Raw genomic sequence first — 115,903 nt, forward strand, 5'->3', positions numbered from 1 at the left:
AGTCCCGTGGGGGGGGGGGGGTCCTAACAAGTACACATAGTTTAGAAAACAAGGGTCAGGGAAAACGTCCCAGTCTCTGAGGACAGGACATGGATGGGCATTCCTGAGGATATCCGGAGCCAGCGAGGGAGGGTAGGGGTCTAGAAAGGCCCTCAGGGGCTGCTGGGGCGGGACTGAGGGAAGAGAGAAGCTGCACGGCCTGCTGAGAAGAAGATCTGGCTGTTTTGTTCTCGTGTGGACCCAGGAGACCCTGGTTTTAGGGGACTCCGCTGGCTAGTGTCAGGGGCACTGAAAGGGCAAAGCAGAAGCAGGGACGGGCCACTGGGGCCTTCCCGCTGACGTGTGTGGCCCGTCCACCTTCCCGGACCCATGGGCTGGCCTGGGGGGTCCACACCTGCCACGGCGGTCCAGGGGGCTCTAGCCTCACATGTCCCTGTCCCCTGGCGCAGACAGCCCGGGCCCCAGGCACCTCTGAGCCGCCCTGGGTCCCAGCACGCACCCTGGCCAGCACTCGACAAACTCTGGCAGCCAAACCCATCCCTGGGAGCAGGTTCTGCCAGAAAACCAAGGCTGAAAGCAAGATTCTGGGGCTCCGGGACATTTGAGGTTTGCAGTTTTATTAAGAAAACAAAACATAACCTATACAAAAAGGAGAGTTCCGTTCCTGCGGTGGCACGCGATGAGGGGGAGGGCAGCTCTGAGTCCTGAGTCTCCGCGGCCGCTAGGCGTCCTGCTGCTGGATGAAGGGGTTGGGGATGGCCTCCATGCCGTCCTGCGGGCAGATGAGCACCACGGAGGTGCCCCGGCACACCACCAGGCCCAGCTGGCGGGTGTCCTCTGTGAGCTTGTACTGGTCGTCAGGGTCTGCGCAGCAAGAGAGGTGCGGGAGTAAGACGGCCCCCAGGTGGCTTCAGACCCGACGACACGGCGAGACAGATGGGGGGGGGGTGTGGGCTCTGGGGCTCCAAGGACCCAAATCAAAGGGGGCCTCGCCCTACTCCCGAAGCCCAGACAGACATGCCACCCTTGTCTCTGAAATGACCCACGGACCATGAGGGCCAGGAGCCCGTCTTCTACAAGGAAAATACGGCGTGGCGGATGCTGGGGCATGACGCTAACTGGGGTCCTGGGACCACGTTACGACCAGCAGCTAGAAGAAAAATCAGTCTGGGACTCCCAGCTCCTGCAAAATCTCAGAAGCCCCGTGGGGGCACCACTCGCCCCAAGTCCACGGGCAGTTAGTGGTGGGATGAGAGGCCCCCACGGAAGTGACAGCAGCTGAAAACCTTTATCACTTTTGCAGGATGTTGGGGGAGGGCCAGGTGGTCCCTCGTGCCAGAGACCAGGTCTGGGGCACAGCTCTCCCCTCCCAGACCACAGGAGTAACCACTGTTCTGGGCCTGACCCCTCCTGGAACCCATGAGGGGGGCTGTTCTGGGGCTGAGACAAGACAGCACAGACCCCACCAAAGTCACGTGAGGCCGTCATGGGAAGAACAGGCCCCCGGCTTGCTTCTGCTTGTTCCCAACAGGCCCACGTGGTGGGACTATCCTTTCACAAAGGAAGAAATCCTCTGGTCAAGGAGGCCTGGCCGGGATCCCAGCATGGGCGGCCAAGCAGGGCATCTGGGTGGACCCAGACAGGAGGGGAGAAACTGAGGGCAAAGCAAGAGGCCTGCGGCACCAGCCGCGCAGCCGTGACCGCACATCCCCCACAAAGAGGCTTCTTTGGTGGCCCTGTTGTCTCCAGAGTAACACAGACAGCCCCCGAGGGGCAGGACCCTGCCTCCCTCCTGGGTCTGGGCGTCCCCTGAATGCCTCAGGTAGGCTGAGCTGCGGACGGTGTCGGCACATGGGCAGGTGTCAGCCCGGCCGCTGTACGTTGCTGCGCAGGGGCTGGGGACTCGGGGTGACAGGGACCAGGGAGACCAGCTATCTGGTTCACAAGCACCATGTCCGTCACACAGGGGCGGCTCGCTGGGTTTGGGGCAGTAAAAAAGGCCCAACGAGACCTTCCGGGCCCTGCGGGCGTGTGCTCACCTCTCATGTACTCCACGGTGCCGTCAAGCACAAGATTGAGCAGTGGGTCGAACCCCTTCAGGATGCCGCTGGCTTGTGGGAACCACCGAGAAGAGAGATGGAAAGGCGTCAGATAAGCCGTCATTCTGGAGACAGGTGCACAGAGACGGGCTCACCCCCAGCAAGGTTCCAGATATGGGGAGCAGCCTCTCCGGGGACGGGAGAGATGGGACACCGGGGGGAAAGTGAGGGAAGGGCTCCAGGAGGGGAGCAATGAGGATGACCCCAAACCACCCCCACCACAACGTGGTCGCAAAGGTCTTCTGCAAAGGGCCAGCTGGTGCCCATTTCAACTGTGCAGGCCACGGGGTCTCCATAGCAACCACTCCGCTCTGCCTTCCTGGGGCGAAGCAGCCAGAGGACACGTGGACACTCAGGTGAGGATACAGAAATGTGCAACAATCGCCTCACTTTTTCAAACATTTAGAATCGTTGAAAACTGTTCCCAGCTCACGAGCCAGACAGAAACAAGCAACGGCATGACGCACGCGGGGAGGGGCGGGGAGGAGCGGGGCACCGCGCTGCCAGCCTCTCCCTCCCAGGCACAGCTGGTGGAAGCAGGCGTCCCACCCCCGCGCCACTGCAGCTGCAGAGTCTGCACCGAGAACAGGGCTGGACGGACCGGCAGCCCCACTGGTGGAGGGTAGGGGTCTGTGAACGACGGCCCGCGGGCCAAACCCAGCCTGCGGTGCTTCTGTAAGGAGCTGGCTGGCTCACAGCCGCATTCACTGGTTTACGTGCAGTCTGTGGCCGCTTTCCTGCTCCAGCGGCAGAAGGGACAGCTGTGACAGAGATGGTCTGGCCTGCAAAGCTGAAAACACTCCCTGTCCGGCCCTTGATGGGAAACGTGTGCCAGCCTCTGACTGGCTGGGTTGGAGCCCCTGGCTCTGCGGCTTCCTCTCTCCCTGTCCCCAACCCCCACCCCCTGCAAAACAAAGGTCACGAGGACACCTACCCGATGGGGTTATGAGCAGTGGGCACTGCGCCCACACCTGTCAGTCTGCTCTCCTCGTGGGGCACGGGCCAATGTCCCCCGCCCCGGTGACCACCCTGTGTCACCCCTCCCTGCAAGAGTGGGAAGGGACCTGTGAATAGGATGGGACATTACTCCCGTAAGTGGGTTACAGGACAAGGAAGACGAAGGAATGTGCAGATGTGATTAAGGCCCCCGAACCAGTGCACTTTCAGCTCCCCTAAAGACAGACTATGCTCGGTGGGCCTCACCCGATCCCTGATCAGATAAGCTGTTAAGGGAACAGGGGTTTTGTAAAAGAAGAAACTGGAAGCATGGAAAGGATTTTTCTGCTGGCCCCGAGGGAGCACACTGCCATGCTGGGGACAGAGTCCTGTGGCAAGGGCTGGCAGGCAGTCTCCAGGGGCCACGTGTCCCTGGACACCTGCAGCAGGACACAGGGACCCCAGTCCTACAGGCACAGGGAAGTGAATTCCACCAACAACTGGGGGGGGGGGGGGAGGGCTGGGCCTGAGGTAACAGGCTCCAAGACACTCCTTTACTGCAACCTGTGAGACCTTGAGTCCCAGGCACCCAGACTCCTTCCTGACAGACGCCACAAGACAATTAGCAATTAGCTATGCAGCGCAGAAGACCCGTACGAGCACCCTGAGAATCAAGAGCTGTGTCTCCCTCAGGTGTCTGAGAACCAGCATGGTGCAGACAGAGCGAACGTTCGTTCCGGTCTGAGTTCTCACCGCTGCCGGCTACCTACACTTGCAGGCACCACGCTCTTAACCACGCCAGTGCCGCCCAAGCACCCGTGTCACGGGACTGCTGTCTCGGGAAACACACGGAAGATCAGAGGCAGCTGAAGAAATGAAATGTTGTTCACGTGCTTGCTGGTGTCAGGAACCATGCTCAGGGTGCCTCCAACCCTGCAACCCTCCCTGCCGCCTGGTGAGGTAGGTGGAGTGAAGAAATGAAGAAACAGAGCCTTAGGGAGGGAAAGCTGCCCGAAGTCCCGCAGGCAGTGCGCCAAAGAGAAGGGGCTCTGACCCCTGAGGCTAGGCTGCAGGCAGCCGCCATACCCAAGCCACACTGCCTCCGTGTGCGAGCAACACCAGGCCTTGTTCCTGCCCTCTCCTTACTATGTTTCAGGGGAAGATGCAGAGTTCAGTGTCATGTTCACGTGCATAAAGCAGGGAACCATGACAGACTGTATTAGGTGCTTACACCAAACGGGTGTGAGCCAGGGTGGAAGGTCAGGGAAGGCTTCCCAGAATAAGAACCTTGAGCTGAGAGCAGGAAAATGACTGTGGAGTTAACCTGGAGTTAAAAAAGAGACAAGAGACCCCAAACAGAGTCACTTGAGCCAAGCCCATGTCCCCTAACCTAACTACAGCGTCAGCTCTCCCAGGAACGCAATCTCAACCAGTCATTCTGGAATTTCCGGGCCAACACCAGTGAGCTAATCTTCCTGATAGGCTCCCACCAGCCCCCAGAGGAGGGTAACCATGCCTGAAACAATCCACTCAGTGGGTTCCTGCAGACTCCTGCCTATAAAAACCTCCCATCCCGTACAGCTCCAGGAGCTCCCTCTGTCTACATGCGATGCTCCCTGACTCATGAATCGGTGAAGAAAGCCAACCAGATTTTTAAAGTTCACACAGTTTTCTATTTCAACACTGGTACAAATTAGAACTGGTACAGGCACTGCAGGCGGAGACACCGGACAGCCCTGTGGTAGTTGAGAGCTCCACCTACCCCTCAGAGCTACACAAGGCTGTCCTTTCCCCTAGCACGGCGGGGAGCATGGAAGGACTGACTGTCCACGAGGAGGGTCCATTTGTGTTTAACAGGTTGGTCTGGTCCACACTTAAGAGACTGACTACAGGGCCAGTGGTCTCAACCGGGGAGATGCTTAGTTGGGTTGTCAAACTTAGGGATGCTCCCGGCACCTAGCGGCATCCAGAGTTGCTGCTCAACAGCCCCGAGCGCCCCGGACAGCCCGCACAACTGAGAACAATCTGGCGCCAAAGTCACGAGTGCGGAGCCTGAGGAAGCCGGGTGTAGGGGCATCAGTGATCGGCTGGGACAGCTGCCCGGGAGGGACTCGGAGAGAGGAGCGCACAGCAGGGAAGGCGGGAATCCCAGTCCCGGCTGCACCTCTGTGGCTCTGCGTGGTTTGGACCCCTTCCCGTGCCTCGGTCTCCCCGCGTGCGCAACGCGAGGCACAGCTCCGACTCCGCCGGCGGAGTTAGGAGACTGGCTCGAGTTTTCCGAGCAAAGCGCTCAAGGCAGTGCCCAGGCATCCGCCACCGTCCCCTCCTCCATCGTCGCTCACCCTAAACCGTTTACGGGGTGCAGGCGGTGGGGGTCTCACCTTCGCGGCCTCCCTGAAACTTCACCCGAATCGTCTTGTCGATGTACTTAGACAAGTCCAAGATGCTCTCTTTTTTCTTCTTTTCTTTGTCCTGCAGGGGAAGCAGAGCGCGTGAGGCGTAGAGCGCGGCCGGGTCCCACGCCGCCCGCCCCGCCGGTCCCGCCGCGCGCTCACCGCCATCTTGCCGCACCGCGCCGCTCTGCGCAGGCGCCGCCGCGCGCCCTTTGACCCTGCCCCACGCGCAGGCGCGGAGCACACATGGCGCCTGCGCGCCGGGGCGCGCTGGGGCGTTGCTGGGAAACATCTGGCGACGCCTGCGGCTTGAACCGGCCGACATGGCGGCGGCGGCGGCGGCGGCGCTGGCGCGGCTCGCGACGGCCTTCCTCCTCCTCGCGGCCCAGGTGAGGCTGCGTCGGCTCCGCCGGCCCCGCTGGCTGCGGCACTCAGCCCCTCTGCCCCGGGCCCCGCGCAACCCCCGCCCGACCTGGCCTGGGGGCCAGCCTCGAATTGGCGCGCCCCCCGCGCGGGCGGCCAGTGGGCCAGGAGCCGGGCCGTGACCTTGCGGGCTTGTCCCCGGCCACTCTCTCTTCCCCGCCTTGGAGCCCTCCCCAGCTGCACCGTCACTCAGTTGCGTCTGGGTCTGGAGTTTGGGAGTCCCCCTACCTCCCCAGGCCCTGCTCCGTTTCGAGGTGTCCAACCGCCGCCGGGGACACCCCTGCCTGGCGGCGTGGCCTTGGCCAGGCGGCTGCCCGTCTCCGAGCCTCAGTTTCCCCTTTCGCACGATGTTAGCGCCCACCCGCGTGGTTGCGGTAAGCCGTCCAGCACGGCACCCAGTGCCTGGCAGTGTCGGGGAGCGGCCAGGAGCCCATTCCTGGAAGTGGGGTCGAATCGCCGCCCCATATTCTGTCCCGTGACCTTGGGCAAGGGAGGTCCCCCCCTTTGGGCGTCAGTTGCTCATCTAAGAAAGTAAGAGAAGAGCACAGTGAGGACTCAGCGAGGTGACGCACACGGGGTGGTTTACGTGCAGCGTGGTCCTTCTTGGGCACTTAACGTTAAGGGTCTCCAGGGCCAGTGGGGGCCTGCCACGAGTGGGCGGATGGACATTATCATAAGCGCATTTTTTATGTGCAAATCCTCCTCCCTCCCTGTCCCCTGGGTCATGCAGCTCAGGGAACGGTGTCCCTAACAGCCTTGCGAATGCAGCCATTCCCCTTGACCTGTCCACCCGAGCCCACCGCCTCTCTACTGAAGCTTCTAATAGCCGGTGTTCTCCTGCCTCCCCAGTCCATCGCCAACAGGGCAGGAATGATGTCTTTGAAAGTGTATTAGGTCTTGTTGCAACCAGATGAGAGCCTTCCCCTGGCGTCCAGCGCAAGTGGGGGGCCTCTGTGGTTTGGCTGCGTGGGAAGCTTCCCCTCCTTTTCTAGTTTGCTAAAGGCACTCTGCTCTCTGGTCTTCCCGGCGTCCCTGAAATGCCCCTGGTCATCTTTCTGGTCGCAACTTAGTTGTTCTTCCCTTCTGCCAGCCCCGGAGAAGCTCTCTGGGCTGCCCCCTCCCCAGCTCTTGGCCGAGCCTCCATACCTCCCCCAACCCTGCTCCCTCATTTTCCTGAGCAGTCTAAGGAAGTGGAGGGCAGGGACATTTTGAATGAGAGCAAAATGAGAAGTGGACGCAGGGTAACGGGAGCACCACGGAGGGAGTGACCCAGTTTGCTTGGGAAGGCTTTGCGGAAGCAGTGGCACTTAAGGGGTGTTCTGAAGGATGAATAGGAGTTTGCCAGGTCTCGAAGACAGAGGGAGGGTGTTGCGGGTGATGAGCAGCTCGAACAGGGGTGAAGGTGTGAGAGCTGATGACTTATTTTGAGCAGGCGAGGAGTCCACTCTGGCTGGTAATGCAGGATGGTATAATGCTTACACCCTGAGAAAAATGACAGCCCAAAGGAGGCCCTCAGGTGCACTTGAGGGAAGCCGGGGTTGCCCCTTCAGTTGAAGGGCAGGGGGAGGGGGCAGCAGGAGTGGCTCCCAGGCAGAGGGTAAAGGGTAGGCCAAACTGTGACCTTCCCGGCCTGGGGGCTGGGCTGGGCAGATCAGAGGCTGCGGACGCCTGCTCCTGGGCAGCCCGAGGGTTTTGAACTTTGTCCTATGAGTGAGCAGACGACAGTGCCGGAGGGTGTGATGAGAGCAGTTGTGCTGGCTTTTCCCAGAGCAGAGCCTGGGTCTGTGTGTCTGTCTGCCCCCAGATAGAACAGATGGCGTGGTGGTGGGTGGGTGTGGTTCTTTGTGGAAGTTTGGGTCCTGGTGCCTGGGAATAAGACTAGCTTTCCACTGGCTGGGACGCTATCGGTGGGGAGCCCTGAATTCATCTGCTACCATTTTTGTGACCCTGGGTGAGGGATTCCCCAAATCTATGCATCTCTCCCAGTGGCTACAAGACGTACACGTGAAGACTAGTGGAGGCTGTTACTCAGCAGATCTGCAGCCACGTTCGTGCCCTCCTAGCCTCTTTTCTCCCTTCTCCGCTCCTTCATCTGTGCCTCCACTCCTTCACCTGTCCCCTCTGCCCTTCCTCCACCTGTCCCTTCTGCCCCTCTACCACCTGTCCTGTCCCTTCTGCCCCTCTACCACCTGTCCCCACCCCTCCTCTGCCTCAACATCTCTTGACAAGCTTCCTGGGTTCTTATTTCTCCACCCTCTTCTAGAACTTATCAGGTCTCAGAAGGACTACTGCTTCCGCCTGGACTCATTAGCTTTTTGCAAGCCACCTGATGTGGGATGCCCATGGTCTCCCCGAAGCATGGTTTCCCCAGCAGTTCCTGAACCACTCGGTGATTGTGATGTGTCAGAAGGTGGCCTTTCTGGTGGTCCACCGCACTGCAGATTGGGATGGGCCATGCCAGACTGAGTAGCACTCGGTCCTTTTGAAGAACTTCTGGTTCCTTTAACTCTGTGGGGCAGGAAGCCGTACTGTGGCATTAGACATGTAAGCACAGGCGGATTTCCGAATGGGAAGCCGGTCGTGCAGACTGGGGAGAGAGGTCCGCGAGGTGGGCTTCTGTGCTCTCAAAAGACCTTTTTAAAGAGAAGCAGCTTCTACCCGTTCCCATTTTACACAAACGACGCTTTCCCCCCACAACCTGGATCTCACAGAACAGGGATCAGCAGACGTGTCCTGAAAAGGGCCAGACTGAGTATTTCTGGCGTTGTGGGCCATGTGGCCTCTGTCGCAACCACGCAGCTCTGCAGAGGTTGCTGAGAGCAGCCAGAGGCCCTGCATACAGGAATGGGGCAGCTGTGTTCCAATAAAACTTTATTTAGAAGCACAGAAGGTGGGCTGCATGAGGCCCGTGGGTTGAGGGATCCTGTATTCCCCACAGTGGCCCCTGGTAAGGAAGTGCCGGGAGTTCTGAGCATGGGGTGACCGTGCCATCCAGGTGCAGCACTCAGGGCCAGGTTGAGGGGTGCCCCTGTGGGGCAGTCTGGTGGGGAGAATGGAAGACAGGGCTCCTAATTCTGCCTCTGGTGGAGGGAATGAGGTGACACGGGAGGTGCATGGTCGGCCAGGACAGGTGGGGGAAGGGTGCAGCCTTTATGAGGTGCTCGGAGACCCCTGGTTGGCCTCAGGCACGAACCTGGGTTCTTGGAACTCAGCACCCCATAAGCATGGCTCCCCCCACACACCTACCCGCACACGTGGTGGTCAGTGCCTCCCTCAAGGCAACAGGCCCCGGCGTCAGATCGGATCTTCCAGATCACTGCCGGAAGAGCTGTGGTCCGGGACGCTGGAGAGGACCAGGGTGCACACCCAGTGCCTCCTGTCAGCCTGCCAGGTGCAGGGTCAGGATGCCCTGGGCTCTCCATGCTGCCACCATCACAGCGTGACCGGGGCCAGGGTGAGAAGCTCCTGGGTACGCCGGGGCCTTGCCATGCTTCCACCGAGGGTCTGGCTCGAGGGACGCCCGTCAGTGCCCCAGGCCTGGGGTCGGGAGCCGTTATCCCTCAGGACCCTCTGCTCAGTCAGCTGCACCCTCTGCCCGGACGACGAGGCGTGTCTCGTGGTGCCGGCTGGACCCCATCGCACGTCTGGTGTCAGACAAGCGGCTCTAGGTGTTTGTCTGCCTGGCAGATTCTTGGGGTTCCAAGGAGTGAATTTTCCATCTTGGGTGTTTGCAGCCTAAGGGGAGCACAGGCTACAGAAGCGTGGGCCTCAGGAGCCCGAGGTGCGCAGAGCAGGCTTCCGGGGCCAGGCGTGTGCAGGGTCCCCCAGTGTGTGGTGGCTGGACTGACCCCCTTGGCTCTTAGCACTGGGCTTCTCTCCTGAGACCCCTCCTCCCTCAGCAGGCCCCGGGGAGCTGCTCAGACTTGGGGCGAGCCTGCCTTGGGGCAGAGCCACCTAGACCTGGGCCCCAAATGCTGTGTGACCCGCTGTTGACGAAATCCTCCCGAGAGACAGGAGGCTGTGCTTGTGGGGGGGGGTCTGTGCCCGGCCTGAGCCCAGTGTAGGGGAGGAGGTGGGAGAGGGCCCCCTGCGCTCCAGTCCGCCAGCCAGGCGGGCAGTGGCTCCAGGGAGGGGTGCTGTGGTCCAGGCAGGAGACGTGGGTGAGCAGGGAGTGGGGACACCTTTGTGAAACTGCGGTTTTTCAGAGATTAAGCTGCTGTTCAACAGAGATGAGAGTCAGCCCCTCTGTCCCAGGCCCCCAGCCATCCCACTGTCCTTGAGGGGTGTCCGGTGTTTTAAGGACTCTGGGTCCTGCCCCTGTGCCTTGCTTTGAAGTTGGACAGAGCTTGCTGGGTCCTCATGACCCTCTGGGTGTGGCCCTTCCTGAGCAGCCTGCTGCCCTGTGGGGCTCGGAAAGACGACCATGACGCTAGCTGCCAGCTCCTTCTTCCTCCTTCTGGGAAGCCGGGGCTGGGTGGGGAGACAGGCTTTGCTGGTTTGGGGTCGTGCGGGGAGAGCTGTCCATGCCCTGTTGGTGTCCACATGACTCTCTGTGTTGCAAAGTCTCGCAGTTCCCAGGCCCAGAGCAGCCCGCCCTGCAGACTGCCTACTTCCTGTCACGCCTCCGAGCAGGGCGGTCCGTCCCGACTGGGATCCCGCTGGCCTGTGCCTGGCAGGGACCAGTCATGTGGCCGAGGCTCCGAGGCCCCCTGGAGAGCAAGGTGTGGCACAAGGGCCCGGAGCCTGCTGGCCTCACCAGTCAGTGGCCAATGGGTAGTGTTTCCAGGAGCCTGCGGGTCAGTGGCGCCCCCCCCCAAGCCTGTGGGGTGCAGGAAGCTCCTCCAGGCCTTGCCCTGTGCTCCTGGCCTTGAGCCACCACCCAGGCCCTGGGGATGGATCTGCGGGCCCATCGTGTCCCTCTCGTGACAGAGAAATTGGGTTTTCATTCTCCCTGTCCTACCAGTCCCACGTGGGCCCTGTGAGGTGGTGCAGTCCCTGTCGTGGGAGCCACTGGGAGGGGACTTGACAGGCCACAGTCAGCACCCGGGTCTCCCTGGGGAAGCTCTTCCCCGCCTTTGCTGCCCTGCCGTGTTTTCTCCACCATAAGATGTCTGGTGGTGTCTCATCTATCCTGTAGGAGGGAGGAAACCAGCCCAAACCCTGAGTGGGGGGTGACCTTGTTGGGCTCAGACCCTGCCGCTTCTGCCGAGCTCTCTGACCACTGCCTTGTCGCTCCAGGTGGCCTGTGAGTACGGCATGGTGCACGTGGTCTCTGAGACGGGGGGCCCCAAAGGCAAAGACTACTGTATTCTCTACAACCCACAGTGGGCCCACCTGCCGCATGACCTTGGCAAAGCGGTGAGTGCCCACTGGGGCCCTTCCTCACGAGGGTCTTCTGTATGCGCGGGCGCGTGAGTGTGCGGCGTGTGGGTGCACGGGTGTGTGTGTGCGCACGGGCGCGTGTGAACGTGGGCACGTGCAGGGGCGTGTGAATGTGCCCCCCCCCCCCCGTTGACTTTTCTAGATCAGCTGGTGTAAGCACCATCTTCCCTAGTCTCTCCTGCAGCTGCGGGACTGGACGGCCTCCGTGCTCTGCTCTCCGCCCGACCTCCCCGCCAAAGGCTTCAGCAACCAGATCCCGCTGGTGGCACGGGGAAACTGCACCTTCTACGAGAAAGTGCGGCTGGCGCAGGGCGGCGGGGCGCGTGGGCTGCTCATCGTCAGCAAGGAGACACTGGTAGGGCCCCGGGAGATTTGTTGACCGTGGCCGTGGACACGTGCTGTTGGAGGGGCTGTGCCCCAGAGCAGCCCTGGGGGTGCTGTAAGGTTGTCCTCCTACGAGGCCTCGGGGCCGGCAGCGTCCCAGGGTAGATTGGCACCTAAGTGACCCTACCCCAAGGCTTGAAAGTGAAGAGCGAGCTTTTCCTCCCCCAGCGGGGAGAGACAGACACGCACACCCCACCTCTGCTCTGTCCAGGAGGGCTGGCTCTGCAGGCCGCGCAGTGGGGCGTGGCAGCCTGCCTCGCGGGTGGGCCTTGGTAAGCTGTCCTGTCGCTGCTGCACCCCCTGCTCTTGGCCCCCAGGTTCCCCCAGGAGGCAACAAGACACAGTATGATGAGATTGGGATTCCCGTGGCCCTGCTCAGCCACAAAGACATGCTGGACATTTTCAAGGTAGGGCCTCCTGCCCCCTCCAGTCCGCATCTGGTCTGGGGCCATGAGTACCTGATGGGCAGGGACCCAGGAGCGAGGCCGTCCGCCATGGGCTGGCAGGTGGGTGGTTCTTACCACACCCGTCCCCAGCTCCCTGGGAGAGGGCTGGCGGTGCCACTGAGCAGCGGGAATGGGGAACCGGCCCTAGAGGTCAGAGCGCCCAGGCCCCAGGGCCTCTGCCATGCGGCCACTGAGCGTTGGCTCCCAGGCCAGCGGGCCGACCCTGCCCACACCCGGCCCTGTCTGACCAGAGGCCCGTGCTCACCCACGGTGTGGGGAGTTGGTTCAGGGGCAGGCGAGCTTCCAGACACAAGTAGGACGGGAACGTTCAGTCTTTGTGGAAGCGTCTGCACGTTTCCATCCTGACTGTGGCCTCCACAGCTCTCCCCAGTCTGCTAGACGATTCCCAGGTGACGTGCCCCCTCCTGCGTGCGCGCATACGTGTCCAGGTTTAGGGCTTGTGTCCCCACACGTGCACGGGCCCCTTCACCTGACCTCGTGGGAAGCCTGTTCTGCCAGAGTTGATTTCTTCGGGGTGGGAGTGGTGGATGAAGGCATGGGTCTCGGGGGGCCCCCGGGACAGGCTCTCCCTGGATCCCGATCCCACGTGTGAGCCGGGCTCAGCTCTCTGGGACGGGCAAGGGGACAGGGGACGGCGGCCCCAACCTTGAGCTCTGGCGTGCTCTCTGAGGCAGAGTTTCGGCCGAGCGGTGAGGGCAGCGCTCTACGCCCCCAACGAGCCCATGCTGGACTACAACATGGTCATCATCTTCGTCATGGCCGTCGGCACCGTCGCCCTCGGCGGCTACTGGGCCGGGAGCCGGGATGTGAAGAAGTGAGTGCCCAGCGAAGCCTGCGACATGGTCCGCGCTGGACGAGGGGATCCTATCACTCTCCTTCAAAGCGGCTGTCACAGCGTGGCTCTCGGGGCTGGCCCCCCCCCGGCCCCTCACTGCATGGTCTCCTGAGGTCCCTGGGGCTGGTCTGGCGTGCTCGTGGAGGGCGCGGCGGGGACACGCAGTGGGCGTGGAGAGGGTGCTCCTTGGCCCTGCCGCTCCCTGCATCCTGCCGCCCTGCCTGTCCCTCCCTGTCCCGGGGCCCTTGGTGGCTGGGCACTGTGGGCCGGCAGGGCATGCCCCGCTCGTCTGTGCCTCCCCAGAAGGTACATGAAACACAAGCGGGATGACGGGCCCGAGAAGCAGGAGGACGAGGCCGTGGACGTGACCCCCGTCATGATCTGCGTCTTCGTGGTCATGTGCTGTTCCATGCTGGTGTTGCTGTACTATTTCTACGACCAGCTTGGTGCGTCCCTGGCGCACCCCAGGGGAAACCGAGGCCCAGGTCCCCAGGCCACCTTGAGAAGCCTAGCTGCTTGCTTGTGGGGTGAACGGAGGCCTCCATTGCCAGCCCAGAGGAGGGGGCCTCCCTCCATCGCTAGGTGCTGGCCACCCTGCCCAGGCGCGTGACTCCGCGGAGCCCTTCCTGGGGGTGGGGTGGGGGCCCCAGGTGGCCCTGCCTCTCAATGGCTGCCCCATCCCCACAGTTTATGTGATCATCGGGATTTTCTGCCTGTCCTCCTCCACGGGCCTCTACAGCTGTCTGTCACCGTTGGTCCAGAGGCTGCCATTGGGCAGGTGCAGGTAAGCCCCCGGCGCTGCCCCCCCCCCCCACCGGCGGCGCTGCTCGCCGAGGTCCTGCCCCCCTGCCTTTCTTTGGCCTAGCCTCATTGGTCTCCCGTCTGCTGGTCCCTGAAGCTCCAAGCCCTGCTTGGACGACGGTGCTGAGGACCTCCTCCCTCTCCCGTGGCCCCGGTCTTGCATGGCGTGGGCAGGCCTCCCTCGCTCACTCCGTGCTGGCTGGGGCTCCTGGCCTCAGGAGCAGGGCAGAGCGGGGAAGTGGGTGGTGGTTCTCCGGCCTCCCTCTGCCCGCATCCCATTCCAGCTCAGGCCCAGTGGGGACGGCGTGGATGCGTGTCGGTCTCAGGCAGGGGTGGCAGGGCAGGGCTATGTGGATGCATACGCTGCTCGTCCAGACCTGGGTGGGGGTGGGGGGCTCACCTGCCAGGGGCCTGGTCTGGTTCTGATGGGGCCGGTGGGTGCTCAGAAAGCTCAGCTCGTGGGGTGAGAGCTTTTCAGGCTGCTGTCCCAGGGTCAGAGGTCAGGGGCCTGCAGCAGGCGGGGCCATGGGCTCCCATGGGCAGGGCTCTGGCTGAGGTCTGCCCCCCACAAGTGCCCACCCCTGCTCTGTTCTGCTCCGCCCTTGGGGCCCTCCTTTCTGGAAATGCCCTAAGGCGTGAAGAGGGATGTTAATAGGGAATGTGGAGTGGAGGAGGGGGCAAGGCAGGGTGGGGGGGGTGCCAGGGGTTCGGGGCACGGGATGAGATGCCCCTGACGGCTGCCCCCACCCCTGCCCCCAGGGTCCCCAACAACAGCCTGCCCTACTTCCACAAACGCCCTCGGGTCAGCATGCTGCTCCTGGCGCTGCTCTGCCTGGCCGTCAGCGTGGTGTGGGGAGTCTTCCGGAACGAGGACCAGTGAGTGCCGCCCTCTGCCGGCTGTCCTCAGATGCTCCCTGGGCCTCGCCTCGCGTGGGCTGTGTGGCGGCCAGGTGCTGCCGCCCGCATCGGCGGCACTGCGTTTGTCCGGCTGCCACGTGAACGGCGGCGATTGGAATCTGGATACGGGATGCCGCCAGCCCTCCTGGCCCCGGGTGGCCGAGCGCGTGTCCTCCAGGGCGCCTGGGTGGGGCCCGGTGCCCCGCGGCCCCACTGCTCCGGCGGTGGGGCCCAGGGTGCTGGCGGGTGCAGGGAGGCCTGGAGCCTGCAGGCCCGCCCCCCACCCGCTCCCCCTGACACCATCTGGCGCTGCCTCTGAGCCTCTTCTGAGGCGGGTAACTGCTCTTGGCTGCGCTGCCGTTTGGAGCCACGACAGCTTTAATTGGCAGAAGGAAAACGTGAAAATATTTTGAGTCCTTTGTACACAAAGAGAACATGAGCTCTCACAGTTAGATTCAAGCCAGAAGACTTGCTCCGTTCTATAAAATTAGAACAGGCCGTGTTCCCACCGCATCTGGGCGCCCACTGGCCGCCTGCGAACCTCTTTGCTCTTGGGGGTTCCCCTGGCCGCCCTGGCCGGGAGAGGCTTTCATCCTGGTTCGCTGAGTGACCTGGGCGCGGGCAGGGGCGGCCAGGGCGAGGCTGCGCATGGCGGACGTGGCCCCGTGGCGGCAGCTCCCTGGTCGTGCTGGGGTCACACGCTTGCCTCTGCTTCCCCTTCTGCCTTTCAGTTCCTGAGGCCCCATTTCCTTCCTGGGCCAGGAGATTGGGTGTGGATATCGCTGGGCGAGAGTTTGATTTTCCTAAATTGTGTAAAAAATATTTTTGAAGAGAGATTTGAGTCCAGTAGCTACACGAGGCCCCCGTGCCTGCCCCGTGATGTGGGTGTGAAAGCTGCCACTGGAGAGGGACAGACCCCGGAGCGTGTGCGGTGTTGGGGTTCCCACCTGTGCCCCACCTGTGCCCAGCGCAGGGAGGCACCCTGCCCGCCCTCCTCGGGGCTGTGCCCGATTCGTCACAGCATGACAGGGTCGGGCAACTAGGCCGCTGAGGTGGCTGAGGAAGGAGCGACTGGTGGGTCGTGGCTCTCGGTGGAGCCCCTGCCCCAGCGGCTGACCACGGCTCTGCCTTCCAGGTGGGCCTGGATCCTTCAGGACGCACTGGGCATCGCCTTCTGCCTCTATATGTTGAAAACCATCCGCCTCCCCACTTTCAAGGTGAGAGCCCCGAGGATGTAGGGCCGCTGGCGGCTGGGGGGGCGGCGTCCTGAGGGCCTCCTCCGTGTCTGCCGCGGGCCTCGAGCGGCTCCAGGCCCGCCCTCACCGCCTGTGCTCGGGTGTCCCTGAACCCCCGTGGGCAGCGTGGTCTTTGTGCCTTGGTCCCTCCTGCCGCCTCCCCGGTGACAGGGCTCAAGGATCTGCTGCAGACCCACCTCCCAGCGTGTCAGCCATGCCAGCGAGCACCGGGCCGTGAGGATGCCCGGAACCCTGCCCAGGCAGGGCTGTGGGCCGGGGTCCTCCCGGCGGCGGCCGCTATGCTGGGGTGAGCTTGCTCCCGGCTGAGGCATACACGTGGGCAAGTGGGTATGGTCGGCGGCCCCCAGCCGAGGCCCCAGGCTGTCGTCCCCGAGGAGAAGCATGCAGGAAGCCGTGACGAAGGCTCGGCACCCCACACCCACAGTGACTGGTCACACAGCATGTCGCCCAAGCCCCAGGCCTCCCGGCCTTTCCATCCCTTAGAAACCTCACGAGCCCGACCTCTGTGCCCTCCCTGAGCCTGACCAGGAGCTGCTTCCGGGGCTTGTCCCTCGTGGTGCCAGGGACGGGACCGGGTTTGCTCAGATTGTCCGCTCGCGGCTTTGTCCCAGTGGACGCATCTGAGCCTTGTGAGGGGGGCGAGGGGTGGGACGTGTCCCGGGGGTCTGCGCGCCTGCCCCGCCACGCGTGCGGCCATCAGGACCTCGTCTCCGCAGGCCTGCACGCTGCTGCTGCTGGTGCTGTTTGTCTACGATGTCTTCTTCGTGTTCATCACGCCCTTCCTGACCAAGGTGGGCATCCCCGCCCGTGCCCTACTGCGGCCCCCCCGCCCCCATGCTCCCTTCTCTGACGCAGCCCCCCTTTGTTAGAGTGGGAACAGCATCATGGTGGAGGTGGCGACCGGGCCCTCAGACTCAGCCACCCACGAGAAGGTACGTAGCAGGCCCGCGGCCGAGGCGCTGCCTGGAGGAGAGTGGAGGGCTTGGGCGGGTCCCGGAGACGGCTGCCTCCTCTCTCCCCCAGCTCCCCATGGTCCTGAAGGTACCCAGACTGAACGCCTCGCCGCTGGCCCTATGTGACCGACCCTTCTCCCTGCTGGGCTTCGGGGACATCCTGGTGCCAGGTATGGGGGCATGCCGCTCCAGGGTCAGTGCCCCCGGGAGTGTCCAGCCAGGGGGGCTGGCGGGTGCAGACCGAGCAGAGCATGTGGGGTCGGGCGGCCCTTCGGGCTCCTGTGTTACTCCTAGTGGCACGGATGTGGTGCGTGGCTGCCCTTGTGGTGGGCCCCTCCTCTGTGCTGTGGGGTCCGTGCCCGGCTGCTGACTCGGGCAGCACCGCGCCCCCTCGGTGGTGCTCTGGCCGTGCGGCCGTCTGGAGGCACAGGGCTGACACAGGCTCGTGCCCGGCGCCTGACCCATGCTGCTGCTCCTTGCAGGGCTGCTCGTGGCCTACTGCCACAGGTTCGACATCCAGGTGCAGTCGTCCAGGGTCTACTTCGTGGCCTGCACCGTGGGTAAGCGCCCTTGAGACTGGCCTGGAATGGGCTCGCCTCGTACCCTTCCTCTCGCGTTCCCATGACTTTCGAGGCCGCGTTTCGTTCCTTGTATGCCTTTGTTTTCCCTCTTTTGTCCTTGTCTCCCGCTTGTTTCTTTGGTTAGCAAAGCCGTTCACGCAGAAGTGACTTTGCTTGGAGCCCCGATTGCTTTTAACGTTTTCCAAAGCGGTTGGATTGCCTGCCTCTGCTCAGCCCTCCGGGAGGAGCTGCGAGCTCGTCCGAAGGCGCTTATCGGTGCGCACGTGTGCTCCCCACCACCAGATGGGAGGCGCTGTGACCCCCTCGTCATGCGCGGGGTGGCCGGGGCAGCCCATCCTGGCTGAGGGGAGGTCCCGGGATGATGTGGGCTGACCTTCCGGAAAGTGTGGCTGTCACCGTCTGCCCCTTCCTGCCCTGGCTCCTGCGGCTGCGGGCACACCCCCGCGTCCCCCTCACCTCCCTGAAGCTCCCCTTGGGCTTCGCATCCCAGCGATTGTCCTCAAAGTGGTGCTGCGGGGGTTCCGTGTGTGACCCCTTTTGTCAGGTGGTTCTGTAGTTGTCACTGAAACCGTGCACGTCTTATAGCAGCAAACGCTTTTATTCCTTCGTAGTGGGCTTCTGTTGAACCACTTCTTTAGGACGCGGGTAAGTGACAAATAGAGCTCTCCCCCCGGAGCGCCAGGCGAGGGTCAGACAGGAGCCACGGGCGGGGGCAGGTGCCAGAGACCGGGCTACAGACGGTTGTGTTCTCGCAGCTCCTTCCTGAGGCCGCTCAGGCCGCCGTGGCAGCAGCAGGACGAGGAGCCGCTGTGGCCTGCGCTCAGCTTGGCGTCAGCCCGCGCTCGCCCTGTTCGTGCCGGACAGAGAGCCGACCCCTCAGCCCCACCGCCTCCCCAGCTGTCTCCCGAGAGCAAAATGTCCTTCTGTGCGATCACAGTCCACTTACTGAAGACTGGACTTTCTAATTTTGTACACACGTTGCCTGCGTTCAGAACTATCTTTCTAACTGAAGGCTTAGAGAACGGGACACTGAGGCGCGGTCCCAGGCCCTTCTCTAGCGGCCTCTCTGGGTCTAGAGCCTCACTGCCGCCGCGCTGTCGCTCCTGGCCGTCTTCTGCCCACCCTTCTTGGCTGCCTGTCCCAGCAGGGCCGGGCGGGAGCGTGCGTCCCCGGGGAAGCTGGCAGATCCGTGCGCGTGCAGACACGTGACTCGCTCGCCCAACCACCCCGTGTACTCCTCTGTGACGCTCTGCCTCCCGGTGCCCTGGTCTCCTCCGTCCCGCTCTGGCGTGCGTGCGACAGGCGGTGCCGGGCTGCGGGCCGCCAACCTACGTAACGCGCTGCCCGTCTCTCTCCGCAGCCTACGGCATCGGCCTCCTGGTGACGTTCATGGCGCTGGCCCTGATGCAGCGTGGCCAGCCCGCCCTCCTCTACCTGGTGCCCTGCACGCTGGTGACGAGCTGCGCCCTGGCGCTTTGGCGCAGGGAGCTGGGCATGTTCTGGACGGGCAGCGGCTTTGCGGTGAATACCAGTTTGCTATGACTGTCTGCGAGCAGTAATAACTTAATAAGCCCTAACTAGAATTAAAGTTGAGTAAAACCTCCTAGTTTCACAACTAAACCCCACAGCCTGTGTCCCGTGGTCAGGGTCCCCGCTCCCAGAAGGTTTTGCTTTGGTGTCGAGTCCATGTGGCCCTGGAGACACGCTGGTGGCTGTCCCTCCGGGTGCGGCTTGAGGGCCGTGCTAGCAGCCCTGTCTCTGAAGGTGCCAGTCCCAAGGGGCGGGAACACCCCATCAGACGGGGCGTGGGCTTCCGGCTGTTGGCGCCATCAGGAGCGCAGCGCCGAGCCCGGGGGGTCCCGGAGCACCTCTCCAGGGTGGGCGCTCTCACAGCTTGGGTCTCCCGTGAAGGGCTCATGGCGCTCGTCTTGCTGCTGCTGGTTTTTGCACCAGGAGAGAAGAGGGCTGGAGGCCCCTCTTAGAGTAGCATCGTGCCCTCGATGTGGAAAGACGAGGTCTCGTGTGTCCATGCCCAAGGGGTGGTGCTGACCTCCCATGGCCCTGTCAGTGAGTCACGGGGAGCAGTCCCTCCGTAACGGGAGCTCCGAGGGGCCCTTGGGGGCTCCTGAGCGGGACTGCGGCCCCCAGGGTGGGGCCTGTTGAGCATGGAGTTACTGTGTCATGTGTTGTGGACGTGGAAACAGGCAGCCTCTCCGCCCCGGCCTAGAGATGCTGAACGGAGCAGGGCTCCAGGTCACCCCGATTAACCAGACGACATAACATGATGATGGGGCCTCTCGCCTTCCCTTGGGCCCTCGGGGAAGCACTCTGGCTTCACTGCCCTCCGTCCTCAAAGGGTCGCAGTCCCAGTGATTGTTGGCCTTGCCACAGAGTAGGTAGCTTAGTTCTGGAAGGTTCAGGAGGTGGGGAACAAGCCAGAGACTTAGAGTCAGGGTTTCTGCCTCGGGCAGCGGTCCTGTGGTCCGCCTGCTGCCCGTCGTATGTGGTCCTGAGGGAAGGTGGCTCCTGGGCCTGGAGCTGGACCCTCCAGGACGCTGACTCCTCCGCCCTGCCCCGCCCCAGGCCGCCCCCGAGGCTTTCCTGGCCCCGTCCCACACCTGACTGTGGCCTCTTCTCTTCCAGAAGGACGTACCTCAGTCTCCTTGGGCGCCACCTTCAGCCAACGACCCGCAGCCTCGGAAGGACTCTGACACTGGCCTTCCCCGGCCACCGCCAGGTGAAGAACTGGCCAAGTGCCCCCTGCCCCTGGAGCAGCCCCCGGAAGTGTCCGTGCCCGAGGAGACCGGGGCCGGAGCACCCCCCCAGGAGCCCACGAGCCCAGCGGGCCGCACCCCCGAGCCCACAAGCCTGGTTGGCGCCTCGGCCTAGGAGGTAGTGCAGATCCTCGGGCCCTCGCTGCTGCGCCGAGAGACCCTGAGACTGGACCTGCCCGGCCCCCCCAACTTGGTGCTCCGGTCTGGCCGATGCCCCCGCTCTTCCTCCTCGAGCCGAGCCCAGCTGCACCCCGGACCCTCTCCAGACCCACTCCCAGCTCGCGTGGCTGCCGTGAGCCCCTCCCCCCTCCGGCCGATGAGGTCACCGTCACGCGAGCGCCCCGCTCCACGGTCTTGCCTGTCAACGCGGTGTTTCCTCGGCAAGGACATAACGCCAGCTCCGACCGCCCACGGCCGCAGATCCGCCCGCCTCTGGTGCTCACCACGCTGCCGCTTCCCTCAGGTTCTCGCCGCGCCTCGGCCGCACGCTGGCCTGCAGAGCCCCGTTGTGCAGTCCGGCTGGTCTGCGTGCCGCCAGCTGGCCGTGGTCGGACCGCGTCTGGGGTGGCGCGGGCAGCAGGCAGCGACCGCAGGAACGCGCGGATGGGCCCCGCCCTGCCTCTTCCATCAGCCCAGCCGTGCCTGTGCTCCAGCTTCTCCGCCTGTTAATAAACGGCCACGCCTTGTTGAACTCCGGTGGTGTCGCCTCTTGGGTCTGAGTGTCCGGGACGGCCCTCGGCGGGGCAGCCGGGCGCAGGCGCACCGTCCACGGCACTGCGTCTTTCCCGTGGGCTGCGTTCTGTCTTTCAGCTTAGAGGGACTCGGGGGGGCCCCCCACCCTCCTCACGGCATCTGCACGCTCTCAACCCCATCCCAGCCTGGCCTCTAGGAACAACACCGGCCAGGCGAGCACACCTTTTATTTAAACCACCCAGGAGCTTCTGGAACGTGGAGAATATTCTGGAACTGGCATTTTGTCTTCTACCTCACTGATAGGGTTCTCCAGACGTCACGATGGAAATGCTGCAGTAGGACTGGCTGTGGGGAGCGGCCCCCACGCCATGGCACGCGCCAGTCCACGCAGCCTCTGGACTCAAGAAAGCTGTTGCCACTGACGTGACGTGAAGGCACAGACCCCCGGCCACGCGGCCCCAGCTCTGTTCCCCGTCTGTCCGCTGCTCGGTTGCAGACAGCAGGCACGGGGTCAACCATGATCCATTCCAAAAAATACCAGCGCCAGACAGACTCACACACAGCCTTTGTTAGCCGTGCTGTCTAGGGAGAAATGATGTTTATTCCAAAAAAAAAAAAGACGTCGTCCACCTCTCTGTGTGTCTTAAAGCGGCAGGGGAGCTGGGAGGGAGACCAGCCGAACCTGCCGGCCCCAGAGAGCCGCCCGACGGGGAGGCCAGACTGGGCTGCGGAGTCTGGACGGACCGTTCCCACACGGACCCGCACGATCTTCTAAGCCATTTCGTACGTCGGCGTAGGAGCCAGAACCCCTCCGTTTTCCGTGTTTGACAAACATCGGGGGATTCGAAGGTGGATGTTCGTTCTTGAAGTTTCTGTGTGCAGTCTTTGCCTCGCTTCTGTTTGAATCTTACAATTAAACACAGCTTTTGAGAGTCGCCGCTGGGCCGTCGTCCTTCCCATGGTGCTGCCTAGGGCAGAGCCCAGGCCCCGCGGGGCGGTTGTGGCCTGGCCTGCGGGGTCGGGTGCACCAAGGTGTGGGAGTGAGTCCACGCCGCCTGCCGGCTCACCGAAGCAGCGTGTGGAGCGTTGCTGTGGTGGCCCGCGGCCGTGTGGGGCCGGGCTCCTGATTCTCGGCATTTGCGAGTTGAAGGCGGCCTGGCAGGAACTCGGTCTGCCGTGTGTCTGGGGAACCGCCTGGCTTCTCCGTGATGATCTAAGACGCGTGGAGGGGAACCATCTGTCGCGGGCCGGTGGACTTGGTGTGAAGAGCCAGCTGACCGGTGTCTGGGGTCTTCCAGGCCCCCTGGTCACTGCCGCACCTAGTCGGCCCTGCTGCTGCGGCCCACATGTCACAGCATGTGGCAAATGGGCATGGCCACAGCCAGGACACTGCAGGACACCGAGGTGTTGAGTCCCACGTGGTTTTCCCAGGTCATGAATAGCCTCGCCTGTGAGCGAGCGTCTGCAGAGGTTGCCCCCGCCCCCCCCCCCGCTGCCAGGCCCTGCCACTAAGCTGTCCTCTGCGGGAGAGCAGGCGCGTCTCCAAGGCCGTGCCACTAGGCTGCATGGGGCCAGCGGAGACGAGGAGACGCAGCGTCTCCTCCAAGACCATCCCAAGGCCAAGGGCTCAGCACTGGGCGCTCGTGCTGGTGACCAAGGGTCTCCAGCCAGGCCGCCGGGGCCAGGGGCCCTGCTGGGTGCACGCCTTAGCCCGCTGGCCCTGCTCACCCTGGACAGGCAGTGGGCCCTGGCTTCGTGAGGGTGGCGCGCTCAGCGGTGCCCAGGTGGGGAGTGCCCCACGCTCGTCACAGGGTGGGGGAGGCACGAGTAGGCGCGGGGGAGACCATGTTCCTGCTCCGCGGTGGGGCACAGCTCTGCCCGGACGTGGGAGCTGCAGAGTTGGGACCGTGCTGTGAGGACGGCAATGTTCCTGTGCTGGGCTCCAGAGCTTACACAGTTTTCATTAAGTATCATTCCATCCGTCTTCATTGAGCACCTGCTGTGTTCCAGGCCCCCAACTCCCCCGGAGGGCACATGTGTGAGGCTCAACCCCACCCTGCCCAGGTGGCTGAGCCTGGGGAGGAAGGACCGGACGCGCGTCCACACCTGCCTCGGTCTTTGGGGGCAGGTGTCAGGAAAGGTACCTTGGAGGAGGCAGGTGGGGGCCTCTGGTGGGGAGATAGGCATGGCTGGTGGGATGGCCAGGGGTCGCAGGCCACGTGGGGGAAGGCATGGCCCCTGTCACCAGAAGGTGAGGGGGCAAGGGTCCTAGAAAGAGCCCCGTGGTGGCTGCCCTGGGGGAGAGAGGAGGGCGGCCCCTCACACAGCATCCTGGTTCAGGGTACAGCAGTGGGAAGAGCCCACTGGCCCTGGAGTCCTGGCGTCATGCTGGAGCCGAGCGGCCTTGGTCTACTCCCCCTGGGGCTGGAGCTGCGTCTTCTGCCAGAATGTGGGAGAGCTGCTTCTGCAGGGCCTGCTCCCATGTGTTCGGGAAGTGGGACTGCAGGCAGCTGGGACCCAGAGGGAGTGCTCCCTCTCCAGCACCATGCGTGGCTCCCCATGGCTTCTGGTGCTTCCCACAAGAGTAAGCCCCCACTTAGGGCATGAAGACGTTGCCACCCATGGTGGGAAGACAGCTGGGCCCTGAAGGCAGTTCAAAAAAATGTCCCCAGAGTGTCTTGAGCAAAGATGATGGTTCTAATGAAGGGTGTGTTCCGGGCGAGCGCAGAGGGAGTGAGCAGGGCGGGAGGGTGGGGCTGCCGTGTGGCTGTGGGAGGTGCAGCAAAACCGAGGCCAAGCCACTGCCCCAGCCTGACCCTGAGGAACACACCAGACCCCAACAGAGGGGTGTCCTACAGACCCCCTGCTGGCCCTCCCCCCCGCCACTGCCCAGGGCCTCAAGATCGAGGGGCCGGGAGCACAGTGTGAGTGTGTAGGGAAACCAGGAATCCGAATAAAGTGTGGGTGTTGGTTCATGGCTTGTGACCGTGCGGCGCCAACGTTAAGGTGGGGAACCGTGCAGAGCACCGGCTTCCCTCCAGAGCGAACAGTTTATTTTTTAACTGGCACAGTTGTGCACGCATAGCCCTTCCCCAAGCTGTCTCCCAGGGTCGGGCCCATGTCCGGGCTCCGCTGCCCCCGGCTTTGCCCTCTACCTGGATGCCCCGCGGAGTCCGCGGCGGCTCCGCCCCCTGGCCAGGTGCCTCCCGGCCCCGCCCCTGCTCCCTGGTGCGGGCAGCTCGGCCTCGAGGCGGCGGCGGCGGCGGCGGCGGCCTCGGCGGAGCGCGGTGAGTCGGGGTCTCAGGAAAGGGCTGGGGCGGCCACTCTGCCTGCCGCAGCTCCCGGGTCACAGAGCCACTGTGTAGCCGGCGGAGCGGACGGCCCGGGGTGCGTGGACACCCGCAGGCGCTGCCATCCCCGGGTGGGGCGGAGCGGGGCTAGGTGTGGGGCGCGGGAGGAGCCGCGGGTCAGCTGGCCAGGGCTGCCGGGCTGCCAGGCCCCCGGCCGGGAGCCACTGTGCGTCCCTGCCTGGCCCTCGGCATCTCTGTGCCCGAGCTGCACGCATGACTAGGGTGCTGGGGTCACCCTGGGAAAGGTGCGGCCAAAAGGTCTGACAGCGGGGGGAATATGTGCGGTACCCAGGACAGGCTGTCACCAGGGCTTTGCAGTCCCGTCAGGACGGGCTTTGGCTGAGGCTGGCTGGGCAGGGCCCTCCTCTACCCCCCAGCTCAGGGGCCAGCCTCGCTCCCCCTGGACCCCACGGGAAGGCGTGGTCTCTGGCGGTGGTGGGAGCTTTGGGGACCGTGTGTTCCCATCAAACACAAGCCCTCCAGCCCATTTGGGGCCCACCTCCGGGCACCTGGCAGGTAAGCGGATTCACGTTTTGTGTGTCAGCACCACAGGCCATGGCCGTGAGGGTGCGGGCCCCGGGGACCCAGAGCCTACACGGCCTGCCCGTGGCCCTGGCTGGAGCGGTGCATGTGAGACCCCGCGTGTGAGGTTGTGTGTGATCGTGCTTGCACTGGGAGATTGGGCATGCTGTTGCACATGGTCGTCGGAGGTCGTGTGTGTATGAACTCCTCCTCGCTAGTCTCCCGTCTGGAACACGGGGTCAGCCGTGGCCCACGCGGATCGGATGGCTAGACCATGGGAGTCCCCCTGAAAGACGTTGCGGCTCACAGCCCGCTTGTCCTGCCGAACCGAAAGGCGAGAGGTCGGTGCCGATGCGACTGTGAGGCGTGGTCGGAGCCCGTGAGCCCTGAAGCCCGTCCTGGCTTTGAGCCCCGTGCTCGACGAGCGTGTGTGTTGTGCCAGGTTCACCCAGTCCGCAGAATCGTGAGTGCTCAGGGCGTGCAGGCTAGAGCGTGAGGGCCTTTAGACGGTGTGCTGGGCGGCCTTCCGCTCAGTCTGGGGACTCCTCTTGGAACAGCCTGCGTCGAGTGGCCCGAAGGGAGAAAATCCGCTCCTGTGACCACTGCTGTCCGTGGACACCTTGAGGCGGTGGCCGAGCGGAGGCCCTGGGGCGGGGGTCCCGGGAAAGGCAGAGCGAACTGGCAGAGGCAGCTGCTTCTCCAGCCGTGGCCAGGCGAGTGCCGCCCATCCTGGGGAAGGACAACAGAGCCAGGGGAAGTGGTCGCACGTGTCTGGGTGTCGCGCTCATACAGGCGGGTCCAGGAAGGAGAAACGGGCAGGGTGCACGCGGACGCAGCGGTGTGGTTCTGACCGAGGCGTGTGGCCGGCGCACCAGGAGCTGAGACCTGCCCCCCGGCGTGGGTGTAGAGCCCTTGGCGCCCCGTCTGCACAGCTCACCTGCCTCACCTGGACAGCCAGGGCCATTTCGTGATAGAGAAGCCACCAGCTAAGGGGGAGAAACCCCCGGAATTGCAAGAATGGCGTGTGAGGAGGGGAGGCGGAGAGACAGGCAGAGAGAGGGAGAGGCACGTGGGGGGGGGACACAGGGAGTCTCTCCAAGCCTCGTTTTCTTCATCTGTAAGATGGGGGTACTCATGCCGCCCCCTCCCCCAGGGTCCCTACTCGGACGCTGCCAGCCCCACCCAGCGTCAGGCATGACCTCTCTGGCCATAGCACACCTTGTCCACAGAAGCGGAGATGGGCACAGGGCTGTCCCCAGCTATGCGCTGTACATACGTGCCTTGAAATCAGCTCAGAGGGCGCGTCCTGGGGCTTGGCTCCTACCTGCGTGAGGTTCTGCTGTTCCTCCTACTTTACCTCTATTCACTAACAACGATGATTTCTGGAGTCACTTTAACTGCAGAGGTGGCACGGAGGGTCCCCACACACTCCACGCCCAGCTCCCCCTGGTGCTAAAGCCTTCCGTACCCATAGGACTAGCACGGGCACAGTGCTCTCAGCGACCTTGTTCAGGTTTCCCTACTGTTTTGGGCTCCAGTCTGAGACCCCTGATGCCATTTTAGGACCCGTATTAATGTTAAATTACACAAGTTGTAAGTGGTTGGAGGTTTCTTTTTTTAATCTCCGAGTCTTTATCCGCTTTCCCGGGTATCACCCGTGTTTATCAGCTCCCCCGCCTGGCGCCCTGCGGGGGCCCCGACTCCTGGTTCCTCTGTGCGTGTTACTAACTAAGGGAGTACATGATATCATCACTGCAAATAGTTTTCTCACAAACACCTCTTCCCATGAAAAGCTAACAAAAAGTCCACAGACGAAAAGGGAAAAAAAGAGCCCGAGCTTATTAAATTTCCTGTAGGCTTGCGAGTGATTTATTCCATGAAGTGGGGGCGGCCGGTGGGGGACTTTCCTGGCAAGGCCCGAGCCCCAGGAGCGGCGGGGGAGAAACAGGAGAGGCTGCAGGGCGGACAAGGGACGCCTGTTCCGTAAGCCGCGTGGGATGCAAGGGTTCGAGAGCCCGTGGCGTCTCGGAGGGCTGGGGGGCCAAAGGCGAAGAGCCCTCTGGGGTTTTACTGAAGTGGACTGCAGACCCTGCTCGGACCCTGCTCGGAAACAGCAGACCCCAGCGCGCTCCTTCCCCTCGGAGAGGCGGGGCCAGTGCTTCAGCCAGCTGGTGCTGGTGCGAGCGGTGCTGGAGGCGAGGGAAAACTCGCGGCGGGCCCTGGGCCGCTGCAGAGAGGATGAGGCGCCGAGGGGCATGAAGAGGAGGCCAGACGGGCCGCCAGCAGCGAGCTGTGGAGCCTGGGGCAGAATAGAACGCAGGCGGCCGGCGCCTGCACGGTGGTGAGCAGATGCCACGGGCACCTTATTCCAGAAGTTCATGGATGACAGCATTTCGTAGGGCACTTGGCGGGCTCAGGCGGTAGAACGTGTGACTCCTGAACTTGGAGATGTGAGTTCAAGTCCCATGTTGGGAGTAGGGTTTACTCAAGAACAAAAAACCCAAAAACAACCCCCCACAAAATATACCATAGTTTCTGTGGGTCATTCATCTGGACGGTCCCGCTGGGGAACGTGGCAGTGGGAATGTCCGCCCGGTGGCCTCATGTAAAGCCCTGCCCACCCGCCAGGGCCGGAGGGGCCACTTCCAGGCCTCTGCACGGTGCCGTGGGAGCATCCTCCCGGCAAGTGGCCTCAGGTGGCCGGGCAGCAGCCTCGTGCGGTTCGTGGCTGCGCTGTGACTCCCGCCCCATCGCTCTGGTACATTCGCCGTCAGGGGCGAGGCGTCGAGGCTGGCTCACGCCCAGGGGAGGTGCACAGGCTCCATCGCGGAGCGGAGCAGCCAGGAACTAGGGACACGGGTAAAGCTGCCACGTCCTGTGGCCCGGGGCCCGTTCTCTGCTTCTTCTACCGAGGCACAGCCGGTCCCGTTGGAAGGGGTAATAAACCAGCTGTTTGTTCAGCGCAGTGCCTGCCACGTGGAAAATGCTGTTTACTTACTTGTGGCATTTGTCCCAGCCGATTTTCACTCTGCTGAGGAGCGACAGCCGTCGCCGTGAGGCCAGAGCGTGGAGTGAGAGGACTGTTCTCTTGGGCAGGATTGAGTTAAAGGATGAAGAGAACATACCAGTTGTTCTTGTCCCAAAGGGACACAGGGAAGTCCAGGCTCAGCACCTCGGCAGAAACCATCCTGCAGTTTATTCCCATGGGTGCAGCTTGCACAGTCCAGGAGAAAACAGACAAAGTGGGGACGTGGAAGGGAGTGGAGGAGATAGATGAGTACGGCAGGCAGCAGGCACAGCAGATGCAAAGGCCCTGGGACAGGATTGTGCCTTGCATGTTTGAGGAGCAATGAGGAGGCCCTGAGGCTGGAGCAAGGCAGGAAGGAGGACCGAGGACAGACAGCAGAGAATGGGTGGGATCAGGTGTCGTAGGCATTTAGCCCTCAGCGAGAGCCATGGGCAGGACTGAACAGATGTGGGTCATGGCCTGAGTCAGCTTTTAGCTGCTGAGGGTGGAAGCAGCCAGCTCGGCGATGAGACCTGGGTGGTGCTCTGTTTAACGCAAGGGCAGGCATGGCAGAAGCGGGCCAGTTCTAGATATATACTGGGGGCCTGACCCACTTCCAGGCAGACTGATAGCAGCTGTGGAAAGGGGTCATGTGGACCCCAGGAGTTTTGGTCTGAGTGATCACAAGCACAGAGGTGCTGCCTGAGGTGGCGAAGGCTGTGGGAAGAGCAGGTGTAGGGGGGCTGGAAAGCTACAGGGTTCAGTCTGATGTGTGTAAGATCCGAGCAGCTTGCCAGCCACTGGGTTATGGTCACAAATCACCACAAATGTGGTGGCTGGAAACAGCTCACATTTAACACCTTCCAGTTTCTGTGGGTCTGGAGTCTGGGCGTGGCTTAGCTGGGCCCAGTGCTCAGGGTCACATGAGGCTGTGATCAGGGTGGTGCCTGGGCCGCGTTCTCAACTGAAGGCCAGACTGGGGCCTTCCAAACCCATTCAGGTCATGGGCAGATGAGAGAGGGCGTGGCTTTGGCTGCCTGTCAGCTGCTGGCCACCCTCAGCTCCCACAGGCCACACAGGCTTCTCCTACATGGCCACGTACTTCATCAAGCCAGTGATGGGGTCATCAGCTCCGGTCTGCTAAGACAGAGTCTTACATCATGCAAGAGAGTCACGACAGGGACAGCCCATCAGCTCTGCAGCATTCAAATGGGTAGAAGCAAGTCACACACACCTGGGGGGATGAGACTGCCCAGGGCTGTGAACACCAAGAGGAGAGGGCCGGTGGGGTCACCCTGGGTCACCCAGGAGGAGGTCCTAGCAGCCAGCTGGACCTGAGTCTGCAATTCAGAAGATGAGGGTGGCCGGGAGCTGGTAGATGTCAGGGATGTTATTCAAACCACAAGACTGGATGGCATCACGGAGGGGAGGGCACGTACCTGCAGGTAGGCCATAAAAACACTCATTAAATCTTCTTAAAATGGTTTAAAATTTTTTTAAAAATTAAAGAAAATGTAGTCACTGCAACACACAAAAAGAAAACAAAAGGAGGCAAGTGACAATAAATAAATACGTACAGGGAAGAAAACCAAACCCAGACTAAGGTGAGGCAAGAGGACACTCAGTGATTGTGGGAAATGACGCCGTAGTGCAATATTCGGGAAATATCAAGTGAGTGCAGAGGAATTCCCGACAAGCAAAATATCAACGTTTTAACAAAGACTGCCCACGACAGGGCTGGGAATCGCACGGGGGTGATGGTCGGGCATGTGTAAGGCCGGGTCCTGTCTTTGCGTGCAATGTCGATATCTGGTTGGCTGTGGATATTTTTGGTGTTGTTTATATTTTTTAAATGGCATATAAAAATATTTATCTTGACTGAGGATATTTATTCTGACTGAGGTTTTAGGTGGCCCCCTTAAACTTTGCCCCTGAGGCCAGTATCCCAATCGCTTCACCCTAGGCCCTGGGCTGGGTGTCCCCCCTGAAGGCTGTGCACCCACGGCTCATGCCCTCTTTTTGGAAACAGTCGCTGGCAAGGATTAGAGTGGCATTAAGGACACGTTGGCCCTAAGCCGAGCCTCTCCGTGGCATCACTGGGAGGCTGGAAATCGTTGTTCCTGCCTTGTTCCCAGTATGGCTCAGCTCACAACATCTTCTTGCTCAGCACTCCCTTGGGAAGCCCCGAATGGCTCCAGACCCTTCCTGGCAGATGAACAGGGGGACCAGGAGTCCTGATTTCAGCTTATAACTACAACAGTCCCAGATGACCTGAGAGGACTGGTCACCCCCAATGGGAGTGACTTGCTCAGTGTCACCCCATCACTGATGAGCTGGGAGGGGTGTCAGGATTTTTGTCTCTGGCCTGGGCCAGAGAACGCTGGGACAGTGGTGTACGTATTCTGAGCTGGAGGCCAGTCAAGCCCCAGGCTCAAGCTAGAGACGCTGGTGTTCACAGCTCCCAACTCAGTTCTGCGTGCTCTGGGCTTTTGTTCCACGCTCCAGAGACCCTTGCCCTTCCTTCCCTTTACCTCGACGCAGATCGTAGAGCCAGTGTCAGTTCTTCTTGAAGCTTCTACGGATCGTTCCAGTAACTAGGGACAGCAAGTCTCTTGCCTGCTCGTTTCTCTTACTTTATAACTGCACACTCATTCTTTAGATTTGTCTGGGGTGTTCTCATGTATCTCTCAAGCGCGGGTGGTAACTTATCCTCCTACGTTTCTTTCAAAAAAGTAAGCTCTGCCTCATCCTGTCAAGGGGTTTCTCTTAGCTCAAGGTCACTGTGCAAGCCAGTAATCGCCGTCTTGTGTTCTCTCTTATTTTCTCTTAATCGGCTATCTTCCCTCTTTGCACTCAGCTTTTGTTGTCCATTCTCTCCCACCCCCAATCTTTGCAATAAATAAATAAATAAATAAATAAATAAATAAATAAAATTCTAGAAGATATTTTGTAGTCTGAGATTCAGGGCATCAAGGATCTTCTAGAACCTTCCATCCCTTTACTCTCGCTGTCTCTTAAGTAAACTGCCCACTTGTCTGAGACAGGTTGTCTCCATTACATCTGAGTGAAAAGGGAAAGATACATCTAAACAGGCAGATTTGTTTTTTGGCTGACTTTTTTTTTTTTTTAAGCCCTAAATGAACTTTACCTCAGGTTTAGAAATATGGGTGTTTTGAGAAAGTTGGGTTTTAAAGTGACTTGACTTTATGACTGGAGACTGATAAATTGGCCTGTGATCAGTCTGGCCCTCAGCTTTTGTTTCTCAACATTAAATGGAAGATAAAGCAATCCAGAGAGGTTGCTACTTGGAGGTCTTCAGCCAGCTTTTCCCAAAGCTAATATAAGCACACTGACCATTTATTTGTAGGTAAAACTGTCAGCTTTTCACTCAAGCAACAAATACCTTGTTTGTGTCGACAGTTTGCAAAGACTTTACAGCGACGTGGGGCCAACGCAAAGGGGCAGAAGGTGCATGTCTGTCCTCGAGGAGTTGACAGGGGTTTAGAAGGTTCTCTAAACTGAGTATATCCATTTAGTACTTCATAATCACTTCCCAGTCAGGGAGCCCGGTTGCCTCCATGGCTTTACTGTTTTCTGCTCCATGAGTTACTGCACCAGCACCAAACACCCCTCTTTCTGGAATTCACACTCACAAGGACAGGCACAAACTCCTGCTCTATCCGCTCTTCTCTGATTTCTCCCAACAATATTTTGTTATCGCAGTGAAGTACACACAACATGAAATTTACCATCTTAGCCATTTTAAGTATGCAGCTCAGTGGTGTTAAGCACATTCACATTGTCGTGCGGCCACCCCCACCCTCCGTCTCCAGAACGTTCCATCTCCCCACACGGAGACTCTGTCCCCAGGAAGCACGGTCTCCTTACTCCCTGCCCCAGCTCTGGCTCCCATCATCTCCTCTCTGTTTCCGCGGACCTCCTGGGAGTGGGGTCCGGCGGGATGTGTCCTTCCGTGTCTGGCTCCTCTCACTGAGCCCAGTGTCCTCAGGGTCCCTCCATGCTGTATCAAGTGTAGGATTCCTTTGGGTGCAGAAAAAACATGGAGTGGCTGGAGGTGGGAGCAAGGGGTAGTGAGTGATGAGGTGGGGAGGAGAGTCAGGGCCAAGACTTTGAACTTGGTGCTGAGGGTGGTAAGGAGCTATTGAAAGGCAGGGGGTAGCACCATCATATTTGTACAGACCAGCATCTCTTCCCCTGGGCACTGCAGACATCTAGAGGTCGTCACGCTCCGTGGGGGCATCCTGGGCACTGTGGGGGGTGGTGAGCAGCGTCCCTGACTCCCACCCCCTCATTGCCAAGAGCATCCTCAGTTGTGACAGCCAGAGACATCCCCCAAACATCTGCTCAGTGTCCCCTGGAGGCAGAATTACCCCTGTGTGATCCCCTGGTCTAGGTAGATATCTCTAGTTGCATGAAAAGATGGGTAGTTTGGGGCAGGCCTGGAGTTAGCAAGAACACCACTAGCCCAGGGAAGGGGTGAAGGTACAGGAGCAGGAATGGGTGAGTGGGATCCCTGGAGAGGAGGAAGGAGGTGAGTGGCCAGATTTGAAGGTGACCAGCAAGGAGGGGAAGGAAGATGAAGTGATGGAAGATGGGGTGGGTAGGGTGCTGGTCTACAGCAGCTTTGGGAGAGGTGGTCCCCAGAACTCAGGGGAGGGAGAAGTGAGTAGCTTTGCTGGGATAAGACACACCCCACTCGGGACATGCTGAGATGTACGTAGAGATGTCCAAGTGTCCATTCCCATCCGAAGCTCCAGAAGAGACGGGAACTGTAAACTTCTCTGTGGGGGTTGCTGGTGGATAAATGATCATTGGTGCTGTGGACTCTCTTAGGGGTAGCACCAGAGAAAGGAGCCATGGAGAATGGGGTGGGAGAGGGCTTACAGACAGTGATGAGAAGGGGCTTTTGCAGGGACTGTGGCATGGGTGCAACAGATGGTTCAACATGGTTTGCTTTGTGACTACTTACATGGTCCCATCAAGATTTGACCAGCAAAGGAGCCAGTTAGTGAGAACACAAAGACCTCCCAGGAGGCCTCTCTATCACTCCTGATGCCTCCAGGGATCCCCTGATCAGAATGGAAGAGGAGCTTAGGATGGAGTTTCCTCTCCTGACCACCAATTGGTTGAGGCCGTATGTCCATGAGTCTGCAAAGACCTTGGGGAAATGGGCATCCCCATGTGTGTGGAGGTGAAAACAGCTGTAACTCCAATAGCCCTGACATTGTGTTGACTCAAGTGTTTTTGTTGTTGTTTTGCTTTATTGTACCATAGCTGAAGAGGTGGGTGAAGAGCATTTTCTTTAGCGTCCTTGTAGAAGTTACTGCGCTCTGTTTTGGTTTGTCCATGAGCCATAAATCTTGATCTTATAAGGCGATGGCCCCATCCTGCAGCAGTTCAAGCAAAGATTGGCTCCCTTGCCTGGGCAATCCAGAAGGTCTGGCCTCTGGCAGAGCTGGGTCACCCTGTCTTGTCCCTTGAAATTATTGCCTGGCTGTGCCCCTCACGTCCACCTGGTCTCTTCCTTCAAGGCATTGATCTCATCTTTCTTCCTGTTGGCAGTCAAGATGGCAGCCAATGGCCCCAAGCCTACCTATGGCAGTTTGGGAGCCCCATTGTGAAGAATGCTTCTTCCTTTTCATTATTAGTTGAACTGTATGAAATTGATCATGTCCTGTTGTTTTTGGTCTAGAAAAAGGGCAATTTCATACAGCTGAAACTCAGGGAAGAACCTTGGTTGGCTTGCTTCAGTCACGTACAACCCCTTGGGCCAACTGCTGACAGGAGTGAGGGGGTGGGCAGTGTGACTGACAGGCCCGGATCCAGTGTGGCCCTAGCATGGATGGCGGTGGGCATGAGAGCCGTGTCTGGTGGCCAGGTGGGTGGGGCACCATGACTGGGGTGAACCTTCCCCAAAGAAAAGGATCTGGGAAGACAAAAATGATACTACCGCCCCACGTGCCACTGGAACAGAGAACTAAAGGGATAAAGCCGATCACTGGCCGTAACTAGGCCTGAAGAGGTTAACTACCTTCCTGGGGGTCACAAAATGAGCTGGGCTAAAGCCCGAGTGTGCATATTGGTCTTCTGATGACCAGCACTCCTTCTGTCTGACTAGAGAGCGCTCTGGGGGAAGGGCAAGTCCTGATTTCAGGGTGTTTTTCCTATAAAGATGCCCAATGTCCTGAATCAACACTCAACTCTCTCTCCTGGGTCAGCGTTGCCCACAAAATCCTGTATTAGCTTCCAGCTGCTGCCGTAACGATGCATCTCCCAGGGCTAAACCCAGGTGTGGGCAGGTCTGGTCCCCCTGGGGCCCCAGGGAGATCTGGCTCTTGCCTTTTCCCGCTTCCAGAGACCCCACATCCCTTGCCCGTGGCCCCTCCTCCATCCTCACCACCAGTAGCGCAGGGTCCACCCATCTCTGGGACTCCCAACCTCTGCCTCTGTCTCTTGAGGATGCCAGCCCCCCCCCCGGAAACCCAGGGCCACCCCCACTTCGGGGGCCTTGACAAGGTCCCACCTGCAAGGTCCCTTTAATGTGCGAGATGACATACCCAAGGTCCTAAGGACTAGGACATGGACATCTTTGGGGCCACTATTCTGCCTGCCACAGGGTCTAAGCAAAATGCCATTTCTGTAGAAGTGCCCAGAGACACTGTCAGATTGTCTGGACCAAACAGTCACTGCCTTTTCTGAGCCTTGCTTGGTTCAAAGGCAGATTTTGTAGCCTGATTTTTATCTGCCCTCCACCACGCCTGCCAACTGCCGGATGAGGTTTCTCTGCCCTTGGAGGAGGCCGCGTGGGGGTCGTGCCGGGGCGCGAATGCACTGGTGCGAGTCCAGCCCAGGGCTCATCAGGACTCAGACGTGCAGCCAGCAGGCGGCTCAGCCTCTCCTGAGTTCGTTTGTTCAGAGGCTGGCTCCTGGCTCTCCACATTCTGGATGTTTCTGCATGGAAACAGTCCCCATGGTTCTTGGCGTCCTCCTCAGCTCCTCCAGTTTGTAGTGTATGTGCCTCCTCTCTCGCTCTCCTGATCCCTCCCTCCCTTCATTCCTTCCTCCCCTCCCTCCTTTCCACTTCTTTTTTCCTTCCTTCTTGTGATAAAACACATGACGTAAAATTCACCACCGTAACCGTCCCCAGGTGCACAGCCCCGCGGCATGAAGCACACTCACCCCGTCCTGCAGCCACCCCCACCCTCGTCTCCAGAACGTTCCGTCTCCCCACACGGAGACGATTGTCCCCAGGAAGCATGGACTCCCCCACCCCCTGCCCCAGCCCTGGCTCCCACCAGCTCCTCTTTGTCTGTGTGGACGGGACTCCTCTGGGGACCCCCTGGGAGTGGGGTCCTGCGGGATGTGTCCTTCTGGGTCTGGCTGCTCTCGCTGAGCCCAGTGTCCTTGGGGTCCGTCCACGTCGTGGCAGGTGTCGGGGTCCCTTCATCCTAGGGCTGGGTCGTGTTCCAGCGCGTGGACGGATCGTGCTGTGTTCATCCTTCATGCACTGATGGACACGTGGGGCACGTCTGCCTCCTGGCTGCTGTGGATGCTGCTGCCGTGAACACAGGTGTGCAAGAGCCTCACGACCCTGCTTCCAGTTCCTCTGGGTGTAGACCTCGAATGGGATTGCTGGTTCCTATGGTCACCCTGTGACAATTCTAAGTAATTCACATGGTAATTGTATTTCACTGTTGGAGGAGTCACCATACCGTTTTCCCCGGCGACCGCCCCATTTTCCATTCCCACGGGACTTCCGATTTCAATCCTCATCTACTCTGTCTGTTTTTGAGAACAGCCATCCTAACGGGTGTGAAATCTCTCTAATTCTTCCTTGGTGAGGAGTGTACGGCCAACTATAAAGTCAGAGGTGAAGACTGCCCCCACGTCTGATGCCCTGTGCAAGTGCAGGCGTGTTCTGGAGTGAACTGTGTCCCCTCAAATTTCATGTTGAAGTCCGAACCCCCAATACCTCAGAATAATTATTTGGAAAGAGGGTCTTTACAGAGGTGATCAAATTAAAATGAGGTCATGAGGGTGAGCCCTAGTCCTATATGACTGGTGTCCTTATGAAAAGGGACACTTGGACAGACATGCACACGGGGAGAACGTCCTGGGAAGACGGAGGCAGACGTGAGGTGACACTTCTATAGGCCAAGGGTCACCATGATTGCTGTGACCAGCAGAATCTAGGAGCGAGCTTGGGGCAGGTTCCCCTTTGTGGCCCCAGAAGGAACCAGCCCTGCCGCCACCTTGATTTTGGACTTCTGACCTCCAGAGCCAGGAGAGAATCAGTCTCTGCTGTTTGAACCACTCAGTTCGTGGTGCCCTGTTCTGGCAGCCCCAGGAGACACACAGGGAGATCCCCCCACACCACTCGTGGGTGTGGCAATTCCCTAGAATGACTCGGAACTCACTAAAAGCTGTTGTAGCCACAGTTATGGTTCACAGGGATCAACATGTCAGGTTAAGATCAGAGAGAGGACGGCACGGCACAGGGCAGCTTAGTCCACTCAGGCGGCTCTAGCAGCCACCATCAGTGGCTCATGGTTCCGGAAGCTGGAAGGCCAAGTTCGAGGTGCCAGTGGCTTCCATGCCTGGTGAGAATCTGCTTCACTTCACAAATGGCCATATTCTCGCTGTGTCCTCACATGGGGGGGGGGGTCAGGGAGCTCGCTGGGGCCTCTCTTATAAGGGCTCTCATCCCATTCACAGGGGCTGCACCCTATGACCTAATCCCCTCCCAGAGCCCCCACCTCCTAATACCATCACCTTGGGGAGTAGGGTTTCCGCATATGGATTTGGGGACACATAGACATTAGTCTACAGCACCAGGAGAAACACCAAGCATGGCGCTTCCATCGTTCTCTCCCCCGTCCAGCCAGGGGGCGTTGTTCTCAGGGCACACGAGATGACACACATGGAGTATCACCAATCCAGGTGGCCCCCCTAACTTCCAGTTTTGGGGCCCAGAGTTTTTACTGGGGCTCCACAGCATAGGCATGACTGATTCACTGACTGATTCACTGAATGCCCACATGGCTGCTTCAGCCTCCCAGGAACTGAGGACAAAGTCTGGCCTTTCTTTTTGAGCAATCCTAAATTCTGCCTACATATCCTTTTAACGAGATCTCTTTATCCCCTTGAATTCCCACTCCATTCTCTTCTGGCCAGACTGGCCTTCTCAGATGCTTCTTCAGGAAAAATTAAGAGAAGAGAAAGCAGGCACACTGACCCCGTGAGTACTCCGTGGGCCACTGGTACATAGAAGGGGTTTTGCTTGGGACAGCAAAACCCAAAACGTGGCCTTCTTTTCCAAGGACACCAGGACTCCGGCAGCGGACCTTGGGGCAGTGGTGCTGTGTGTGCACTGAGGCCAGCAATCCGTGTTTTCTAGGCAGGATCAGTCAGACTCTGGTGACCACAGCGTTTAGTTGGCATCTGTCCAGCTGTGTGGCTTGATGTGACACTGACAGTGACTGCTAAGGACAGCTTTGGCTGCATCCAGTATTTTGACATGAAGCATATCCAAGATTGTTCAGTTCTAAATATTTTATTTAGGGGCACCTGTGTGGCTCAGTCAGTTAAGTGTCTGACTCTTGATCTCAGCTAAATATTTTATTTAATTAGCTATGACTTCTTCTTGGAATCATTAATTTTCTAGAAGTAATTTTAGATTTGCAATCCAGTGAGATATGCACCCTGCTTATCCCCATGTGCATTTCAGACTGCCACTGCTTGTGATTTCTGTGGTAGAATTCTAAGAGGGCCCTAAGATTTCTGCCCCCCCCCCCCGGCACACATGCCCTGTGTAACCCTTTCCCTCTGAGTGAGAAGTGCTGACTATGATGCCATGGTTGCTCCCTTGATTCGGTCCCATTAGATGAGCAAGGTGTCAGGATGTGGCTCCCATTGCTGCCTTACATTCTGTACAACTCCATCTTAGTACACTGCAGTGAGTTTCCTCCACTGGCCTTGACAAAGTGGCTGCTGTGTTCAGGAGCCTGTGATCTAAGGCCAGCCCCTGGTCAACAGACAGCAAGGAAGTGGGGGCCTCAGCCCCACAACTGCAAGGAAACAAATTCTGGCAACAACAGGGAGCTCAGAAGTGGATCCCTCCCCAGCTGAGCCTCCGGATGAGAATGCAGCCCAGCCAACACCTCGCTCGCAGCCTAGTGAGAACCTGAGTAGAGGACCCAGCTGAGATATGCCAGTATCCTGACCACAGAAACTGCAAGAAAATGACTGTGTGTTGTTCTAAGCTGCTACATCTGCGGTAATGTGCTGAGAAGCAGCAGCTGACAGACACACCTTCTCTGCATTGGCCCCCCTCCTGCTACAGGGCTTTATGCCTTTTGTCCTTGCTGTGTGGAAATCTGTTCCTTCCATGGGCACTTACTGAATTCCTGCTTATCCTTCAGAACTCAGATAACACATTCCTCCCCCAGGAAACCCTTCCTGACCCCCTGTCTAGATCAAAGCTTCTTTTTATAGACTCAAAACCCCGTGGACACATCTTTATTTTCCAGCCTTAATTGTAGCTGTAATTTCAATTTATTTGGGTGTCTGCCACTAAGATTTAAGCTCTCTGAGCTCAGAGAATCTCATCTACCTCATTCAGGGCTCGGTACTCAGCACAGAGCATCCAGGCCTGGCCCGTCATAAATATCAGATGGGCAGAAAGCTGAATGAATAGTGCTTCTATATTCGATGTTAAATAGCATCGGGCCCCTTCTGTGCCCTAATGACAGTGATGACAAGACAATTCCGAGAACACAGGCATCCTTAGAAAACCCACAGGCTTGGGGGGGGGGTAGCAGGGGCAGCCGGGGCTGAATGAATATAGTGTGTGTGTGTTTGGTTGGGGGAGTGTCAATGAGCTCATACACTAAACTTGAGTTTCCAGGCCTAATCACAGAGGTGAATCTTGGTGTCTTTGTCCCTAAAACATTTCATCAAGTGATTCTTAGAGATTCCCTGGCTCCTCAGAAGGCAATTCAGCTCAAGTGTAAGAATAAAGGGGTAAGTGTTATACAGCCTCACTCCCCGCCACCCCCGCACATCTCCCCTTTCTCATCAGCTCCAGATGGTGGCGGTGAGGCATGGAGTGGCCATTCCCACCAGGGACACACTCCCTTGAGGATGGAATATTTTGGCTGGGCCCCAGCATATTCTTCCAGACTTAACAATGAACGTATAGCAGAGTCACACAAATCTGAATTTCAAATAAACAGCAAATACTTTTTTTTAGCATAAGGATGTCCCAAATGTTGCACAAGACATATGAAGGACCGTATTAGTGAGTTTCTCTAGAGAAACAGAGCCAACAAGAAGGAGAGAGGTATTTTAAGGAACTGGCTCACACGCCATGGGGGCTGGCAAGTCAGAAACCCGAAAGCAGACTGGAGACCCAGGGCAGAGTTGATGCTGCGGCCCAAGCCCCCTTCCTCTCCTCCAAAGGTCTTCAACTGATGGCACGTGGCCCACCCACAACAGGGAAGGTCACCTGCTCTACTCAACCTCTACTAATTTGGAAGTTAATTACATCTGGGGGAGCCTGGGTGGCTCGGGCCATTAAGCGTCGGCCTTCGCTCAGGACATGATCCCGGGGTCCTGGGATGGAGTCCCACATCGGGCTCCCTGCTCAGCGAGGCCTCTGCTTCTCCCTCTCTTCCTCTGTGCTCTCCCTCTCCCTCAAATAAATAAATAAAATCTTTTTTAAAAGAGTTAATTACTTCTAAAAATCAGCTTCAGGGCAATACTTACAATAATGTTTGACCGGAAAACCCGGCACCATAACCTAGCCAACTAGCCACGTAAAATAAACCACGCCAGGGACACATTTATGCCACAAAAGCATGCTTCGCTCATCTGAAATTCGAGCGTACCTGGGTGCCCAGTATTCCCCCTGACACCCCGGCCTGCCATTCGTGCCCACAGGCCCCCAAGCAGCTCTGCGACCTCTGGGAACCGTCGGCCGCCTCCGCGCACCGACTAGGGGGGCTCCCCCAGCCTCCCTCTCTGCGGCGTCGTGGCGCCCACGGCCGGAGCCCGGCGGGGAAGGCGGGGAGGCCTGCGCAGAGAGGGTGCGTGCAGGAGATCCGCAGACTCGGGGGGGCGGGGGCTGCTTTCCCAGAACCGGGCGTCCCTGGAGGAAAGGTGGCCCGGCGGGCGGCCCTCTGCGCACCTGACAGGCGGAAGCTGGAGGCCGGCGCGGTGAGGCCGCAGCTGCTCTTGTCGCCTCGCAGCCTTCCCAGGAGACCAAAGAGTAGCACGCACCGCTCCTGACGGACACAGCCTCGCGCTCCGGTGCTGAGAACTTGCAACAAGGCCTCGGCGGGCCTCGGCGGAGTCTCTCGCGAGACCGCGATCAAGGGGCGACCTCGTGAGACCCCAGCTCGGATCTCTCGCGACACTGCGCTCAAGGCCCGGCCTAGTGGGACCCTCGTCTCGGTCTCTCGCGAGACTATGATCAAGGCCCCCTTGTAGTGGGACAGCCCCCCCCCCCCACGCCCCTGTCTCGGATCTCTCGCGAGACTGCCTGAAGGGGCGCGCTGGACGCCAGAACACAGAGGAGCACATGGCTGTTCCCGGTCCTCTGGGAGCTGAGGCCCTAGGGAGGATCAGTGCCTGGCGTACCGGCAGCGGAGGAGGGCAGAGGCCTGTCCCTCTGGCGGGGATGCTGGCGGCCGCGGGTGGTCGCGTAGAGTCCAGGGCCACGAAGGACGCCGCGGGCACTGGAGCTAGCGCCGGGGCCAGGCTCCATCTTGTTCGCTCAGTGTCCATGTGCTGCGAGACGTCCCCGTTCCGGTCCCGGGACCTGTAACTGTTGCCTCGTGCGGCAGAGAGGACCTTGTCAAGGCCCCGAGGTGGGGGTGAGCCTGGGCTCCCCGGGGGCCCGGCGTCCTCACGAGGTCCTCAGGAGAGGGAGGCAGAGGGCGGGAGCCCCAGAGACGGGCAGACCCCGCGCTGCCGGCAGTGAGGATGGAGGGGGTGTCATGGGCCAGGAAGAGGCAGGAGCCGGGTCTCCCTGGGGCCCCGGGGGGCCAGCCCTGCCCGCCCCTGCGTTTTAGGACTTCCGAGCCCAGAACTGCTCAGTAATAAATTTGGTTCCTTCCCGGCACCAGGTTTGTGGTGATTTGTTACAAGGGTCACAGGAAAGTCGTGCATCCCTCCTGGCCCCAGCGGCGCACAGGGAGCCCACATGCACAGGCCCAGCCAGCAGTCCCACTGAACCCATGTTTTGTGGGGTTTTTTTGTTTGTTTTTGTTTTTTAAAGATTCTACTTATTTGTCAGAGAGAGAGTGAGAGAGCACAAGCAGGGGGAGCAGCAGAGGGAGAAGCTGACTCCCCTGCTCAGCAGGGAGGCTGATGCGGAACTCGATCCCAGGACCCTGGGATCATGACCTGAGCTGAAGGCAGATGCTTAACGGACCGAGCCCCCCAGGCGCCCCTGAACCCGTGTTTTGTGACGTTTGAGACAGGTGCCTAGGGTGCTGTGGAAGGCTGGCACATATGCACAAGTGAAACCCTTGCTTAGAGGACAAGAAGCATCCTCCAGCTCTGACCTTGTTTTTTGGTCCTTTCTTGCTGGCATCCAGGTCACCTTCCCCGTGTCTAGGAGCCATGGAACCCACCACCGGTGACTTACAGCCTGTGCCTGGGGCAGCAAAGGAAGTCCCAGCTCTGGATGCCACGTGCTGCCGTGTGGCCCTCTCCACGGTGGTGGCCACCAGCATTGTCATGGTCACCCTGGGAGTCCTCATGGGTAAGCGGCTGTGGGCTTGCACGGGTTCACACACCGGGCGACTTGCACAAAGATACTTCGAGGTGGCTCAGTGGTATCCATGTTACGATCCCAGAATCAAAGGGCTGAGCATGCAGGCATGGAACTGAAGGCTGGCCCTCAGGCCACCAGGAGTAAGTCAGGCAGGCCAGGAGCCTGGGCCTGGTGTGCACTGGGTGGCGGTCTGGGGTGGGTGGGTGGGGGCATGGGCAGGCCAGGCACCAGGTATTCACATTTTCCATGGACCAGGCTCTCCTGGGAAGTTTTCCGCATGGGGTGAAAAAGGAGACAAATACGGACAATGAAATGAACTCTTAAATATTGAGAAATTTGAAAACTACTTATACTTTTTGAAGTGTAAAGAATGAACAGTGCGGAGCCTGGGTGGCTCAGTGGGATAAGCGTCCGACTTTCGATTTCAGCTCAGGTCGTGATCTCAAGGTCGTGAGATCGAGCCCCGCATCAGGCTCCGTGCCGGGTGTCGAGTCTGCTTGAGATTCCCTGTCTCTCTTTCCCTGCCCCCCCCCCATGAACAGTGGTTTATGCTCCTGTAATTCACTATGGCCCCTGTTTTCATGTTTGCTTCCAGTGGGTAATCATATGATTTAGGGTGAACCATACAAAACCGTGGCCTCGCTATACAGTGTGGGGCTGCGGTTATAAACAGAGGAAGCTCTTTTTACGTTTCGGCAGAATGATCTAGAGATGCCTACGTTAGAAAAAGTAGGGAGAGGTGCCGAGTGGCAAGAAAGGGAAACACGTTTCCTGTGTGCACCAGTTGTCTTTCTGGAGGAAGTTTCAGAGCCTGACTAACCGGTTACCTCTGGGTAGGACAGCAGGCGGTGGAGCACAGGAGGGACATTGGTCACCAGATGCCCTTTGGTGGCTTCTGATTTTGAACCACGTGGGTCCATTACGTCCGTTCACAGTGTTGTCCTATTGTAAAGTATGGAACCAGTCACCGCAGCTGGCCACGAAGTCCCGGGTTTTCCCTGTGACGTCTCCGTGGTTTACAGCCTCGCAGGTCTACACACACAGGCGCGTGTCCGGAGATGATACCCCGTGCTGTGTTGTGAGAATGCGCGAGGTGACAGTAGGGTCTGCACACCCTTTGGGGGCTTGCCGCTCCTTCCACTGCATGTGCTAGATTCCCCGTCACATTTATGTGGACGTTCCCCACGAGCCATTTTCATTGTTAGCCACACAGACAGCAGCTCTTCCCGTGTTGTCTGCCTCAGTGCTGCGGGGGACGGCAGCCCCGCGCCTGGGCCTGGTTAGAGTGAAAGCAGTGAATGTTAAATAATACTTACAAGGCATTTCCTGGGGGCGCCTGGGGGGCTCAGTCCGTGGAGCGTCAGACTTGATCTCAGCTCAGGTCTTGATCTCAGGGTCGTGAGTTACTCGGCGTCCGGCGTGGAGCCTACTTAAAAAAAAAGTCAATTCCTCGTCCCCACCCGCCACCTTCGCAGTCAGCTCACGGACGCTGCACTGGACAGCGTCATCTAGAACATTCCGTCATCACAGGACGTTCTGGGCAGCACTGCTCTGAAACAGGCTTGTTTTGAGCTTCCTGCAGTTTTATTTGGGGATGCGAAGTCACCTTTCATTCATAAGATAATGGTAATAAGTGGCAGTTTGAGAGAAAGTGTTCTCCTGTGGCAAAACAGTAAGTTGGCGATCCTGTGTGGGCTTCCTTGATTTTTATATGTAGCACGCGTCTCTATTGGTTATATTTTGTGTTTATATCGTGGAACGTCTGGAGTATCTCGCAGCCTGGCGTGACTGGCAGAGGCCCCCCGACGGCTGTGGGAGTCAAAGGCAGGAAACTTTGTGCTGTGAGTGTGTGTGCGTGTGAGCGCGTGTGTGTGCGTGTGTCACGCTAGGGGAGGCAGGGGCATCCTAGAAGCGCACACACATGTTGAGAGCAACATAAATACAATCCCCATCAGGACCCCTAAACTGAGGAAGACTCAAGAAGCGTTTACACAGTTTTTAAATTTTTCTTTAATTAAAATTAAGATGTATTCCCTTCCCACACAGCGCAAATTTTAGTTGGTGATGTTAGCCTGGAGAGAAGCTGGGCGTCGGGCACACGGGGTCTCCCTGCTATTTCTGAGCTTCCTGTGGGTCTGTCATTACTTCAGAGGGAGAACAGGCTTGGGGGGTGCGCCCGGCTGGCTCAGTCCGTGGAGCGGGCGATTCTTGATCTTGGGGTTGTGAGTTCAAGTCCCACGTTGGGTGTAGTGGGGATAAAAAAGGAAAGAAAGAGAGAGAGAGAAAGAAAGAAAGGAAAGAAAGAAAAAGAAAGAAAGAAAGAAAGAAAGAAAGAAAGAAAGAAAAAAAGAAAAGAAAGAAAGACGGGCTTAGTCGTGGTATGGAGCAAAAACGCTTTGGCCCATACGACAGGGCGCTCGTTTCTATTTTTCACTTCTCAAATGAGAAAAGAAACTGTGTTTGGAATTGGCACACAACATGTATTCCACTGTATTGAATAAACAAAGATCTAAATATCTACCTAGATGAATATTTGTTCACAATACATAGAATTGGGACCCAGCTTTTATGGTTTATGTGGTCACAGCTTTCATTTTTTTGGTAAATCTTAATTATGATCATTTTTTTTGCTAGTGTGTCATTTTGTGAGTTCTAACACATTTTCAACAGTTAGAAAGCCATGTTTTCAGTGGTTGCTACTGTAATCTTTACTTTAAAACTTTTTGTGACTCTTCGTCTCGGCTCTCGTGTACTTTCTGTGACTGGAGCAGAGCAGGCATGTGGCACGTGGCTGGACAAGTGTACAGGTGGTGCTGGGCTCGCCTGCGGGCAGCTGCCACCCGCGCCACATGGCCCACGTGCAGCCTCGCCGCCGTGCCGGCCGCTCCTCTGCCCCTGCTCTGCCCCTTCCCACCCACCCGTGTTTATGGGTCTGAGTCTTCGCTGTTGTGTACTTTTGACACAGTGTTTCCAACACTTGGAAACCCGTGTTCTTTCACAGGGTGGAATCATGGGACTGGTCCAAGGGTTGTGGCTGTGGTCAGGCCCCTGTGGCGTCTGGTGGAAATTGCTCCAGATTGGAGACAGGGTCTGCCGAGGCCATTTCAGCCATATTTGGCTGAAGGCAGTTTCAGGCCCTGAGCCAGGCACACCTGGAGAGACTGGTGAGCAGGAGCTAGTCCTGTCCTCAGAAAACCAGGGGACGTCTGGGCGCCTTCAGGTGGGTGACCATAGTGGACGTCATGGAACCCAGAACACGTGTGAGAGGTGAAAGGGGACACTGTTAGTGATTGTTCAGGGGCCCCCAGGAAGTCGGCCCACCAGGGTAGTGGCCCCTGGGTGGCTGGGGGCCTTTGAAGCTGACTTAACTGCACCCCGACCCTGAAGTGGGGCTCTCTCACGGGGCGCTGGTCTTGTCCGCAGCCTCCCTCTCTACACAGGGTGTCGACGTGGAGCACACGGCTGAGCTGCAGGGGGTCCAGTATGCCCGCAGCTTGCAGCAAGAGACCTCAGAGTACTACGGCATGCTGACGCCCACTCTGGAAAGGCTGGTGAGGGCGGCCAGGGGCTGTGACCGGGCGAGCAGAGCAGAGCAGGGGGGAAGCCCAGGCAGGCACTGAGGCAGGGAAGAGGGCACATGGGGCGAAGAGGATGAGGCCGCTGTTGCCGGCACTGGCGGGCTCTGGAATGCAGGGGAGTGCAGCATCGGTGGGGACTGACCCGTGCTGGGCGCACAGGCACTTGGAAAGGCTATACGTTGTAGTCCAGGGGCGAGATCAGAACCTACACACAGGCTGGTGGGAACCTGAAAGAGGGCGGCTGCCGTGGAAGCAGGTAGGCCGTCGGTCAGGTCAGACAAGGTTTCCATGATGCAGCGGTTCTGTGTGTAGGTGTCCACCCAAGAGAAATGAAAGTTCACGTCACACAGAAAGCCCGCACACCCATGTCCACAGCAGCAGGACTCACAAGAGCCAAAAAGTGGAAACACCCAAATGCCCATCGGTGGGTGAATGGATAAACACGAGGAGTCCACCATGCGCGGGAGTGTCCGTCAGCCGCAAGCAAGAGCGAGGCGCCCACACGCGCTGCCTGGGGATGGACCCCGAGCCCACGACGCTCAGGGAGGGAACCGGACACAGAAGGCCCCACGGCGTGTGAGTCCACAGGGGTGACACGTCCAGAACAGGCTCTTCCACGGACGGGAAGGGGGCTTGTGGGAGCCGGGCGCTGGGGGTGGGGTATGACTCTTAGGGGAGATGGGGTTGCTTTTGGGCTGATGGAATGTTTGAAAATTGGTTGCGGTGATGGCTGCACAACTCTGTGAATGCACTAAAACCCATCCAGTTGTACACTCTTAAAAGGTAAGATTTAAGGTAGGTGAATTATATCTCAAGAATGTATTCTAAATTTCATTCTAAGAGAGAAGCAGGAGGGTCACTAGGTGAGCATTCATGTTTTGAAAGGAGCAGTCTGCCTGTGGCCTGGAGGCTGTGTGATAAGACCTGAGAGAAGCAGGGCAGCATTGCTGGGTCACCCCCGGCCATACCGGGGTCAGCACACTTTTCCTCTAAGGCCAGACAGGCAAGATCCCTGGCTTCTCGGGGCCAGACACTCTCCGGCCCAACTACTCAGCTTGGCATGAGGCAGCTTGAGAGGTGTTGCAGAGGACTGGAGGGTGAGTGGATGTGGCTCTGTGCCAATAAAACTTTATTTGTGGACACTGAAATACACACTTCAAATAATCTCCGTGTGACATGAGATATTATTTTTCTTTTGATTTTCTTCAACCATTTAAAGATTCAAACACCGTTCTCAGTTTCTGAACTGTGCAAACACAGGCAATGGCTCGAATTTGGCCTGTGGGTGTTAGTTTCCTGATCTCGGTCCCACACCCTGAATCGCTGTCCGAAAGAAATAAAACACAAGCCCCAGGGACTCCCGGGTGATCAGTCGTTGAGCGTCTGCCTTCGGCTCAGGGCGTGATCCCGGCGTTCTGGGATCGAGCCCCACGTCACGCTTCTCCGCTGGGAGCCTGCTTCTTCCTCTCCCACTCCCCCTGCTTGTGTTCCCTCTCTCGCTGGCTGTCTGTCTCTGTGAAATAAATAAATAAAATCTTTAAAAAAACCCCACAAGCCCCATGCATAACTTAAAATTTTCTAGCAGCTACATTAAGGAAAAGAAAACAGGTATGTTTAATTTTAATAATATATTTTATTTAGCCCAGAACATCCCAAATATTATCATCTTATGTCATCGACATAGATAAAGCAGGTATTGAAGAGACAGTGCATATTCTTTTTTTTTTCTTTTTTGTATTGAGTCTTCAAAACCCAGTGCGCATTTGCACTCACATCTCAATATGGATGCTAAGTTTCCATCAGGAGTACTTGATCGATATGTAGACTCCATAACATTTACATACCTAAGTTGCTCCAAATATACTTAAAGAGTTTCCTGGTAACTGGAGTATCTGTTTGAAATTTAAGCATGAATGTAAAATGTAAAAACCAGTTCCTCTGTGGTACCAGCCATGTTTCAGATGCTCAGTAGCCGTGTGTGACCAGTGGCTGGCACGTGGGGCAGGGCAGGCGGAGAACACTTGCTGAAATTTGTGGACTGTTCTGTGGGCCAGCAGGTCTGAATGCAAGCAGTAGGGACGTGGACATGGAGAGTGGAGATAAGAGAAACAGGTTGGAGGGAGTTTTAGGAGGGAGAGCTGTGTATTGTAAGCTCCGAGAGCAGGCATGGTGACCGGGTTTACCGCACAGGCCAGAACACTAACCACGGACAGGGACGCTATTAATAACTCCACTAGGCGAGCAGGTAAATTGGGACATCTTGTCACTGTACGTATAGGTCAGATGCGGTGCCCGAGGGACTCCCAGGAACTCCCAGCCTTGACGCCACTGGGGACAGCACCTCCAAAACCACCCACCCCGGTTCCCAGGATGGGAGCCTTTCTGTGTTAAACCTGAGACAGTCCCGGGAGAAGTGGATGGTGGTCCCTCAAACAGCACATGAAGGATAAGCAAGTTCTAGTAGCATCTGTTCGCACAAAGCAGGGTTTTCTTAGTCTAAAATTCATATAAAATTTACTGTTTTTTTAAAGTTTTACTTAAGTGATCTCTGCACCCATTGTGGGGCTTGAACTCACAACCCTGAAATCAAGAGTCAGATGCTCAGGGCCCTTGGTGGCTCAGTCGGTTAAGCGTCTGCCTTTGGCTCAGGTCATGATCCTTGGGTTCTGGCATCAGACCCCCTGTCGGCCTCCCTGCTCAGTGGGAAACCTGCTTCTCCCTCTGCCCCTCCCCCGGCTTGTGCTCGCTTGCTTTGTCAAATCAATCAATCTTTTTTTTTTTTTTAAGTCAGATACTCTACTGACTAGAGCCAGCCAGGAGCCCCAAAATTAGCCATTTTTAAAGTGAACAATTCAGTGGCATTTAGTGTATTCACAAAATCATGCAACCATTACCTTTGTCTAGTTCCAGAACATTCTATCACTCCCAAAGTATTGCCATCCCCATTAGCCATCAATCCCCGGCCCCCACGAGCCCCCTTCCGTCCGTGGATGGGCCTGTTCTGGACGTGTCACACACGTAGAATCACGCTGTGTGGCCTTCTGTGTCTGGTTTCCTCCCTGACCGTCGTGGGCTCTGGGTCCATCCCTGGGGCAGCGCATGTGGGCGCCTCGCTCCTCATCACGTGGATGGGCCCCATTTTATCCATCCATCTGCTGATAGGGCAATATTTTCATCCGAACAACTTCAAAGTGCCTCTTCCCTGTCATTGACACAGCTCTGTGACCGCTGTGTGTACTGAGTGTGACAAGAGGCGCTTTTCTGTGTCCTCGAGCTCTGTGTGTCCACAGCAGGTCCCCACGGGACAGGCACCCAGTCCATGGCCTCAGCGGGTGCTGCTGTTGTTTCTGTTGCAGTTCGTAAGCAGCTTTCAGAAGACAGAGTTGGAGGCCAGCTGTGTGGGCTGCACTGTGCTAAGTTACAGGTGAGTCAGGGCCTCCTTCGGGTGAAGGAACCCTACTGGACACCCAGGAGATTCCGGAAGATTCCAGTAGGAGCCCTCCCTCTCCAAGGGCTTCTCTCCTACCTGCAGGGCTGGGAATTCCAGTGTCTTTGTGCATTTCCGGCTACACTTCCTGCTGCGAGCCCTGCAGTCACTGAGTCTGGGCCTGGAGGAGGAGCTGTTGCAGCAGGGACTCCGAGCAAGGCTGCAGGGGCACGGCGTCCCCCTGGCTGCCCATGGCACCATTGTGTCCGCCGAGCTCACAGGTAAGTAGGCAACTGCCACTGAAAGAATTAGGAGGTGGCTGTGGGAGGCATTTGAAAGTTGCCTTAAACTTCAGGTTTTCAGTAGTTGCTCCCTCTGATGGAAAGTGCAGGATGCTTTACCCTCAGCGCACAGAACAGGTGACAGCAACCTGCAGACAGCTGGAGCGTAAACGCTTTTGTCTCTGCAGCCCATTGGATCTCGGTGGCAACAGGAAGGTTAAAGACCGTGCATAAACAAATGCACACAGTTGGGTATCGATAAAACTTTATTTACACAGTCAGGTGGTGGGCTGCGTTTAGCCCACAGCCATTGTTCGCCAACTCTGGTATAGGACTAAGAGTAAATGCTGTGCCTTAAGATCGGATGATGCAGGTTCCGTATCGTGTTCCCAAACTTCACATGAAATCTGACGATGTGGAGCATCGTGACCTGAGAGCCAGACGGAGTCAGTGTGTCATCAAGTTAGAGACGGATTGCCTTGACCTTGCCCTACGGGACATTTATGCTCCTTCCCCACCTACCCTGACGCGCTAGTCGAGTCTCAGTAACCCTTATATCAATGCTAATTGAATTCCCCTTGGTTTGCTGCCTGCATAGCCCATTAAGGTGACCACCGGCCCCATGTGGCTCCGGAGCACAGGTCACGCAGACAATGAGACAGAGCAAGAGATTGTTTCATTTGATTTCATCTTAAATTGATTGAAGTTAGAATTTAAGTGGCTCCCGTGGTAGACTGTGCAGCTCTCAGCTTTGCAGTCCAGTGTTTTCAAAGAACTGTGGAACTCACTGAATCAGCTTCTATCTTGTCTGTTTCACTGCAGGAAGCCAGAAAGGGCCACTGACAGAAAGAGACTTAAAATCAGGTATGTCTTGCCCTCTCCCATGGAGCTCCCTGCCCTCTGCAGGGTTTCTCTGATTGCAGCCATGTGGAGAGGTTTCTTTACAGTACACAGAGGAATCCCTCAAATGCAGGAAATGCTACTTTTGCACACCGGTCTCCTCCAGGGGGCTGGGCGGGGATAGTTTCATAGTCCTGTGTGGGCAAAGGACTTAAAGATTGAGACACTTTGGATTATGCGTGGCCAAACATGATTGAGAGAAAACATTATCCATCTTTTTTGAAGAGTGGTGGAAATCTGTTAAAAGACAGTTTAGAGCCCTGGGTAGCGCAGTCGTTAAAGCGTCTGCCTTCGGCTCAGGGCGTGATCCTGGCGTTCCGGGATCGAGTCCCACATCAGGCTCCTCCGCTGTGAGCCTGCTTCTTCCTCTCCCACTCCCCCTGCTTGTGTTCCCTCTCTCGCTGGCTGTCTCTCTGTCACATAAATAAATAAAATCTTAAAAAAAAAAAAAGTTTAGAAAAAGAAGAGGGGCGCCTGGGTGGCACAGCGGTTAAGCGTCTGCCTTCGGCTCAGGGCGTGATCCCGGCATTATGGGATCGAGCCCCACATCAGGCTCCTCCGCTATGAGCCTGCTTCTTCATCTCCCACTCCCCCTGCTTGTGTTCCCTCTCTCGCTAGCTGTCTCTGTCTCTGTCAAATAAATAAATAAAATCTTTAAAAAAAAAAAAAGAAAAAAAAAAAGAAGAAAGAGTGAATGCCACACAGAGTCCTCAACTAGGTGATCCAGACCCCAGGGGTTGCTGGGCAGTGTCCGGGGACATCTGTGGTTGTAATGAGTGGGGGCTCCTGGTGTCAAGTGTGTAGGACCAGGAGTGCTGCTCAACCCCCACAGAGAACAGTCCGGCCCCATATGTGAACTGTATACTTAAAACAGTTAACGTGGTAAATTTTACGTTGTATATGTTTTACCAAAACTTGAGAAGCTCAGTTTCACCTTGCAAATGCCCAGCGGACAGCTAGAAGCGTGTGGGTGCTGGAAGATGTGGACGTACACGTGGTATGCAGGCTACGCCCTGGCCTTCGTGCTGACCGGCGTTCTTGTGCTATGTCCCCGTACTAATGCCGAGTAAATTATTTCAGAAACGTTCAGGGCTAAAAAAGTAAAAAACAGGTGTTTTCCATGCTCTAGAGACTCTGTGGACGTCTTGCTGCAGCGGGAGAGATGGAGTAGGATCAAAAACTTGGTTCTTTTCTGCCCTCAGGTCACTGTCCAGGGAACACCTTTTCCTGCCGGAACAGCCAGTGTGTGACCAAAGTGAACCCGGAGTGTGATGACAGAGTGGACTGCTCCGATGGATCTGATGAGGCTCACTGTGGTGAGTCTCCTACCTGGCCGGTTTCTGGGCCATGTCCCCTTTCTAGGGTCAGCTGCTGGCTCTGCTCTCTGGCCCACTGTGCACATTACATATGGGCACCCGGGCCCGGTATTCACTGGAGGTGGGCTGAGAAAAGTGGGGGGGGGCACCCATGATATGGCTGAACAGACAGGTCCTCACCAAACTGTGGGAAACCTCAAATGCCAGGAGCTGGACCTCTGTCCTCTATGCAGTGGGATTTGAGCAAGGGAATCTTACAACTGAAATGCTGTAAGAGTAGCCAGCGTTTTCTAGTGATGCTAGCCCATGCAGTAGGGTAAGAGCTGCGTTTACGTGTGGAAAGGAAGAGGGAAGACAGAATTTGCAGTGGATGTGATTGTCTGTATAAATGAATTAATAAATTAACTGGCCAGCTGTTAGAGAATAAGAGTGTCCAACACCGAGAGGAACGTAAGATAAACATCAGCCCGTGCAAAAGCTATTGCTGTGCTTTACACGAGTCACAACAGACTAGAACGTAAAAGGCGAAAAGCCCCACTGTGATCAAGAGAACAACATATAAACGTGTCAAGCGTGTGACGTTACATAGAATTATAAAACCTCACCAAGGAACACAAAAGTGCACCAAAGAAGCCGAGACACAGCATTCCACGGAAAGATGTACGTATAAGAATTATGAAACTTGCAAATTACATGGTGAAGGAGACATTCGTAGCACATGGCACCGGGATGTGAGACGATCTGTGGAGGCTGACCGAAATGGGCGGCTCGGTCGGGTCTGCAAGGCCCCCTCAGGGTCAGTGATTCCCTGGGAAGACTCACAAAACTCAGGTGTTCTCTGCACGATTACAGTTTCTCCCCGTGGAAAGGTCATCAAAGGAAAAGGCGCACAGGGCAGAGTGTGGGCAAGACCAGGAGAGAGCAAGCTTCCCGCTGCCCTCTCCCAGGGGAGTGCCGTGGACAGCCCTGCACTAACTGTCCCCGCAGCCGCATGTGACAACACACACAAGGTGTTTCCCACCAGGCAGCTCGCCGAGCCTTGGTGTCCAGGGTCTGCCCTGGGGGTTGCTCACACGGCCACGTAACACCAGCACAGCTCACTTGATGTAGGAGAGTCCCAGGGCTGCCAGAACAAAGTGCCGTAAACGGAGTGGCCAAAACAGCGGAAATGTGCCCTGTCACGATGCGGGAGGCTGGAGGCCTGAGTTCAAGGTGTCCGAGGGTCTGGATCCCCGTGAGCTGGTGGAGAAGCTGTTTCCTGCTTCTCTCCCAGCTTCTGGGGTTTGTTGGATGCCTGGAATTTCTTGGCTTGTAGGGGTGTCATCCAGATCTCTGCTGTCATGTTGAGACAGCATTCTCCCTGCGTGCGTGTCTGTGTCCACATTTCCCCTTTTCAGGAGGACACCCACCAGTCATTGGATTTAGGGCCCTCACTCATGACTTTGTGTTAATTTATCATCTGTGAAGACTCTATTTCCAAATAAATCACATTCACAGGTACTGGGGGATCAAACTTCAACATCTTTTCAGGGGTCACAACTCGGCCCATAACACTTAGTTTGCAGCCCCTCCCCAAAGGTCAAGCAGATACCACATGGCCCAAGGCCATCAGTCAGTCACACTGTAGCATAAACTTTCTGGGTGACCTAATGCCCCAGATAGACAAACCTGCTCTCATCACACAACATTCCAAGGGCTTAGAGGTTTCCTCCCAGGAGGTGGTCAAGGGCCAGACTTTCTTTGAAATGTGCGCTGTTTGGACAGCCCGGGCCTGCCCGAGTTCACTGTTTACTGCACGGCAGCACACACCACAGTAGAGACAACAGAAGGAGGGGCCCGTGGTGAGAAGGAAAAGGAGGAAAATGCCCACCAGGCAGCTAGAAACACAAGAAAGCAAGGTGCTGAGCCTTTGGTTTATGAGTTAGCACGACCCCAAATCAAGTCCGAAGGGTGAAGTTCCCACCCGCACCTAGCCTTTGGCCATGAACCATGCGATAGATGTAATATGGCGAAGGGAAGGTTGCGTGAAGGCCGCCTGTGCTCGAGGCAGAGAAAGCGTTCCTGGTTGGAAGTGTTCTCTGCCACTCCCTGGTGCGTGCAGCCTTGGGTGTTTGACCTCTGTCGAGCAGCTGGAGATGGGGCAGAGGGGGACCGGGGAGACCCTGAAGGAGTCAGCAAAGCCAAGTTCAAGGGATCTGGAGCACGTCCTTGAACGAGAGGAACATGGGGGTGAGAGATTCCTCATGGACATGCGGGGAGCACGGTCATGGGCCTGCCTTCTGGGGCTCCTGGTTGGTGGCATCTGTGTCTTGCAGACTGCGGTCTACAGCCTGGCTGGAAGACGGCGGGCCGGATCGTGGGCGGCGTGGAAGCGTCCCCCGGGGAGTTCCCGTGGCAAGTCAGCCTTCGAGAAAACAACGAACACTTCTGTGGGGCTGCTGTCATTGGGGCCCGGTGGCTGGTGTCTGCGGCCCACTGCTTCAACGAGTGAGCCCTGCATCCCTTGGTGTCGCCCTCCTTCCCACTCTGGGAGCGCTGCCTTTCCTGGCGTCCTCAGAGCCGCTTTGGAGCTCTTCTATTCCTTTCCTTCTTTCTCTTTTGTTGTTGAATCTGAGTGTGTTCTTGTTATTTATTTTTTAAATCATGGTAAAATACACATAACATGAATTTACCACTTTAACCATTACAGTTCAGTGACGTGAAGCACACTCAAGCCGCCCTGCAGCCACCCCCACCCTTGTCTCCAGAACGTTCCATCTCCCCACACAGAGACGCTGTCCCCCGGAAGCACGGACTCCCCACCCCCTGCCCCAGCCCTGGGTCCCACCAGCTCCTCTCTCTCTGTGTGGACGGGACTCCTCTGGGGACCTCCCGGGAGTGGGGTCCTGCGGGATGTGTCCTTCTGGGTCTGGTTGCTGTCGCTGAGCACCGTGTCCTCAGGGTCCGTCCACGTCGTGGCAGGTGTCAGGGTCCTTCCTCTCTTCTTCAGTCTGAATGATGACCTTCCCTTATGTGGCTCTACCACGTTCTCTGCATCCACTCCTCCGTTGACCAGTGTGGGTTGTTCCTACCCCCTGGCTGCTGTGAATCCTGCCGCTGTGAACAGGGCTGTGCAAGGCTCTCTTCAGGACCCTTTGCATTCTTGAGCATACCCACAAGTGGGACTGCTGGGTCATCGGGTAGTTCCATGCTTGACCCTTTGAGAAACCGCCATACAGTGTCCCATGGGGGCTGCACCATTTCCCGTCGCCACCAGCCACGCGGGAGGCTCCAGGTTCTCCACATCCTCACCGGCACTTGTTATGTCTACCGTTTTGATTTGAGCCATCCTAGAGAGGTCGCACTGTGGTCGTGATTTGTGTTCCCTGATGGCCAGTGACGTGGAGCACCCATTTGTAGGTCTTCAGAGAAATGTCTGTTCATGTCCTTCGCCCATTTTTGAACCGGGTTGTTGTCTGCTGTTGTTGAGGATGGTCAGAATCTTTAATAAACTAGAGTGGCTGATCCCAGAGTGGAGTTGGTCTTAGGTGGGGGAAGGTTCTAGAAGCCTCCGCATCAGGCATTGCTTTTGGTTGTGCAGTCTTCGGAGTCCTGGGGAGAGGGCAGGGCAGCAGCAGCCTGGGCTCCTCACAGAGACCATTGCCTACCAACTACCCCATGGTTCGGTATGTTAATGGCCCGTGGGAGGCTGGTGAGCCCCGAGTGCACCCTGCTGTCTGCCTCGGGGTGACGGTCTGGGGGAAAGAGATCAGAAACAGGGACAACTCAGGACCGTGGGAGTTGGGAGCTTTCCACTTTAAGTTTTATTCCTCCCATACGTTATTATGACAGTGTTTTAAGCAGATAGAAGAGGAAGAAATGGTACAGCCAACACCTGTGTTACCTCTCCCCTGATCTCGGCCAGTGTTCGAGTTGCTGCTCGCACTCGCTCCTACTGCTTGTGTCCGTGTCGGGACCTGTACACACATCCGTGCAGGCACCTTTCTTTGCCAGACCCTTTGATGTTATCCCCTCTGACTCGGCTGCACACGTTTTTTTTTTTTTTTTGGCTTTATGGTCAATTTATTTATTTATTTTTTAATAATGATTTTTTATTATATTATGTTAGTCACCATACAGTACATCCCCGGTTTTCGATGTAAGGCTCGATGATTCATTAGTTGTGTATAACACCCAGTGCACCATGCAATATGTGCCCTCCTTACTACCCATCACCGGTCTATCCCATTCCCCCACCCCCTCGGCTGCACACGTTTGCACAAATGAGGGACGGTCCCCCGCAGGCCTGCACCGCCGAGGATCGGCCGCATGCTGCCCGCCAGCGTCCGTCCACCCGCATCTGACTTCCCCCAGTTGTCCCGAGGGCTTCTTATAACTATCTTTGTTTTTTCTTTTTTCTTCTGATATAATATAGATGACATAAAATATACCATGTGAACCATTTTTAAGGCAATAAGAGTTTGGGCCTTGAGCTTAGCAGAGCGGTCCATAAAGATGCCGGGAGAGGGTGGGCAAAGGGGATAGACTTCGTGAAACAGAACCCAGCCTCGTCCCGTGGTTCTGCCGGGAAGCGTGCTGTTCCGCTGACTGTCTGTGGGGCCCAGGAGGCGCATCGGAGGGCCGGGATTAGGGTGAAGAGAGCGAGGCACTCGCCTGGGAGGGCGAAATGCAGGGGGTCGCCCAAAACAGTCATTGTGACGAGTGACACCTTCATGTCATGTTGCAAAAAAGTCAAATTGAGTGCAAAGAAAACCACGACGACCAGAACATGCGGTTCTGAAATCGAGACCAGACCCGACAGGCCAGGGCTCAGGGAGGGCGAGGGAGGTGAGTGGGGCCGGTGCAGGTTGCCCCTGTGCTAACGTCAGACGCCCGTGCTTTGGTCGCCGCAGGCCTAGGTGTTTTGCAGCCTGGTCTGTGGTTTCTTGGCCCCCTTAGCGTTTCGTACCCGGATTTGTCTTCACCTAGAGTGTTGCTGATTGTCGGTACAGGATGGATTTCCTTTGCATTCACGTTTGTTGTTGACAGCGTTGCGTGGAAATATCGGTTGTGAGGACTGGGTTTCGGGGCGCCCCCTTAATGTTCGGCCCCTGTGACTGCCTCCCTCGCCTCCACTGCCGCCTGTCCCAGGGGTGGGCCTCTGAGCCGTGGTCTGTCTGTCCCGCAGGTTCCAAGACCCAAGAGCGTGGGTGGCATACGCGGGCACGACGTTCCTGAGCGGCACGGAGGCCAGCACGGTGCGGGCGCGCGTGGCCCGCATCACCCCGCACCCGCGGTACAACCCAGACACGGCGGACTTCGACGTGGCGGTGCTGCAGCTGCACAGCCCCCTGCCCCTCGGCAGGCACGTCCAGCCCGTGTGCCTCCCCGCCGCCACGCACGTCTTCCCGCCGCGGAGGAAGTGCCTGATCTCCGGCTGGGGCTACCTCAGGGAGGACTTCCGTAAGTGCCTGCCCGCGACTGGCCCGAGCGCAGGGAGGTCCCGGCACAGCCGCCTCCGCCGTCCTGGGGTCCCGCGCTCGCCGGCGCCCCTGCGCCACGACTGTGTCCGTAGCCCCGATGGTCCTCGCGGCGATCTTGCGGTCATCGGCGGCCACGCGAGGAGCGTGCTTGTGGCCGAGGCCGGACGGGGCAGCGTGCCGCCTCATTGTCTCGCCTCCCACCAGAAACCAGCGTCCTTTGCGTTTTTGTGCTTTCTGAGGGCAATTTCTAAAAGGGCCCCTAGCGTAGAGTTGGGGTGCCGGCGGCGTTCCTAAGCGCAGGAAGGCTGGGGTGTGTCCGGTGAGGGAGCCTGCGTTAGGTACGGTGCCCTGCGCGGTGAGCAGCGGTGCCGTTGGCCCGTGTGCAGGTGAAGGAGTCGGCGGCTTGCATTAACTCCGGCACGTTTAGATGGAAGCACACGTAACACGAGGTTACCTATCGGTCAGTTCTCGAAAATGTTGGGACCAGAGGTTCGTAGGAACCTGTCCCGTGATCCCCAGGAGCCATGCTTCCTACTCACTAATCCGGGGTTCGTGGCGACTTCACAGAACAGAACTGCCTCGGGTGAGAGCCAACTGTCATGTGACGGGATGTCGCGGGGAAACCGATTTGGGCCGGGGGACAGCTGTAGGGAAGGCCCTAGGACAGGGACACCTCCACTCCGAGCTGGCAGAGGACACACAGCATCAGGGAACAGGAGGGCGTCCTGCAGCGAGAATTCCTGTCGTCACGGAAAGTTCTGACTGACGCCGTCTAGAACATTCTAGGGCAAACTCCAACATAGTAGCCACTACCACCTGTTTTCATGGACAGGGCATGGGAGTGGGGGCAGCTCTGCCCTATGTAAAGGGTCTGGGGATCCGACGCGTCTGACCTCCCTCGCAGGGCCCGCTGCCTGTGTCCTGGGGTTTTCTCAGGGCTCTTTCTACCTGACGTGAAGGAAAGAATGCTTTACGCCTTCTGAAAAGGAAAGGTATTGGCCACATGGACCTAATTAGGAGGAAAGACGGTCCAGACACATTCGAGCCTCCCCAGCTCACCGAGCGTGGGTCCAGGGACTGGGCAGCGAGCAGGACGGCCTCCCCGCGTGGGGGTCAGCCCAGACCAGCGCCAGCGGGAGCACTTTCCTTGGGACGGCTGTGCGTTCCTAAGTTTGTGTCGCCGGCTGCAAAAGCATCCAGCCCCCTGTGGCGTGGCCTGTGAGAAACCGAGTTGTACGTTTTATTGCACTTGAACCCAATTAGATAAGCATTTAGTAGCCATGTGTGGCCAGCGGCTACCGCTCTGGACAGCACAGCTCTAGAGGGAAGTAGGTTGTAAAGATGGCAGACGAGGACGAACCCAGTGGAGGAAAGTAAGGTAGGGATGGGGGTGGGGGCCATAGCTTTAAGCAGGTGGGCAGGAGGGAGATGAGAAAGGAGATGAGGGAGGAAGGTTCTGTAGAGACAGCAGTCCAGGCAGTTGGAACAGCATGTGCCAAGGCCCTGGGGTAGGCAGTCAAACATTTTGTTTGAGCCAGGGGGCGGGGGGCTCACACCGGAAGATTTGAAGAGGGGACAACATAATGTGAATTAACGTTTAGCAGAGATGAATCGTAAATCAGCCAATGTCGGGTTAAGGAAAGCTTTCCGCAGAGGAGCACGAGAAGAGCGGCAGAGACCTAAGGGGAGGCTCAGGCAGAGCGGTTTTCGGAGGGGAGATGTGTGAACTCGGATGCCCGTCTGCTGTCTGGGCCAGAAGGTTACTGGCGGGTATTTGTAGAGCACGGCCTCTGCCTGTTTCTGAGCCAGGCGCTGCAGCAAGTCCCCTTCTGGCGGGGGACGCAGGGTCAGAGCGGACACGCCCTGCAGCCTCCAGGCTCATCTTGCTGGTCTCTCCCTGTCCTGGGCAGTGGTGAAGCCAGAGACGCTGCAGAAAGCCACCGTGCAGCTGCTGGACCAGGGCCTGTGTGCCAGCCTGTACGGCCACTCGCTCACCGACAGGATGCTGTGTGCCGGCTACCTGGACGGGAAGGTGGACTCCTGCCAGGTGAGCCCCGTGGCCCACACCTGCCCCGGGCCCCGGGGAACGGGGTGCTCACGGCTTCTGGTCCAACACCGAGACGTCCCCTGCTGGACTCTGCGCGGCTGTGGATTTCCTGCCTTTTAGTTCATCCCCTTGGTCTCATGTCTAAAGCTGGATGGGGAGAAGGTGGGGAGAGAGCACTGCAGGTGCTCAGGGAGCCATGCCCAAACGAGCCTGGAGAAAGCGTCGGGAGAAGATGGGGGGGGGGGGCTTGTGTCTGAGAATGTGAGCGTCCCAGAAGGGGAAGGACAGCAAGAAAGGTGCGCGAGAGCCTCCAGGAAAGGCTGTGGCCGTCCTGTTTGCCTAGGCGAGCGGTGACCCCCACAGATCTCGTGGGATAAGGAGAGGAGGGGGTGTTTATCTGGGGTGGGTCTTCAGCTGCCCGCGGTGGAACTGGAAGAGATCTTAGACACTCTGTTGAGTTTTTACAGAAGAGAAAGCAGGTTCTGAGGTGTAGACTGTCGGCCCACTTCTGCTCCATGAGCTTGTGGGCAGACAGGTCTCAGAATCCCCGGTGGGACTCCTTCTCTGACTCTGCAGCTCCAGGATTGGGGCTGGCTGCGGCCCGGAGCCCCAACCCCCCATGAAGGCGTGCCTTTGTCTCCTAGGGCGACTCAGGAGGCCCCCTGGTCTGTGAGGAGCCCTCCGGCAGGTTCTTCCTGGCCGGCATCGTTAGCTGGGGGATTGGCTGTGCAGAAGCCCGGCGTCCCGGTGTCTATGCCCGCGTGACCAGGCTTCGGGACTGGATCCTAGAGGCCATCACTGTGGCGAGCAAGCCTCTGGCCCCCACCGCAGCTCCCACCTCCGCCATCCCCAGCATTGCCCAGCCCGCCAGTCCTGAGAGCCCAGTGGTCCACACCCGTGCCAGACCCACGCGGGGTCCCAGCACGGTGCCTCCTGACTCAGTGACCGCCTCTAGGCCACAAGGTATTTGCTGGGGGCACAGGCAGACATAGGCGTCCACTCCCTACAGGATTGGATCGATTGGTACTGGGGAGCGGATGGGTGATGGGCTAGTGATGTCTGCGGTGGGCACAGGCGAAAGCACCCTGGCACCCTTCAGACTGCACGGCCAAGTCAGGCGGTGCGCGGGGGCGTATATGCAATGTCCTCACAGCTAGTGACTTCGAACTGTCCCACTCGGGGCTCCTTCCAGACACCACCCCCGTAACTGTACACACACAGACATTTTAATATCCGAGAAACTGCATTTCTTTTTTCCCCTAAATTTTTCTGTACACGTTTGCATGCTTCCTTTTGCATGAGAAGAGCAAGATCGGCTTATCTGCTTTTTTAATTTTTATTTTATTTTTGATTGCCGTGTCAAACACATAAAATGGGCCATCCTACACTTTCTTGCGTGTCCAGGTCAGTCGCGTTATGTTCACCTTGTGCAACGAGTCTCCAGAACTTTCCGTCTCACAAACCTGAAGCTCTGTGCCCACTACACACAAGTTCGTCCCGCCCCCCCCCCCGGTCCCCCCACCCACCCTTGGCTGCCTCCGTGTCTGTGACCGGCCGTCAGGAGCCCAGTCACGTCGGTCCTTTTTTTCACCTCAGTGTTCCCAGTTTTGCACAATGAGAGTTACAGCTGGGCTTAGGCAGAGTGCGTATCCTCATGTGTCCACACTGCGAATCTTCCCGCACAGGGACAGGGCATGTGTCTCCGCCTTGGTTTGTGCATCTCTTCGCGGGGTGTTTGCTTCCACGAGTGGCCTGGTTCTTGTTGACTGTGGCGGAGCCATGGCAGACGGGAGATTTCTGCTGTATTCTTAACCAGTTTGCAGCCAGACGGCTCACGGAGTTGCCTCCCCTGAGCGGTTCTGTAAGGAGAGCAGGCCGGGTGGGGCCAGCCGCCAAGGTTCAGGACGCGCCCTCCCCCTGCTTCCTTCCCCACTGCTAGCTCTTCCATGGAATGTTCCAGCAACATCGAGGGATGGTCACACTTGCCTGGGGCACCTCCATGGCTTTGGCACTGGGGAGCTGCTTTAATTACGGCCTGGGGCCGAGCCACGGAGACAGGGTCTCTGGACACAGCAGTCTGTATGTCTGTCTTCTGTGGTCTCCAAGGACCCAGATCAGATGCCAGCCCTCCTTCATGGGCCCGCAGACCCGCGATGCTGGGCCTGTTGGAGCTCTGGCTCATTTAAATGTCAGCTCCCCACCACCACCTCCCCCCGCACCATCCGCAAATCCTGCATGCCCGGTTCCCATGGGTCCTCCCGCGAGTGCTCCTCCTTGCAGTGAGCCTGTCAGCCCGACCTTGCAGGCCACAGGTCTGTGTCTGGCGGGCTCAGGCCAACGGGGCCAGGGCACTCTATGACTGTCTTCTTTGGAACCCTTCTGCCCCTGCTGCGCCACATCCTTGCTGTGAGACCTTAGGTCACCATTAGGCCTCAGTTTCTTCATCTGTATAACGGGCAGGCAGCGCTCTGGTGTCCGGGAACCACAGTGCTCCTGCTCTGGGCGGGCGGAGATGCCAGGACCCTCCTCTCTCATTCCTCGTAGAGTGCGGGGCCAGGCCGGCCGTGGAGAAGCCCACGCGGATCGTGGGTGGTCTGGGAGCCGCCTCGGGGGAGGTGCCCTGGCAGGTCAGCCTGAAGGAAGGTTCCCGGCACTTCTGCGGCGCGACCGTGGTGGGCGACCGCTGGCTGCTGTCGGCTGCCCACTGCTTCAACCAGTAAGGCCCACCCCAGCCCCGAGCGCCACCCAGCCGCCCTCCGTTGCCAGGTGTCCCCAGGCGTCCTGCCACTGTGCGCTGGGGTGGCCCTGGGTCCGAGGACGGGGGTCTGAATGTCCAGCCACAAACCAGAGAGGGCACAGGCAGAAGTAGGGGTTCGGGGGGCCCAGCTTGGGCTGCAGCTCCTGGGAGGGGGAGTCTGCGGAACTGACCTTTGGGGACAGGGAGGGGCTAGCTGGAGGAAGGGACAAGGGCTCCTTCCCCTGGGCTCCAAGAGTGGCAGCACCTGTGTTTCATGCCCCTAAGGCGCCAGGGGCCTCTCATGCCGTGGGGCCCGCTTGCTCTTGTTACAGCCAAAGGGAAGGAGGGCTCCGTGCCTTGCCCTGCCCCCCAGCCTGGGACCACTGTTGGGGAGCAGCCGTGTGGCCCCTTTGTCCTCCTGGCGCCCCTCCCCAGAGTGGGGGCGGCTCTGCCCGGCTTCCTGGGGGCAGGAGGGGTACCGGCAGGGTGTCTGATCGGCCCCTCGTCGGCAGCACGAAGGTGGAGCTGGTCCGGGCCCACCTGGGCACCGTGTCCCTCACGGGCATCGGCGGAACCCCGGTGAAGATGGGTCTCAGGAGGGCAGTGCTGCACCCCCAGTACAATCCCGGCACCCTGGACTTCGACGTGGCCGTCCTGGAGCTGGCCAGGCCCCTGGGTTTCAACACGTTCATCCAGCCTGTGTGCCTGCCCCTGGCCATCCAGAAGTTCCCCGTCGGCCGCAAGTGCATGATCTCCGGATGGGGCAGCACGCGGGAGGGCAACGGTGAGCTCCCAGCCGGGGTCTCTGGTCCGCTCCTCCAGGGCCCACAGGCGCCCGCCCACGGGTGCGGCGCGGCTGCGTTTTCGACTTTTCTTGGCCCACAGCCCTGCCCATTTGTTGAGAGCCGGTCCCCCGGGGCTTTCCTGCTGCGAGAGCATGTGCTCCGTGGCTCTTCGCAGAGAAACTTCGGAGACACTTGTGGTGTACCCTTCAGAGCCCCCCAAAGTTCATGCTAGCTTTGGAGCCGCAGAGTGGCCTCCTTGCAAGTCACCCACGGCGCTAGGGAGTCTGCGGTGGGACAGTGGCGAGAGTCTCAGGCATGAGTAGGGGCCTGGGGTCAGCCTCCTCGCTACGTGACTCGCTACGAGTCCCTGCGACCCTGTGGAACTTGGGTTCTTCGCCCGTGGGTTGGGGGTGGCGCCTCCCTCTCAGGGTTGCTGGCAGCTGACCCCATGTGGTGGGGGGTCTCCTCTCCTCGCAGCCACCAAGCCTGACATTCTGCAGAGAGCGTCCGTGGGCATCATAGACCAGAAGGCCTGCAGCGCCCTCTACAACTTCTCGCTCACGGACCGGATGCTCTGCGCGGGCTTCCTGGAGGGCAAGGTCGACTCCTGCCAGGTGAGCATCCGCCCAGGGGCCCACACCCCCCCCCCCCCGGCCGGCCCCCTCATTCTTGTTCGGGTCTAGGCTTCCAAAGCGCTCAGCGGGTACACAGAGACAGAAGCAGAAAGACGGTCAGTGCGACACGGCGAACGGGGGAGCCTGGGGAGACCCGTGTCTCTAATGTCGGTTTCGGGAACGTTCTCTCCAGGCCGGAGGGGAGGCAGCGGTTCGTGTGTGGTGGGCGCACGCGGAGTACAGACTCGCCGATTCCGACAGACGCACAGCTGCGCTCACTGGAGGAGAAGCCGTCACAGGTTGTGAGGTCCCGCAGAGCGGCGGGTAGGCGCCTGAGCCGTGGCCCCCTCTTAGGGGAGAGCTGGCTCCGAAGCCATGCTGGGAGAGCCAGAGAAATCCACGGGCGGAGAGGTTTACGGGCCAGACGCAAAACCCTCAGTCACTGCTGGCGGGTTAGCTCTGGGAACGTGTTAGCGGGGAAGGAGTCAAGCACGGTGGGTCTGTCTCCTAAAAAGGCGGGGTCCGACCAGGAGAAGCCAGTACCATCGGTATCACTTTAGCGATCGAAGGGGAGAAAGGGCATCATCTCCAAAACCACAGAAAAAGGCATTTGATAATTTTTTTGAAGATGTATTTATTTTAGAGAGAGAGCTGGGGGGGCAGAGGGAGCATCTCAGGCCGACTTCCTCCTGAGTGCGGAGCCCGACGCGGCTTGATCCCATGACCCTGAGGTCCTGGCCTGAGCCGAAACCAAGAGTCAGAGGTCCAACTGACTGCACCATCCAGACACCCCACATCTGATCGTTTGTAACAACCATTTCCAGCCACGCTTTTAAAAAACCGTAGCCGTATAAGAGAGAACAGAAACACACAGCACTCGTCGTGCTTGTGGCCAGACAGCAGCTTTCCGTCAGACACAGGGAAGGCTGCCTGCTGTTGCCAAGCGTGTCTGGAGAACACAGAAGGTCAAGAAACGAGGAAGGAGATCTGTAACGGAGACAAAGCCTCCGTCGGCAGCAACAGGACTGACCGCCAAAAAAAGGAAAAAATAAACCAGAAACACGCCACCAGCGGAGAAACAGGACGCCTAAGACCGCAACAGCGTGGCCCGACGCGAGAGCGTTGTACGAGGTCAGGAACGTTTCACTTTCCAGCAAAAGTCCGCATCCTAGAAAAAGGGACCCCACTGACAGCGGGAACGACGTCTGTCCGGTGTCCAGAAATAAACTCTAGAAGATGTGCGGGTTTTCATGGAGAAAACCATTAAACTCTGAAGAAAACAAAAAGGTCCGAATGACCGGAAAACTACCCCGGACTGATGGGTGGGGAGCCTCGATATTACGAAGACCGTGTCTCCCCATTTTCTCTGTAAGTGCGATTCCAGGCAAAATTCCCCTAGCATTCGCCACAGCACTGAGCAAGCCGGCTTCAGAATTCCCGCAGAAGAGCAAAGGGATGACACAGGACAAGGCAAGATAACTCCGAGAAGAAGTGGGCATGTGTGTACACCCAGGAACAAAGACCTAGAAGAGCCCAGAACAAACCTAAGTGTTGGTAACCCTATTTCTGCATCAGCAACGGCCAGGACCTGAAGCAGCAGTTGTGCACTGGGCCCCGAGTCTGCACTTGGGAAGAACTGTCTGCTCTCCCAGCAGGAGCTCGGGGACTCGGGGGGCCTGGAGGATCCACTCTCCAGGGGAGCACTCACGCGGGCTCAGCGGGGCTGTGGACCCCAGGGCTTCCTCTCGACCTGGCGCCTGGCTTCCAAGTGCAGACGTCCCAAGAGAACGTGCAGAGACTGTGTCTCCCTTGGAAGTCACGCCCAGTGACGCCTCCGAGGCCACCAGCCTGCCCCCATCTGCAGGGAGGGCCACCCAAGTCCCCTGAGGCGGGCGGTGGGGGTGCCGTGACTTTGGAAAATGCAGTCTGTCCTGCAAAGCGATCACACAGCAGTAGGAACAGAACCCAGACAACCAACGAACAAGGAGATCAGGAAACAGAAGCACCACACGCAACCACAGGAACCTTCCCCTCAGTCTACAGTTTCCCAGCTCAGAGGCCCACGGGGCGCCAGGTCCCCAGAGAGGAGCGGGTCGCCAGAAGGGATTTTCCAGGGGCGGGGAGATGGAGAAGCCTCAGAAGCCGATACAGTAGACACGCACGGACGCCTCAGGAAGAGAGAAGAGCCCCGCAGCCGGTCGGGGACCTGGGCTTCCGGACGAGGCCGCTCGGGTGGAGCAGGGGAGGCCAGACAGCCGGAGGGGAGCGCGGGACGCCAGCCGCAAGAAAGACGCACGCTCTCGCCACAGATGGGACACGATGCCCGCAGTGTCCACAGCGAGTTGGGACACAGAAAGCGCCGGGGCCCCCGTGGCCCCAGACTTCAGTCGTAACCCCCAGAGGTACTGCTGAAACCAAAACACCGACGACAGCACAGTGTGTCCGCAGGCACAGCGGAAAGAGGTGGGGTACATACCAGCCCTGGAGCCTCGCTGGTGCGGGAACGCGTCCGCTCCACGACCCCAGGCGAGCAACGCCACCTCGCTGGGCCTCCGAGTCCCACCCGTAAGTCGGGCTCGTAGTCATACGATCTTCCAGGACGGCAGTGACAGCAGTGCCTGCGTAGACTCTTCTGTGTTTGCGTCAGATCCATTACGAGCTGTATATTTTATCTGTTATTCTGTAGGTAACTGATGGGTCTGTGACAGTTGGCGTGTCGTCTTGACGCTGCTAAACACGGCCAGCTAGAAATGTTACATATAACCTCTTTCTATAAATTTTAAAGATAACACTGCATACTTTCTAAAATTACAAAATTCACATAAAACTTCGCATAAAAGCGAAGTTTGGGACACACCCCAAACTCCTGAATTGTCAGTCCCTGGGGCGCTGGGGCCCCAGGACCAGGGCCAGGGCTAACGGAACGCCCCAAAGCCTGGTGGTGTGAAACAGCCGTTTCACTACCATCACGGATCGCGCGGCCTGGAGGCTGCGGTGGGGCCCAGCGGGGCTGGTGTGTGTGTTCCACGCAGGGCGGCCTCCGCTGGGACGGTTCAGAGGCTCGTGTGCCGGCAGCTTCCGCAGGCGTTTCTCCTCGCACACCTGGTGCCGGTTGTGGGCTAGGGTCCCAGCTGCACCCTACATGGGCCTCCCCACCAGGTCTCCGCCCGGGCTCATTTTGGCCCCCTCGAAACGCGGGTCGCGGGCTTCCAAGAGCCAGTAGCTCTAGGGAGCAGCCTGGAAGCACATGGCATTTGCATGACCTTGCTTTGGAAGTCGCCTGGCATCACTGTCCCCGGAGCTGGGGGGTGAAGGCTGTTGCAGAGGTCAGCCCAGGTCCCAGGGCAGAGACAGAGCGCCCCCCACCCGCGGGAGGAGGGCCAAGGTCGTGGGGTGCAAAGAGCAGGTGGGCCGAGAGAGACGGTCTCCTGCCACCGTTGGGGAGAACAATGTGCTACGCGGCCTAAGCTTTGTGGTAACACCCCGATTCTTAGAGGGAGCCCTGCGTCACTGGTGCGATTCCTCTGAACGCACAGAAGGAGGCTGGTGGCTACCAACCGCGCCCCGTTCGAGGCCGTGGGTATCTCCGTGAGGGTCACTGTTGTACTCAGAGTTTTCTGCATTTTTTTCTTACGTCTCCAAAACAAAAGAGAGAGTGACTGAAGCTCAGAGAGAAGTGACTTGATCAAGGTCACGCAAGGTCACACCGCGGGGCCTGAAGCCAGGTCTCCTGAGGCCCCCGCCGCACTGATGCGGGAACGTGGGAGCGCCTGGCAGGGCCCATGCGGAGAACGCGCCCGCGTGGTCACAGCCAGCTCGTTCCTCGGTTTCCCTGTTGTACAGAGAAAGAACTGACCTGTGTCTCCGTGTCTGCGCCAGGCAAGCAGCATGGCGGTGGTGTGACTCATGTCCTCCCCCTCCTCCCTTCACTTGCAGGGCGACTCTGGCGGACCCCTGGCCTGCGAGGAGGCGCCCGGCGTGTTTTATCTGGCGGGGATCGTGAGCTGGGGGGTCGGCTGTGCCCAGGCCGGGAGGCCCGGCGTGTACACACGCATCACCAGGCTGAAGGGCTGGATCCTGGACACCATGTCTTCCGGGCCCCTGCCCAGCCCTCCCCCACCCGTCACGGGACCCCCGCCCTCCACCAGGCCTTCCTCCAGGACGGCAGCTGGCCCCACCGTCCCAGCGGTCCTGGCCAGCAGAGCTACCTTCCGGGCCACCAGCCAACCTGCCAGCAGGACTGCCGCCACCGCGAGCGCCACTGTGGGGGGACAGACCCCACTTCCCAGTGCCCCCAGCCCCACCGTGGGCTTCCAGCCACCAGGTAGTGGGATGAACAGAGGGATGTGTGGGTGGCAGGGGCCCTGCGTCCGTCGTGACAATAGCAGACACTTGTTCTCTCCCGGAGCTGGAGGTCAGAAGTCTGAGTAGACGTGGTCCTCTCCCCGTGTCCTCACAGACTCGTCCCTCTGCGTGTGTCTGTCCTCGTGTCCTCACTGCGTCATGGCCCCCAGTGACCTGGTTCTAATTCATCACCCCTTTAAAGACCTGTGTCCAAATGTCACATTCCGAGCTCCTGGGGGCTCAGACGTAGCTATATGATTGTGGAGAGGACGAGTCTGCCCATGAGACGTCCTGAAAGCTGGGACACAGGCCCGGGTGGGCAGCCCGGGCGGGCGGGTCTCCACTGCTCTGTCCATGCAGCCGGTGTTCACAGCACGCTCCTGTGTGCAGGCCCGGCCCGAGCTGTGGTGGGGAACCGGACGGGGAACCAGAGGCACAGTAAGATGGCGAGCGGGACTGAGGAGAGCAAGCCGACCCCACAGGCTCCTGCACGGGGCCTCGGGGAGCATCTTGGCTAGGGCGCAGCCCAGCTCTGCAGGACGGGCCCGCAGAGACGCTGATGGAGATTGCGCCTGTGCCGTCTCGGAGCGCGCCTCGGAAGCGGGGTTAACGTCTTATTGAGTATTGATCAGAAGTGTATGGAACGTGTATTTGCAGGTCCAAAATAAACCCCATTGAATACAGCCGGGTTCACACAGGTCAAGCCAAGACCTGTCAGCAGGCCCTGGCTGCAGGGCCACTAAGGGGAGAACCAGGCCTGGCTTCTGCGGGATGTGGGGTGTGTGGGTGGACCCCTGTCTTAGCGACAGTCCCACCCCTCCCACCTGGCCTTGGTTTTGAGGAATGGGATGGTCACCTGAGCAGAACTCAGAGAGAAGGAAGTGTTTTTGCCACGGACACAGGGCTCTCTAGAGAAGGGTGATGTGGGGTGGGGCGGGGACCAGGGGCAGGGTGGGGGCGCAGCGGGAAGGCGGGGGGGGGGGTGGGGACCCAGGGCTGGGGGGCAGCAGGAAGGCGCTGGCGCGAGCCCCTAACTCTACTCCTCTGTGCACGCAGCCCCCCCCAGCAGACAGGAGCTCTGTGCTCTCACGTCCACACGAAGGACAGAGAGCATCTGGTCTGGCCTCATGCAGGTGGGGAGGCAGGTTGGCAGGGACCAAGCCAGCGTCTGGGGCCCCCCACAAAGGAGGCGGGTGATCAGCACATGGGGCTGCCGGTCTGTGTTGCTGGACCCACTTTCCTCCTGACGAGTTTCCCAGAATCCCCAGCATCCTCACCAACTCCCCTCCAGAGACTCTGAACCCGGGACCTTTCCCTGCTCTCCTCCTCCGTCAGCGTCCCGCCCCGGGCCTCCCCAGGTCCTGGTGTCCTTGTGTTCAGGGTGTGTGTGTGAACTAACCCCATGACACAGAAGTCGGGGGGAAGTGCTCGTAATCCTCTGGCCTATCCCAACCTTTAGGATGTGTCCCCAGGGCTCGTCTCTTCCTTTACCCTGGCACACGTGTGTAGTGTCTTGGCCCGATAAGCCAGAGTGGCCGGGGCGCAGACTTGTCCCCACAAAGTCAGGTTTACAAGCCCGTGCCTCGAGGCAGCCTGTGCACCATCAGAACCAGACGGAGGAAGAGGCAGGTCGTTGTGGGGTCTGGGCGCATACTGGGGTGTAGGGGACGTCAGAAGGAAGCGTCTCAATTGGCTAGGAGCACGGGTCTGGGCTCTGAGGGGACCTGGGTCCTGTTTCCTGGGGAACCACAAAGTGGAGACCGACGTGGAACGTCCGGGACAGAGCCCTGCGACGGTCTGCACCTGGGCTGCAAAGCTCATCTCTGAGACCGATGTCCCAGGGCAAAGGGGCGGCTTTCCTTCCGACCACAGTTGCTGCCAGTCTGGCTGCCACGAAGTTTCCAGCAAGGATGCTGGGAGAGGGGGAGCGTGTCTTGTTACCGCGGCAGCCGGCTCTCTCTGCATCGGCCTCCCACCCTGTTGACTTACTATTCTCATAGCTACAGCCTGCAGGTTCTTAGCTTGGGGTGCAGAAGAGGTGCGGAAGCCCCCGGAACTGGTGCACACTGCTGTCTTGTTCCGTGCTGGGGGCGGGGGGCAGCATTTCCAGAGAGGTGCAGTTTCCATCCGATTCCCCAGGCCTCCTGGTCTGCGTCCTCGGGACTGAGGAGCTGGGAGGGTGGCCTCTTGTCTCCCCTTTCTTCCCTTCTAGCTGAGGTTGGGACCGGAGGCTGCAGGGCAGGGAAGGCACCTGGGGAGTGGGAAAGCAGGCTGGGGAGGGGGACTGTTCTGGAGGAGGGATCCTTGTGGGAATGACCATGCGGGTCCCCCTGTGCTCCCGTGGGTGGTGACGGGTTCCTGCAGCACCCGTTGAAACCACTGGTTTGTTCTTTCTGCAGTTGTGTTCCGAGAGGGCATCCTGTCGGGGGTGGGGGGTGGGGGGGGGAGGGGGGGCATGATATGTCACAGCTGGAGGAAGGATCCCGGGATGGAGAACCGGGGAGGGCATCCGGGAAGACTGGGCAGCGCAGGAGCTGCAGGGACAGGACAGGGACCTACTGGGCAGCAGCCTAGGGTGCGCAAAGGCCCTGGGGCAGTACGAACTTGGCTCCTAGCGCACTGAGAGACGCCTGGGGGTGGAGAGGGAGGAGAGAGGAGGTGCTGGCCTGACCTTCAGCCAGAAAGGAGGCAAACTTAAACGCATTCCAAATATTACTTGAGAGGAGGGCTCATTTGCAGGACCAAGCGCCAGGCCCAGTGTCTCTTCCAGGTCCCCCAGCCCACTGCCCGCTAGTCCTGCCCTACACGCCCACGCGGATGGGAGTGGGTCTGTCCGCTCAGCCGCTGAGCAGTCCCCGACTTCCCTGCAGACTGCGGCCTGGCACCGGTGGCAGCGATGACCAGGATCGTGGGCGGCAGCGCCGCGGGTCGCGGGGAGTGGCCTTGGCAGGTGAGCCTGTGGCTGCGGCGCCGGGAGCACCGCTGCGGAGCCGTCCTGGTGGCTGAGAGGTGGCTGCTGTCCGCCGCGCACTGCTTCGATGTGTGAGTCTGGCCGCCCCAACGTCCCCGGCCTGTGGGGTTCACCAGCCAACTTTGCAGGCAAAAACTCACTGAGTTGCCCCTCCATGCCTTGGCCATGGGGGACCCCCCCCCCGCAGCCACCGGCACCCACTGCCCCAGTCAGTCCCCTCCTTTATACAGCCCTCCCCTGCTCACCCCACACCGGCAGCCGGACTCCCACCAAACCGTGGCCACAGCCTCTCCCAGCACCCGGGGCGAGGCCTGCTGCGCCGGGCGGGGCGGGGGGGGGGAGCCTCCGGGGAACCGAGGGGACCTCTCATCCCTGGCTCACCCCACTGGGACTTGGTACCAGACCCAAAGTGGCCAGTCCCCTTCCTGGCGGGGCGCTCAGTAGGGTGGACCGGGTTAGGGGCCCTGTCCTCCAGGAGAACGGCCAGCTGAGGGGCGCACTGTGCACCTTCTGGGTCAGGGTCAGAGGGGCGGGCAGGTAGGGCCCGGCCCCCGCCGGCCACAGGATTAGCTTGTGGGGTGACGTCAGTGCGTGGGAGCGGGCGGGACCCCCGCACCCTCCGCCGTCCTAGGAGGAAGGACGACCCCAGATGAGCAAGCGGGCGGGGGCGGGGCGCAGCGACTCGGGCCGACGCCTGTCCCCGCGCGCCCCGCAGCTACGGGGACCCCAAGCAGTGGGCGGCCTTCCTGGGCACGCCGTTCCTAAGCGGCGCCGAGGGGCAGCTGGAGCGCGTGGCGCGCATCTACAAGCACCCCTTCTACAACCCCTACACGCTGGACTACGACGTGGCGCTGCTCGAGCTGGCGGGGCCCGTGCGCCGCAGCCGCCTGGTGCTGCCCATCTGCCTGCCCGAGCCCACGCCGCGGCCCCCTGACGGCGCGCGCTGCGTCATCACCGGCTGGGGCTCGGTGCGCGAGGGAGGTAGGCGGGGCCTCCCCCACACCCCTTGCCCCCGGCCGCGTCGGGCGCGCCCCGGGCCCACCCGGCTCCGTCTCGCCCGCAGGCTCGATGGCGCGGCAGCTGCAGAAGGCGGCAGTGCGCCTCCTCAGCGAGCAGACGTGCCGCCGCTTCTACCCGGTGCAGATCAGCAGCCGCATGCTGTGCGCCGGCTTCCCGCAGGGCGGCGTGGACAGCTGCTCGGTGAGCGCACTTGGCGGCGGAAGCGGGCGCTCCGCGGGGCCCGAGCCGCACCCGCGGAGGGCGGGGGTCGCGGGGCCAAGTGCTCATCGCCGCGAGACCTACCGGCCAGGTGCCCCCCTCCGGCGCCCACTTCTCCAGCCCGCCAAGCAGGGCACTGATCCCGGCCTCGAATTCTCACTCCACCACTGTTTATTGGGCATCTAGCCCCTGGGCCCTGCCGAGGAAGGACGGAAGGCTGGGCAGCGAGGCAGCGCGAGGTCCCGTTCTGCCGGGGCCAATGCCCAGTGTCCATAAACGTCTGCCAGCCGAAGGAGCGGGTGGTCCTAACACAACCCATTTCCCAGGAACCAGGAGGCTTCCGTGGAAAGTGGCCCGGGCCCAAAGGCTGCTGTGGGGGAGGTACTGGCCTGCTCTAAGGCCTTTCCTCTCTCTCCTCCCCAGGGTGACGCTGGGGGACCCCTGGCCTGCAGGGAGCCCTCTGGCCGGTGGGTGCTAACTGGGGTCACCAGCTGGGGTTACGGCTGCGGACGGCCCCACTTCCCGGGTGTCTATACTCGGGTGGCGGCCGTGAGAGGCTGGATCGGGCAGAACATCCAGGAGTGACCGGCCGTGGCTGCCCACGCCTGGGACAAGAGAGGTGAAAGCACCAGGAAGCGGCCGGCCCCTCTGCCCGTGGAGGCGGCGGCTGGGGCGCGGGCGGGAGGTGAGGGGCTGCGGCTAACCGGGTGCAGTCTTACTGCGTATTTTGTTGGAATAAACAGTCCCTCGTCCCTAGCCTGCTGGCTCAGCACCTCCGCGTCACAGCCCGGCCCGGGGGTGGGAGGAAGGGTGCGGGGGCGGGGAAGCGAGGACCACCCTCCTAGGCTTCCGTGCCACAGCTGGGGAGGGGGCTGGCCAGCCTCCTCTTCCAAGGTCCCTTTGTGCAAGCAACCTGTTCGCGGTCATCGCGGAAGCCGAGCCACACAGGCGGTGGGGGCGGCTCAGTCCGGGCGGGGGCACCGGGAACACGCGCTACCACCTCCCACTGAGACACCCTGCAGGGAAGAGCGACCGGGTTCTCTCCGCCCTTCCCTCATTTATTGGGCGCCCACCGTCAGGAGGTCACAGCTCAGGGGGGGGCCTGACCGCACCCCAGGTCCAAATGCGGATTCTCCGCCCAAGGCACGAGGTGAGCTGGTGCACACCAGGGGACGTGCCGCCGGGCTGCCGGCACTGGGCGAGGTCCCAGGGCCCCCGAGACCCACGCTGCGCTCGCTGGCAGGCGGGAGGGGAGCAACGGCCTGCGTCGCGGCGCCGGTCTCCTCCTCAGAAGCACGGGCAGGCAGGATGCACTAGCGGGCCCCCGCTTCGCAGAGGGCATTTATGGAAATAGAATGGGGGGTGGGGGCCGGGCGCGGCGGGGTCACATGTTGGCTCGTTCCCGCTGCAGCCGTGAGTTGTAGGCGCGGGACACGGTGTTCCAGGCATCCATGTAGCGGTCCATGCACATGGCGATGCACTTCTGCAGGCGGGGAAAACGCGAGGCTCAGCTCCGGCCCCGGCCGGCGCGCCCACCCCGGGACGACCGGCTGCGCACGCGCAGGGGTCCCACCGCGACGCCCCGCTGGTCCGCGCACGCGCAGGTGCCTCCCCGCGGCCCCGGCAGTCTCACCTGTTCCGAGTTGTCCAGGGAGCCCCCCGGCTTCCCGATGCACTTCCGGAAGCACTTGTCCGTCATCCTCTGTGGGGACACGCGAGCTCAGCCGCGACACCCGCCCCCAGTGGACCCCACCGCCCTCAGCGCCCGCCCCGGCCCACCCCCGGACCTGCAGCAGCTCCTGCGCGTTAGCCACGGCGATCTGCACCTTCACCTGCTCCATGATGAGCCCCGGGTCCAGCTTGCCGCCGCCGGAGCTCCCGAAATCCGAGCCGAAGCCACCCTCCATGGCTCCGCAAAGTCAACCGAACCGAGACCGCGTGCGCCGACCCGTACCCACGCCGGAAGTCGGCCGCCCAGGGCACCACGGGAAATGGAGTCCGGGCGTGCTGGGAACGGAGCCGGGTCGGACTACAGCTCCCACAAGGCCGTGCACCCCCTTGCGCGCAAGCGCGGGCAGAGACCGGCTTCCGCGCCGGCCGCGAGTGGCTCCGACAGGGCGCCGACGGGTGGGAGGTACCGGGGCCGCCGAGAGGTCGTCCCCAACTCGCCTTGCGCGTCGCGCCGCGCATGCGTGCGGGACGGGAGGCGCGTCACGTGACCGAATGCTCGGGCGCACACGGGAGGCTCGGGCAAACCAGCGGGGGTCCCCGGCTCTCCTCTTGCTGGGCGGGGGCAGCTGTGTCATAGTGGACTCGGGGGCAGCACTTTAAAACCAAAATGTTTATTGGAGTGTTGTACAAAAAGTTTCCAGTCATAAAATGCATATTACAAATCATTGGAGAAAAAGAGACCACACGTTTGGCATGCAAGTTCGTGGACGCCGCCCCCAGCTCCCTGCCCTGCAGCCCAGCCCGGCGCTCGGCGGCCCCGCGGCAGGGTGTGCTGGTGCTCCGGCGGGGGCGCGCCCCGGGGTCGCGGGGGCCAGACCGCACCCCGAGGGCCGCCGGGCCACCATTGGCCAGGGCAGGGGAACCGTCTCCGCGTCCTTTAAAGCGGCTTAAAGCTAAAAATGTGTGACAACTACGAACTGTTTCCCAGGCCGACGTTGACGCTGTAACATGGCGTTCCACTCCGGATCTCCCAACACTTCCTTACCAACACCCCTCACCCACCTGCGGCACCAGCGCCCCGTCCTCCCCCAGGCCAGGGCCACCGGCTTGGAGAGCACAGCCACCAGCCGCCAGGAGCAAGCCCCACCCATGCATCTGGGGGCCCTGCCGGGCACAAGGGTGGCCATGAGCCCCACCCAGACTCCCAGGGCACACAGCAGGATGTGGTCGAGGCCAGGGCACACTGTCCGGAGGACCCCAGCCCACCCTCCCGATGCCTCAGCCTCTGCACTCGAGGCCCGCGCTGTGCGCCTGGTTCCCGAGATGTGGGCGCGGGGGATGCACAGCCGGCGGCCCTCCTGGGAAAGGTCGTGCGCAGGGCAGGGCTGGCGCATCGCCAGGCGGGGCGAGCTCCCCAGGGCCCACCAGAAACGCGGGGAATAGCGGTGAGACCTTTCCGTCCACGAGGAGAACCGAGTTCATGGCCGGGGGACTCGGGTGGCCATGGAAATAACTAGACCTAAAGCAAGGGGCTGCGGGCAGATTCTCGATGCAGCAGAAGCCTCCGACCCTCCGGCCACAAGCAGTTTCCAAGGAAAGTGAGACGGTGGACCGCCCAGGATGGGAGGCAGGCGCGCTGCTACCGGCCTAGGGCAAGCTGTGAAGGGTCGGCACTCGGGCTGCTTTGTAAACGGGCTGCCTTCTGGGGGCGCCGTGCCTCATGGCTCAGTATGACGTCTTTAAGACTTGAGCTGCGCTTTCTGAAGGAATTTGCCGTCTGGGGCCTCAGAGGTCACCGAGATAGCCCCCCTCAACTCCAGCTCTTTGGGGGGCTGTCCCAATGAGGCTGGCATGAGGCCCGAAGTGGGATCCGGCAATCTGAGTACTGACCAATGTAAAAAAATAAATATCCATTAAAAAAATAACTTCTGTGTATCTGTGTGGGAGGGGGTATAAAGGGTAAGCAATGCAGTGGCCGGGCGGCCAGGCGCTGGACGGGGGCACGTGGGGCCGCCCTGTGGAATCAGCCAGCACCGGCGTCTGAGAAAGAGCTAGGACAGTGGCACGCACAAGAACATACAGGAGACGGTGGGGTTGGGACTCAGCCCCATGCACAAGGCACAGAGTGGGCAAACGGGGTGTGGGCGGTCCAGTGGCTCACCCTGAAGTCACTCTCCTCACGGAGGGAGGGCAGGAAGTAGCTGTTCCCCGGGGACCGGCTCTGAAACCCGGGCACTTGCTTCCAAGGTGGCCCACTTCCCCTTCCACCCGTCCTCTGGCCGTTTACCTGGTGACAAGTCTCCAAACAGAACTGTCCTTGCTCCCTGGGTTTCCATCTCTCTCCTGCCCCATCGGTCCTGCAAGCTTAGGAACTCGACTATAGAAAGCTCCAGAACCTCAAGGGCCAGACAGCCAGGAAGGGAAAAGGGGGCCCACTGCAGAGCACCCCAATATGTGCATGGAAACGTGGCCTGCGGCCACACACCATCACCACAGAAAGGACTTACACCAGAACCTCGGAGCCCAGGCCGGGCAGCCAAAAGCTGCACCCTGACCCCCAACACCTGCGCCTGGGCCACCAAAATTCCGCAGGGATGTGCCCACCCCCCACCCCCAGGTCGGAACCTGGATTCTAGATTTGGTTTTTAGGGAGCTTCATAAAACGACTGAGCTCCTAGGCAGTCCTGCTCTCCGTCCACTCAAGGCCCGCAGGGCGGCTCCCGGAGGCGAGCCCCGGCCCCAGTCTGTGGTGGAGGCAGAGCCCGGCCCAGCCTTCCAGCCTCCACGCCCAGCCCCGGTCAGCCATTAGGTTCCTCGACCTTGAATTCAACCAAATGGTGAAATGGGGCACCAAAAAAAAAAAAAAAAAAAAAAAAGTCTGGCCAGTGGCAATGAAGGAAGGGTCCGAGGAAGCCCACCAACAGGGAAAAGATCTCAGGGACCACCCCCACGTTCTGGCAGTATGCTTAAAAATTCTCTAGAAATGTATCAAGGACTAAAGACAGCCAATGATATAAAAATAGTTTTCAGTGGCTCTGGGTAAAGACAGGTGATGAGGCACGTTCCGTTCACATCACGCGGCAGCCTCTCGAGGTGGTCCTCGGGTCCCCCTGGAAAGAAAGGCCGGCAACCTAAGAGGCCCGTACATGCCCACCCAGCCAGGCAGGTCCCCCGACCCCTGCCAGGGAGGGAGCGGACCAGGGCCTGCGTGCCCCCCAGAACCAGCTCGGGGCTGCGGCATGGCCCCCGGGCCTCAGGAGCCCTCCCCCCCAAAACCATTACTAAAGCCCCAGGATCCCAGGCGGGAGGAATGGAGGCGGCAGAGCCTGTTCACTGAGGACCCTCGAGGCTACACCGGAGCCGCCTGGAGGTGCTCGGGGCTCAACACCCCACTCCTGGGGCCCCCGTGCCAGAACCCTGACGTCCACACAGGGGCGAGAGCCAGGAGGCAAGGGTATTCCCCCCCACAGGCCATCTCTGGGGGGATGTGCAGCCTTGGGGGGAGGGGCTAGGCGGTACTGAGCACCGGCCACGGCCAGATGTGCTCACGGCAGGCAGCACGGCCCTGGGGATCCGGCCAGCGTGCACGGGTGCATCCGGACGGTGGGGTGCATGTCCGGGTGTGTGTCCCCGTGGGCTGCCTTGGGCCGCTACCTGTTGATGGAAAAGATCCTCCTCGCCGAATTCCGCCGGCTCCTCTTCTGCCTCCTCCCCGTTCTCCGCCTCCCGCACCACCGACGACCGCTTCACGGTTCTCGTGGCCACCTCCTGCACAGAACAAGGGCCATGGACGCTTGGCCCCTCGGGTCGTGGGGGCCCAGCCCATCACGGCGGCGGCCGGGCCAGGGTGCTCCTGCCCAGCCTCTGCCCAGCAAGAGCCACATCCCGAACCCAGGGTCACGTGCCCCCTGGGCCTGTAGTGTGGTCGGGGGGAGACCCCAGGGCCAGGATGGCAGGGGACCCCCAGCGAGGCACAAGCACCCACCTCCCCGTCAGCATTGAGCAGGATGGTCCGGAAGCTCTCGCCCGTGCCCCAGCTGTTCTGGCTTTTCCACACGAGTGTCGAGGGGGGGCTGTGGGCCACTCCTGCACCAGCTGCCCACACCTGGGGACACGAGAGGACCTCCCCATCAATGCTGGCTCCGGGCCCAGGACCACGTGCCAGCAGCCAGTTCCTGGCCCCTGCCCCCTGGGTCCCGCTGACGGAGGACAGTTGCCAGGCTACAGAAGACACTGAGGTCCAGTGGCCAAGAGCTCTCATGTCAGCAAACGCAGGCTGAACGGAGACCAGCAGCCCATCGGCCTCCAGGGGGCCATGCCTGGAACTCTTCTGTCTGCCAGTGGCCGCCAGCCCAGACGGCCCGGACCCTCCTGCACCACGGGATGTGGACAGGTCACCACGGGGCTCCAAAGGGCTCCAGGGCACAGCGCTGGCATACAGGTGACCCGTGACAGAACGCAGCTGTTCTCAGAGCCAAGTCACTGGACCACTGTCCCCGACCCCCCAAGTCACTGCCTGCTTCTCAAGGACTCCGCTCCTCGCAGCCACCACTCACATCGGTCTCCTGTTGCTACTGCCACCTCCCCCTCCCACCAGTGGCCACTCTCGGCCCAGGCCCCGGTGGGCGACCACCTACCGTGACGGTCTGGCCGGCACGCAGCACGTACTTGGGCGTGAACTTGTAGGCGATCTCCTCCCCTTCCAACACCTGCCTCTTGATCCTCCAGTTCCCCAGAGACTGGTCCTGGCGCAGGGGACACGGCGCCTGACGCCCAGCTCCGGGAGGACCCTCCCCGGCTCCTGCCCCGCCCGGCGTGGGGGCCCCTCACCTTGTCCGAGCTGTTCTTCAGCTGCACAAACCTGCCCTCCAGGTCGATCTCCTCGATGCTGACGCCGCCCGAGGCCGACGCCTGCTGCGCCAGGTGGAAGCTCGTGCTGCTGCTGCTGCTGCTGCCGCCAGAGCCGATGCCGCTGGAGCCCGGGCCCGGCGACTCCTCCGCCTCCAGCCGCTTGCGCTTGCTGCGGCCCGAGCGCCCGGCCGTAGACACGCTGCTGCTGCTGCTGCTCGACGTGGCCCGCGACACAGTGATCCGCGAGGACGGGCTGGGGGTCAACTTCAGCCTGCGGGGCGGGACAGAGGTCCGGACGGCTCGCTCACCTCCCCTCCGCCTCGCCCGGCCCCACCCGGCCCCCACCCCTCCCCTTCCCCGGCCCCACCCCCTGCGGCCCCACCCCCTGCTCCTCTCCCCGGCCGTCCCCCATCCCAGCCCCAGAGCTCCTCCCCCGCCCCGCCCCCTTGCCCTCCTCTCCCGAGACCACCCCCACCTCTCCTCCTCGCCCTCCAAGAGCTTGCGGTAGGCGCTAATCTCCATGTCCAGGGCCAGCTTGACGTCGAGCAGCTCCTGGTACTCGGCCAGCTGCTGCTGCATCATGTCCCGCATCTCGGTCATCTCCTGCTCCTTGGCGTCCAGCATCTTGCGGAACTTGTCCCGCTCCCCAGCCATGGTCTCCTCCAGCTCGCGAATCCGGTCCTCTGCCGCACTGGCCTGGCGGGCGGCGGGGGAGTCCGGGCGGCCAGGTCAGGGCGGCCTCTGCGGCTCACGCAGAGAAGCCCACCGGCCGCGGGCCTCTTCCCCGCCTCCTGCGTGTGCGGGCGGGCACCGACGGCGGCCAAGAGGCCCCGCCGGGGTGGGCCGCGGGCAGAGCCCAGGCCCCAGAGCGCGAGGGCTCTGGTGGTCGGTGACCCAACGGCCCCCGGGATGCCACGTCACCCGCACTGACCACACCGAGAGGCCAGGCCCTCAGGAGTCACCTGCTTCTGGAGACCAGAGAGCTGGTAGCTGAGGGACTCGAGGCGCATGCGGGCTTCCTTCAGCTCCTCCCGGGCGGCGCTGGCGGCCTTATCGTTCTGGTCGGAGCTCAGCTTGGCGCTGTCCAGCTGCAGGGACACGGGCTGGCATGTGAGGGGCCGGCGGGCGGGCGGGGAGCCCTCCCCCCGCCCCCGCCGGCTGGCACCTTGGCCTGGTAGGTCTGCTCCAGCTCCAGCTTGTACAGCCGCACTTGCTCGTCATGCTGGCTGCGCAGCTCCTCCAGCGCCTGGGCCATCTTGAAGTCGTACTCCTGCTGCCGGCTGCTGTCCACCTCCACCAGGCGACGCTCGTGCCGCCGCCGCGTCTCCCGCACCTCCTGGGCCAGAGCGGGTGATCAGCCGCGGCCCGGCGCCCTGCCCGGACGTCCGCCCCAGCCAGGCCTCCTGGTCACCCGTGTCCTCAGCCCGAGCTCCAAGACCATGTGTGGGCTCAAAACAACGAACCGCTGGGGGATCACAGCGCCAGGAGTCCCAGTCACCTGGGCGGACACGGCCCAGATGTCCCCTGGCTGACAAGCTGACAGGAAGGCTACGTGGCCGCCCCGGGGACGACCCCGAGCCCCTGACGCTCAGGGAGGGAACCAGACACAGAAAGCCCCACGGCGTGTGAGTCCACGTGTGTGACACGTCCAGAACAGGCTCGTCCACGGACGGGAAGGGGGCTCGCCGGGGCTGGGGGTTGGGGAGGGGATAATGGCTGCTGGGCCGGGGTTTCCTTTTCAGGCCGACAGAATGTTTTAGAGTTAAAACAGAGGTGAAGGTTGCACAACTCTGTGAATGTACTAAAACCAAACTGTATACTTTAAAGTTTGATGGTACAGGAATATTTCAATGAAGCTGCTGTTAAAAGAATTCCTGACGAGGGGCACCTGGGTGGGTCATTCGGTTGTGCACCCAACTCTTGGTTTCAGTTCATGTCATGATCTCAGGGTCGTGGGATGGAGCCCCAAGTCCAGCTGTGCGCTCAGTAGGGAGTCAGCTTGAGATTCTTTCCCTCTCCCTCTGCAACTCCCCCTGCTCGCACACTCATGCACTCTTTTTCTCTCTCTCAAATAAATAAATGAATAAAATCTTAAAAAAAAATAAAAAAAACCCTGCTGAGCCCGTCTCAGGTACCTGGGGTCTGAGACACAGAGACCCGGCGGTGGAAGGTCTGGGCCCCCAGCACAGCTGCCCCCACACGGCGCTGGCGGGGGGGGGGGGGGGGGGGGGGGGGTGTCAGGCGCCGGCAGAGGGCGCTGTGCACCAGCCTCGGGCTCCAATGCAAGGGCCGTTCCCCTTCCTCCAAGACACACTGGAGCACCCAGAGCACTTATCACACTGTACCATCAGCTTGTAAGAACAATAGGAATGTTTCTCAAGGAAGCCAATCCTGTTTACAAGGAACCCGTGAAGCTCGGGGACCCCAGGACCAGCACACCCACCTTCACGGCGCCCCCCAGGGCAGCTCGCAAGGCTCCCTGCATGGCTCCCCGCCAGGAGCTCCTGGCCACCAGCCTCAGGGAGCCCCGCCAGGAGCCCTTCCAGGGTGTCCTTCGGGCTCCCCTCACAGGTCCCCGCATGGCTCTCCTCCTGGGATCCTTCCTCACAAGCTCAGGGTCCCATACAGACCCCCTCAAAGACTCCAGGTCTCTGGCGGATGCCTTCAGGGCTTCCCTCAGGGGCTCCTCCCCAGCTGCCCTGGCGGCCCTGGCCCTGGCCCTCGCTGGGCCTGGCTGGAGCTGGAGACCACTTCTCAGTTGTACAGGCATCCCTCCTGCCAGCAGCTCCCCCGGGCCACTGACGGCCTGAGCCAGCAGGCCCCAGGGTTCCATTCTGGGCTGTGACAGAACAATGGGCTCTGTGATGATGAGCTGTGAGGGGCTCCCAGGCCACATCCCCTCCCAGAAGACACAGAAACCCCAGCTCTAACCGCCAGGAACGTCCTTCACTCCCACAGGTGGGCCTGCCATACCCCAGAGCCCAGGCCCAGGGATTCGGAGCTTGGGGGTCGGAAGGGGGTACCCAGGAAGCAAGGGAAGCAGATGGGCCGTCCCCCTCCCTTTCCCAGGGAGGGTCTGCCGTGGGTTCAATGGTGGCACCCCAAAAGATGTGTCCACGTCCTAACCTCCAGAAGCGGGAATGTGACCTTATTTGGAAAAGGGGGCTTTGCAGATGGATTAATAAGTCTCCAGATCACACTCTCTGGGTCATCTGGGTGGGCCCGGAACCAGTGACAAGCATCCTCGCAGAGACGGGGGGGGGGGGGGGGGGGGGGCATGTGAGGACGGAAGCACAGATGGACAGATGCGGCCACGAGCCCGGGGGACACCTAGAGCCCCCAGAGCCCCTACCTGGATCGCAGCTCTGCCCTCCAGAAAGTGGGAGGACACTAACCCTCCAGGCCAGCCCCCGAGACTCACCTCCTCGAAGACGTTTTTCCGGAAGTCGAGCTCCTCCTGCAGGCTCTGGCAGCGGTTCTCCAGGTCCACGCGCATCAGCGTCTCCTTCTCCAGCTGCTTTTTGGCCACCGCGTGACCATCCTCCGCCTGGCAGACACAGCACAGCAAGCCGAGCTGACACGCTGTCTGCTGCACATGTGGCCTCTCGGGGCCCAGGGATTCCCTTAAACACACACGCTCCAACAGGGGGTGTCGAGGGCTTGAGGGCTTGGAAACCGGCCGGCCGCTGGCATCCCGGCCACAGGCTGCTCCCACCGGACAGGACGTCCGCCTGCCGCCCAGACCCACAGCACCCACGCCCGGCGCCAGCTTCCTGGTCAGACTGGGGCCGCCCGACACCTGCCTTCGCCAGCTGGGCCCGCAACTCGGCCACGTCGCTCTCCAGGCCACGCTTGTCGCTGAGGGCGGCAGCCAGCTCTGCCTCACTCCGGTGGAACAGGGACTCCAGATCCTTCACGCGGCCCTGGGCCACCGTGAGCTCGCCCTCCCTCTTCTTGGAGCTGCAAGTCAAGAGCGGGTGTTAGCCAGGAGCAGGAGGGGCGGGCCGTCGTGGGGTCAGGGGGCCCCTCAGGCAGCTCACTCTGGCCCCGGGGTCATGGAGCCCGGGCTCTCGGCACAAAAGGTATCCCTTCTTCAAAGCTGCCCTGCACAGCAGGGCTCCACCAGCTAACAGAGACAAGCCTCAAACACCTCAAGGAGAGAGCTTTAGTGTCATTTTGGGGATTTGGGGGCAAGGGAAGGATCATCTAGGGGAGAATGATGTTTTAAAAAATTAACGTATCATTTATTAAAGTTGCATATCAAAATCCTGGCTTTGAAAAGTCGATCTCGTCTGTAAACTCAAGCTGCTATAAGCAGGTCGTCTGACGTTCTAGAAGACGATCTTCCCCAACATCAAAGACGGCGAACAGACGAACGCGCAGCCACCACAAGCACGGGCCCGAGCCTCTTGAACATCTCTCAAAGGAATTCCCACCTTCTTGGAGTGGAGTGCACGCCACCTCCCCACCCGGAGCTGGCTCCCGGCGAGTGCGGACCCCCAGGGTCTCCCCCCAGCGCTGCTCACGTGGGGGCGCTGTGGGGGCCCCAAGCTGCATCCCTGGTGCCGGCCCCCCACCCAGGGAACCACCGGGGACGGGGCATCAGCTCGCAGGAGCGGGGCTGCCGTAGAGACAGGGACTTTGGCCGCCAAGCCGCCTGTGCCCTCAACGGCAGCCCTGGGAACCCGGAGCTCCACCGGGCATTTCACCGCCACCCTGCACGGGGGTCTCAGGGTCCCTGCAGTCCTCATCCCTGAGCTTCCAGCCACACGGTCCTGGCTCTCCCGCTCGCAGCGGGGCTCCAAACCCTGAGCCCCTAGAGCAGGTTTCGCAGGGCTTTGGGGAAACGAATCATTCGTTTGACACCTATTACTAAGAGCCCGCTTTGTGGAGAATGCCATCCTCGGGCCAGAGATAAACCTGGGAACAGCCCTGCTCCCCCGACACAGAACGTCCCCGTGGGTGGAGATGACAGTGAAGCGTGCTGCCGGTCAGATGCAAACGTGCAGCAGAAGGGCAGAGGAAGCAGGACGGGAGGTGAGGGAGCACGAGCCACGTGGGAACTGCACTTTTAGGGCACCCAAGCCCTGCCCGGGGTCGCCCTTGACACAGACCTGAATGAGGGGAGCTTAAGAATGAGCCAGATCCATTATTTCTGGGAGAAGAGCATTCAGGCAGAGGAAGCAGAAGTGCAAAGGCCCTGGGGTGAGGTGTGCCTGGGAAGTCTGAGATCAGCAACAAAGCCAGGGCGAGAGGAATAGAGGCATCAGGTGACGTGGAAATTTTTTTCTTTCTTCTTCTTTTTTTTTAAATGCTCATTTAAATAATCTCTACACCCAACATGGGGCTTGAACTCACGACCCCAAGATCAAGCGTCACATGCTCTTCCAACTGAGTCAGCCAGGCGCCTCAACATGGAAAATTTCTAAACAATTTCATCCAATATTGATTCCGCAGAACTACACAGGCTGGCCCAGAAAGCGGGGACACTGGCGGCTCCCACCCGCTTATGTCTCACTGGCCACGTCTCGCGAGCCTCCAGGAGCCAGCGCACTTCCTCATCTGTTTAACAGTAAGTTCTGGAGGATTAAGTGGGAGAACCTGGCCTATTTGTTGGGTCCTCCATGTGGCTACCCACATTCCTATCATCACAGGGATGTGGTGATGAACTGGTCAGGGAAAGACCACCACTCCGCCTAAGCAGTGCCGGCTCCCTGCTCGGGAAGGGCTCCTGCACCGAGAACAGAAGTGAGGCAGCTGGGCGCAGCACCCACAGAATGACGGCCAGAGGGCGGGAGGGGTGCCCACAGGCCCCGCGAGGACAGGAAGCCTTTCCCGCGCAACAGCGGCCTCCAGTGAAAGTTACGGGCCAGACATGTAGAGTCCCTCCCGCCAGCATCGCTGGACTGGCCATTCCCCGTGTCCTGCCTGCCCCCCGCCGCACCCAGGATCAGCCCAAGGAAAGTGACTCTTCTGACAATGGGCACAGCTGTCACCCACAGAAGCCGTCACGGAACAATGGGACCAGCCTCCCACAGCCACGGCACCACGGGTGAACCAGTCCCGGGCACGGGAACATCCCAGCAGCCAGGGCAGACTCTTGGCACAGAGGACATCTGATGACTTGGGGAGGCTCGCAAGAGGCTCGCGGCCTCTAAACCCCCGTTGTCTCCGGCGTCCGCCGTGAGTTTACGGAAGCGCGTGCAGGCGCTCAGACCGGCCACGGCGGTTCTGTCTGGGGGAAGGCTGCTGCAGACTTTGACTTTGCTCTTGAAGCTTTCACCTTCCGCTTTCCCACCAGTGAGCATCTGTGACTGCTAAGCAGATAAAAACAAGACTTCTGGGCCCAGACAAGGAGCCGCACACAGGAGCCCAGGCATCCGGAGGCTTCTGGAATCTGCACTGATCGTAGGGAGAGCAGCTGGGGTCCCGAGCAGTGCTGACTCTGGGATTCCCTCAATCTTCCCCAAGAAGCACAAATCACTTTTTAATTAAAACACTTATTAAACTGATGGGATATAGTCGGCCTGGCCTTTGCTTTTTGGCCACAGACCAGGCGCCTAGACCATGGGGCGCGCTGTTCTGTTCCAGCACATCCCTAAGTGAGAGCAGCCGGGCGGAGAAGGGCACACACCGTGTGGTTCCAAGTCTAGGACGTTCTGGAAAAGGCGGAACAGCGGAGGCGGCAAAAGGGTGTGGGGTGGCCGGGGTGGGGGAGGAACAGGTGGGGACCGGGATTTTTAGGGCGGCGAAACGGGAATGCTGTAACGGCGGGTACATCTTCATCATGAGTCTATCCAAAGTCTGTACGGGGGCGCCTGGGTGGCACAGCGGTTAAGCGTCTGCCTTCGGCTCAGGGCGTGATCCCAGCGTTATGGGATCGAGCCCCACATCAGGCTCCTCCGCTATGAGCCTGCTTCTTCCTCTCCCACTCCCCCTGCTTGTGTTCCCTCTCTCGCTGGCTGTCTCTATCTCTGTCGAATAAATAAATAAAATCTTTAAAAAAAAAAAAAAAAAGTCTGTACGAGTCTGTTGCAGAAGGTCCCCCTCCCCCCCCTGAGAGGGAACCCTAATGTCGACTCTGGGCTTGACTCTGGGCTTCGGTTAACAACAATGCATCGGTGTCGCTTGTCTGTCACGATGATGGAGCCCTCGCTAATGTGTGCTGTGTGAGGTGTTTCTAACGCGGAAACTAGAGGAGAGATTCTGGAAACTCTGGACTTCCCACTCATTTTCCTATAAACATAAAACTGCCTAAACCCCCTCCCCCCCCCCCCGCCAAGACTCTATTAAAAAAAGAAAAGAAAAGAAAAAAAGAATAGGAAGAAAAACATCCCATAAATACAGAGGTGACTCTGTTGGCAGCTGGGGCTGTGAGCGGGACTCGGGAGCCGGGCCTCGGTCCTGGCCACTGCCAAGCTGAGGGGCCCTGGACAAGCCCGGCCCCTGGCCCATTTTGCCCACCACGGCCCCCCCCCCCCCAAGGTGGGGACGATGACAGTCCGGCCCTGGTCACATTTGACAGCCTGGTGTCACGTACGGTGTCCTTGGTACTTTGGTCCTGCCCCCCCAGCAGCACCTGTTCTCCACGCTGTCTGCACGGGCCTTTTTCTCACAAGCAGGCCAGAGAAGAGAACGTGCTTTTGAAGAAGAAAAAAGACCCGGCCTGAAGGTCTCCTACCCCACTCGGCCTGGGTCACGGCCTGGATGGGGCGCTCTAAACTTCCCTGGGGCGGGGGGGCAGGCGGGGACGGAGGCGGGCACCCCGACAGGAGCCTCGGAGGATGTGGGCCACGGTACCACACGTGAGCAGTGCGTCAAGGTCTCTGGGGGCCCACGACCCGGGGGCAGCACACCAGTGGCTCCCAAATTCAGGGGAGAAAGGGGAGGCTGGGCTGTGGGGCCCGGCGCCATCCTCTATCTGGGAGTGGGGGGCCAGCACCCATAGCTACCTGCAGACTCAGTGCCAGGGGGGCTGCTCAGGTTGAAAAGCTCCCTGGGTTGGGGGCGCCTGGGGGGCTCCGTCGGTGAAGCATCTACCTTCAGCTCGGGGCATGACCTCAGGTCCTGGGCTCCAGCCCCACGTCCGGCTCCCTGCTCAGCGGGGAGCCTGCTTCTCCCTCTGCTGCTCCCCCTGCTGCGCTCTTGCTCTCTTTCTCAAATAAATCAGTAACATTTTTAAAAAAAGTCTTCCCTGGGCTGAATTAGTTGGGGGAACAAAGGTAACGGGAAGGGCCAGCTAGAGGGCCAGGTCGCAGAGCACCCACCCCAGGGGCCGGCCCACAGGACCCCACAGCAAGGGCGTCTGGGTGTGGCTGAGGGCGGCGGGAGCCCGACACCTGGGCCGCAGGACACCTGGGCCGCACGCCACCTGGGCCGCACGCCACCTGGGCCGCATGCCTACCTCTTGTTGGCCTCCTCGAGCTCAGCCTTCAGCTTCCCCAGCTCGATCTGCAGCCGCGCCCGCTCCCGCGCCGTCTCGTCCAGCACCCTGCGGGCATCGGCCAGCTCGGCCTCGTACAGCGTCTTGATGCCGCTCACCTGAGGGGGTGCAGCAAGGCCCAGGTCAGGGAGAAACCCCTTCCCCACCGACAGCGGGTGCCCCCGGGCTGGACACGGCTTCTCCCGACGCCTCCCACCCGGGGGTGACCCCAGCCGGCCCGACCCGCCCAGGTCCCCTGTCCCCCTCCCTGGTCACCCACCAGCTGGGCACACAGCTCGTGCTTCTCGCGGCCTTCTCGCCCCCAAACTCCCCCCATGTCCACGTGCAGAGGGCCAGGCACAGGTGTTTACAGATATCCGGAGCCAGACCAGAACTGACAGCCCCTCGACCCCAAGAGTCAAAAAGACGAAGAATAACAACTACCGGCAACACAGAGATCGGGGCCTCCACGCACAGCCGCTGGGAGCGGAAACGGGCCAGCCGCGGGGGAAGCCAGTCGCGCAGCTGAGCCTGTAACCCAGCGAGTCCACTGCTGGGCACCCACCCACCCTGCAGAAGTACCATAAACCCGCGTGCGTGCGCACAGCAGCCGGAAGTATAAACACCCAAACATCCACCGATGGGCCAGCAGACGCACACGGTGTGCCCACCGCGCACGGGCACGTCCCTCGACCGCCAGCAGGGGACGGACCCGAGCCCACGACGCTCAGGGAGGGAACCAGACACAGAAGGCCCCGCGGCGTGTGGGTCCATGGGTGTGACGCGTCCAGAACAGGCTCCTCCACGGACGCGAAGGGGGCTCGCGGGAGGCCGGGGGAGAGATTGGGGATGACAGCTGATGGGGGCGGGGCTTCTCTTGGAAGACGGGACTGTTCCGGAATTGGACAGCGGCGATGGCTGCACAGCTCTGCAGAGCGTCATCGGAAGAGCCGCGGGAGCGGAGAACTCCGGCTCAATAAGGCCGCGGACAAGCAGAGCCGCTCCCCGGGCGGCCGTCTTGGAAAGCTGCACCACCTCCCACGAGGCTACGATGCCGGCGGGTGTCTGTGCCGGGGGTGCAGGGGCGGCCGGGACCCCTCCCTCCTGCAGGAAAGGCCCTGGAGCAGAGGGGGCTGCGGGGAGCTCCCGGGGACGTGCTCCGTGGTCAGCTAACCACCATCCCGCTGGCCGGGGCCTGAGGAGCTTCTGGGACGTGGGACTTTCAGAAGAGGTGGGATTTTAAAAGCCAGTCTGAGACCCTCCCCCTACACCCCCCATTGGACTGGGCATCCTGGGCCTCAAGCCAGCAGCTCCCAGTCACCTCATCCCACAGGTAAGTCGGGATATGGGCTCCTGGCCCTATCTCACAGATGGGGAAACTGAGGCATGGAACAGGAAACTGGCCTCTCCTGACCTGTCAGGTGCAGGGCAGAGCAGGTCTGCTGGGGACAATACCAAGAGGAGGACATACGATAGGGGGAGCAGAGACAAAGCAAGCTTCTCCCTCCTGAACCCTGGCCGCCGCCACCACCCACCTCCGACAGCAAGGGCCCTCCCTCCCACAGAGCTGGTGTCCTGCGGCCACGCCCGATGTTTCCACCTCTGGGAAATGGATTCTGGAACCCACCTCAGTTCACAGAAGTGACCACTCCTGTCTCCAAACGTACCTGGGCACCTGAGTTTACATGTGTATCTTGGCTCTGCCTGCCGGCATCTCACCTTCCAGAACTCTCCTGAGCCTGACGGTGAGCACACACAAGATCCCCTGCCCCCACCCCCAAATTGGGGCCCTTTCTCTCACAGCCTCCCCTCACGAGGCAGGGGTTCCGGGATGACCACTGACCAACACAACAGTCACTAAGGCCACCTGAGCACTGAGCCAGGTCGGGGTACGGGGCAGGAGAAGCCAGCAATCGTGACGCCGTATTTAAGTTCTTGATACTTCATTCATGTGGGTTTTTGCGCTAATTTTAATTGTTTTTTTTTCCCTTAAGTAAACTCTACCCCCACCATGGGGCTCAAACTCACAACTCCAAGATCAGGGGTCACGTGCCCCACTGAGCCAGCCATGTGCCCCTAATTTTAATTGTTTAAACCTTCCATTAAAATATTCTTCATCCCATTGCACCAGCCTCACCATGAGGAAACACCAGACCGACCAGGAGAGAAGGACCTCTTACAAATTCCTGCCCAGGCTCCTCACGACTGCCCTGGGCCAACCACCCCGGGGAAGCCTCCGAAACGGTCTCGGCCCAGAGGGGCCCAAGGAGCCGTGACACCTGAATGCTGTGTGGGGCCCTGAGACGGTCCTGGGGCAGAGCAGTGGGGGGAACCTGAGGACATCCAGACAACGTACGGGTGTTAGTCAATGACGTCGGTACGACGTCAACACTGGTAAAATCACCGTGACAAACACTGGCACGAGGCGCTCTCGGGAACCGCGATGGGGATGCCGGGACTCAGTACTACCTCTGCCATTTTTCTGTAAATCTAAAACTGGCCTGAAAAAGAAGGTTGAGTAAGTAAAACACCTTGTATTGCTTGTCTCCACGACTGAGATTGTCGGCGCTCCCTTGGACGCACTCGTCCTGACTCTGCTCTGGGCGCCCAGGCCACGCTCTCGCAGTCACCTCAAGTGTCGTGGTGAAAGTATCAAGTTCTGGGGCACGTGGCTGGGTCCGTCGGGAGCGCGCGCAACTCCTGGTCTCAGGGTGGAAGTTCGAGCCCCACGGTTGTAGAGATGACTACCTACAAGGACTAAGCTCATGCAGTGTTTCATGTCCGTGTGTGCACACGCGCGGGCACATGTGCGTCTGTCTTAATAAGACGCTTGTCTATAGCCAGGTCTGCAAACTCGGGCCCACAGACCAAATTCCATCCCGCCGCCTGTGTTTGTCCCGCCTGCAAGCCCAGAATAATTTTTACATCTTTAAATGGCTGTGGGGGACAAAAAAGCAAAAGAAATTTTGCGACACAGGCAAACTACAGGAATTCAGGTTACCATGTGTATAAATAAAGTTTTACTGGCACACGGCCTGGCCCACAGGGTCTGTGGCAGCTTTCCCCGTAACTGCTGAGTTGAGTAGCAACGACAAAGACTTCCAGCCCACGGAGCTGAAAATGCTGACTCTGGCCGTCTTCAGAAACCATCTGCCAACCCCACTCTACGGCCCTGGGACAATTCAGAAAATTCTCGTAGAGGACAAGCACACAGCCTCTTTCAGACCACTAACAGGTGTTCTGCCGGCAGGCCCTCGCTGCCCTGCACCTGTGACAGTCACCGCAGAAGCCTGGGGCCCAGCCATGGCAGACCAATGGCTTGGGCCTTTTGTTCTGTCTTTTATGGCATCTGCGAGAGCCAAGAGTCAACAAATGTGTTAGCATCTGTTGGCCAGGGAGGGGGAGCAAGGGGGGGGGGGTGTCCAGATAACCCGAGGTGGCCTTTCCCTGTTCCTGTATCTCTGGGGGATACAATCTTCCCGGCTGAGAACCACAGTTCTGCAGACAGCCCCAAGTACTACTCCCTCCCCCCCAGCTCGCCGCACCCCGCCCCTGCTCCCCGGGTCCACCTGAGGGAGCCCCCCACCTGCCCCCACCCCCAAGCAGCAACAGGACACCTGGGTAGGTAAGGGAAAAGAAACCGAAGGCTGGAGGAACTTAACACCCGACTGGGGAGGCTCGCTGGAGAACCGTGTCTCCCTCCTGGCTCCCCTCCCTCCCGGCCAGCACCCAAGGCCTCTCTCAAACAGAAACGCAGCCGGCCCCAGCCCTTCCAGAAACCCTCCAGTGACATGAGCACATGGCTATTCAGCATGGCCCTGCCGACCAGTACCCAGCGGGACCTGTACGCGTGCCCACCTCCACTGCTGGGCTTTACGACAAGCGTGTGGTACGCTTATAACCTTTTAAAAGGCATCTTCAAAGGGCTCCTTAAGTGGCTTGTCCTAATGGCATTTGGGGTTGGGACCATCCTGAGCACTGGGGGGAGGGGGAGGTTAGCAGCACCCCTTCCCCCACCCACTTGATGGCAGGAGCACCACCAGCGTGATGACCACTAATGTCCCCTGGGGCAGCCTCCAGGTACTGGTAAAGTGCACACGGCTCCGCCCACATCTCTCCTACTGCAGCCACCTTCCCAGCCCCCTCCCCAGCCCCCTCCTGGATTCTGCCCACCCACCACCTCTCCAGAGCCCAGTCAGGCCTGGGCCCCACTGCAGCCAAGGCCATTTCCAGGTCACTCCCTCTGAAAAGCCCACGTGACCACCTCAGCTTCCCGCTCCAGCATCCCCTCCCTCCGCAGGTCACCAGCCCCAGGGGCATTTATGGGGGGGGGGGGCGGGGGGCGCCGCCTGCAGCTGGAACTCCAGAGCAAGCTGGTGGGACTCCCCAGCTCAAGCTGGGAGCACAGCCCTCACCACCGGGTGACACCCAGAGCCCCTGCACAGCCCCTGAGGTCACAGTAGGGCAGGTTTATCACCCACATCAAGACTTCCTTTGTTGCCATGAGCTCGTCTGGATTCCAGGAGGCCTCAGCCGCTGAGAAGGGAATAATGCTACTCCTCGCCGCAGACAGAGTTTCCAGGCCCTCCTGCATGCGCTCCTGGTACAGCACCCACCCAGAGCCCGCTGGCACCCCACTGCCACTGGGCCCACCAGGCCCATCATCCTCAAAGGTCTGTTCGCCATTTACCCCATCTGCAGGTGGGACAAGCAAAGCCAGGAGAAAGACAAGAAACCAGCGTGGGTGGCGCACTGACCAACCCAGCAGCAGGAGCTGGGTCCGAATCCTGAGGACTCACGCACTGCTCAGGCAGGTGGCCACCTCGGGAGGAGACAATCCAGCCCCAATGTATTAATGACAAAACCTGCCCAAGGTCACACAGTCTGAAAGCAGTCTGCATCTGAGTTTGAATCCAATCCCCCCAGCAACCTAGACAGCACCACCCACCAACGAAAATTCTTCCCCCCATCATCACCCAAGCCACTTTCTGAGCCACTCCCTGTCCTGGCAACGATTAAACAGGGGCGACAGAACCCATGGAACATTTCCTCGGGGCGCCTGTCCTTTATTCTATAAAACACATATTAACGCGCATGGCCCTGCCAGCTAGCACAAAAGGGGGGCGTTCTTATTTCCATTTTACAGAAGAGGCACTGAGACCCAGAGAGTTTAAGTGACTTGCCTAAGGTCCCACAAAGGGTAAGTGGCTCCCTGAAACGATCCCCCCCCCCCGCTGCTCTCCCCCAACTAGTCCGTCACGTGGCCCACGGTCAGGGGAGGGAAGCCGAGGCTCAAGCCCATTCTGGCTTCAGGGCCTAGCTCTCCCACTGGGCCCTCAGGGGGACCCACAAGGTGAGCACTCCCCCACCCCCCACCCTTATTCAGAGGAACCACACTTGGGTTTCAAGGAGCCAGAAGTCCAGCTAAGCAAGAAAAGAGCCTGGGGCCCGTGGGGACTGGGGGAGAGTTGGGCTGGAGCCCCAGTCCCCAAACAAGGAAAGAACCCACCCAGGACCCCCAGACACCTGGCCCTCACATGCCGACAGGGGACTGGGCTTACCCAGCCCCTTCTCCCTCAGTCTCCAGGGAAGCCCTGGGACCCACCTGGAACCCAAAACTTCCCGCTGGATCCCCAAGACCAGACGTCTCCCCATCCCCTACCAAGCTCCAGCCCATCAGCCAACGGTGTGTCCCAGGGCCCAACTGAGGACCTCTCAAATTTCCCATGGGACCCCTGAGGCAACAGACCCCCTCCCCTCGGGTGCCCACCCACCCCAGGTGCAGGTAGGAGACGCAGCCTACAGCCTAACCACCTCCCCAGTCCCTCCATTCCCCAGAATTCATAACAGGACCTTTGCAGAGTTCCACAGTGATCAGAGCACGTGACTCCCCCCAGGACCCTCCCCCCATGAGACCCTCCACCCCTCCTCGAGGCCCCTTCAGACAGTTTGAACTCCCCCCAGTCTCCTCGGAAACCAGAGAACCCCACCAAATTTCCTCCCAGGACGCCAGGACATCCTAACGCATCCCTGAGGCTCCCCACCTCTCTCTTAGGGGCGGGGCTCACTCTGCTCACACCCTCTCAGCCATGGGATCCCCAGATCTCCTCAGACCACTCAGGGTTCGGGCCTGCCCTATCTCCACCAGTCGCACAGGGGGCCCCGAGATCCCTTGGGGGATCCCTCAGGGGACGGGTCTACCCCAGACTGCACTCCTCAGTCGGTGGATAAACGAAACCCCCTGCGGGCCCCTCGGCGGGCGGGGCTTGTCCCAGTGTGCACCCCTCGTTCACAGGTCCCCCGACGCCCCCTGAGGGCCCCTCGGCGGGGGTCTCGTCCCAGTGTGTACCCCTCGCTCACAGATCCCCCGAAAAACCCTGGCGAACCTTCGGTGGGCGGGGCCTGCTCCGCTGTGCACCCCTCTCTCACAGGTTCCCCGAAAAATCCCTAGGACTCCTCGGTGGGCGGGGCCTGCCCCAGTGTGCACCCCTCGCCTGGAGCCCCCCCCCGAGTCCCTCCCGAGGATCCCCTCGGTGGGCAGGGCCCGCCCGGCCTCCAAACCTCACCCACGGGAGGTCCTCGACCCCCCCTGGGTATGCTCAGAGGCCGAGGCCCACCCCAGGGTGCTCCCCTAGGGTCCCCCGAAACCCCGGGGACCCCCCCCGGTGGGCGGGGCCTGCCCAGTATCCCCCTCTCGCGCAGGGGAACCCCCGGGACCCTCAGAGGCCGGAGCCCCGGCTGCGCGCCCACCTCGCGCGTGGTCACCTCCTCCCTCTCGGAGATCTTGAGCAGGAGCCGGTCGTTCTCGAGCTCGAGCGCGCGGACACGGTCGATGTAGTGCGCCAGGCGGTCATTGAGCTCGCGCAACTCCTCCTTCTCCTGCAGCCGCGACAGGCGCGTGGGCGACAGCGGCGTGGCGGGCCCGCCCGCGCGGCCGGGCAGCGGCGTGGCCATGGCGGCGGCGGTGGTGGCGGCGGCGGCGACAGCTGCTCGGGGCCCGCGCTGCTCGGGACGGCGGCCGCGGCACGGCGGGCTCATTCAATCCGCGCCGCCGACCAAGATGGCGCCCGGCGCCCGCCGCCGCAGAGCGGCCTGGGACTTGTAGTCTGTCGCGGTTGCGCGGGGGCAAGCCGGGAGCTGTAGTTTCCAGCTCATGAAAGGCTCCACTCGCTTCCCGCTCAGCTTCCCTCTCTGTCCTGTGCTGTTTCTGAAACTCCCTGCGTCCAGAGCCAAGCCTCTGGACCTGAAACTCCCAGCTCGCCACAGTGACACCGGGTTTCTTTCCAATGCCCACTTTCCCCACTTGTATAACCTACCTACCTCTTTGGAGTCCTATTAAAATTAAAGGTGAAGGAACGTCAGAAACACGCTCAGTGATGTCACTTACAGGTACAATCAAAATAAAATAATGATAAGATAAGAAAAGAAAAGATAAGATAAGACAAATAACTGAGCTCACCGCGGTGCTTGGCTGGCTCAGTCCGCAGAGCACGCGACTCCTGCACTGATCTCGGCATGTGAGTTCAAGCCCCCACCTTGGTCGTAGAGATTACTAAAAAAAATTAACTTAAAAAAGAAAAACTGAGCTCACAGATACAGAGAACAGGTTGGTGATGGTTGCCAGTGGAGGGGTGGGAGGTAGGCAAAACAGGTGGAGGGGTCAAAAGACACAAACTTCCGGTTATAAAGTAAATAAATCCTGGGGATGTAATGCGCTGCCCAGTGGCTCTAGTTAATAACACCGTGTTGCATGTCTGAAGTTGCGGAAAGAGTAGACCTTCACAGGTCTCTTGCAAAAAACCAAATTTTAACTATGTGTGCGTTACTGGATGCTACCACACCTACCCGGAACGTTTCAACAATGTGCCCAAATTAGGTTGTACACCTGAAACTTCTACAATGTTATATGTCAACGATACCTCAATTAAAAAAAAAAACAAAAACACCTCATTGAAAGCCGCCAGACACAAAAGGCAACATCCTATACGATTCCACTTACGTGAAATGTCCAGAAGAGGTCAAGCTGTAGAGCAGGGGCCCCGTTGTTCTCTGTGGTGACGCAGGACGTGGAGAGCATCTCGGGGCTCCCCAGCCCTCCACCTGGTGCCAGCAGCACCACTGCCCCACTCCAGTCCGAACAACCAAAATGTCTAGACATTTCCACCTGTCACCTGGAGGCAAAATCGCCCCCAGCTGAGAACCGCTTCCTTCCCCTCACCCTGGAGTTTGCCAGGAGAACCCCTCCTTCCCAGACACCCCACCTTGGGGAATTGGGCTGGAACAGCCTCCCTGAGGCACTCAAGCAGATGGCCCGCGGAGAACGTGATGACCCTCCCAGCCTTCGCGGGAGGCGGGATACTCACCTGTCTTGAACACCTGCAACTCACTCCTATTCCCCTCAGACCAGAAGCAAAGGGCCCCACCTTAGAACCCAGGCAGGAACAATCCCCAGCTAGACTGTCACTGTGCTGTCTTCTCAAAAGTTACCTTGTGCTTTAAACCTGATATTGTTGCGTGTACCCTCATGAAACATAAAAGACAGTCGGTAGGATGCGAGGCATTTAAAGCCAAGTATGAATCCGTGGTACTCCAGGCGGCAGGGCCAGAGCGGGAGGAAAGTGATTGAGGTTGGAGGGCGGCATGGGGTCACCTGGCCAATGCCCCCTCCTCATCAGAGCTCGGCTGACCTCCGCCCAGAGCCCTGGCCAACCTGGTCCCCTCTCAGGGCCCCGCAGGGTCCCACCCGCCGCGAACCGCTCTCGCCCCCCTCCGCCTCCCAGTCTTTCTCCGGCCAGGATGCCAGTCACCACCCGGCGGCACGGCACGGCCTGGGCCTCAGCCTTCCGGCCTGCGAAACCAGTGTGGCCTCTACTCCCCGCCCCGACTCCTCAGCGCTGGGCGGGGCTCGGGTGCCCGGAGCACCCCCCACGCGGGACCCCGGGGGCCGGACTCCAAGTCCCAGAAAGCCCTGCGCTTCCCGTGGGTGGGGCCCGGGGCTCCCCCTCCCCAAGCTGTTTGGGAGGTGACCGCAATTTTCAAATTTTGGCGCTGGGCGGGTGGGGCGGCGACCGCGGCGGCCAGGCCCGCCGCCCCCGGCCCGCCGCCCGATGTCTGGGCCCCCCAACCCCGCGGAGCTGGACCGCCCCCTGCGCAGGCTGCCACGCGACGGGACGCTCCGGACCCACGGCCGGCAGGGGAAACTAAGGCACGGGACCCCCAGCGAGGACGGGTCGCAGGTGGGATTCGAACCGAGGACTCGCTGGCCCCGGGGCGCAGGAGAGTTAATGGCTGTCTGCTTTGGGGACAGGGGGTGTGGGTAGGGGGTAGGAGAGTCCGCGCCCGGGGCCGTCCAGCCCGCCAGGCAGGGTCCCTACCGTTCCCTCCACGCCCCTCGCGCCGCCGCGCTCGCCCCGCGCGGGGTTTGGCGCCAGATCTTTCAAAAATCTCAGCCCAACGGCTGCCACTGGCTCCGGGCCCGGCTCGAGAACTGGATCCTGCATTCCGGAGCCTGGATCTGTGGGGCCTGGATTCCGGAGCCTGGGGAAGGGCCGGATTCAGGAGCCTGGACGCGGGGCGCGGCGTATTCCCGAGCCCGGAGGGGAGGGGAGATTCTGGACCCCTGATTCCAGAGCCTGTGGGCTAACCCTGGAATCTAGGAGCCGAATTCGGGGACCTGGGGGGCTGGAACCTATAATCCCAAATGGAATCTGGGAGGGAGGGGGGACACGGAGGCGGGCAGGCCGCTGCTGGTGACCGGAGTGGAATGCACTAGAGACACGGACGGTTATGGCCTGAACTTCTCCCCTGACCAGGCACTGGAGCTGCGTCAGGGTGACCCTGGCAAAGATCCCTGCTCTGGGGGAGCTGGCTTGGGAGCAGCTGGGAGACAGAACACAGATACCACAAATAAGCTCATGACATGTGTGTGGGAAGCCAGGAAAGGTGAAGGGGCTTGGGGGTGTGGGTGGTGCAGGGGGGTGCGTTTTTAAATAGGGTGGGTCCCTCTGTAAAAGGCTGGCCCTTGTCTTGGAGAAGCTGACATTTAAGCAAGGACTCAAAGAGGAGGGGATCCATCTCGTGAACGTGTGGGGAGAAAGCGTCCCCGTGGCCTTGGCCTGGAGGACGGGGCACCCAGTGAGAACTTGCAGTGGGTGGAGATGTCCAAAATCGACCTCCGAGCTCGGGAGCCAAAGTAATAAGGCCGAGACAGAGTTTGGGATAAAGAGGAAAAATAGCTTTTATTGCGCTGCCCAGCAAAAGAGGCTGCGGCTGGAGGCGGCCTTCAAAAACGTGAGGCCCGGGGCGCCTGGGTGGCACAGCGGTTAAGCGTCTGCCTTCGGCTCAGGGCGTGATCCCGGCGTTATGGGATCGAGCCCCACATCAGGCTCCTCCGCTATGAGCCTGCTTCTTCCTCTCCCACTCCCCCTGCTTGTGTTCCCTCTCTCGTTGGCTGTCTCTATCTCTGTCAAATAAATAAATAAAATCTTTAAAAAAAAAAAAAAAGTGAGGCCCTCCCCTGGGGAAGGGGCTGGGGAGGCTTTACAGGGAAATACAGATCTAGCCCATTTCGGCAGGAAGTGTGTGCCCTCGGCTGTTTTCAGGGTGGTACCGGGTTCCTGAGACAGAAGGACAAGAAGGCGGGAGGGGAGCTCCGCAGAAGAGAGGAAACGCTTACTTTAAAGTCAAACTTTGCTGAAGATTAGTGCAACCATTTTATTTTTGTTCAACTTTATGCTTTTAAGTGGTTTCAAGGACACATATTAAAGAGGGAAACGGATATGTAATCAGACATTGTGTATTAGTTATCTATCGCTGTGTAACAAATAGCCCCAAATGCAGTGGCTTAGAGCAACTCCCACTTCTTCTCTCAGTTTCCATGGCTCAGGAATCCGGGTATGGCTTAGTTGGGTCCTCTGGCTGGGGTGTCACAAAAATTCACTTCAAGCTCGCTTGCACTGTGCATGGAAGTTCAAGTCCTTGCAGGCCATAGGCCTGAGACTGTCAAGTCCTTGCAGGCTGTGGTCCAAGGACTGTCTCAGGTCCTCACCACAAAACAGAGGATCTCGTTTGGGTTTTGAAATCCTCACTGCTTGCTGCAACAGGGAAACGAGAAACAAAAACAACCCAAATATCCACCGAACGATGGACCCATACCTCCACGTGCGTTTGCACGGTGGAATATCCTACCACAGAGAAGATGAACGCGCCCAGGGACGCCCAGCCGCGGGTCGACCTCCCCGACAGAAGATCGTGCAAAGACAGCGAGGTGCAGAAGACCATCACCGTTCTACCGTGTTACGAGATCCCAAACCTGGCTGAGCCAGCTGACACGTCATTTAGGGGTACGACAAATGTGACAGAAGTGACGGGAAAAGCGAACACATGATTACTCAGAGGTCAGCACAGTGGTTGTGTCTGGTGAGCAAGGGGGTGGCACGTGGGGACAGGTAGACAGTGGGGCTTCACCATGGTGGTCACATTCGATTTCGTAAGCCCGCTTTCTGTAAGCTGACGTCTAAGTTATAGAGGCTTGTTCTGTGTTTGGTATACTTCATGTTTCAAAAATGAAAAATAAAACCAAAAACCCAAAACCTCCCTGCGACTGCTGTGTAAAACAAGGTGTTCCCAAGAGAAACAGAACATGGTCCCGCGAAGAGAAATGGTGACCATGTGGCCACAGAGGTGTTATCTCGGCTACGGTGGGAATCATGTCGCAGTAGACACAGGTGTCGAATCAGTACACGTCGTACACCGTGAGGTTACACAACACAACATTACCTGTCACTGATGTCTCAATTTAAAAAAAAAGAATGGGGGCACCTGGGGGGCTCAGTCGGTGAAGCGTCTGCCTTCTGCTCAGGTCATGATCCCAGGGTCCTGGGGTGCTGCATCAGGCTCCCTGCTCAGCGGGGAGCCTGCTTCTTCCTCTCCCCCTGCCTGCCGCTCCCCCTGCTTGTACTTTGTCTCTCTATGTCAAATAAATAAAATCTTCAAAAATGAAATCTTTAAAAAAATACAATCTTTAAAAAATTTTTTTAAATTAAATCTTAAAATTTGGTTTCAGAATGGCTGGCTGGCTCAGTGGGAGAACACGCGTCTCTTGATCTCAGGGTTGTGAGTTTGAGCCCCAAGTTGGGCGTAGAGATTACTTAAAAAAATACAACTTTTTCAAAAATGTGGTTTTCCAGTCACACTAGCCATATTTTAAGGGCTCAGGGGCCACACACAGCTGCTCGCCACCGGCCAGCCCACGTGAAGGGGATGCTGGGAAAGTCACCCAGGAGAGGGACTGTAGTGGCCTGGACGGGGGATTGGTGCTGCACTTAGGCCCAGCTGGTCCCGCTTTCTGGACGTCTCCCTACACCTCTTCTAGACTTCACCCCAATACCCAGGACTCAGAATCACCTGTTTGCAACACCTGGGCAGACCTCACCCTCTGGAGCGCCCTCTCAAACCCGCCGTGACCCCGCGTGCACACTCCCCGGACTCGGGTAGCGAAGGGCGGCTGGATTTTTGGGGGACGGGGAGGGAGTGGATTTGTGAGCTGAAATGCCACCTGTGTGCAGGTGAGGACCCTTGTCATCGAGAATAAACCTCAGGGAGAGAAACAGGCAGGCTGGCTCTCCCCACACCGCCAGGCCCAGGGCAGAGCTGCGAGCAGTCCGAGAATTCTAACCGTGAAGCCGGCTTGCCAGGAAGGTTTGCAGTTGTGAGTCCTGGGCTATCTCCGTGTCACAAACTGCCCCCAAACTTTATTACTGCTCACAGTTCTGTGAGCCAGGAACGTGGCTCAGCCAGGGGGTTCTACTGTCCCACATGGGGTTGGCAGGGGTCACTGGTGGCATCCGACTCGCAGGTGGGCTGGGCTGGGCTGGGGCCTCAGTCAGCCCCTCCCCCCTTCCATATGGTCGCTCGTCCTCGTGGCTGCGCACAGTGGGGCTTCTTACATGGGATCTCAGGACTCCCTGAGAGCCAGACGGGAGCTCCAGGCCTCTTGAAATTTAGGGCTGCAGTGGGCAGGTCCCTTCCCTTGTGCCCCATCGGTCAGCGAGTCACAGATGCAGCCCAGATGTGCCAAAGGAGAGGGGGAACTGGATCCACCAGTGGGAGGAAGGTCCGGGAATTGCACTGTTTTTTTTTTTTTTCTAACACCTTTATCGAGATATAATTCACGTACCACACAATTCACACCCTAAAGTGCGCAGTTCAGTGTTTTGGGTTTCTTTTTTTTTTTTTTTTACTGTATTCACAGCTTTGTGTATCCACCACCACAATTAACATTTGAACATTCCATCGCCCCAAAAAGAAGTCCCGTTCCTTCCCCTCCGCCAGCCCCCGGCCCCCAGGAGCCCCCTTCCCGTCCGTGGAGGAGCCTGTTCTGGACGTGTCACACACGTGGACGCACACGCCGTGGGGCCTTCTGTGTCTGGTTCCCTCCCTGAGCGTCGTGGGCTCGGGGTCCGTCCCCGGGGCAGCGCGGGTGGGCGCCGCGCTCCTGTCCGTGGGTGACCGAATTCTAGGGTGTGGATGAACTACAGCGTTTTCATTGGCTGGTGGACGTGGGGTTGAGTCCCCGTTTGGGAAATTGTCAACATTGCTGCTATTAACACTCCTGAGTAAGTTTTCGTGTGGACACGGCTTTGCTCTCTCTGGGGTGGACGGGCCAGGTCAGACGGGAAGTCTGTGCTCACCCTTTGCCCCTTTGCCGGAGCCGCCGGACTTTGCCCGCGTGGCTGCACTGTTCTATGTTCCCAGCCGCCGGCGCCAGGGTTCCAATGTCTGCATCCCCACCAACATTTGTTGTCGTCTGTTTCCTGATGCGACGTCCTCGTGGGCGTGAAGCCCACCGCCTCGCGGTCCTGCGCGCGCGCCCCTAATCCCTCGGAGCATCCGTCCGGATGGGAGGGTACGACGCGCATGCGAAGCAGCTTGTGTAGCCGTTTGTTACGGGGTGTGTAGTTTTTTGAACCCTGAGATGTGGGTTTCGTGGCCCCCCTGAATTCTTGCTCTGGTCCCACGAATGCAAGAGGCAGGCTTGCTGGTGGTGCCGCAGAGGCTGGAGAGCAGGGATGGATCTGACACCCGTTTCGGAGCCAGGGCTGAGGAGTTAGACGCCGCGGGGCAGGGAGGTCTGAGAGTGAGCCCCACCCTCACCAGCCGGTCTGCAGTCTGGCCCTCCTCCTGCCTGGGAGCCCCGAATCTTCGCGTGTGTTGGAGCGAATAGTGTCTCCCCACCACAAATTCATGCCCGCCGGGAACCCATGAGTGCGACCTCGCTTGGGAATAGGGTCTTCACAGATGGAGTTGGTTAAATCAAGAGGTGGTCACTGGGATTCAGGTGGGCCCTGAGTCCAACGCCTGGAGTCCTTGTGAAGACACAGAGACACCCAGGGAGGAGTCCGGGTCCAGACGGAGGCAGAGATGGGAGCCAGGCATCTGTGAGCCGCCAGAGGGGCCCCAATCAGATCCCGGAACTTCTAGAGGGGACCAGCCCTGCCGCCACCTTGACCTTGGACCTCTGCCCTCCAGGACGGGGAGAGAATAGATCCCAGTCGTTTGAAGCTGCCCAGGGTGGGGTATTTGTGGCGGCCCCAGAGACCGCTACACTAGGAGTGGAAATCCAGCACTCTTTGAGGCCCCTGTGGTTCTGGGGGGTTGCGGGCCCCCAAGCTCGCCGCTGGGGTCTGAGGTGAGGGCGGTGTCCAGGCACCTGTGTCCTCCAGCCAAGCGATGGGCTGAGCGCCAGAGAAGTATAAACGCTCAGTGAGTGATGCCCCATTGATGGTCTGGGATCATATCGTGTCCGCTGAGCGCACTCACTCCAGCACCTTGTGGCCTGGGAACGTGTGTCCTTTGAGCCCCTTGCGTCGGGTGTGACAGCTCACCGGGCCCTTCATTAGTTAGGGGACTGCTTCAGTCATTCAACCAACACACCTTTATTGAGCACCTACTGTGTGCTGCGAACACCACGGGGGGCAAAACACACGGAAACTCCGGCTCCGGCAGCGCCCGCGTTAAGACGCGATAATAATTACGATGGAAAAGGAAGACACAGCGTGTTCGAAGGTGCCAAAGGCTAAGAAGAGAAAGGGGGGGGCCTGTAATGTGCGGGGGAGGGGTGTGTGAAACATGGCGGGGGCAGAGGAGACCCCACTGAGAGGAGGACAGGGGCAAGATGACCCCAGGGCAGGAAGGGGGTTCTGGAGACAGGAGCGGGCAAAGGCCTGGGTGCAGGACCATGCCCCGCACATTCAAAGGGCAGCAGGAAGGGTTTCCCAGTGGGGTTTCATTTGGGGAGGGAGAGCAGAGGAGGGACCCTCTGAGTGCAACCACAGGGGGCCAGCCGGGGGGCATGGGTGTCCAGGGAGGGAGAGAGTGGCTCCCAGGGGATTGCCAAGTCACCCCGGCAGGGGAGGGGTACGAGGTGAGCTTCCCTTGTGCCAAACCCCTTCCAGGTCATCCTTTCTTGCAACCTTTCACTGGTCCGATCTTTCCCCAAAAAGAGGGAGTTAGAGATTAAGTCCTCAACTCATGGGCACACGGGGGTGCAGTGGGGTTCGAGCCAGGTGAGTGTGACCTCAGAGCAGAACCCCCTCCACCCCTCCCTAGGATGTCGCAGGCCTGCTGCTCGCCCCCCGCCCTCCCTCCTCCTCAGCTGTTCCCGAACCTGTCTGGCCTTCTCACCTCCTGGCCTCTGCTCTGGTCACCTCCACCACCTGCAGGGTCATAGCCTCCCCCTCCCGGCCCATCCTGTCTTACCAACATCTCAAACTTCACATGATGACTCACATCCACCCGGAAGCCTCTCCTTAGGGACAGGAATCACGTCTTGTTCATCTCTGCAAAAAAAACAAAAAACACATGATGTCAGAGGCCAGCTCTTCTCCTTCTTCAAACTTGCCAGTGGCTTCCTGGCACATCAGAGTCACACCCACACGCCCCTCCCCACCGCAGCCCTCAAGGCCCACCTTTCCGATTTCATCTTCCCCCACCCCGCCCCTCACTAACTCTGCTCCAGCCACCTGGGCCTCCTGGGGGCTCCTCAAACGTGCCAGGTGTTGTCCCACCACAGGGCCTTTGCACGTGTGGTGCTGGAAGCACTCTCGCTTGCTTCATGCTTCCCAAGCCTGGCTTCTTTATGTCCCTCAGGGCTCAGCTCAAGTGTCGTCTCCCCTGACCTCACCACCTGAAGTAGTTGTGCTCCTGCCTACCCCCGAGCCACGTCAGCACCCCTTGGGCCTCCAATCAATGCCTGAAAATGAAAATGCACCCCTACTTAGAGGCAGCTGCTACCCACGGAGCCCTCTTCCAAGTGTGGACCGGAAGGAACTCGTTTGGATGATGCTATTATTTCCATTAGCAGAGAGGGAAACTGAGGCACAGGAGTGGAGCAGGGGAATGGCACGCCCAAGTTCACACAGCTGGACAGGAAGAAAGCTGGGATTCAAAGCCAAGCAATCAGAAGTCTCCTTGGTCATCCCATCCCTTCCATGTGCTGTTTGGGGGGCTCCGTCTGTCCCCCACGCTCCTCACCCCGCCCCTTACACCCCCTCCTGCTTAGCTCAGGACACCGTAACAAAACACCGTAGACTGGGGAGGCTTGAGCCGCTGTCACTGACGTCTCACCTCGCGGTCCTGGAAGTTGGAAGTCAGGGATAGGCTCCAGCAGGTTTGGCCTCTCCCCTGCCCCTCCCACCCGCAGCCTCCACCTTCTCCCGAGGCCTCTCAAAAGCACTGATCTCTCTTCCTCTCCTTATAAGGGTGTTATTCCCCTGTGGGGCTCCACACTCATGACCTCACCTCACCCGAATCACCTCCCAGAGGCCCCGCCTATAGGTACCACCCCAGCCGAGGTCAGGGCCCCAGCTCGCAAAACACACAGGTCGGTCCCTAACACCTCCTATAAGGAAGGGGGCCTCCAGGCAGCACCCCCCACGTACTCCCCAGGCCCCCTCCTCCTGGGGCAGTGCAGCCACCGAGCTGGATCCCCCTCCTGGGCAGGCCCAACCTCCTTGGTTTCTTCTCCCATCCACTGGGAGCAACCCCCCAGGTCCCAGGTTTGTGCAGGTGTGGGGGTGGGGGTGGTGTTTAAAGGCAGGTCCCGAGAAGCAGGGCCTGGACTTGGGTGAACAGAAACTCAGTCAGGATGAGAGATGCTATTTGGATGCAATGCTTTTAAGAAAGTAAAGAAAAAAAAAATCCATGGATACATTTTCAAAATTTCACATCAGAGCAGATCAGACATACCGAGTTTTCCTTTGGCGGGTGGCCGTTACTGACCCTGTCTGGATGGGAGGTTTCACTATTGCACCCATCATGGACTCTGGGGGGCACTTGTTGAGTTAAACTATGGCTTTAAAATATTTATCTCATTCTGGGCCAGGGATGATGGTTGCCCGAGCTTGTCATTATACAAAACCCACTGAACTGGGCCCTCTAAAAGCGTGAGGTTTCTTTTTAAAGGTTTTTATTTATTTATTTGAGAAAGAGAGAGCACAAAGGAGAAAGGGAGAAGCAGGCTCCCCGCTGAGCATAGAGCCCCATGCGGGACTCAGTCCCAGGACCTTGAGATCATGACCTGAGCGGAAGGCAGACGCTTAATGACGGAGCCACCCAGGCGCCCCAAAAAGGGTGAGTTTTATGGTATGTGAATTATATCTCAATTTAAAAAATGAGAGAAAAAAGATTAGCTAGCTGTCTTGATGACTGAGGTTTTCGTCGCTCCCTTAAAGTTTGCACCCAAAATGTTAATGCCCTCTGCCCCCTAGCGCCCGCCCTGCTGGACAGGGCAAAGCAGAGCCTCGAAGGATCTGAGTCCAGACCCTTCCTGGGAACCAGCCTCTTCCTGAAACGCCAGGCTGTGTGCTCTGCCTGGCACCCCCCCCCCCCCCCGCGTCTGCACCAGGAACACACCCACTCATCTTTCCGCACTCACGCACTCACGTTGCTTTGTCTCCTTCCCAGTCTGACTTCCCGGACCCCGGAGCGCCCCCCACCCCTCCCTGTCCTCTCCCTCTAGGCTCCAAACATCCAGTCCTGCCCCCTGGGGTCTTGAGCTATTTGGAGTATCTGGGAATATCCTCAGGGAACTGGGAGCTCTGTGCCCTTGAACTAGTAACACTGTCTTCGAGGGTCTCTGTTCCTTCCTCTGCAAACTTGGCACAGCCGCAAAGTGCCACTTCGTGGGCAATGCACGCAGTGTGAGCCCCCAAAAGAGAGACTGCTTGCAAAATGCTCAGCACGTAGTAAGCCCCTGATCAAAGTTCAGTCTTGTTAGTGCCTTCAGCGCGATGCAACATCACAAAAAACGGGTTCCAGGGGCGCCTGGGGGGCTCAGTGGGTGAAGCATCTGCTTTTGGCTCAGGTCCTGATCCCGGGATCCTGGCATCAAGCCCGCATTGGGCTCCCTGCTCAGCAGGAAACCTGCCTCTCCCTCTGCCCACCTCTCCCCCTGCTGGTGCTCCCTCTCTCTATCTCTGACAAATAAATAAATAAATAAATAAATAAAATCTTTTAAAAAATGTGGTTCCATTCATTTATCAATTCTTGAGACAAAGGGTCTCATTTTTCTTTTTTAAAGGGTCTCATTTTTGAGGTCCCCATTTTCCTTGCTGGGGAAGTCCCCGACTCAGGTGTTCTCCCATGGAAGGGGGACTGTGGGTCTCACCCCCAATAGATGGGCTCACCTCTCCTTGGTGCACATAGGGACAGCCTCAAGCGCTGGGTCTAGGGTAAGGTGAGGGAGGCACTTTCCTCAGGAACAAAATTCAAGGAGGAGCCAAAAACTCAATCATCAAGATACACATTTAAAAAACACAAAGCCAGTGCCAAAAAACTCTACGGTGAAGGAAAGACGAAAAGTACAAAGAAAGAGAGGATGTGACCTCGTACCTGCCCAGCTCACCTCCCTACCCCGCCCCCACAGTCCTGGCCCTCTCGGATGCTTAAAATCTTGATATTTTGTTTGCCATAGGTGGGGCATTTTATTTTGCATAAATTTTGATTTTTAAAGAATATTGCTGCAGAATATTGTTGGTCTTGATGACTGAGTTTTGTGACACTCCCTTAAAAGTTGTGCCTGAGGCCAGTGCCACGGACTCCTTACCCCAATCCCATGCCCGGTTCCACTAAGATTATACTGATGGAAACAGGCATTTACAACAGCCAAAAGGCAGAAGCAACCCAAATGCCCATCGATGGATGAATAGGTAAGCAAAACGTGTTCTGTCCAGACACTGGAATATTATTCAGCCTTAAGGGGCGCCCGGGTGGCTCAGCTGGTGAGCGGACAACTCCTGATTTCGGCTCAGGCCATGATCTCAGGGTCGTTGGATCAAGCCCTGAGTCAGGCTCTCCCTGATTGTGGGGTCTGCTTGCCCCTCTCCCTCTACTTCTCTCCCTGCTTGTGCTCTCTCTCTCTCTCTAATAAGTAAGTAAATAAATAAAATCTTTAAAAAAAGGAAGGAAATCTTGATACCTGCTACAACGTGGATGAACCTTGAGGACATTGTGCTCAGTGAAATAAGCCAGACACAGAAGGACAAACACTGTCTGATTCCATTTATAGGCGGTGTCTAAAATAGCAAAAGCACCGAGACAGAAAGTGGAAGGGTGGGTGCCAGGGTCGGGGCTCCCGTTGAAGGGGTACAGAGTTTATGTTAGAGAGGCTGGATCTACATAGTGGTGATGGTCTCACTGCACCGAGAGTGTATTTAATGCCGCTGAGTGGTACGCTTACAAATGACCAAAATGTATTTTACCATAATAAAAAAATCCCAGGTACAGCCGGGCAGTTGTTTGTCTCTCTGATTTATAAAGTTATATGTTGCACATGCGAAATATTGTGTATATAAAATACTGCAACTGTCACCCCAGTCCCGATCCGCCTCACCCTCCTCGCCTCAACCCCCCCTGTCCCCCCCCCCGTTCCCCTCCCCCGTTCCTCCCTGCGGGGCTTCAGGCGCAGAGACCTCATGTGGCCACCAGGTGGCGCCGCCACGCCTCTCGGCGCCCGGGACATTTCGCGCCCCCACGGTGGGCGGCGCGGAGGCGGCGCGATGCGTCAGCCGGACCGCGGGCCCGGGAGCCAGGGGAACCGAGCCGCGGGGCTGAAGCCAGACCCCAGACTGGCGGGGGAGGGGACTCAGCTGTGAGTCACCCGGGAGCCCCCGATCGACCGTGGGAGGCAATCCCACGCTGGCCTGCCCGCCAGGCTCGTGAACTGCCTTCCCGGGGAGACGGTGAGGCGGGCGGCAGTCCCTGAGTGCGGCCGTGCCTGTCGCACAGGTGTGGCTCCAACACGAACTGACCGGTGGCTTGGGGGAGTGGTGGCCTCCCCTAGCCTCAGTGTCCCCTTTTGTCCATTGCAGCTACGTATGGGCCCTGCTTCTTGGGTCTTTGAAAATTAAATGAAGCATGATACCGGGAGCCTGGTACACAGTACGCGCTCCGTAAATATCAGGAACGAGGAACATAAGTGGCCACCGTCCCTGCCAGCGCACCCCAAGCGGCGGCGTGCAGCGCAAGCAAGAGCCCTCCCGCGCTGGCTTTCTCCGCCGCCAACGTCTCTGCGCGGTCAGGTGCGGAGGCGCGTTCAGAGCGTGAAGCGCGAGGCGCCGCCAGGGGGCGCGGGGCCGGCTGCAGCCAAGCCACCTGCGCCTCCCACGCTCGCCCCACCCTGAAACTCGCGGGGGGTGACGAGGGGGTGACGAGGGGGCGACCGGCCTCGTCCCTAGAGTGCCTAGGGCTGTGCAGCCCTTACTTCTGGGGACCTCGAGGCGGCCAGCCGTTACCACCGGGTGACATTTATTGATCGCTTACTGCGTACCCCTTATTTTATTTCATGCTTCCTGCAACTCCGAGGCTGGTATGCATTCCCATAGAGCAGGTGGCGACACAGAGGCCGCCTTCGAAGCTTGCAGTTCTGGGGGGCTCGAGGCGGCCTCATGCGACCACCACCGTCCATCGAACACTTACATGTACCCTTTATTTTATTTAACGTTCCCTCCAAACCAGTGAGGCCCGCGTTGCATGGCCATTACACAGGTTGGGACACAGAGCGCCAGAGAAGTGAAGTCACCCAGGGTCTGGGGTCCCCGCAGCCAACACCCCCCCCCCCCAGCACACACACCACCTGGGAGGGATCAGGCTGCAAACCGTGCCCCCTCCTCGTGCAGGCCCTCAGTAGAACTTGGGAAAGGCGCAGGCCGGGGACTCTCCCGGGACCAGGAGGGGATTCCAGCCCCCCCTCTCCGAAAGTCCGCGCCGGCCTTGCGCGCTGGAAATCCCGCGCGCGCCCCGAAACGCGGTGCAGCTGCCGGGAAATCAGGAGGAAAACTTCTGCTTTTTTTTCTTTTCTGGCACTCACGCTCCCCGCCCCGCGCCCTCCTCCGGTCTCGCCCCCACGTGGGCTCCCCCCGCGCGGCGCTCCGCCCCCTCCTCGACGTCGGCCAACCGTAGCGCGCCTTTCTCTCGCCTTTGTTGGCTCGCCAATAGGAGGAGCGGACGCGCTGCCGCGGCCACGCCTCTGGCTACGAGTCTATAAAAATCTGAGCCGGCGGCCGCAGGCTCACATCGGTGAAGTAGGGGACGGGATCCTTTCCTCTGCAGCCGTGCGGATTATTCTTCCTGAGGATTCTTGCCGTTTTTCCCCCTCTTCTTTGGGGGAGGATTTCGCTGCCTTTTGAAGGTCTTGAACGAGCGCTCGGGCTCCGTGGGAAGGTTTTGGGCTTTCCGGCCTCGGATTTTGCATTTTCTCGTTTGGGACTGTCGTGGGGCTGCTTTCCACTGTGGATTATAACTGCAACATGACGTTGGAAGAGCTCGTGGCGTGCGACAACGCGGCGCAGAAGTAAGTAGCCGGGGCTGTGGCCGCCTGAGGTCAGCCAGGCCGGGCGGGGACCCGAGCGACCGGTGGCGGGCCGGCCGAGCGCTGACCCTCCTTCTCTCCTGACCCCAGGATGCAGACCGTGAGCGCCGCGGTAGAGGAGCTGTTGGTGGCCGCGCAGCGCCAGGACCGCCTCACCGTGGGGGTGTACGAGTCAGCCAAGTTGATGAATGTGTGAGTCACACCCCGTCCCCGGACTGGGCGCGGGTGGGGACCCCCTCCGCTCTGCACACTCCCCGCTGCACCCCTCTCTCGCACAGGGCTAGGATTTCCCCAAGCGTCCCCACTGTGGATTGAGGGCCTCTATGCTCTCTCTCGGAGGGGGTGGGGGAGAGTTTGCAGCATGCTGACGCTGCAGCGTTTGCAAGTGCCCACCACCCTATTTGCTCCTGCCTTCCCCCCCAAATATCTTGAAGCGTGCATCCCCCCCCCCCAGCTGCATGCACACGTGATCCCTTACGCGCCTTCAGTTTCTCTTTGCTTTTCGAAACTCCACTGTGCACAGTGGCCTTTCCTCAGCCCCCAGCTGACCCGTCCCCTTCCTCTGGCCCCCTTAGGGACCCTGACAGCGTGGTCCTGTGCCTTCTGGCCATTGATGAGGAGGAGGAGGATGACATCGCCCTGCAGATCCATTTCACACTCATCCAGTCCTTTTGCTGTGACAACGACATTAATATCGTCCGGGTGTCAGGCATGCAGCGCCTGGCCCAGCTGCTGGGCGAGCCAGCGGAGACCCAGGGCACCACCGAGCCCCGAGACCTGCACTGCCTCCTGGTTACGGTGAGTTGGGCCTGGGACTTGCCCCACCCTGCCCAGGCACCTGGGCCTGTGTTTGTCAACAAAGTTGAGCTGGCGGGTCTCGCACCAGCTCAGCACTCAGCCATGATAGGCATGTCCCGTGGGCAGCCCGGCGGGGCCTCCTTCCCGGGGGAGCTATTTTGAGCTGGCCTGTTTTCCCCAGAGGGCCCCTGGGAGAGGGAGGCTCCCTGCCCATTCTCGGGGCTCCCACTGAACTCTATCTTTTCCCCCATCACAGAATCCTCACACAGACACCTGGAAAAGCCACGGCCTGGTGGAAGTAGCCAGTTACTGCGAAGAGAGCCGAGGGAACAACCAGTGGGTCCCCTACATCTCCCTCCAGGAGCGCTGAGACCCTTCCCAGCATCAGAACGTGCTGAGTTGCTACCAAAAAATAAAATAAAATAAATATTTGACCCCTCCCCCCAGAACAACCCCCTAAAACAACCCAACCTGTGAGACCATGGGGGCAGAATCGTTGGAGAAGAGGGGAGCGCGGCCGCCCCCAGGGCGGTGAGCCTGGAGCAGCGCCCACTGTGGCCCCCATGAGAGGAGAAGAGGGGGACCCGGGCCAGCAGGAGAGGGGAACCTGGAGCTCAGGCTCTGCGACAGAGCAGCCGGAGTGGGGGAGCTGCGGCCTCCCCCACCGTGGAGGGCCTGGACTCCACACTCGGGGTGGAGTGAGACCTTCGGCGTCCCCCACCCTTCTTGAGACCAGCGCTGACATCTGCATGGGACCCGCTTGACCGAGGGTCTGCACCCTTGCCAGGACTAGACTTTGGGACTTGGGAGCTGGGGCTGCTGTTGCTCTGTACCCATGAACTCCCAGTTTGCAAACGTAATAGACAATCTATTTTGTTACTTGCACTTGTTACTTGAACCACTGAGAGAGACGGGAAGCTTACAGATACATATATTTTTACTTCTACTGATGACCTTGTAATAAACTTCTAAAGCTTCTGGGTTCTTGTGTTTTTGCCACCTCTGAGAGGGGCCAGGACCTCTGCCCCCCTCCCTGCGCCCCAGCAGCACTGCCCCCCAAACCTCCTCCGCAGGCTCACCAGGAAGTGTTACTTAAGTCCCTGTTAGCAGCTCCAGGCTCCTTTGCAAAAAACAGTGCCTCTTCTCTCTGCAGCCGGCGCCAACCAAGCCCAACAAACCTTTGCCTCTTTTTTTTTTTATCCTCCCTCCTCCTGCCCCATAGCAATTAAAAGACCGGTTTATTACGAAACCTGGCCGCTGTGCCACAGCTGTTGCTGGCTGTGCTGGAGCCAACCCCAAGCTCGGGGCATATAGAGACGCACCCCTGGGGCGCTGGCTGCAGCCCCTGCCCGCCCCGCTGCCACCGACCCAAGGTTCAGAGAGGTCCGGGGGGCACATGGACCACGGTGGGCTCCGGGCTCAGAGCTGTCTTGGCCGGGCTGGCCTTGCAGGAAGATTCCTCTGGGCAGCCCCCAGGGAGGGGCTTTCCACCGCATCCAAGCCTTCTCTCTCCCAGGATAGGCTTCTTCACTGCAGTAAAGAAAAAAATTTTTTTTTCTTTCCCCAAACTAAGATCAACAAGCAAAAAACACCCAAGGAAGTAGTTCTCCCAGCCCAGCTGGGCTTGGCACGGTGCTGCACTTTGCCTCTAAACCGAAACTGTAAGGCCTGGCCGGCCACCTCCTGGTTCTCCCGGAGCTGCAGGCGCGGTGACTCCCCTGCCGCGGGCTGGGAGCCGGAGCTCGCGCCAGCCCTCCGCGCCCCGTCTCAGTCTTTCCGCCCCAGGTCTGTGGGGTGGGCTCGCGGCGCCTGGGCAGCAGCGTGTCCCTGCGCCCCGCGGGGAGGAGGACAGGGCGGGCCGCGCCACAGGCCGCGACCTTTCCACGGAGCCCTACGTGGGCGCGGGAGGAAAACCCCGGCGGTCCCCCGGGAGTCACGGGGCTGGGGGGAGCCCCACTGGGGAGGATGGGAGGGAGGGAAAGGTGGAGGGGGAAGTCCCAGAGGGACAGGAGAGGGAGGGGGCGGGGAGGAAGGGGAGAGACGAAGTGGGGAGACGGGATCCCAGAGGGGGATTAGGAGACCCCAAGATGGAGCCCTCAGTGGGGACCCCGTGGGGGGAGCGGCGGAAGGAATCCCTGTAGAGGTTAGGGGCAGGGGAGATGCTAAGTGGAGGGAGGGGCCAGAGCCCTGAGGGGTGGAGGGGGGAGTTTGAAGAGGAGACGGTTTGGAGTCTGGGGAAGGTGCGGAAGAACCCAGGCGGACTGGGGGGCTCAGAAAGGACACCTGTGCGGGGTGGGGGAGGGGAGTTAGGAGGCCTAAGCCCCGAGAGGGGGAAGGGGACAAATGAGGGGAGCCCCAGGGGGAAGTTGAGGAGTGAGGAAGGGGACTCCAAGGGGCGGGGGGCGGGGGCAGTTGGAGAGAGTAAATCCTTGAGATAGAGCCCAGAGAGGAGGGAATCTGAGGAGGGGAGCAGAGGCTGAAGGAACCCCCCCCCCCCACTTCAGGGGGAAGGGGCTTGATGGGGAAGGACCAGCAGGGACCAGGGTCAGCTCTTGGTGTTGCCTTGGCTCCTGGGGGAGGCTCATCCCTGCAGGAGGCTCCACTGTGGGTGTGGGCCTCTCTGTCCTCATCTTGATTCTGGCCATCCAAAAGGGCCTGTGACCTCTGACCCTCTCATCTCTAGGTCCTCTGTCCATAGAGCAAAATCCCAGGCTCCTGGGCCCCAAGGACATACAAGGCATGGGCAGGACCCCAGCTGTGTGATCCTCAGCTGATACCCTAACCTCTCTGTGCCTCGGTCCCACTGTCTGAAAAATGGGGTAATAATGCTTTCCACCTGATAGATTGTTGACAAGGTTAAGTGAAATATGTATTTTTTAGATGAGGACTTCCCACATAGAAAGTATAAGAAGGATTGGCCATTATTACTGCTATCCCAGCACTATTATTATGCCCCCTGCATTTCTAGAATCATCTCCTTACTCCACCCTGTGTGTGCACCAAACTCAGCAAACTGAAGACTATTTTCTTTTTTTTTTTTTTTTAAGATTTTATTTATTTATTTATTTATTTGACAGAGATAGAGACAGCCAGCGAGAGAGGGAACACAAGCAGGGGGAGTGGGAGAGGAAGAAGCAGGCTCACAACGGAGGAGCCTGATGTGGGGCTCGATCCCATAATGCCGGGATCACGGCCTGAGCCGAAGGCAGACACTTAACGACTGAGCCACCCAGGCGCCCCTGAAGACTATTTTCAAGCAATATTTTAAGAACTCGAATGGAAGGAAAGGGCAGGACACATTCGCTAGTGAACAGAATTGTAGATCACGGTAGGGTTGGTGTGGCTGATTTTTCCTTCTGTCTCAGGCTCTAATGCCTCTCCTTTCCTCACCCTGGGTTGGATTTAAACTTTGGATATTTGGTTCCTTCACTTTGCAGATGAAGAACGAAGGCTGGGGAGGGGCGTGACCTCCCAGAAGGGAGAGAGAGAGACAAACCTAAGGCTTGGGATTCAAACCCCAGCTCTCTGGGCACCTCCCTGCACAAACGCGGAGGGTCGCAGCTCTTCCGTTTCCAGCAGTGGTTCTCCCGCTACTGTCTCTGTTGCTGTGGTGGTGGTGGTGGTGCGGTAGCAGGAGTACAAAGTCCCTTTTCCAGAGAGGAGCTGAGGCCCAGCGTGGAGGAGCCACAGACTGGCCAAGATCTTGAATTGTCACCGACGGGCTAGGCAGCCCCTGGGGAAAACGCAGGCTGAGGGTGAGGGGGACAGATGGCACCGACCCCAGGACAGTTCAGCCAGAGAGGGCCAGAGCCAAGCTGCCCCAGGTCACCTCTGCAGGTGACTCCCCTGGGCTTGCCTCTGTCCATGCCTACACCTGCGGCCCTGAGACACGCACGCAGGTGCACACACCCCCACCATGCGGCTACACGCACACCCAGCTCCCCAGACCCCAGACACACTGTGCCCCGCTCAGCCCCAACCAGGCGCCCCTGCGCAGAGGGCTGGAAGTCTGGCTTCACCACACCCCTTTGGGCAAGGCGCTTAGCTTCTCTGAGCTCCCTGTCCACGTTTGTCCGACAGACGCACAGCCTCCCTTGAGCATTTGTCTGTGTGTGCACACACACCCGCCGAAACGTGGGCACAGGGTTACGGGCATGTTGATAGGTATGTAAATACAGATGTCATCTCTGCCCCCAGGCCTTAACAGTTTGTAGGATTCAAGCTAGGTTCTGAACCCTCTGTGCCCGGAGAAGGGGGCTGGTCCTAAGAGCATGTCCTGAAACACGTAACATAGCCCTGGACTTGAGGACAAGTGGGGGCCGAGGAGGAAGACGGCCAGGCATGGCCGCCCGGTTGAGATCAGTGTTAGAACTGCTGACGTTGCCCAGGGCGGCTTCTGCCTGGTTATCTCGGCTCCGCCTCAAACAACTCCACGAGGTAGCTGCTGTCATTATCTGCTTTTCACAGAGATGGAGCACAAGGGCTCAGAGAAGTGCAGCGGCTTGCCCAAGGTCACACAGCCGGCGGTGGTACAATCAGGGACCGAGCCAAGGCCTGTGTGATGCCGAGCTAGGCTTCTGTATCTGTGTACATTTTTATTTTTATGTAATTGAGATATAATTTACAGACCATAAAATGTAACCCTTTACAGTGTGATTTAGTGGTTTTTCACGTATTGCGCAGTTTTGTGCAATTATCACCCCGTCTATCACTCCAGAAGAAGCCCTTGACAGCAGTCACTCCCGTCTCTGTGGCTCTGCCGTGTTCGGCGCATCTCACAGAAATGGGATCACACACCCAATGGCTTCTGATCCTCGCGTGATGTTTGGAGTTCATCCGTGCTGTGTGTGTGTCGCCCGCAAACTTGGGTCACCTGTCCCAAGTCTGTGGTCCCATGTGTACACTCGAGCATCCTTCCATGTAGACAAGGACACACGGGAGGGCTCTCCGTGTCGCACACAGCTATGGTGGGGCTTTGCCCCATGCCTCACGCCCAGACCTCCTTGCTTGTGCACCTGCCGTCTAAGCTCGGTCTTGTGCGCACGCGGACGGCTCCTCCCTGAACCCCTCACACGACCCCTCTCCCAGCGAACTCCGACTCAGCTTCTTTGTTCCCATGGCAGATGCCCCCTCTTCAGGGGAACTCTCCAGACAGGACCCCCGAGGGCCTGTCTCCTGGCCCCAACTCCGCCCTCCCCGGTTCCCAGCACCCACCTGTGTGTAAGGCCACATTTTATCCTGCCTGGGACCCCCGGTGCTTCGGAAGTGCTTGGGCACGAAGACTCAGGTCTGAATCCCAAGTTGTGTACAGAGATTGACCCACTGATGATGACCTCCTTCTCCAGGACAGAGTGTTTTGTCCCTGAGGGACACACGCTGGCCTGCCAGGTGCTAGGTCCTGACCGCATCAACAGACACCAGCCACAGCGGGGGAGCTGGAGCCTGGCCCTGCGGGGGCGGCCGGCTGTGTGCCCTGAGGCAAGTTGCTTCACCTCTGTGGGCTCAGTTTCCTCATCTGTGCAATGGGGATACTAACAGGAGTGCCCGTCTCTCGGGGCTGTTGTGAGCAGGAGTTAGTTGAAATATGTAAGGCCCTTAGAGCAGCAGGGAGCCTTCCAGCAGTGTTAGCTGTTATTATGTGAGTCGGTGTGCGACTGTTTGCAGGACTCCTCCTACCCGAACGAGGGGTCTGTCCATGTACCCGTGAGTTGTGGGTGCCCAGAACTCCTAACCGACCGGGGTCTCGTGGTTATACCCGGACCCCTCTCTCCTCGCCCAGCTGGGAGCCGCTGATTCAGCACCACGGCTCTGCCTCTGCCTGAGAAGACGGCTCGGGGCGAGACCTCTGGGGGCAGGCAGGTGTGGCTGGCGGCCAGACGACCGTCTGTGCTCAGCCGTGGCCGTGGACGGCCACAGGTATGTGCACACGCACACGTGTGTGCTTGCACATGCAAAGAGCATACGCTCAGGTCCTGGGACTTGCAGGTGGGCGTGGCCACACACACACACACACACGCAGTTCTTAACCTCATGCTGCACCCAGTGTAGCAGTGTCCTGGGGCTGCGGTGACAGTGACCTGGGGGGGGGGTGCTCCACAGCAGAAATGGCCTGGCTTCTGCTTCTGGAAGCCACAAGTGTGAGCGGCAGCGTCCCCTCTGCGGCTCTGAGGGAGGCTCTTTCCGGGCCTCTCTCACCTCTGGTGGTCTCAGCTGCTCCAGGGATCTGGGTGTGGTCCCCAGTCCTCACATCGGCCCGTGCATCTCCGTGTCCAAAGGACACCTTCTTAGGAGGACGCCAGCTCTATGGGGTTGGGCCGGCCCTCTCGAACCCATTTTTACCGTCTGCAAACAATCTACTGCAGATAAGATCCCAGCCACAGGTACCAGGGATCAGGGCTTCAACCCCCCGGGGCGGACACAATTCACCCCATCACAGCCCCACACACCCGCCACACACACAGAACTTTGAGAGCCGGGTCTCTTGTTCAACAGACGTGTGCACGCAGGCATACACGCATACACGCCAGCACACACCCCTCTCTAGCTGGCTCTCTCGGCTTTCCCAGCAGGGGCCCAATGACCAGGAAATGAATAAAGACACCCCCCGGGCCCCAGGTCTTCACACTGGAGCGGGGGCGGGGGTAGAGTAATTTATTCATCCACCAAACGTGTCCCAGGTCCTTTATGCCTCCCCCGAGGGCATCCTGGGCAAGGCTGTGGGGTGATGAGAATCGCCCCCAGTGGCCCCTGGGGTGCTCAGGGGCACCCGTGTAGCATCCCTGCAGAGCGGTTCTGCCACAGCAAGGTGCCCGGGCAGCTCCTGGGCCCAGCTCTCCTCTGGCTCCTTCTACCAGTAGGTAAGATGTTATGGGGAGGGCTTGGGGGCGTGTTTTTCCAGAGATGATGTCCCCTCTTCTAGGAAAGCAGCAGAAGGATGCCAGGGCCTTCCTGGCTTCTGAAATACTCTTCCCTCCTTCCTCCCAGGGGTCAGGGCAGGACTCTGGCCTGTCCCACCCCTGCCTTCACCTTTTCCCTTCCCTCTGGAACCACCGCAAGCAT

At 59.5% G+C, this 115,903-nt stretch overlaps 6 protein-coding genes across 11 annotated transcripts; 3 read left to right on the forward strand and 3 right to left on the reverse strand.

Moving 5' to 3' along the window:
- Positions 1-596: 596 nt before the first annotated feature.
- LSM7 (LSM7 homolog, U6 small nuclear RNA and mRNA degradation associated) lies at positions 597-5,650 on the reverse strand. The gene is made up of 4 exons (XM_026480985.4): positions 5,591-5,650; positions 5,417-5,507; positions 2,040-2,111; positions 597-864 (listed from the first exon to the last, which is right to left on the reverse strand). The coding sequence occupies exons 1-4, from the start codon at positions 5,594-5,596 to the stop codon at positions 722-724; spliced, it is 312 nt and encodes a 103-aa protein (XP_026336770.1). The 5' UTR covers positions 5,597-5,650; the 3' UTR covers positions 597-721.
- Positions 5,651-5,706: 56 nt separating this feature from the next.
- SPPL2B (signal peptide peptidase like 2B) lies at positions 5,707-21,809 on the forward strand. 4 transcript variants are annotated; one of them, XM_026480986.4, is made up of 15 exons: positions 5,707-5,817; positions 11,090-11,209; positions 11,406-11,588; positions 11,935-12,024; positions 12,759-12,898; positions 13,223-13,365; positions 13,607-13,703; positions 14,480-14,596; positions 15,753-15,834; positions 16,590-16,664; positions 16,743-16,805; positions 16,897-16,996; positions 17,309-17,386; positions 18,768-18,928; positions 20,051-21,809. In XM_026480986.4, exons 1-15 carry the CDS (start codon positions 5,752-5,754, stop codon positions 20,294-20,296), a joined length of 1,761 nt encoding a protein of 586 aa, XP_026336771.1. In that variant the 5' UTR covers positions 5,707-5,751; the 3' UTR covers positions 20,297-21,809. The 4 variants fall into 4 exon arrangements, with proteins under 4 accessions (XP_026336771.1, XP_048083115.1, XP_057167996.1 ...); XM_048227158.2 differs by having other exon boundaries at positions 5,735-5,817; positions 20,054-21,809; XM_057312013.1 differs by lacking the exon at positions 5,707-5,817 and adding an exon at positions 9,927-10,647 and having other exon boundaries at positions 20,054-21,809.
- A 19,591-nt stretch (positions 21,810-41,400) lies between these two features.
- TMPRSS9 (transmembrane serine protease 9) lies at positions 41,401-71,819 on the forward strand. 2 transcript variants are annotated; one of them, XM_044377906.2, is made up of 18 exons: positions 41,401-41,542; positions 44,978-45,105; positions 48,489-48,556; positions 48,665-48,844; positions 49,667-49,704; positions 50,943-51,056; positions 53,372-53,543; positions 56,224-56,498; positions 58,429-58,565; positions 59,210-59,528; positions 61,110-61,281; positions 61,815-62,086; positions 62,565-62,701; positions 66,638-67,025; positions 69,916-70,087; positions 70,732-70,997; positions 71,080-71,216; positions 71,658-71,819. In XM_044377906.2, the coding sequence occupies exons 1-18, from the start codon at positions 41,401-41,403 to the stop codon at positions 71,817-71,819; spliced, it is 3,279 nt and encodes a 1,092-aa protein (XP_044233841.2). The 2 variants fall into 2 exon arrangements, with proteins under 2 accessions (XP_044233841.2, XP_026336774.2); XM_026480989.3 differs by lacking the exon at positions 48,489-48,556 and having other exon boundaries at positions 44,978-45,104; positions 48,698-48,844.
- On the reverse strand, positions 71,388-73,201 carry TIMM13 (translocase of inner mitochondrial membrane 13). 2 transcript variants are annotated; one of them, XM_026480994.4, is made up of 3 exons: positions 73,067-73,201; positions 72,868-72,936; positions 71,388-72,717 (listed from the first exon to the last, which is right to left on the reverse strand). In XM_026480994.4, the coding sequence occupies exons 1-3, from the start codon at positions 73,139-73,141 to the stop codon at positions 72,619-72,621; spliced, it is 243 nt and encodes an 80-aa protein (XP_026336779.1). In that variant the 5' UTR covers positions 73,142-73,201; the 3' UTR covers positions 71,388-72,618. The 2 variants fall into 2 exon arrangements, with proteins under 2 accessions (XP_026336779.1, XP_026336776.1); XM_026480991.4 differs by having other exon boundaries at positions 73,022-73,198.
- Positions 73,202-73,563: 362 nt separating this feature from the next.
- Positions 73,564-94,880, reverse strand: LMNB2 (lamin B2). Its single transcript, XM_026480990.4, has 12 exons — positions 92,929-94,880; positions 86,161-86,297; positions 81,560-81,716; positions 81,178-81,303; positions 78,922-79,092; positions 78,719-78,844; positions 78,232-78,452; positions 77,736-78,027; positions 77,543-77,650; positions 76,891-77,010; positions 76,560-76,673; positions 73,564-76,015 (listed from the first exon to the last, which is right to left on the reverse strand). The coding sequence occupies exons 1-12, from the start codon at positions 93,214-93,216 to the stop codon at positions 75,974-75,976; spliced, it is 1,902 nt and encodes a 633-aa protein (XP_026336775.2). The 5' UTR covers positions 93,217-94,880; the 3' UTR covers positions 73,564-75,973.
- A 12,868-nt stretch (positions 94,881-107,748) lies between these two features.
- GADD45B (growth arrest and DNA damage inducible beta) lies at positions 107,749-109,822 on the forward strand. Its single transcript, XM_026480995.3, has 4 exons — positions 107,749-108,028; positions 108,137-108,238; positions 108,622-108,844; positions 109,101-109,822. The coding sequence occupies exons 1-4, from the start codon at positions 107,985-107,987 to the stop codon at positions 109,212-109,214; spliced, it is 483 nt and encodes a 160-aa protein (XP_026336780.1). The 5' UTR covers positions 107,749-107,984; the 3' UTR covers positions 109,215-109,822.
- Positions 109,823-115,903: the final 6,081 nt, after the last annotated feature.

Source organism: Ursus arctos, unplaced genomic scaffold (genome assembly GCF_023065955.2).
Source record: "Ursus arctos isolate Adak ecotype North America unplaced genomic scaffold, UrsArc2.0 scaffold_14, whole genome shotgun sequence".
In the NCBI taxonomy this organism is placed as follows: Eukaryota; Metazoa; Chordata; class Mammalia; order Carnivora; family Ursidae; genus Ursus; species Ursus arctos.

Excerpts from the sequence above, each read along its gene's own strand:
- LSM7 (XM_026480985.4), bottom strand. Across the intron at positions 2,112-5,416 it reads GTTTCAGGGAGGCCGCGAAG|CCAGCGGCATCCTGAAGGGG; the intron begins GTGAGACCCCCA and ends GGTTCCCACAAG. Across the intron at positions 865-2,039 it reads CACCGTGGAGTACATGAGAG|ACCCTGACGACCAGTACAAG; the intron begins GTGAGCACACGC and ends CTTGCTGCGCAG.
- SPPL2B (XM_057312012.1), top strand. The coding sequence starts at position 10,375 with ATGCCCTGTTGGTGTCCACATGACTCTCTGTGTTGCAAAGTCTCGCAG. Across the intron at positions 12,025-12,758 it reads ACATGCTGGACATTTTCAAG|AGTTTCGGCCGAGCGGTGAG; the intron begins GTAGGGCCTCCT and ends TCTCTGAGGCAG. Across the intron at positions 12,899-13,222 it reads GGGAGCCGGGATGTGAAGAA|AAGGTACATGAAACACAAGC; the intron begins GTGAGTGCCCAG and ends GTGCCTCCCCAG.
- TMPRSS9 (XM_044377906.2), top strand. The coding sequence starts at position 41,401 with ATGGAACCCACCACCGGTGACTTACAGCCTGTGCCTGGGGCAGCAAAG. Across the intron at positions 58,566-59,209 it reads GGAAGGTGGACTCCTGCCAG|GGCGACTCAGGAGGCCCCCT; the intron begins GTGAGCCCCGTG and ends TTTGTCTCCTAG. Across the intron at positions 62,702-66,637 it reads GCAAGGTCGACTCCTGCCAG|GGCGACTCTGGCGGACCCCT; the intron begins GTGAGCATCCGC and ends CTTCACTTGCAG.
- TIMM13 (XM_026480991.4), bottom strand. The coding sequence starts at position 73,141 with ATGGAGGGTGGCTTCGGCTCGGATTTCGGGAGCTCCGGCGGCGGCAAG. Across the intron at positions 72,937-73,021 it reads ACGCGCAGGAGCTGCTGCAG|AGGATGACGGACAAGTGCTT; the intron begins GTCCGGGGGTGG and ends GTGTCCCCACAG. Across the intron at positions 72,718-72,867 it reads CCCTGGACAACTCGGAACAG|AAGTGCATCGCCATGTGCAT; the intron begins GTGAGACTGCCG and ends CCCCGCCTGCAG.
- LMNB2 (XM_026480990.4), bottom strand. The coding sequence starts at position 93,216 with ATGAGCCCGCCGTGCCGCGGCCGCCGTCCCGAGCAGCGCGGGCCCCGA. Across the intron at positions 78,453-78,718 it reads TCTCTGGTCTCCAGAAGCAG|GCCAGTGCGGCAGAGGACCG; the intron begins GTGACTCCTGAG and ends GCCGCCCGCCAG. Across the intron at positions 77,651-77,735 it reads TGAAGAACAGCTCGGACAAG|GACCAGTCTCTGGGGAACTG; the intron begins GTGAGGGGCCCC and ends CCCCTGCGCCAG.
- GADD45B (XM_026480995.3), top strand. The coding sequence starts at position 107,985 with ATGACGTTGGAAGAGCTCGTGGCGTGCGACAACGCGGCGCAGAA. Across the intron at positions 108,029-108,136 it reads TGCGACAACGCGGCGCAGAA|GATGCAGACCGTGAGCGCCG; the intron begins GTAAGTAGCCGG and ends TCCTGACCCCAG. Across the intron at positions 108,845-109,100 it reads TGCACTGCCTCCTGGTTACG|AATCCTCACACAGACACCTG; the intron begins GTGAGTTGGGCC and ends CCCCCATCACAG.